This window comes from Macaca mulatta, chromosome 5, assembly GCF_049350105.2.
Source record: "Macaca mulatta isolate MMU2019108-1 chromosome 5, T2T-MMU8v2.0, whole genome shotgun sequence".
In the NCBI taxonomy this organism is placed as follows: Eukaryota; Metazoa; Chordata; class Mammalia; order Primates; family Cercopithecidae; genus Macaca; species Macaca mulatta.
The window spans coordinates 57,791,752-57,911,901 of NC_133410.1; the positions used below are offsets into that span (position 1 = coordinate 57,791,752).

General features: G+C 42.0%; 3 protein-coding genes across 9 annotated transcripts; all 3 read left to right on the forward strand.

Annotated features, from left to right (window-relative positions):
- The first annotated feature begins 13,564 nt into the window (after window positions 1-13,564).
- Window positions 13,565-17,442, forward strand: CXCL9 (C-X-C motif chemokine ligand 9). The gene is given in 4 exon segments (NM_001032936.1): window positions 13,565-13,628; window positions 14,743-14,869; window positions 16,129-16,213; window positions 17,341-17,442. Coding segments are annotated over 4 exon segments (378 nt in total).
- Window positions 17,443-29,468: 12,026 nt separating this feature from the next.
- SDAD1 (SDA1 domain containing 1) lies at window positions 29,469-67,386 on the forward strand. Of its 4 annotated transcripts, none has more exons than XM_078003477.1 (23): window positions 29,469-29,656; window positions 31,413-31,561; window positions 38,352-38,456; window positions 38,847-39,020; window positions 42,317-42,427; window positions 45,074-45,145; window positions 45,225-45,325; window positions 46,968-47,025; window positions 47,659-47,733; window positions 49,322-49,423; window positions 50,398-50,467; window positions 51,381-51,484; window positions 53,424-53,481; window positions 54,941-54,999; window positions 55,533-55,609; window positions 56,715-56,812; window positions 56,919-56,995; window positions 57,829-57,955; window positions 59,741-59,838; window positions 59,977-60,167; window positions 60,276-60,360; window positions 61,552-61,713; window positions 66,534-67,386. In XM_078003477.1, exons 4-23 carry the CDS (start codon window positions 39,018-39,020, stop codon window positions 66,579-66,581), a joined length of 1,776 nt encoding a protein of 591 aa, XP_077859603.1. In that variant the 5' UTR covers window positions 29,469-29,656; window positions 31,413-31,561; window positions 38,352-38,456; window positions 38,847-39,017; the 3' UTR covers window positions 66,582-67,386. The 4 variants fall into 4 exon arrangements, with proteins under 4 accessions (XP_077859603.1, XP_077859602.1, XP_001099139.2 ...); XM_078003476.1 differs by having other exon boundaries at window positions 38,922-39,020; XM_001099139.4 differs by lacking the exon at window positions 31,413-31,561.
- An 8,994-nt stretch (window positions 67,387-76,380) lies between these two features.
- Window positions 76,381-103,214, forward strand: NAAA (N-acylethanolamine acid amidase). Of its 4 annotated transcripts, XM_015138508.3 has the most exons (11): window positions 76,381-76,663; window positions 77,277-77,441; window positions 81,305-81,431; window positions 86,539-86,629; window positions 90,786-90,862; window positions 95,446-95,618; window positions 95,769-95,831; window positions 96,918-96,984; window positions 98,110-98,138; window positions 101,875-101,992; window positions 102,513-103,214. In XM_015138508.3, exons 1-10 carry the CDS (start codon window positions 76,458-76,460, stop codon window positions 101,954-101,956), a joined length of 1,080 nt encoding a protein of 359 aa, XP_014993994.2. In that variant the 5' UTR covers window positions 76,381-76,457; the 3' UTR covers window positions 101,957-101,992; window positions 102,513-103,214. The 4 variants fall into 4 exon arrangements, 2 of the variants coding, with proteins under 2 accessions (XP_014993994.2, XP_014993995.2); XR_013417892.1 differs by lacking the exon at window positions 98,110-98,138; XM_015138509.3 differs by lacking the exons at window positions 86,539-86,629; window positions 90,786-90,862.
- The last annotated feature ends 16,936 nt before the right edge of the window (window positions 103,215-120,150 follow it).

Sequence of the window (120,150 nt, forward strand, 5' to 3'; positions counted from 1 at the left end):
CATAGCTCAGTGCAGCCTCAAACTCCTGGGCTCAAGTAATCCTCTGACCTCAGCCTCCAGAGAAGCTGGAATTACAAGTGCAAGCCACCACATCCAGCCCAATAGCCAAATTTCTCTAAGATGTCTCCACTTGAATATCCCATAGGAACTTTAAACTCCGAATTAATTCTCCTCTCCCTGAGATCTGTTTCTCCCCCTCTATTCTATGTCCTAGTTTAATTGTACCATCATCCAATCAGTTTCCCAAACTAGAAACCTAGGAGTAATTCTATACTACTTCTTCCTCCCCTCCCACATCCAATTACTTACTAAGAAGATCTTCACAATACATTTAGTTGGCAAATTATTAGCATCTAGAATATGCAAAGAATCTCCATAGATCAAAAAGGAAAAGACAAGGCTGGGTGCGGTGGTTCATGCCTGTAATCTCAGCACTTTGGGAGGCCAAGGCAGGAGGATTGCTTGGGCTCAGGAGTTTCAGACCAGCCTGGCAACACAGTGAGACCCGGTCTCTACCAAATTTTTCTTTTAAGCTACTCAGGAGACTGAGGCAGGAGGATCACCTGAGCCCAGGGGTCTGGGGTTACAGTGAGCTATGACTGCACCACTGCACTCCAGCTTGGGCAACCGAGTGAGACCTCATCTCTAAAAGAAAAAAAAAAAAGAAACAGAAGTGAGTAAGAATTTAGAATTTCACAAAAGCATAAGCCCCTAACATGCAAATATGTTCAACCTCATTTGTAATGAAGGAAATGTACATTCAAATCATTATGAAATAACATTTCACACCACTAAACTGGCAAAACTTTTAAAGTTAGATAATAGCAAGCATTACCAAGGATGCAAGGCAATGAGGAATGCGCTTCCACTGCTGATGAAAGAAAAAATAGCTATGACTACTCTGCAAAACAGTTTGGCATTATCTCGTAAAGCTAAACACTGGCATACCTCATGCTCCAGCAATTCTACTCCTCTGTATATACCACAGATACTCTTGCAGGTATTTTTTTTTTTTTTTTTTTTTCGAGACGGGGTCTTGCTCTGTCACCCAGGCTGGAGTGCAGTGGCACGATCTCAACTCACTGCAACCTCTGCCTCCTGGGTTCAAGTGGTTCTCCTGCCTCAGCCTCCTGAGTAGCTGGGACTACAGGCACACGCCACTATACTCAGCTAATTTTTGTATTTTTAGTAGAGACGGGATTTCACCATGTTGTCCAGGATGGTCTAGATCTCCTGACCTCGTAATCCACCCGCCTCAGCCTCCCAAAGTGCTAGGACTACAAGCGTAAGCCACCGTGCCTGGCCAAGAACTGCTTTTTTATCAGATTGAATTTTTTTTATTTAATGAGCTTCAATGTACAGTACACTGATCATCTTCCCAGAAACAATAAAATCTGTTGTAGTATAATTTTAACACAGTTCATTCAATTGCAAGTACATAGTTTAATTTTTAATAACGACTGTATTTAAAAACTCACATAATTCATGAAAATCTAACCATTAGCTCTCCCTAGCCAATATGAGCCATCAGCAGAATAGTACTGCCTTTATTCCCTGTAAATATTCTACTTTTCTTTTTTACTCCTTTCCTGGGTATTCCAAAAACACACTTAGTTCTAATCTTTTTTATATTTTTCATCTTTTGGTGGGGCCATTTTTTTTTCCCATGACTTCATTGGATTACTTCCTTTCTGGAATATGTTCTTTTTTTTTTCTTTTTCCTTGAGATGGGGTCTCACTCTGTCACCCAGGCTGGAGTGCAAATGGCGTGATCTCGGCTCACTGCAACCTCCACCTCCCAGGCTCAAGCAATCCTCTCACCTCAGCCTTCCAAGTAGCTAGGACCACAGGCATGTGCCACCACACCTGCTAATTTTTTGGGGGCATTTTTGGTAGATAATACAAATATGAGGCTTCACCAGGTTGACCAGGCTCGTCTCGAACTTCCGAGCTCAGGCGATCTACCCACCTCGGCCTCCCAAAATGCTGGGGTTATAGGCACGAGCCACCATGCTCGGCTCTGGCATATGTTCTCCATTTGCTTTGTTCAGATTCCCTTTTATGTGGCAATGTAAAACACAGTAAACTTGGCATTCCATTCGTAGCACAGGGAGACTTTTCATGGCATGCTACTTTGTATTTAATACTTCTTGAAATTTTTCTTTCCAACTTTTATTTTAGGTTCAGGGAGTACACATGCAGGTTTGTTACATGGGTAAATTGTGTGTTGTGGGGGTATGGTGTATAGATTATTTCATCACCCAGGTAATAAGCATAGTACCAGACAGGTCGTTTTTGGATCTTCATCTTCCTCCCAACCCCTACTGTCAAGTAGGTCCCAGTATCTATTGTTCCCTTCTTTGTGTCCATGGGTACTCAATGTTTAGCTCCCACTTATAAGTGAGAACATGCAGTATTTGGTTTTCTGTTCATGTGTTAATTCGTTCAGAGTGATGGCCTCCAGCTTCATCTGTATTGCTGCAAAGGACATGATTTTGTTCTTTTTTAGTATTCCATAGTGTATATGTACCACATTTTCTTTATGAAGTCCACCGTTGATGGGCATCTAGGTTGGTTCCATGTCTTTGCTATTGTGAATAGGGCTGTGATGACATACGTGTGCACGTGTCTTTATGGTAGAATGATTTACATTTCTTTCGGCATATACCCAGTTATGGGATTGCTGGGTTGAATGGTAGTTCTATTTGAAGTTCCTTGAGAAATCTCCAAGCTGCTTCTCAAAGTGGCTGAACTAATCAGTACCTCTTTCAGTGATAGGAAGTTAAAACCAGGTAGGAAAGATGGTCTTGAATTGCCAATGCCACCCCTCTCCCTTTCCCTGGCAGTGGCCATGTGGCACAGAAAGATAGTCTGTGTGCTTGGGGGAACCCAGTGCTGCTCTGTCAGAGTGGAAAGCAAAATTAGGCTGAACTCAGTTGATGCTGATGGAGGGAGCATTTAGACCAGCCCTAGGCAAAGGGGAATCACCCATCCTAGTGGTTAGAAGTCGAGTTTTGGCAAGTCTTGCCTCCGCTGGCTACAGTGCTCTGGGGTCCTAAATAAATCTGAAAGGCAGTCTAGGCCACAAGGATTGCAACTCCTAGGCAGTCCTAATGCTGTGCTGAAGAGCCAGTGGACTTCGGGGGTGCACAACCTAGTTGGGGGAACATGACCTAGTGAGACACCAACCAGGGCAGCACAGAGAGTGCTTGCACCGCTCTTCCCAATCCCAGGCAACACAGCTCACAGCAATAAAAGTGACTCCTTCCTTCTGCTTGAGGAAAGGGAAGAGTAAAGAGGACTTTGTCTTTCAACTTGGATACCAGTTCAGCCACAGTAGGACAGGGTGCTGGGCAGAGTCATGAGGCCCCTAATCAAGGCCCTAGATCCTGGACGACATTTCTAGACATGCCCTGGGCCAGAAGGGAATCTGCTGCCTTGAAGGGAAGGACCCAGTGCTGGTAGGATTCATCACCTGCTGACTGAAGAGCCCTTGGGCCCTGAATAACCAGCAGCAATACCCAGGTAGTACACAGTGGGCCTTGGGTGAGACTCAGACAGGCTGGCTTTAGGTGAGACCCAGCACATTCCCAACTGTGGTGGTTATAGTGAGAGATTCCTTCTGCTTGAGAAAAGTAGAAGGAAAAGTAAAGGGGACTTTTTCTTGAAGATAGGTACCAGCTCAGCCACAGTGGAGCAGAGCACCAAGCGGGCTCTTGGGTCCCCAATTCCAGCCTTGGCTTAGATGGCATTTCTGGACCTGCCCTGGGCCAGAGGGCAGCTCACTGCCCTGAAAGGTGAGTCCCAGGCTGGGCAGCATTCACCATAAGCAGACTGAAGAGCCCTTGGGTCTTAAGTGAACATTGGTGGTAGGTAGCCTGGCAGTACATCCCATGAGCCTGTGGTGACGGGCATGAATAAAAGGCTCCTCTGCCTCTGGAAAGGGGAGGGAGGAATGGGAAAGACTTTGTCTCATAGTTTGAGCGTCAGCTTAGACACAACAGAATAGTAGATATCTAAGGTTTTTTGACTCCAGTCCCTGGCTCCCAGACAGCATCTCTGTGCCCATCTGGTGCCTGGGAAAACTTGCTGCTTGCAGGGAAGGATATAAGCCTGGCTGACTTTTCCACATGCTGATGGTAGAGCTGCAGGGCCTTGAGCAAACACAGATGGTAGCCAGGCAGTGGTTATAGTAACATGCCTTGGGTGAGACCCAGTGCTGTGCTGGCTTCAGGTCTGACCCAGCACAATGCCAGTGGTGGTAGCCACAGGGGTGCTTAGTGTCACCCCAACCCCAGCCCCAAGCAGCTCAGCACAGAGACAGAGACTTCATTTGTTTAGGAGAAACTAAGGGAAGAGAACAAGAGTCGGCCTGGTAATCCAGAGAATTCTTCCAAATCTTATCTAAGACCACCAAGGAGGTATCTCTTTGAGTCTGCAAGAACTACAGTATTACTGGGCTTTGGGTATTCCTAATGCAAATATGGCTTACACAGCAACGCTCAAGTATCTTCAAATATCTGGAAATACGTCTGGCAGCAAACTTTTCAATGGAAACCTTACAGGCCAGGATAGAATGGCATAACATATTTAAAGTGCTGAAGAAAAAGCATTTAACCTAGAATGGTATATCCAGTGAAAATATCCTTTAGACATGAAGGAGAAATAAAGACTTTCCAAACTCATTCTATAAGGCCAGTATTAACCCTGATACCAAAATCAAAGACACATCAAAAAAGAAAACAACAGGCCAGTATCTCTCATGAATATTGATGCAAAAATCCTCAATAAAATACTAACAAACCTAGGCCAGGCATTGTGCCTATAATCCCAGGCCAGGCTTGTGCCTATAGTCCCAGCACTCTAGGAAGCCAAGGCCAGAGGATCGCCTGAGCCCAGGAGTTCAAGACTAGACTGACCAACATGGCAAAAACCCATCTCTACAAAAAAATACAAAAATTAGCTGGGCATGGTGGCGCATGCCTATGGTCCCAGCTACTTGAGAGGCTGAGGTCGGAGGATTGTTTGAGCCAGGTTGAGGCTGTAGTGAGCCATAATCATGCCATTGCACTCAAGTCTAGGCAACAGAGTAAGGCCGTGTCTCAACAAACCAAAGCAAATCAAACCTTGTATACATATAAGCTCACTAGGCCAGAGCTTAATACATTTACATTTAAAGTAATTACTGATAAGGAAGGTTTTACTTTGACTTTCAGCTACTGAATTTTTTAAGAGTCTTATTTTTCTGTTCCTCAATTTCTCCATTACTGCCTTTTTTGGTATGTAGCTGAATTTTTAGAGTGTACTGTTTTGAGTCCCTTCTTTCCTTTTCTGTATATTTTTAGTTATTCTCTTACCGGTTACTTTGGGGATTACATCCTAAACTTGTAACATCCTAGTTTGAATACCACCTTAGTTTCAACAGTAAACAAACACACTCTGCTCCTATACATCTGCATCCTTCCCCTTTGACAATTATTATTGTCACAGATTACAGCACTGTGTGCCCATTAATACAAATTTATAATTATTGTTTTATGCATTTTTTAATTCATGTAGGAAAAATGAGGAGCTACAAACCAAAAGTGCAATAATACTGGTTTTTATATTACCTACATAGTTACCTTTACCAGTATTATTCCTTCATATGGCTTTGAGTTAGTATCCTTTCATTTCAGCCTGCAGGACTGCCTTCAATATGTTGTGGAGAGCAAGTCTACTAGTAAAAAACTCCCCCTAGCTTCTGTCTATTTATGTCTTCATTTCTTTTTCATTCTTGAAGAGTGGTTTTGCCAGATATAGAATTCTTCATTGACAGATTATTTTTTCTTTCAGCACTTTAAACATGTTGTTTCACTGCCCTCTTGCCTCCTTGGTTTCTGATAAGAAATCAGCTGTTAATGTTATCTAGGATCCCTTGGATGTATATGATGAATCACTTCACCTGCTGCTTTCAAGATTCTTTGTCTCTTAAGGTTTGACAGCTTGACTATTATGTATCTCAGTGTGGATCTTTTTGAGTTTAACTTGCTTGGAGTTCACTGAGCTTCTTGATTCATGTATATTCATATGTTTCATTGGATTTTGGAAGTTTTCAGTAATTATTTCTGTGAATAGTCTTCTGTCCCTTTCTCTCTCTTCTCCTTCTGAAACTCATATTATGCATGTATTAGTCCACTTGATGGTGTCTCATAGGTCTCTTCGGCTCTGTTCACTTTTCTTTTTTTTTTTTTTTTTTTTGAGACGGAGTCTCGCTCTGTCGCCCAGGCTGGAGTGCAGTGGCCAGATCTCAGCTCACTGCAAGCTCCGCCTCCCGGGTTCACGCCATTCTCCTGCCTCAGCCTCCCGAGTAGCTGGGACCACAGGCGCCGCCACCTCGCCCGGCTAATTTTTTGTGTTTTTAGTAGAGACGGGGTTTCGCCGTGTTAGCCAGGATGGTCTCGATCTCCTGACCTTGTGATCCGCCTGTCTCGGCCTCCCAAAGTGCTGGGATTACAGGCTTGAGCCACCGCGCCCGGCCCACTTTTCTTCATTATTTTTTCTTTCTACTTCTCAGCCTTGAAAATTTCAATTACCCTATCTTCAGATTTGCAGATTCTTTTTTCTGCTGGCTCAGAACTGCTGCTGAACCCATCGATTAAATTTTTTCACTTCAGTTTTGCACTTTTCCGCTCCATCATTTCTATTTGGTTCCTTTTTTATAATTTCTATCCCTTTATTGTTATTCTCATTTTGTCTGGTTTTCTTTTGTTTTTTGTACATGATTTCCTTTAGCTCTTTGAGTATATCTAAGACAGCTGATTTAATATCTTGGTCTAGTAAGTCCAAAGACTGTGCTTCCTCAGGGACCTCACCTTAACTTAACTACCTCTGTGAAAACCCTATCTCTAAATACAGTCAACTTCTGAGGTACTGGCGGTTAGGTTTTCAACATAAGCATTTGGTGGGGGAGCACAATTCAGCCCCTAACTTGCATTTTCTTTTTTTTTTTAATTATGAAAGAAATTAATTTAACAAAATGGAAAAAGCAAATATTTTCACTAAAAATGCATTGGAGCTTCCTAATCAAAATATGTAAAGAACTGACAGATATTTACAAGGTCAATACTCCGACTCTACTTGACGAGTGGTCTTGAAAAGGTAGGAAATGAAGACATTAAACCAATACAAAGTAAAATATCAATTTGTAAAGAAAAGGGAATTAACACTAGTCTCTAGTGCCAATTTTCACATGCTAAATGAACAAAAGTAAATAAAATGACAAGAGGATTGTGAAACAGATACATCTACATACTGATAGCCCAATCTTTCTGGCAAGCAATCTGTCAAAATGTTACAGAAGATACAGAAACGTTTTTAACCCTTGTCCCTATAGTTCCAAAGATGAGAAATATCCCCAGAGAGTAAAATCTTTTTTAAAACAGTAAGAGCACTGTTGTATTACTGAGACATTATTGGAAACAACTCAAAGACACAGCACTGAGAATGAAGAGGCTAGAAATATGAGAACATTTTACAAATATATAAACTATGTAGACACAAGGAAATGTTCAAGTAAAACAAGATTAAAGACTGGGGTCAAGGGGCAGATGTATATACAGGGGGGTGTGTGTGTGTATAAATCTCATGTCATTCCCTTAGTTAAAATTCTGCAGTGTCGCCTCCCCACATAGAAATTCACAAGGCACTTCATCATGTTGTTCCTGTCACATTTCTAGACCAATTTCTCACCACTCCATTATTCATTCTACCCTCCACCCTTGCTAAAGTACTTGCAGCTTCTCAAATTTGGCATACCTTCTCCCGCCTCTTGCTTAGAATATTCCCCCACCTTCTTCTTGTAACAAATTCCAGCCAATTCTCCCTTTCAGACCTAACTCAGACAGCTGTGTCTGACCTAACTGTGTCTCCCTTTCAGACCTAACCCATCAGCCAGAGTTGTGCACTTCTCTGTACCTCCAATTATTCTGTACAATCCTTTATCATACCACTTCTTCTATAATAAGTGTTAATGTACATGCTGTTTTCCCCCACTGAACTGTGAGCTCCTTGAGGAAATCATTGTTCATATATGTGTCCTCAGAGTCTAGAACCATAAGAATAAAAGTTTCGTGAATGAAGTGAATGATAAACAGTAAATGAAGATTTTTAAGAATGTGGATTTTTTTCTTGTAAAATTACTTACATAGGCAATTTTAAAGTGCCATTTTAAATAAATATGGATATTTTAAGTATAAACATTTTCTTTTCAGGATAATTTTTCTTCAGGTTAGTCAGCAGCTTCTTAATGGCTGTTGTTACATATCATCAGACTACAAGCTGACTTGCCTAAAGTCACTAAGCAAAAATGTTATTGTCAACATTTTGGGAAACTTGTCCTTTACATGATGTCCTTAACATGCTCTCTCAAAATTGTTTATTCACAAACCTAACCCAGTCCTTCAGTTTTACATGAGAAATATAAACCAAGAAGTCAGATAATAAGATTAGCAAAGAAAGAACTTTATCCTTTCTCTTAGTGATTTAGAGGCAGACAGGATGTAAAACCTTCCACAGCTAGGATTTGCCTGCATGTAACCTAGCATGTTGTATTTAGGAAGGAAGAAATGACTCCCTGAGTGAGGAGAGGAGAGGGAAAAAAAAAAAGTAAAATGTTCTCTTGGGGCAGAAGACTTTCAATCAATAAATCCCTTTCTAGTCAGTTTAGTACTAACAGCTGCCGAGAGGAGGGGAAGTCCACACTGAGGGAAACTCAAACAGGCCTGGAGGTTTCTTTATGAGAGAAACTTCTCCTCTCACAAGTAAAAAAGGAAGGCTCTTATTGTCCCCGCGACAGTTAGTCACCCTGGATAATTAAACAGAACACCTCGATTCCACAACCAAAAAGATTCAAGGCGGAGGCTGGGCTACACCCGTGAAAACTAAGAATTCCGCTTGGTAAAGTTCTTTGGGGTCACATTAGCATTTGGATCCCCTACGGACACAGAACTGGAATTTTTCAAGGCACAGGAAGTTAAAATTCTTGTCCAAAAAGGAATTGGTAACTGCTGATTTCAACTCTAGATCATCCTTGGCTCCATTCCCAGGGCTGTGAGAAAGGCCTGCAACATCCTCTCACCAGGTTTCTGTTTCTCCTAAAAGCCTTGTCTAGCCATAAATGCAATGATCAATGGGATTTTCTCCTTCCTGCTGCCTGCTTCCTGAGAGAAGGTGGCTGCTCTCAGACGTTGCATGACAAGTTCCTAAACGAAGCCCAGGAAACTAGTGTCTGGACAGGCCTGAGCTGAGAGCAGCGGCCCCAGCCTGCTCGGAGGGGCCCTACCCTACCATGGCAGAACAGTTTCAACATGAAGCAGGGTCAGGCGAGAGAAGCCTTCCCATTCCGCTTGCTACCTCAGAAAATCAGCCGCTTTTTGGGTAATAAATAAGATCTGGCCTCAGTGACTCCTAACTGACCCCCACACCTCCTTTCTCTTATCCCAAGGGCCTCTGTCCCAGTCACTGAAGTCCACGGCCCAGGGTTACCCCGAAGCCCAGTGCCCTGGCCCTTCTGGGGCCGTCCTTACCTGCTGGCCTCACCCAAGCCTCGTGTGAAACCTGCAAAACAGGCCTCTCTGCTCATGGCCACCGCCCCTGAGAACCTTCCCACCCACCCCCAAAAGCACCGCCATCTCGGCTGGGGAGGCTGCGGGCCGCTCAGGGGACAGAGAGGAGCGATCCCGAAGGCACAACCACTACCTTTTGCCCCCAAAGTGCTTCTCTTCGCCTCCGGCTGGATCAGCACTGGCAGCAAAGGTACCCAGTGGTACCACGAGCAGCACCAGCGAGCGTTGAGAGCTCCGGATACAACCTCCTCACGAAAGAAGGTTCTGGAAGACCGGTTGGCTGGGCATGCGCAGTACATGCACCTCGGGCCCGGCTGAGGTCACTGCGTGTGAGGCCCCTGGAGCCAGGCAGCCCTTTGCAGACCCTGTCCAACTTCCAGAACTGCCGTGCCAGCTCCCAGCTCCTTCCCTCGTGTGTGTGCGCTTGCTGGGTGCCAGGCACCGTGTTCAGCACCATGCTCAGACGGGGACCCTCGCAGGCCTTCCTTGCCTATTGGCGGAAGGAAATGTTAACCATAGGGTCGCAAGGAAACGTAGCGTTGCCGCGGACACGGGCTCAGCGAGGTCTCTGTAAGTGTGCCGTGAGAGCTCCCCTGGGGTTCAGGGAAGTCTTCCCAGGGAAATGATGCTGGCCTGGGTAACTATGGTAAATAACTGCTATGCAGGAGGGCAGGAATGAGGAGCAGGCACAGTCTCTCCAGGCGGAAGAATGGCATGAGCAAAAACAGTGCCATGGGAAGGAGCATTGTCCCCTTTGAAAACTGAGAGAAGGGCCGGGTGCAGTGGCTCACGCCTGCAGTCGCAGCACTTTGGGAAGCCTAAGCCGGCAGATCACCTGAGGTCAGGAGTTCGAGACCAGCCTAGGCAACATGGCGAAACCCCATCTCTACGAAAAATACAGAAATTAGCCCGGCATGGCGGCGGGTGCCTGTAATCCCAGTTACCTGGGAGGCTGAGGCAGGAAAATCGCTTGAACCTGGGAGATGAAGGTTGCGGTGAGCTGAGACTGCACCATTACACTCCAGCCTGGGCAAAAAGAGCAAAACTCCGTCTCAGAGAGAAGAGAAAAGAAAAGAAAAAAGAGAAGAAAATAAAAGAAAAGAAGAGGGGACAGGAGGGGAAGGAGAAGGAGAAAAGAAAAAACTGAGAGAAGACAAAATGATGGGAGCAGAGAGCTGTGCAAGAAGAGGCTGGAAAGGAGGGTAGCACAGACAGTGCTGGGTCTTAGTTTTTATCCTAAGAAATTTCCTTCCTCCTTTCTTTGCTGGAAAGAACAGCCACAAGTCCTGTGATGCTTTGCAGTCGACAAGCTGTCCTTGGCATTAATCTTAACACTCCGTGAGGTCTAATAATTTTCTTAAATGAGGGAGATGAGGCTCACAAAAATTATGTATTTTGCACACAGTCATTAAGTAGTAAAGCAGGAACGTGAACCTATCTCCACTCTATGCATTGCCACAGTCAGTACCAAAACTAAGCATGAGCAAATGGATAAGCTGTATCAATGGTCACCACATGTTTTCTTCAAAAAGAATTCTGTAATTCCATTTAAGTATTAATAATCTGTATAGAAGCCAGTCAAAAAATGTGCACCATGTGACATAAAATGCTAGTATCCATTTTCCTCCAATTCTACAGCATGCATTGTCATGAGAGGAGGGGTAAATTGCTCCCAAGGGGGACAAAAATCGGTTCTCGGAGAGCTAAAAAATCTTAGATATTACAATGACTAGTGGCCTACCAAACTTCAACCCTACCCAACAAAATCTTATTTCTTAGCATTTGATTTCTCTCTTTAGGAAGAAATTAAATTTAGTTTTCATTTAGCTGAGTCCATAATGAAAAAAGTTAAGAAACATTGTTTTACAATAATGAAATCTCCAGTCTTTAGCTAGTCAACCAAAATAAAGATCACATTTCTTAACTTCCCCTACAGCTAGGTGTAGCCATGTGATTAAGGCCTGCCCCCTTAGGAGGTGATAGAAAATGATAAGTACAACTTCTAGGATGTCTACAAAGGAGGGACATGCCCTTTTTCTGCCTTCTCGCCATCCTATACTTGGAAATTGGACATGGTGGCAAGCCACCTTTGGCCATGTGCATGAGGGCAGCAATCTAGAGATGGTGACAACACAAGAAAGGAGGAGCCTGGAAGACCTCATGGGAAAGAGCCACCATCCAAGTGCTAATCCACCTATGTCTTTCAGGGAGAAATAAGCTTCTATCTTAACCACTGTTTTCTGTTGTTGTTGTTGTTTATTTTTTATTTTTCCATAAGTTATTGGGGTACAGGTGGTATTTGGTTACATGAATAAATTCTTTAGTGGTAATTTGTGAGATTTTGGTGCACCCATCGCCCAAGCAGTATACACTGCACCCTATTTGTAGTCTTTTGTCCCTCACCCCTCTTTCACTCTTCTCCACAAGTCCCCAAACTCCATTGTATCATTCTTATGCTTTTGTGTCCTCATAGCTTAGCTCCCACATATCAATGAGAACATATGATGTTTGGTTTTCCATTCCTGAGTTACTTCATTTAGAATAATAGTCTCCAATCTCATCCAGGTCACTGCAAATGCCATTAATTCATTTCTTTTTATGGCTGAGTAGTAGTCGATTGTGTATATATATATACCACAGTTTCTTTATTCACTCATTGATTGTTGGGCATTTGGATTGGTTCCATGATTTTGCAGTTGTGAATTGTGCTGCTATAAACCTGCATGTGCAAGTACATTTTTCAAATAATGACTTCTTTTCTTCTGGGTAGATACCCAGTAGTGGGATTGCTGGATCAAATGGTAGTTCTACTTTTAGTTCTTCAAGGAGTCTCCACACTGTTTTCCATAGAGGCTATGCTAGTTTACATTCCCACCAGCAGTGTAGAAGTGTTCCCTGATCACCACATCCACACCAACATCTGCTGTTTTTTGACTTTTTGATTATGGCCATTCTTGCAGGAGTAAAGTGGTGACATATTGTGGTTTTGATTTGCATTTCCCTGATCATTCGTGATGAGCATTTTTTCATATGTTTGTTGGCCATTCGTGTATCTTCTTTTGAGAATTGTATTTTGATGTCCTTAGCCCACTTTTTAATGGGGTTGTTTGTTTTTTTCTTACTGATTTGTTTGAGTTCATTGTAGATTCTAGATATTAGTCCTTTATCAGGTATATAGATTGTGAATATTTTCTCCCACTCTGTGGGTTGTCTGTTTACTCTGCTGACTGTTCCTTTTGCTGTGCAAAACCTCTTTAGTTTAATTAGGTCCTAGCTATTTATCTTCGTTTTCATTGCATTTCTTAGACACTGTCAATTTGGGTCTCTTACATGCAACTGACCCCTTATGCTAACCAATCTAATAATTTAAAAAATAATAAACAGTAGCAGGAATGACACAAAATGAGCTTACCACTAGTAGAAAATGATCTGGTCCCAGAGGCAATTCAGGTGCTTTAAGTTGTTAGGTGGGGAATATAAGAAAATATCAATGTGGCCATCTATTATGCAGAAGAACATGCCATAAATAGTAAGGGAATTTGAAAAGTATATTACTTATCTGGACTTTAATATTTCCCATCTGGAAACCACATCTCCAACCCTTGTTGTATAACATTAGCATATTCATTATATAACCTATTCTTCACACAGGTGAGCAGCTGTGAATATGCTAAAGGCTATCAGTGTTGCTAGTTTCACATCCCTTACTATAAACCACCCATTTATGTGAAATGGAAATAAAAACATGCAGAAATTCCCTTGGATCTGAGACTAGGGTTTCCCCCAGCACAATCAAGTTTGTGGTTAATTTAGTTAGCTCAGCTAAAGATGCTAGCCAATCAGAGTTTAGGAGAGAAATGAATTTCCTAAATAAATATGATTCCCAAAATGTGTTCTCTAAAGAATTTCTCAGGCTCAAAATCCAATACAGGAGTGACTTGGAACTCCATTCTATCACTATGAAGAAAAGTGGTGTTCTTTTCCTCTTGGGCATCATCTTCCTGGTTCTGATTGGAGTGCAAGGTAAGGGGTTCTGAGTTAGATTGCAAAGTAAGAGAAGTGATTCACTGTAAAAGAATCTTAATTAGCCAGATAAAGGTGAATGTTCTGCCTGCATTGAAGAGTAATATTTGGTCACCTATAAAAGCTTCTCAGTGACATGATCAGTTATCCAAAGTTCATAACTTAGATCTGCCAAGTCAAACACAAGTCTTTGTAGTCTAGGTGTATGAATTCCTAGTAAGTGTTCAATAAATGTTCATTGAACTGGGTAATAGTGAGATGAAACTCTATCTCCTAAATTATTTTCTTCTCCCTGATACTGTTTTTTGATAAGTAAATCTGTGGCTAACCAATTAAGGATCCAACCAATAATCAGAGAGGTTGTCCCTAATCTATTTACTAACTATCTTTGTTACCTTGAACAAATTACTTAATCTTTCTAGACCTCAGTTTCCTCATCATCTGTAAAATAGAACTTTGTAGTTATACCTTTTCTGACTGCTACACAATGTACGGCATGTAATACAATAAGAACCAAGTAAATATATAAATTGAAGAATTAAGATAATGTATTTTAAGGGGTTCCCAAAAATTTTAAACACTATTGAAAAGCAAGGCAGTGGGGAGGAGAGAGGATGAGGATGGAAGTGGTGATTGGTTACAAAGGAGTGCTTTCTATTCAGCACCAACACCAGTTCCATTCCCTAAGATCAGATAATAAATAATAAATGGTTTAGGAGTTGCTTAAGAAACTGTGATCAGCATAGCATACATGAATTAGTTATCTGTTTGTCTTGTGGTAGGCATTTATTAAATATTGTGAAAGTCTCTTTTTCTCCCAAGGACATAACGGTGTGGTAGTTAAGAGCAATGCCTTTGGACTCAGAGAGATCTGGGCTAAAACCCTGCCCCTGCTCCCTAAAAGCTGTATGACTTTGTTCTTAATCTTTCTGAACCTTAGTTTCCTTATGTATAAAATAGAGATGATACCTCCTTCAAAGGTTTGTGGTGATGATTTTTAGGCACTCAGTAAATGATAGCAATAATCATGACTCAGTCAAATGTATCATTTTGAGAGATCACCTAAACTGAAACACTGGCCTATACTGATGTGTTCTCTTTTTCTTTCCCTCAGGAACCCCAGTAATGAGGAAGGGTCGCTGTTCTTGTATCAACACCAACCAAGGGACTATCCACCTACAATCCTTGAAAGACCTTAAACAATTTGCTCCAAACCTTTCCTGCGAGAAAACTGAAATCATGTAAGTAACAACCCAGCTAACATGCATGCACCATATTGGCAAGAACATTAAATTTAGCATGAGTTTTACCCTTGGAGTGCTTGCCCATAGAAACACTTAAAAATCAGATGGTTAGCCCCTCCATAAATTTGGGCAGCTCCTTTCTTTTCTTCTCCTTAAAAATACAAGGAATTTCTGGTAGAGTAGGCCCCAAGAACGACATATTACCAAAGTAACACGTGTTTATTGCACAAAATGTTTAATGCAGATAACACAATAGAAGAAAATAAAAATCACTCATAATTCTACCCTTGAGTGACAAATACTGTTAACCCCTTAGTATACAGTTTTCTAAATCTCCCTTACTTGCTTCATGTGTACATAACATAGATATGTATTTATATACACAATACATAAACACAAAAATTAAATCATACACTATACACTGTTTTGTAATCCACTTTTTCATTAACACTATATCATGAACATTTTCTCATGTCAGTAAATCTCTAATAATGTCATTTTAACCTAATGTCATTTTTAATGGCCAAACTGTATTTCATCATATGGATAAACCATAATTTATATGACCAGGATTGTTGTTGGAAATATAGATTTTTCCAAATTATTACTGCTGAAATAAAACTTATTGTGGCAGTATTGTGTCTGTAATTCTTTCCTTTCTAGAGATTAGGATTGCTAGGTTAAAGAATGTGAGCATATTTTGTCTTTATAAATCATCCTTGACTACTCTTATTCTCAGACTATACAGAAAAATTAAAGAAATATTTAAATTATTTCCAGACAGTCTACTGTAAGTAATTTTTAAAATTCAACCAGGGCCGGGCGCAGTGGCTCACACCTGTAATCCCAGCACTTTGGGATGCTGAGGCAGGCAGATCACAAGGTCAAGAGATCGAGACCATCCTGGCCAACATGGTAAAACCCCCTCTCTACTAAAAATACAAACATTAGCTGGGTGTGGTGGTATGCGCCTGTAGTCCCAGCTATTTGGGAGGCTAAGGCAGGAGAATCACTTAAATCCAGGAGGTGGAGGTTGCAGTAAGCCAAGATGGTACCACTGTTCTCCAGCCTGGTGACAGAGCAAGACTCAGTCTCAAAAAAAAAATTCAACCAGTGACTCTTCTTGTCCTAGGAAATAATTTTAAGCAGTTTCATTAGAAAATTCAGCAAAATTCATACTGATTTTCATTATTTCTGAGAAAAAGCATTTAAATTATTAATGAGAAAAAACTATCTCATTGCTATTTATTTGGCAGTGCTACGCTGAAGAATGGAGATCAAACATGTCTAAACCCAGATTCAGCAGATGTGAAGGAATTGATTAAAAAGTGGGAAAAACAGGTTGGTGAAAAGGAGGATCAAAGATTTCTTTCTTTTAGAAATTAACTTTAGAAGACAAGGAATCTGCTTTTTCATTAACACTATAAGAATACATAACTTTTAAGAATACATGTTTCATTCATATTATGGTGCTTCTATTTTGTTCCTAGGACAAAATTAGATTCCTACATATAGTATCTCCTCTCTGTCTTCCACCGGAGGAATGTGTGTTCCTTGGGGGTACAGAGCTTGTCCTTATTTAATACAATAAGTATGTAAAGAATTTAATGGTAGACACAGAGGATACAAAGATAATAATAGGATACAAAGATAATAATAGGATACAAAGATAATAATAGGATACAAAGATAATAATGCTAATAATTATGATACAATGTGAGAAGTATAAAAGTATGCACAAGAATCTTGAAGACATAAAGGAGGGAGTACTTAACTTTGCTGGAGGAATGGGGCAGGAGAAAGTGTTAAGGAAGATTTCTCATGTCAGGTGATACTTGATTTGGGTGTTGAAGGATAAGTAATTTGCCAGGAAGGTGAGGAGAGCGTGAACAGAAGAGTAGAATCATGAGAGAACTTGCTGTGTTCAGGGAGCCTCCATTAATGTGGCTGGAGTTTGTGTGAAGAGAATGAAGGGACTGAGGCAGAAAAGTAGATCAGGATAAAGCAGGAGGAATCCTGCATGGCACACTAAGGAGTTGGATTTGAAGAGAGCCACAGAATATGTGGGTGGGAGATTGGGTTCTGGAGTCTCACAGACTGGTGGTTCTGCCACATACTAGCTGTCCAGTTTTGGGAAAGTCACCCTCTCCAAGCCTCAGCCTCCTCCTATGTAAAACGTGGAAATAGTGCCAACTTCAGAGGGTTGTAGCTGGGGCAGGAGAGTGGTAAGCACGGTTGCCAGGAGAATGTAATAAGTCAGAAGAATAGACAAAAGACAGCCAGTTAGAAGGCTGTTGCCTCCTCCTCAAAGTGAGCAAAGTAGAGAGAATGTAAAGGAGCCCCTCTGAGAGTGAAGCAACTTTAATGTGGTTTTGAGAGTAAAGAAAGACTATGATCAGGAGAGTCCAAATATAAGGAGGTTAAAATGGTAAGATTCAGAAACATTGCCCTTTTTTCCCTTCTCACAGGTCAGCCAAAAGAAAAAGCAAAAGAATGGGAAAAAACATCAAAAAAAGAAAGTTCTGAAAGTTAGAAAATCTCAACGTCCTCAACAAAAGAAGACTGCATAAGAGACCAGACCACTTCCCCAATAAGTATTCTGTGTTAAAAATGTTCTGTTTTAATTATACCAAGATCATTCCAAAGGAGGATGGTATATAATACAAAGGCTTGTTAATTTGACTAGAACATCTAAAACATTACTCTGAAATTGTAACTAAAGTTAGAAAGTTGATTTTAAGAATCTAAACGTTAAGAATTGTTAGAGGCTATGATTGTCTTTGTTCTTCTACTGCCCACCAATTGAATTTCATCATGCTTAAGGCCGTGATTTTAGTAATACCCATGTCTACACAGATGCTCACACAACCCCATCCCACACACAACAGCTGTCTGGAAGAGCAGCCCTAGGCTTCCACGCACTGCAGCCTCCAGAGAGTATCTGAGGCACATGTCAGCAAGTCGTAAGCCTGTGAGCACGCTAGTGAGCCAAGCAGTTTGAAATTGAGCTGGACCTCACCAAGCTGCTGTGGCCATCAACCTCTGTATTTGAATCAGCCTACAGACCTCACACACAATGTGTCTGAGAGATTCATGCTGATTGTTGTTTGGTATCACCACTGGAGATCACCAGTGTGTGGCTCTCATAGCCTCCTTTCTGGCTTTGGAAGCCGTGTGATTCTATCTTGCCCGCTCAGGCTGACCATTTTATTTCTTTTTGTTCCCCTTTGCTTCATTCAAGTCAGCTCTTCTCCATCCTACCACAATTCAGTGCCTGCCTCCTCTCCAGTGTACATGTCATATCCTCTGATTTATCTGAGTTGACTCCTTTCTCACCTTGTCCCCAACAGCCCACAGAAATGCTTTCTTCTCCCTATTCATCCTCACTCAATCCAGCTTAGTTCAAGTCCTGACTCTTAAATAAACCGTTCTGGACACACAAGTTATCTTAAAACTCCTATTTCACTTGGTTCAGTACCACATGGGTGAACACTAAATGGTTAACCAATTCTTGTGTGTTCATCCTATCTCTCCAACCAGATTGTCAGCTCCTGGAGGGCAAGAGCCACAGTTTATTTCCCTGATTCTTCCACAGTGCCTAATAATACTGTGGAACTAGGTTTTAATAATTTTTTAATTGATGTTGTTATGGGCAGGAGGGCAGTCAGACCATTGTCTCAGAGAAGGTGCTGGTTCCTTCCTGGCTACTCCATGTTGGCTAGCCCCTGGTAACCTCTTACTTATTATCTTCAGGACACTCACTACAGGGACCAGGGATGATGCAATATCCTTGTCTTTTTATGACAGGATGTTTGCTCAGCTTCTCCAACAATAAGAAGCACGTGGTAAAACACTTGCGGATATTCTGAACTGTTTTTAAAAAATATACGGTTTACCAAAAATCATATAATCTTGCAATGAAAAGGACTTTATAGATCAGCCAGTGACCAACCTTTTCCCAACCATACAAAAATTCCCTTTCCCAAAGGAAAAGAGCTTTCCCAATAAGCCTCAGCTTTCTACGATCTAACGAGATAGCCACCAAGATCCTTTTCAAAACTTATTTTAGGCAAATATGAGTTTTATTGTCCGTTTACTTGTTTCAGAGTTTGTATTGTGATTATCAATTACCACACTATCTCCCATGAAGAAAGGGAACAGTGAAGTATTAAGCACTAGAGGAAGCAGCCAAGTTGGTTAGTGGAGGCATGATTGGTGCTCAATTAGCCTCTGCAGGACATGGAAACCTCCTTCCAGAGGAGGTTCAGTGAATTCTGTAGGAGAGGTTGTCTGTGGCCAGAATTTAAACCTATACTCACTTTCTCAAATTGTATCACTGCTCACACTGCTGATGATTTAGAGTGCTGTCCAGTGGAGATCCCACCCGAACGTCTTATCTAATCATGAAACTCCCTAGTTCCTTCCATGTAACTTCCCCGAAAAATCTAAGTGTTTCATAAATTTGAGAGTCTGTGACCCACTTACCTTGCATCTCACAGGTACACAGTATATAACTAATAACCAAGGACCACATATTATCACTAACACACACATGTTATAATCATTTATCTCATATATACATACACACATATACTCTCAAAGCAAATAATTTTTAACTTCAAAACAGTATTGACTTGTATACCTTGTAATTTGAAATATGTTCTTTGTTAAAATAGAATGGTATCAATAAATAGACCATTAATCAGAAAACAAATCTTGATTTTTTTTATCTTGAACATACCCTTCAACTATTGAATATTTAATAGTAAATCTCATGTCTTTATTATTTACTTTTTAGCTTTCTCTCAAATAAAGTGTAGCACTAATTGAGATAACACATGAAAGCTCTTTAAAGGGCTGATCGGGGACAGGAAAAAAAAAAAACCTATGGAAAATATGACAACACTGCCTTATAACAACATTGTTTTAAAAGAGTTATGTGGGGCTGGGCACAGTGGCCCACACCTATAATCCCAGCATTTTGGGAGGCTGAAGTGGTTGGATCACTTGAGGTCAGGAGCTCAAGACCAGCCTGGCCAATGTGGTGAGACCCCATCTCTACTAAAATTACAAAAATTAGCTGGGTGTCGTGGCATGCGCCTGTAGTCCCAGTTACGTGGGAGGCTGAGGCAGGAGAATTGCTTGAACCAGGAGGTGGAGGTTGCAGTGAGGCGAGATCATGCCACTGCACTCCAGCCTGGACGACAGAGTGAGACTCTGTTCAAAAAAAAAAAGGGGGGGTTATGTAGAATTCAATCTATTTCCCAATCCTCAAGAGTAACACTATTCCAATGAGGTGTATACCCAGGAAGCCAACTTGTGTTCTTTTCTATCCCTAAAATTGTATGTTTAAATATTATAAAGCCTTAAGTAGTTATGATGGAGAACTAAACACTGAACGAATTATTTAAGGGTCCTGGAAACTTGGACTGGAGGCATTACGCAGCATGGAGTCTCTAAGAAGGTTGAGAGTGGAACAAAAAGCATCAGCCTGTACACTTGATGTACACTTTAGAGGCCAAACAGGTGTGATATTCATGCAGACAACAGCTGCTAATGGTCGCCATGAATTCTCACAAGGGCCTTCACCTGAGAGGCAGCAGGATCCTGCAAGGAGCTGAGATCCTGGATTCTGAGATATCCTGGTTAGAATCAGGGGCCCACTACTTTTAACTGTGTGACCCTGGTTAAAGTATAATACTTAACCTCCCAGTGCATCAGTTTCCTCATTCCAGATTGTTGCGAGGAGCAGGTTCAGCATAGGCCTTGGTGCAGAGAAAGTCCTCAATGTTTGTCTCAGACCCTCCCTAACCACTTACCTCTGCTGTATCTTCCTTGCAGCAGATGGATCCCACATCTCATATAGAGAGAAATGTTTCCAGCACTGAAAAAAACATGTTGGAGAAATGAGACTAAAAGCCTTCCTGACCAGTTCTCAATATCTGTATTCTATAATCCTAGTCCAGGCCATCATTGTCTGTTTCCTGAGCTACCTCAGTAGCCTCCTGTTTTCCCCGTTGGCTCTTCTCAACATTTCTCTTGCTTCCCAAACTTCCGTAACAACCAGAATAATCTTTTAAAAAATAACTTACAGAATGCTGCCACCTTGCTTAAAATCCTGCAGCTTAGAATTAAATCAAAACATACCATGAGCTGGCCTCACATGAGCTGGGCTCTGCCTGCTTCTCTGCTCATGCTCCCTCTACCCTCCCCTCCTTTGTTGAGCCTCAGCATCACCTTTTTTCTGTATGTCTCTTGAGCACACCGAATTCACTGCCTTCTGGGGTTTTTGTTCCCTGTGGTTTTTTGTTCCCTGGATTGTACTATATCGACTTGGTTAGTCTTAGAACTACATTTCCCAGAATCTCCTTCCCTGTGTGGTTGTAGGTTATAGTTGGCCAAAGAAGAACTCATGTGAGATTTGGAAATCAAAAGTGAAGGAGTGACCCTTAATCTTGATTAGACATATTGACAGACACACTGGTAAGCCAGTGGATCCCAGCTTGTCCTTGCTCTTTTCCTCCACGTTCAGCTTATGCTCAGGACTGCTGGCCTCATGATCAGTGATGGTCCCAGGCCCCCCACCCAGATATTTGGCAGTGGACCCACAGAGGTGATAGTTACACAGAAGCAACAGCTCCCATAGACCCTAGCAGCCCCAATTTGGTGCTGAACAGGTTTAACTTCTTGGATTTTCTCACAGGCTCTATTTGTCCAGCTGTCCCAGTGCTTCTGATGGACCAGTCACTGATTCTTCCTCTGATCCCCTGACTCTCCCTTCCAGATGTTCACTCCCTGAGATCCTCCCTCATCTGTGAGATCTGACTCCTATAGTAAATTTTTATCCTCATAATACTCATACTGGCTCTGCTTCCCTGAAGCACCTGGGCCTACACACACTTCTGTGCATGGCGGTTCTTGCCTCAACACTTCAGTTTCAATTTAAATGTCACTTCACAGAGTCCCCTTCTCTTATCACCCTTGGTAAAATAGCCACTCTTTCCCAGACTCTCTCTTTGGCAGTGGTAGTGGTTCCCATAGTGGGGTGTGTGTACCTGATGGAGTTGATGAAAATATTTAGAACTTAATTTTTGTCTAAAAAATAAGAAAGAACTGAAAATTGACTGTAAATCATTTGTCATGTGCTAATTTCCTGAGGAAAAGGTGAGACCTCCACAACTGAGGAGCTGGCATGTGCCCTCACTCAGTCATTCACCTTCTGCAGATTGCAACATCTGTTTCCATTTACATGCATGTAGTTAAGGAGATTTTAGGATTACAAGATACAGTGCTAAGCCAACCTTCATAAAATGGGCAAGTGGCTCTAAAAGACTCCTGCTAAGAATATCCTGTAGAAGATCATATTAATCATGCTAATATAAAGTAACAAGAGAACAAAACATACATATATGGGATGGCTGTTCTAATTTAAACTAGAAGGGTACAAAATTTTAAAAATCTGGTGGCTATAGTCTGTTTCATTTTCTTTTATCATGATTAGATACAATGATCAAACCATCACAATCTGAAATTACCTTTTCAAAAAGTGTGTGTGCTTATTTCTTCCCTCCTACCCTACCACATGTACAAATTTAGGTTCCTTGACCATGGAAACTTTGTCTTCCCCGCTACTGCATGCCTAGAGCAGTGCCTGACACTTAGGAAGCTCCTAATATATATTTTTTAGTTGATTGACATATGCTTCACCCTAAATTTTCATTTAGGCCTTTTCCAAATCAATTTCAACTACTCTTGTCAGGTTCATCTCATGCTCATTTCTGCCCTCAGCTTTGCTCATTCTTTTATTCACCCTGTCCTACTTTCCATCCCTCATCTGACTCCCACCCACACATGATTCAAGTCCCACTTTTCCCATGACTCCATCCCAGAATGCTCCTGGCCACACTGATATCCACCTCCATGCCCTGTCATAAAATGACTTTAACTATTAAGGATTGCTCTATGATTAAAACCTTCAATTATTTTGCTATACTAGAAAGCAGTCTGTATCTGAACAAAGTTTATACATTTCAGCAATGGATAACAGACTTAGACATATTTAATCTGTGAACTATACTTATGAATTTAAATGCTAGTGGCCAGGTACCATGGCTCAAGCCTGTAATCCCAGCTAAGGTGGCTGGATCACTTGGGGTCAGGAGTTTGAGACCAGCCTGGCCAACATGGTGAAACCCTGTCTCTACTCAAAATACAAAAATTAGCTGGACATGGTGGCACATGCCAGTAATCTCCACTACTCGAGAGACTGAGGTACAAGAATCGCTTGAACCCAGGAGGCGGAAGTTGCAGTGAGCTGAGATCGTGCCACTGCTCTCCAGTCTGGGCAACAGAGTGAGACTCTGTCTCAAAATAAAATAAAATAAATAAATAAATAAATAAATGCTAGTGATCTCTAGGTCGGTCAACTGGGAGAAAGCTATTTGTAGTTTATTTATCCTTACTGAGAAACTGGAAAGTTGCTTTCTTATTGGAAAGGAAGATAAAGAGAGACTACTATCACAGATATTTTAGGTACTAACTCGTTTTTGGCCTGTATAGAGAGAAGATGAAATTAAATGAGAAAGAAAAACAGGCAACACTTCTTAATAGGGAGTGGAATTAGCTCCCAAGTCATCACAAGCCAAGAAGTCACCTGAGGCATTTTGATATCCACATTGGTTTAAAGTCCTCAGGAGGGAACTTTAAACTTTTGACCCTACATTTTAAGGAGATGAATAAATCACAAAGGAACAGTCTAATCTAAGTCCATTAATAAGATTATGAACTGGGGCAAACCGACAAAAGATAGGAGGGAAAGGTGTCAAGTTATACATAACTAGTTGCTTTCTTTAAAAGTCTGCTATACAGATAAAAAAAAAAACTCTTCCTTTAGATATAATATACTGTTTCAAGTCAACTGTTTTAATAAAGAATTTGTTTTGCTCAAAGCAAAAAAGAAGGAATGACTTGCTGGTATCTCCATCTCCAGAGAACTAAGTCTCGGCCTCTGCCTTCTGGTAAAGTGTAGGACTAAGTAGGTACAGCTATCTATCACCAGCTTTCTTTAACCATTGGAGTAGACAATCTGCATTTCCTCTGGAATGAGGAACTAAAAATCACAATCTATTAGGTAAGAGGATAAATGTCAAAATAAACTATATAACCGAGAGGAAAAAAATGTGCTGCTTGGAAAAAGAAATGCCAGCAATCACTTCTGCAATACTGAAAGCCTCAGAAATTATCTCAGGGCAGATGTCTTTTTTGTATGGAGCCTTTGACCAGGGAGAGACGGGCATAGGAGTTTTGATGGTATGGAAGTTAAAGCAAAACTAAGCTAAATTTCTCTGAATAATGGGGAAACAGGAATGATCTATGGCAGCTAGGGAGAATGTTGGGGATCTTGGATCAGCAAAAAGAGAGGCAGTGGAGGGGGACAAGAAGCGAGGGCCTGTACCAATGACAAAAATCTATCAATCCTGATATATTTGTCCAGAGGCAAGGCCAAAAGTTTTCACTGAGCAAAGAAATAGCATGGGCTTGTGGGGAAAACTCATAATAAAGCTGTAAAAGAGAGAGGGGAGAAAGAAAATACAATAAAAGGCCGGGTGCGGTGGCTCATGCCTGTAATCTCAGCACTTTGGGAGGCTAAGGCAGACGGATCACAAGGTCAGGAGACAGAGATCATCCTGGCCAACATGGTGAAACCCCGTCTCTACTAAAACTACAAAAATTAGCTGGGCGTGGTGGCATGTGCCTGTAATCCCAGCTACTTGGGAGACTGAGGCAAGAGAATTGCTTGAACCAGAGAGCTGGAGGTTGCAGTGAGCCGAGATCGTGCCACTGCACTCCAGCCTGGCAACAGAGTGAGACTCCATCAAAGAAAGAGAGAGAGAGAGAGAGAGAGAGAGAGAGAGAGAGAGAGAGAGAGAAAGGAAAGAAAAGAAAGAAAGAAAGAAAGAAAGAAAGAAAGAAAGAAGGAAGGAAGGAAGGAAGGAAGGAAGGAAGGAAGGAAGGAAGGAAGGAAGGAAGGAAGGAAGGAAGGAAGGAAGGAAGGAAGGAAGGAAGGAAAGAAAATACAAGAAAAAAATTAAATTAGCTTTAAGAAGGACTAGAATTCTCTATGAGATTTCTGTTGAGTTTGTGGGCATGTCAAATCATGTAACTTTCCTGTTAACAAGAATAGCATGAGCTCCCTCTTGTGGTTAATCTAACAGTTTTTTTTAACAATAGGTCAAACATCGAAGCTCACACCTGTAATCCCAACATTTTGAGAGGCTGAGGCGGGAGGATCACTTGAGCCCAGGAGTTTGAGACCAGCCCGGGCAACGTAGTGAGACCCACCCACCCAGTCCCTCATTTCTCAAAAAAAAATTTAAAAATTAACCAGGCAGGATGGTGCACACCTATAGTCCCGGCCACTTGGGAGGCTGAAGCAGGAGGATAGCTTGAACCCAGGAGGTTGAGGTTACAGTGACCCATGATTGTGCCACTGAACTCCAGCCTGAGTGACAGAGCAAGACCTTGTCTCAAATAATAATAATAATAAAACAATGTATTTTAATCAGAAAAGGATGAAGACATGACTGGCTTTTCTGAACACAGTCAATATCATTGGTTTCTAATGAGCGAGGTAATAATAAGATCTAGTATCTTAGTATATGATGAGGCACTCTTCTTGATTTGCAAACAGATGTTTTCTTGTACCCTACATGGCAGAGATCAGAGAGAAAGGAGGCAGGCCTTCTTGTGTCTCTTCTTAAAAGGATGATAATCTCATCATGAGGACTCCAACTTAATGAACTAATTACCTCCTAACACCATCCCATTGGAGGTTAGGGTTTCAACATATGAACTTGGGGATACACAATCATGCAGTTCATAACAGCCTTCTATGCCACTGAAGAACTTAACTTTTACTCTGAGTGAGAAGGGAAGCTGGAAGAATAACCTGTTCCATTTAAGGCTCTCTGACCACTACATGGAAATACAGTGTAAGCGGGTAAGTGAAAATGCAGAGAGACCAGTTAAAGGTCAGTTACCAAGTATGTTTCCAGGAGAAGGGAGAGAACAACTGTGTCCAATGTTGCAGGTTAAGAAAAATAATGAAAATTGATGTGATTGGTGACCTTGATAAAAAAAACAGTTTCAGTAGAATGGTAGAAGCAAAAGATTGATCTGCAGTTTCTTAAAAGTTACACATAAACCTATCATATTGATCCAGTCATTCTACTCCTAGACATTTACCAAGAGAAATGAACATTTATGTCCACATAGAGACTTGATGGCATGGCATGGTGGCTTGAGCCTGTAATCCCAACACTTTGGGAGGCTGAGGGGGGAGGATAATTTGAGGCCAGGAATTCAAGACCAGCCTGGACAACACAGTGAGACCCTGTCTCTAAAATGTATATATATATTTTATCTAAATATGTATCTATATATGCATATATGTATGTATATACGTGTGTGTGTGTGTGTATATATATATATAAGACAGAGTCTTGCTCTGTCGCCAGGCTGGAGTAGCGCAGGGGCGCAATCTTGGCTCACTGCAACCTCCACCTCCTGGGTTCAAGTGACTCCCCTGCCTCAACTTCCTGAGTAGCTGGGACTACAGTTGCCCACCACCACGCCCAGCTAATATTTTGTATTTTTTAGTAGAGACGGGGTTTCACCATGTTGGCCAGGATGGTCTCCATCTCCTGACCTTGTGATCCGCCCACCTCAGCCTCCCAAAGTGCTGGGATTACAGGCCTGAGTCATTGGGCCCAGTCAAAAATATATTTTTTAAAATTAACTGGGCATGGTGGCACACCACCTGTATGTAGTCCCAGCTACTAGGGAGGCTGAGTTTAGGAGTTTAAGGCTGAAATGAGCTATGATGATGTCACTGCACTCCAACCTTGGTGACAGAGCAACACTCTATCTCTTAAAAAAAAGACTTGAAAATGAATGTTCACAGCCAAAATTGGAAACAACCCAAATATCCAGCAACAAGTGAATGGATAAACAAATTGTGATATGTCTATATGATGGAATATTACTCAGGAATAAAAGGAGTGAACTGTTGAGACATACAACACCATGGATACATTTCAAAATAATTATGCTAAGTGAAAAAAGCTTGACCTCAAATAATAGGTACTGTATGATTCCATTTGTACACAATTCCAGCAAACACAGACATATCTCTGGTGACAGAAAGCAGATGTGTGATTGTCTGGGGATGGTGAGGCACAAGGAACCTTTGGGGATGATGGATATAGTCATTATCTTGATTGTGATGATGGTTTTATGGGTACATATGTATGTCAAAACTTATCTAACTGTTCACTGGGTAGTTTGTTGTGCATCAATTATATCTTAATAAAGCTGTAAAATAAAAAAACACATTATAATTTTAAAAATAAAGGATAGGATTTCACATGGAAGCAGACATGTGGCCTTAGATACCCAAATTATTTAACATCTTTAAAATATATATTCAGTTAGCCATTCTTACTCGTAGTGTTCTCACTTATCAGAAACAAACCCTGCCTTCCGTGCTGCTGGAGGTAAAATGAACTGACCTGTATGCCCTCCTTAGAATAGCAATTAAAGCCTTTCATGTCAGGACTATACAACCTCTCCCATCTCATTTTTTTCAGCTCCTTTCCTGCCGCACCCTGCCCTTCCAACCTTTAGTCACACCAAACTTGTGGCTATTGTTTCAAAATACCAGACATTTTCAAGTACCTGTATATAGACTTTTTTCTTTTCTTTTTCTTTTTTTTTTTTTTTAATTTTAATTTTTTTTTTTTGAGACAGGGTCTCACTGTATTGTCCAGGCTGGCGTGCAGTGCTTCACTGTAACCTCAACCTCCTGGGCTCAAGCAACCCTTTTGCTTTGGCCTCCTGAGTAGCTTGGATCACAAGTGTGTGCCACCACGCCTGGCTGATTTTTTAATTTTTTGGTAGAGGTGGGGTCTCACTATATTGCCCAGGCTGGTCTTGAACTACCTGGCTCAAGTGGTCCTCCCACCTTGGTTTCCCAAAGTTCTGGGATTACAGGCTTGAGCTACCACATTGAGCCAGATTTTGTTTTGACAATGCTTTTTATGCCCTCACTAAAATAACCTAACCAAAAATATTTAATTTAAATCTATGCTTTTTAAAAAACTTTTATTGCTTACACTTATTTCTTCACAAGTAACTGATTTGATAATTAATAAATAAGTCATTCTCCAAATGCAACTGAATAACATGGTTTGTGGAGCATTCTTTATTTTGTGTGCAGGTGTGATTACAGAGTTCTTTTATCTGGGGCTCATGTTATCATGGTCACAGATGAGGTTGGCATTCTGTAAAATTGCTTTGGTTAAGCAGAACACTATCATCTGGCTATTTTGCCAGACCAGCAACCAGTTACCAGCTGTTAGGCTATGTTTTTTCTCATGTAGTTACAATCAAGACTGCCTAGATTGAAATCTCATCTTCCCCACAGGCTATGAATTGCGGCAATCTCCCTGAGCTAGTTTCCTCTTCTGTAAAATGGAGATAACAATAGCACCTATTTTGAGGGCTGTTCTGAGGATTAAATAAGTTAATACAAGTGCTCAGAACAGTGCCTGGCACAGGGTGGGTAATTAGGTTTTTTTTTTTTTTCTCTCTCTCTCTCTCTAATTGACAACACCCTACCTCATTCATTCAACCCTTATTGATTTTTCACACCTTGAGATTGTAGAAACGTATTCTCCTCTTCGAATTACCATGATCTGAATTAAAAACTCTGGCTGAGGAGTGCTTACGGAGCTTATAACGATGGTTGAACTTTAACGGATTAATTGCATTTCTTAATGGTCAACATGATCACATTTCATCCAGCACTCTTTTCCCTAAGGGTCACGCTAAGTTGAAACAACCAAAACCAAATTGAGAACATATCTAAAATCATACACATTAACTTATATGACCCTCCTTTCTCTTTTTTCTCCTAAGAGGGAATAGTGCTATCTAGTTTCCATAGTTCTTTTCAGTTTTGTTTTGTTTTTTATACGGAGTTTCGCTCTTGTTGCCCAGGCTGCAGTGCAATGGCGCAATCTCGGCTCACCGTAATCTCCGCCTCCCGTATTCAAGCGATTCTCCTGACTCAGCCTCCCTAGTAGCTGGGATTACAGGCATGCGCCACCACGCCCGGCTGATTTTGTAATTTTAGTAGAGACTGGGTTTCTCCATGTTGATCAGGCCGGTCTCGAACTCCCAACCTCAGGCCCACCTTGGCCTTCCAAACTGCTGGGATTACAGTAGTGAGTTTCTAACTTTATACAGTGGGATTAAAAACAAACTATTAATCCTCATTTTGGTGCTTCATATGGGTGTCGGGATGATGACATATGCTAATACACGTGAAAAAATTCACATTTCAGATCCTTTCAGAAACGCTGGGAAGTAGTAGTAGCATATGCCCAACGGCGAGGGGCGGGACACTGGGGGGATAGCTCTCCAATATACCACAGAGCATTTTGGCAACGAGAATAATTTTGACATTCTGAGGCTTCCGTAGCATAATTCGCTTTAGGAACCGCTACGGTGTCCCCTGCTTAGCGTCCCATGTGCTGTTTCCGGTCATGCCCGGAAACACGAGTCCAAGCTGTAGCTGGCCGGCCGTCTGAATTTTATTAAAAGTGCTCGCCGCGACGCTAGTCTGCAGCCAAAATGTCCAGCAGAAACAACAACAAGCTGCCCAGCAACCTGCCGCAGTTACAGAATCTGATCAAGCGAGACCCGCCGGCCTACATCGAGGAGGTGGGAGTGCGGCGCAGCAAACGCTAGAGGCCGGATGGTGGATAGTTGAGACGCCAGTGGGGGAAAGCATTAGAGTGGGGCTGGGATCCAGGCTCGCCGCCTATTCTGTTAGGTTCAGGGGTCCCTCCAGAGGAGAGAAGGGGTTGGGGAAGAGACATGCCTTACGGTTCGTTCCCCACCTCTTGAAAATCTGTTGCCCTTTGGATTTTCTACCTGCCCTGTAGACCCTGCTGCCGCTGAAACACCTTTAAAACCTCATTTTGTTTTAAGATATTTTTCTCCGACCGCACGGAGGTGGAGAGGGAGAGATGGGCCGCACCCAACCACCAACTTCCACTCGGGTTTCTCAACCTTTTTTCAGAAATCCCAAACTTGAATTAGTCGGTAACCCTTATTGAATCGTATGTTAGAATGCTTTCGATTGACGTCCGTTTCTAAGAGCCGGCTGTGTACCGTGGACTGTGCCAGGAAAGAGTGGGGGTTTCTCAAGCACAAGGGACAGACTCGGGAGCTTAGTATATGTAGTTAAGCCAGGATTCAAACTTACCGGAAACTGGCATGACTCGAATGTCAGAATTTGCTTCGGGAAAAGATTAGGTTGAAAAATTAGGCCCTCATTGTGATGGGCGTTGTACACTAACCTTATATAAGTTGTGAACATTAGGGGTGTTTGAACCCAGTACCGACAAAATGAAAGTGGTTTTGATGTATTAATCTGGCAGGTGCTTCCTTCGGACACCCATTTATCAGACAGGCATTAAACAGGTATCTCTGCTAGGTATTTACTGCAATTACATGTTTGTGCTTCTACCAGGTTGTGATTTGTTGAATGGCTAACACAATTACTCATTTTTTCATTGCCCTTCTCACTTCCCTCCTCCCCCAAATTTTCACATATAGATATTTTATGAGTGCTTTTTAACACATGGCAATCTCAGTGGCTTAGGTCACCAGTAGAGAGAGCCTCTCCAAGGATCAAGATAGTGGAAATAAAGAGTAGGAAACAAGTACAAGAAGTTAAGTAACATAGGCAAGACTTTGAGATGCTTAAAGCATTGTATAGCCATTCGCAAAGAAAGTGATAAGTTGAGAGTCCATATAATTCCGTTAGATAACTCGTCCTCCTGACTCTGTTGTTAACCAGTTGTGTAACCGAAGCGGGTTAATCGCTGAGCCTACATGGGTATTTTAATATGTAAGAAGGGGATAATAACTACCTCTTTAATTCGCTTAAGTATATATCCAAAATCACATATATAATACCTGCTGTGTGTTGTTATTCTAGGTAGGCATTGGGGTACAGTAATGAATAAGACAGGTAAGAAAGCATTCTTCTCTTGGACTTACATTCAAGTGAGGGTAGACTTACTATGGTAGAGACTATGAAGAAAGTAAAACTGGATGGGAATAGGTTAGAACTGGAGGCTGCTGGTTTAGACCCCGTAAACAGGGAAGGTGGCTCTGCAGTGATGATATTGAGCCAGGCAGGTCAAGAGCATTCTAGGTACAGGGAATAGAAAGTGCAGAAGCTACTGGTGGAAAAAAAGCAGAGAAGAAACCAGTGTAGCTAAAGTGTAGTCAGCATAGAAGAGAGCAGTGGAAGATCATGTAGGAAATGCAGGCAGGGATCAGATTATCCAGAGCCTTCTAGGCCCCGTTAACGAGTTTAGATTTCACTCTGAGTGCCTTGGGGAGTGATTGAAGAGTTTTAAGCAGGAGATTGACATGATCTGACTTATATTTATATTTTTTAAAGAGTTTACTCTGGAAGTAACATGTGGAATGGCTTGTAGAGGAACAACACTGGAAGCAGGGTAACTAATATAATGGATCTCAGAATAACCAGGCAAGGGATTGTGGTGTCACTGGAATTACGGACAAAGATTGGTGCTGTTCTACATGGAGGTAGGGCTAATAGAGCCTTCTGGTGGAGTGGATATGGGGGAAAAGGAAAAAAGATGGAATGAAGGATCACCCAAGTTTTTTATTTGTGTCTGGGTAGATGGTAGTGCCATTTACTGAAGTTCATTCATTTGACAAATGCTGTTAATCACCTGCTATATGCAAGGCACAATGCTGGGCCCTGGGACTACATAATATTGAGCTGTACCGATAAAAATTATATGCTCATTAAATGACATTCGAGTAGGGGGTGATAAACAATAACAAATAATATAGTATGTTAAATAATGAAAAGTGCTGTGAAAAAAAGACAATAGGAAAGTACTGATATATGCTGGGGGTGAGATGTTTATTGCAGTTTTAAATTGGATAGTTAGGGAAGGTCTTGAGATGGTAATCTTTGAGTGAACACCTGAAGGACATGAGGGAGAGCTGTGCATATGTGTAGGAAGAATGATCTAGGCAGAAGGAACAGAAGATATAAAGACTCTGGAGCAGGTATGCCTGGTAGGTTTCAGGAACATAAAGGCCAGTGTGGCTCCAAATGGGGAATGAGGAAAGGGGGTGAACTTGGGATTCTACCTCCCAATGAGATGGAAGCCTTTACGGGGTTTTGAGCAGAAGAATACATGAACCACCTTATATGAGAACAAGATCACTCTGACTTGAGGATAGACTGTATGTAGGAGGGCAAAGAGAGAAGCAGAGCCACCGCATAATAAGCTATTGGAATTATCCACAGCAAGAGATGATGCTGGGTTGAGTGGTGCCAGGGTGGTGGTAACAGGAGGTAGTAAGAAGGGTGATTAGATCCTGGATTGGATAGGTAGAGAAAGCCCTGGGGATTCCCAACATTTAGAGGCCAGTGAGTTTCTAAGTAACTGGGAAAAGGGACTGAGAAAGCAGCCAGTGAAGTTAGGAGGAAAACCATGAGGTGTTCTGGAAGCCGAGTATGGATGTTCCCAAGGGAGGGAGAGCCCAAGCATGTCAGATGCTGATGAGTCAAATAAGATGAATACCGAAAGTTGACCACCATTAAATTTAGCAACATGGGACCGGGCACCGTGGCTCACACCTGTAGTCTCAGCACTTTGGGAGTCCGAGGTGGGTGAATCACCTGAGGTCAGGAGTTCAAGACCGGCCTGACCAGCATGGCGAAACCTCATCTCTACTAAAAATATAAAAATTAGCTGGGTATGGTGGCGGGCACCTGTGATCCCAGCTACTGCAGAGGCTGAGGCAGGAGAATTGCTTGAACCCAGGAGGCGGAGGTTGCAGTGAGCCGAGATCGTGCTGCTGCACCCTAGCCTAGGCAACAAGAGTGAAACTCCATCTCGAAAAAACAAAACAAAAAATTAGTGACATGGATGTCATTGGCTACCCTGATATGAGCAGTTTGGGAAGAGGAATGGGTGCAAAAATCTGATTACAGAAGGTTTAAAAGCAATTGGAGTATGATTCTATGTATACGAATAGAATATGTCCAGAATAGGTGCATCTATACGGACAGAAAGTAGATTAGTGGTTGCCAGAGTTGGGGATAAGGGGTGTAGGAAATAACTGCTAATGGATTTCTTTTGGTGGTGATGAAAAACTTACGATTGTACAACTTGGCGAATATACTGAAGAACTGAATTGTACACTTTCAAAAGGTAAATTTTATGGTATATGAATTATATCTCAATTTAAAGGATTTTTTTAAAAAGGAGGGCAATTAGCCAACATATATGGATATATGGACAACTCTTTAAAGGACTTTTTCTGAAGAGAGAAATGGAGTAGAAGGTACAGAGTAAAGTGGAATCAAGAAAGGATATTTTTTTTCCAAGACAGAGTCTTGCTCTGTTGCCCAGGCCAGAGTTCAGTGGTGTGATCATGGCTCACTGCAGCTTCAACCTCCTGGGCTCAAGCAATCCTCCCACCTCAGCCTCTTGGGTAGCTGGGACCACAAGTGTGCAACCACCATTCCCAGCTGATTTTTTTTGTAGAGATGAGATCTTGCTATGTTGCCCAGGCTGGTCTCCAAGCTGAAACCATGCAGTCTTTCTGCCTCAGCCTCCGAAAGTGCTGGGATTATAGGCATGAGCCACCATGCCCAACCAAGAAAGGTTTTTTTCCGTTTTGTTTTCTTTGTTTGTTTGTTTTTAAGATGGCAGAAAGAACAGCATATCTATATACTGATGGGGCAGAACCTATTGAGGCAGGAAATGGGAAGTGGGGACTAGTGAAGCAAAGACCTTGATTGAGTGACGTTACAGGGTTTAGAATCTAATGCACAACTGGAGGGGCTAGCCTTAGATGGTGGCCTGATAGCTTTTGTAATAGGAGAGAAGGTAAAGTATATGGGCACAGGAGAAGATAGGTGGTTGAATGGAAATTATTCTCAGATTGCTTATACTCCTGGTGAAATTGGAGATAAGATCATCTGCTGAGAATGAGGACAGGGAAAAAGTGAGGTTTGAGGACAGAATGCAAACTACGAAATGGTTGTCCAGAAAAGTGGGAAAGTGAAGGGACTGGAGAAATGTAATCAGATTGCTGGAGTACATGCAGGGCTTATTTGAGGTTTGTAGTTACAAATTTATGCCTATAGGCCCAGCTAATTGGGAGGCTAGGGCAGTTGGATTGATTAAACCCAGGAGTTTGATGCTGCATTGAGCCATGATAGCACCGCTGCACAGAAACCTGGGCAACAGAGCAAGACCTTGGCTCTAAAAAAAAAAAACTAAAATGAAAAAAATGAAATGACACCAATTAGCCGATTTTCTCCAACCATGTTCAGCTCTGGGAGCGTAGCTGTAGAGAGGGAAAGCACAGGGTGGGCATTTTACCAAATGGGTATAATGACGAGAGAAATGGGCAAGTGAGTTGAAGTATATGCATTAAGGTGATTGTAGTGATTGATCATGGAATTGAAGCTGGATGAGAAGGGAAGTTGGGGTGGGGGTTAGTTAGGTGCAGTGGAAAGGTGGTAGGCTTAGTGGACTATGGATTCTGATGAGATTGAAGGATCGTTGGAGTTTGGAAAATAGGAGATGTGGTTGGAGAGGAATATACCTCTGGTTGAGATTATGGAGTTGTAATATAGTTATTGGTAATGACAACAATTAGGGTGTGACCATGGAAGTGAGTACTAAGATACAGTAAGTTCAAGATGATTAGAGGAGGAGAAGTCAGGGTAATGAGGGACCAGGGTATTGGAAAGATCCTCCATGTGGATACGAAATCACCAAGTATTGTAACAGGAATTGTGATAGATAGTGAGAAGACAGTGAGCAAAGAGCTGAAATGTTCAAGGAATGTGAGGATAGCCCTAGTCTTTAGATGACTACAGGGAGGAATAGTGGGTCTTGTGGCATAAGATTCAAAGCTGGGGGTGAGTACAGTTAAGGAGGAGAAAGGATGTTAATCTGGAGGGATATGAGTGCTCTGGAAGTAGCACTGATAAACGAGGATGCCTACTGACTCATCCATGCTGGGAGAAAGAAACGATATAGCAGTGTGTCAGGAGAAAACCACTGTTCCCATAGAGCATCCGAATGACTGGGCTGTTTAAAAGAGATTCAGGTGCCTTGGCCCCACCCCAAGAGTTTCAGGATTCTAGTGGTATGAGGATTAGAGTGAGGGGGATGAGGGATGGCCAGAGAATCCCTCTGGGCTCTTGTGGTGACTGATGCACATAACGGGTGTAATGAGATTAGTCCTGATCATCTCAAGGTGGGTAAATAGTGTTAGCTGGGCTATGGGTGGGGTAGGGGAAGAACTGGGGTAAGGATTTTGTCAGGAGCATGAGGAGTTCTGCAGCCCTCTCCTCACTCCTATTCAGTGGAGGTGTGGGGTCAAGAGAGAAGTGGTTCTGTCTGAAGCATGTAGGGGCTTGACTTCTGTTCTTAGCAAAAGCTAGAGGCCTGGCAGTTTTGTTGGGGAAATCAAGTTATATTTTTTGACCATGCTAAGTTTACGATGTCTGTTTAGACACCTAAACAGAGATGTCAGACGGGTGACTGGATATGTGAATTGGGAGTTCACTGGACCAGGTAGGGATGATGAGAAAGAGTGTGTGTGTGTCACATAATTTAAAGACATGGACTATGTATGGGTGGAGAGTAGTTAGCTGTAAGGCATGGAACTGTGGAACTGAGGACTGGTGAATTCCAACATTTGATTATCACGTGGCTGGTACAACTAAACATAAGTAAATGAGTTGATGTACATGAGGAGCTTAGCACATAACAAATGCTGAATAAGTGGAAGCTATTATTATTTCCATGCGTCTACTGCTATTGGCTGTTAACACATCCTGTCTAGAACTCTAACATAAAGTTTTACTTGATACTTAAAAGGGGAGCCAGGTGCTATGCCTCACACCTGTAATCCCAGCACTTTGGGAGGCTGAGGTGAGAGGATCACTTGAGGCCAGGAGTTTTGAGTCCAGCCTGGGCAACATAAAGAGACCCCATCTCTACAAAAAATAAAAATGAAAAATCAGCCGGGCATGGTGGTGAACGTCTGTGGTCCCAGCTACTTAGGAGGCTGAGGCAAGAGGACCTCTTGAGCCCAGAAGTTTGAGGTGGCAGTGAGCTATGATTGTGCCACTGCACTCCAGCTTGGGTGACAGAGACCTCGTTTTTTTTTTGTTGTTGTTTGTTTTTTGTTTTTTGTTTTTTGTTTTTTTTTAAGGTACCAAAACAGATACATGGATCAATAGAACAGAACAGAGGCTTCAGAAATAACGCCACACATCTACAACCATCTGATCTTTGACAAACCTGACAAAAACAAGCAATGGGGAAAGGATTCCCTATTTAATAAAACGTGTTGGGAAAACTGGCTAGCCATTTGCAGAAAGCTGAAAATGAACCCCTTCCTTACACCTTATACAAAAATTAAATCAAGATGGATTAAAGACTTAAATGTAAGACCTAAAACCATAAAAACCCTAGAAGAAAACCTAGGTAGTACCATTCAGGACATAGGCACAGGCAAGACTTCATGACTAAAACACCAAAAGCAATGGCAACAAAAGTCAAAATTGACAAATGGGATCTAATTAAGCTAAAGAGCTTCTGCAAGCAAAAGAAACTATCATCAGAGTGAATAAGCAGCCTATAGAATGGGAGAAAATTTTTGCAATCTGTCCATCTGACAAAGGGCTAATATCCAGAATCTGCAAGGAACTTAAACAAATTTACAAGAAAAAAACAAACAACCCCATCAAAAAGTGGGCGAAGGATCTGAACAGACCCTTCTCAAAAGAAGACATTTATGCGGCCAACAAACACATGAAGAAAAGCTCATCAGCACTGGTCGTTAGAGAAATGCAAATCAAAACCACGATGAGATACCATCTCATGCCAGTTAGAATGACAATCATTAAAACGTCAGGAAACAGCAGATGCTGAAGAGGATGTGGAGAAATAGGAATGCTTTTACACTGTTGGTGAGAGTGTAAATTAGTTTAACCATTGTGGAAGACAGTGTGGCGATTCCTCAAGGATCTAGAACCAGAAATACCATTTGACCCAGCAATCCCATTACTGGGTATATACCCAAAGGATTATAAATCATTCTACTATAAAGACACATGCACATGTATGTTTATTGCGGCACTATTCACAATAACAAAAACTTGGAACCAACCCAAATGCCCATCAGTGATAGACTAGATAAAGAAAATGTGGCACATATACACCATGGAATACTATGCAGCCATAAAAAAGGATGAGTTCATGTCCTTTGCAGGGACGTAGATGAACTTGGAAACCATCATTCTCAGCAAAATATCACAAGGACAGAAAACCAAACACTGCATGCTCTCACTCATAAGTGGGAGTTGAACAGTGAGGATGCATGGGCACAGGGAGGGGAACATCACACATTGGGGCCTGTCAGGGTCGGGCCCTGTTTATGTTAGCATTAGGGAGGGATAGCATTAGGAGAAATACCTAATGTAGATGGCAGGTTGATGGGTGCAGCAAACCACCATGGCACATGTATACCTACGTAACAAACCTGCATGTTCTGCACATGTATCCCAGAACTTAAAAGTATAATTTTCAAAAAGGGGTTGGAGGGGATTTTGACTGGAGAGCTTCATGTACTTGAGATGTAATTTATATTTCTGACTGCTGATTTGAGTGCTCTGCATACATGGACATGGTAGTAGGGGTCATTTATTTTTATTTTTATTTTGTGAGACAGGATGTCTCTCTGTTGCCTAGGCTGGAGCGCAGTGGCATGATCATAGCTCACTGCAGTCTCAACCTCCCTGGGCTCAAGTGATTATCCCATTTCAGCCTGTTGAGTAGCTGGGATTACAGATGCACACCACCACACCCTGCTAATTTTTGTATTTTTTATAGAGACAGGGTCTCCCTGTGTTACCCAGTTTGGTCTCGAACTCCTGGGCTCAAGTGATCCACCCACTTTGGCCTCCCAAAGTGCTGGGATTACAGGTGTGAGCCACTACACCCAGCAGTAGGGACCATTTAGATAGTAATTGGCAGAACAGGGCTACAGTCTGAATTTTGGGATTTATGTTTCTCTGTTCTTACACCGTGCTGCCTAAACTTGTAATGATAATTCTAAGGAAAGGGTCTTTAGATTATCTGTGATGTGCTCAGGTCTTTAAAAAGTGCACTTTGAAGAATGCAGATAAGGCAAAAGGAGTGTTTTTATATACTTTTGTAATATGTTTTTCTCCATGTGATTGTCAGCAGTTTCTGCTAAGAATTTCTGCACTGAGAAAGTCATGTAGTAGAATGTGACAAACTTAAATTTTATTTTTCTACAGTTTCTACAGCAGTATAATCACTACAAATCCAATGTGGAGATTTTCAAATTGCAACCAAATAAACCCAGCAAAGAACTAGCAGAGCTGGTGATGTTTATGGCACAGGTAAGAATACAATTTCTTAAATAAAGACCGGTGTTACACACAGTTTGCCAAATATTTTTTTCACTAATACTCAACCTTATTCCACTGTGGAATGGGAACTTAATTAAAATATGTTTCTAGCTTTCCCTTTTTGCAAATTTTATTTTCTCCCTATCATGAGTTAGAGAATGTCACTAAATCTTTTTGCAGAACTAACCAGGACAAAACTTTAAGACTGTTTTTTTTTTTCTTCAAATTCTTCATAAAAGCAGGTACTAAATCATGTCATAAATATTACTAAGACTAGAGAAACTATAATAAGTGTTGGAGAAATTAACACGTAGAAGGAAAAGAAGGTTGTTTGAAACCATCTACTTCTATGAAACATAGCCTTTTACTCTCCTTTTGCAGAACATCCTAAATGTGTGCATCTGAATTATAGGAGAGAAAGAGAGAAACTTCAGAAGAGCCTTTGCTTTGTTACAGATTAGTCACTGCTACCCAGAGTATCTAAGTAATTTTCCTCAAGAGGTGAAAGATCTTCTCTCCTGCAATCATACCGTATTGGATCCAGATCTTCGAATGGTAGGACCAGTAGTTGGATGAATAAATTGTGCTGTGTTCATGTGTGCTGCGTTCATATATATTTAAATGAGAACAGCCTCTCTGCTAATTTTCTTTGGAAAATGTAAATTATTATATCGTTTCCTAAAAATCCTTCTATGGTTTCTCATTTATACTTAGAGTAGAACAGAAACTTAATAACCTGGCTCAAAGGTGCCTGCATCATCTGCTTCCTGCCTGTGTTTCTGATCTCCTATTGTTTTCAGCTACACTGTGATCTTTCTATTCTTCTAGCACACTAACCCTGCAGGATGCTCTTTAACCTTTTGAGTAGATGATTTCTTCTAGTCGTTCACATCTCATATGCATGAAGAATCCTAATTACAACTTGTCATTTTTATAATGCTTAAATTAGTAAACTTATCCATTAGACAGTCAGTTTGAGCATTTCATCATTGTCCCTTTAGTGGTTGAGGTTGAGTCCTGGCTGACATTCCCTTTACCAGGCCCGTGTACCCATTTGCCCTACTTATTGTGAATGTCAGCTACTGGTGGCCCTCAGCTGCCCTTTCTCTGAAACATTGTCCTCAGCTAAATCGGAGTCCTAGTGCCTGGGAGGTGTCCTCCTACCCCAGTAGCCCACAGCCCATTATCATGTGGTACAGAAGCCCAGTGCATTACCTCAGGGTGGCTCTGACTCCATTGCAGGTTGTGCTCCAGTGCTTTCCTGTGATGGTACTAAAGCTAGTCTCCAGTCAAGGACACATCCTTGTTTTGCTTTGCTTGTCTCTGCACTATCCTCTTTCCTTCATTTCCTTTCTGAGATCATACCCCCAACAAATCACTTGTAATAAATCAGTCTCTGATTCTAGGGAACCCAACCTAAGACATTTCCAAATTTAATATGTCTGCTTTTCAAACCTCTTTACAGCAGATAAGTACACAAATATGATCAGAAAACTTGCTAATATCCTGTAGCAAAACTTGTAGAAATGCCAAGTCTTTAGATTAATCTTTGTTTTCCATTAGATTTTCTCAGGTTTTTTATATTTCTATCATTTTTGTACTACTTTAGGATTTTAGTAATTTGATTAGGCCAAAAAGAAAAAGAATACCATCTCATACAAGCCAAGGTTGCAGGTTCTGGATTGTCAACTGATTGACACTCAAGTGGTACATGGGACCTGGCAGCACAGCCCAAGGGACTCCAAACTTGAACCCCTAGTCTAAAGGCTTTTACCAATGTCATGTTACTCTTGAAGTCCTTGTAGCTCATAGAGATTTGATATTTTGGGTATAGAGACTTAATGACTTTCCATGTAATTAGGATTTAAGTTTTATTTTCCTGGCAGTACCCCACCAAACTGGTCTGTGGGGATTATTAAATTAATAAATGTGCCAGGTGTACCTGTAGTCCCGGCTTCTCAGGAGGCTGAGGCAGGAGGATTGCTTGAGGTCAGGAGTTTGAGCCTGAGGTGTGATATGAGCGTGCCTGTGAATAGCCACTACACTGCAGCCTAGGCAACATAACGAGACCTTGCCTCTAAATTTTTTTAAAAATGGAAAAAAATGTGTATGTATATTTCTTTATAGTGCTTTACGATGATTAGTAGGTTTTTAAAAACTAAAGGATATTTCCTTTGCCTGGAGATAAAGGATTGAGTCTGTATAGTTAGCATTGCTCTTTAGAGGAAGCGTTGAACACACTGGAAGAAGCTCTTTTTAATTGGTTATTGGGATAACCACCAATTCTTATCAAGCACTGTGCTTTCTTTCACCTGGTGTATTTGCTATTTTTCCAAGACTTTTTGAATCATTCCCAAGTTTTTGTTCACTCTGTCCTGCTTACACAGATAGAAACGTGGGGTTTTTTTGGAAGAAATAAAATAGCCATGTGTGGTAATTCTTACCTACTGAAATCAACAAAAATCAAGTTATATGTATTCCTTTGACATTATAACTTCCTTTTATGTACTTTAAAACTTTTTTGAGCATTATTATTTTAATTACTTTATGTTCAGATTGTCACCACCTGGCCGGGGGGAGCTTCTTAGTCCTTTTAGCAATTTCCCTGATTTTTAAAATTTATTTTTTTATATATATATTTTTTATTTTTTATTTTTAGATAGGTCTCTCACTTAGCTACCCGGGCTGGTACAATCTTAGCTCACTGCAGCCTCAAGCTTCTGGGCTCGAGCAGTCCTCCCACCTCAGCATCCCAAGTAGCTAGGACCACAAGGTGTGTGCCACCACGCTCTCTTTGTAGAGACAAGGTCTCAATACATTGCCCAGGTTGGTCTTGAACTCCTGGCCTCAAGTGATTCTCCCACCTCAGCCTCCCAAAGTGCTGAGATTATGGGTGTGGGCCACCATGTCCAGCCTTGCCCCTGTTTTTGAAAGCATCCTTGAATTCTGGCAGAAATAGTTCCAAATTTATTCTTACCGTTTTTCCTGCCCCAAGACTTGGAATCAACTGTTCTTCAAGGATTGTATTTCATCTAATGAAGGAGAACATTCGAGGCCAAAATTTGGATGATAGGGCTACATGTAAGAATTGGTGTTAAGCAAGAGTGCCACTGCTGCTGGGCACTTCAGCTCATGCCTGTAATCCCAGCTACTTAGGGGGCTGAAGTAGGAGCATCATTTGAGGAGTTTCCAGGAGTTTGAAACCAGCCTAGGCAACATAATGAGACTCTATCTCTTAACAATAGAAAAAATAATAATAATAATAGCTGAGTACCTACAGTCCTGGCTAATCAGGAGGCTGAAGCAGGATCACTTGAGCTCAAGAGTTCAAGACTAGCCTAGGCGATATAGCGAGACCCATCTCAAAAAAAAAAAAAGGCGTGGGGGAGAAGTGCAACAACTGCTGTTGGGCCATTCTTAGTGCTGATGATACGTCAAAAGAATGCCTCATAAGGTCACAAACTCGCATTGATTATTCCAATTTAGTGTATTATGTTGTTATCCCACCTGTCTTCATGGATTCAGGGTTTTGCCATATGGTGACACGACAAAGAGATCTTACTTGACCTCCCTGTGGCCCTCCCTCAGTCACTATTTATCAATTACGTAAACCTGTTTACTTCCTGCATGACACTTATTTTCTTAGATCCCACTTTTTATGTGCTTACTTGACTTGTCTGTCCTCCGTTCTGCTCTATCCCCAGTGTAAGCTCCATGAAGGCAGAGACTGTTCTGAATCCTACAATAGTATCTAGTTAGTAAAAGACATTAAGGTCTTGGGACATATATGCTCTATTTTCTCACCTTGTTAACTTTACCATTGTCTTATGGTATTTTTTTTTCTTCCCGAGACATTTTGCAAAGCTTTGATCTTGCTGAGAAATAAGAATCTCATCAATCCATCAAGCCTGCTAGAACTCTTCTTTGAACTTCTACGTTGCCATGATAAGCTTCTGCGAAAGGTAAAGAGCAAAAAAAAATTTCCCTGAATCTTCCTTGAGGCAACATAAAATTTTGTTGTCCCTTGAATTATCGATGCTTTACATTGTTGGATACAGTTAAGAATTACAATTACTTTAACAGAAAAAAAAAGCAACCATGTGTACATGCAGTATGGTGTTAATAGCCAGTATTTATTGAGTGCATACTTTGTGCCAGGCACTGCTCTCAGAGCTTTTGTGTATTTACTCATTTACTCACAAAGCCCTATGAGAGAGGGATCCTCATTATTATTATTCTTACTTTGCAGATGAAAAGGCTGAGGTTAAAGAGAGAGAGAGAGTAACTTGCCCACTCTCACACTGCTTCTTAGTGGTGGGATTGGATATAAGCCCAGGCTCTGGTTCCAGAACCCAAGCCTTTTACTGCTGCACCATACTGGCTGGCCAAATCAGGACATTGGTACTCACAGCTATAACTGGCCCACTCCCCCACACAAAACTTTTTTGTTGTTATTAACAGGTTCCCACAAATTTGCATTTGGTTATATAACACTAGAAGCTGAAGATTTATGAAAGAAATTTAAGACGGAAAAACTTGGCTGGACACTGGCTCACATCTGTAATACCAGCATTTTGGGAGGCTGAGGTGGGAGAATCACTTGAGGCCAGGAGTTTGAGACCAGCCTGGGCAACATAGAAAGACCCCTTCCGTATTTAAAGAAAAAAAGGAAAGAAAAACTTAAGTTTACATTAATTAATTTAAAAATTTTTTCAAAGTATTAAGAGACTACCACTGTTTGATTTTAGCAGTCATACTTCTTGGTCTAATGTAGGGGCCAGGCCTACAGGGTCTGTGGGTTTTTCTCCTCATGTGCGGAGACAAGAGATTGTAGAAATAAAGACACAAGACAAAGAGATAGAAGAAAAGCAGCTGGGCTTGGGGGACCACTACCATCAAGACATAGAGACCGGTAGTGGCCCTCGACGCCAGGCTGTGCTGATGTTTATTGGATACAAGGCAAGGGGGCAGGGTAAGGAGTGTGAGCCATCTCCAATGATAGGTAAGGTCACATGAGTCATATTTCCACTGGACAGGGAGACAGCTTACACCATTACTTCTGCATTTCAAAGACTTTTAGTACTTTCACTAATTCTGCTACTGCTATCTAAAAGGCGGAGCCAGGTGTACAGGGTGGAACATGAAAGTGGATCAGGAGCGTCACGCTAAAGCACAGCATCACAGGGGGTCAGTTAGGCCTCCAGATGACTGCAGGCGGGCCTGACTGATATCAGGCCCTCTACAAGAGGTGGCAGACCAGTCGTCTCTAACTCTCCCGGGGAAAGGGAGACTCCCTTTCCCAGTCTGCTAAGTAATGTGTGCCTTTTCTAGGCACTGACGCTACTGCGAGACCAAGGTCGGCTAGGTAACAGGCATCTTCCCAGACGCTGGTGTTACCGCTAGACCAAGGAGCCCTCTAGTGGCCCTGTCCAGGCATAACAGAAGGCTCACACTTGTCTTCTGGTCACTTCTCACCGTGTCCCTTCAGCTCCTATCTCTGTATGGCCTGGTTTTTCCTAGGTTATAATTGTAGAGCAAAGATTATTATAATACTGGAATAAAGAGTAGTGCTACAAATTAATCATTAACATTATTCATAAGTAATCATATCTATAAGCTATTTTTAGTACAACTGTTCTTATTATATATATTTTCCTCATTATACTGGAACAGCTGGTGCCCTCGGTCTCTTACCTCGGCACCAGGGTGGCTTGCCGCCCACAGTCTAATTTGTGGAATGAAAGTGGTCCATGGGAGCATGGTGTGGGCACCAGTGATATGTGCATTCACAGTATTTTCCTGCATGCAGTTAGGTGCTTAGTAAATTGGAGCATTTTTTTTAATAACACTTTTATTGAGGTATAATTTACGTAAAATTCATCCACTTAAAGTATACAATTCAGTGTTTTTTAGTGTATTGACAGAGTGGTACAACCATCACCACAATCAATTTTTGAACATTTGTCACCCCCAAAAGAAACTCTATTCCAAGTAACAGTTAATCCTGTTCCTCATCCCCTTTAGCTCTAGGTAATCACCAGTTTACTTTGGGTCACTATAGATTTGTGTGCTTTGGAAATTTTATATAAGTGGAGTCATACAATATGTGGTCTTTAGGGACTAGATTCTCTCACTTAGCATAATGTTTTCAAGTTTCATTCATATTGAATTTCAAGATTCATTCACATTGTAGCGCATATCAGTACTTTATTCCTTTTCGTTGCCAAATAATATTCCATTGTGTAGATATAACACATTTTGTTTATCCATTCATCAGTTAATGGAAACTTAAGTTATTTCACTTTTTGGCCACTGAATAAGGCTGCTATGAACGTTTGTATGAACACTGATGTTTTCATTTTCTTGGATGTATACCTAGGAGAATTGTGCTGTATTACATGAAACTCCATGTTTAACCTCTTAAGGACAACTTTGCTTTGCTTTGTAGTTGCTTTTTTTGTTTGTTTGCTTGGTTTGGGTTTCTTTTGTGATATAATGAAAAATAGGTAAAATTAAGTCATCCTGTATTTTCATACTGTTCTCCAAATATGGCAAGGTTAAAAATGTTGGTTAGGTTTAATGTATATGTTTTTGTTTCTTTTCCTCAGACTTTATACACACATATTGTGACTGATATCAAGAATATAAACGCAAAACACAAGAACAATAAAGTGAATGTAGTAAGTACTCTTCTGTTTTCCATTTTTGCAGCATTGTACCATCAGTGTATTAAGTCTTCTTTCTCCTCCTTTTCTTCAGGTATTGCAAAATTTCATGTACACCATGTTAAGAGATAGCAATGCAACCGCAGCCAAGATGTCTTTAGATGTAATGATTGAACTCTACAGAAGGAACATCTGGTAGTGTATATATATTTGTCTTATGAGAAGTAGACTCTTTTTTCATTTGTAATTAATACAAAGCACATATACAAATACTTTTCTTGAGTTTGAGCTCTTTAATATACCTCTGTCATGGATTGAAGTTGGAAGTAAAAATAGAGGCAATTCAAATGACTAATAACATTGGTTATCATTTCTTGAGCATCTACTGAGGTTGGGCACTTTGACAGGACCTCACTTAGAACAGCTTGAGAACAGAAGATGTGGCTTATGTGGAATTATCCCCATTTGATAGGTAATGACATGGAAGTTCTTAGAGTTAGTAAAAGTTTAGCTGTTAAGAGGCAGAGCTGAAATTCAAACCCAGATCTAACTGACTCCAAAATCTGTGCTCTCTCTTCTGCCACTCTGAAGATTTTCAAGTCAGTTCATCCTATTTATATAAAATATCATGCCTTATATACTTCAGTTTGTTGATACAGTGTCCCCAACTCATTTCTTTTGCTTTTCTTATTGACTTATTTTACTATAAAAGTAATATTCATTACAGCAAAAAATTTGGAGAAATTTAAAAAGTGGTTTTAATCAATTACTGTTAGTATTTATGGTATTTCCACCCAGTCTTTTGTTCAATGTGAATTTTTAAATATGGTTGAAATTTTTCTATATTATAGTTTTTAATCATTTATTTTTTATTTTTTAATTAAATTATTTTATTTATTTATTTATTTATGTATTTTGAGAAACTCTTGCTCTGTCACCAGGCTGGAGTGCAGTGGCATGATCTGGGCTCACTGTAACCTTTGCATCCTGGGTTCAAGCGATTTCCCTGCCTCAGCCTCCTGAGTAGCTGGGGCTACAGGCACGCACCACCACACTTGGCTAATTTTTTTTGTACTTTAGTAGAGACAGGGTTTCACCATGTTGGCCAGGATGGTCTCGATCTCCTGACCTCGTGATCCACCTGCCTTGGCCTCCCAAAGCCCTGGGATTACAGGTGTGAGCCACTGCACCCAGCCTATATATTATAGTTTTTAAATTCTCGATTATTATTGTTTTTTGTTTCTTTTTTTGAGACAAAGTCTTGCTCTGTTGCCCAGGCTGGAGTACAATGGTGTGATCTTGGCTCACTGCAACCTCTGCCTCCTGGGTTGAAGCAGTTCTCTTGCCTCAGCCTCCCAAGTAGCTGGAATTACAGGCACGCACCACCATGCCTGGCTAATTTTTTTGTATTTTTAGTAGAGATGGGGTTTCACTATGTTGATCAGGTTGGACCTGAACTCTTCCTTGGCCTCCAGTGATTCGCCTGCCTTGGCCCTCCAAAGTGTCGGGATTACAGGCACAAGCCACTGTCCCAGACCTTCTCAGTTGTTTTTTTTTTTTTTTCTCTTCACTTGACTAGCTTCCTACATCATTAAAAATTCTTTAAATACTCCATGTTAATGGCTGCAAATTTTGTCATAAGTCTGGGCTAAAATCTAATGAAATGTTTTACTTGTGGTTGATTAATTTAGCAACCCATATCTTTTTGAAATATGACAATTTGGGAATTCTGGTATGTCACAGACATTTGTTATATTGTTCATTTTGTGCCATTTTCTGTGCTATGAAATACAGTAGAATGAAAATTTACTTCAAAGCATTCATTGTCTTCCCCCAGGAATGATGCCAAAACTGTCAATGTTATCACAACTGCATGTTTCTCTAAGGTCACCAAGGTGAGCGCCCGTAGGGCTGTGTGTAAGCTCTGTCTGTGGGTAGTCTTCTTTCTGCACGCAGTTAGAAGAAAGCATCACTCAGCATAAACTGCATGCCTGCACACCAGGCGTGCAGTGATGTGCAGATGTGCAGTTTATGTTAAGTGATGCTTTCTTGGTTCCTATACTGCTTTCCTGGGTCATCTGAACTTTAAGAGTCAATAGAATTATGAGTTTTTAAATTGCTATGTAATAAATGATAGCCTCAGTGGTTTTTTAATGTTTTCCCTTGTGATTCTTGATTTCTATTGGGCTTAGGCACTGCTAAAAGAAATTTAAGGTCAATGTTTGACTTTTGTCTGTTAGAAGGGCTATAATGTCACTTTTCTTATAGGGGATGTAGAAATTCTTGACAGTCTTGAAGGATGACTATATACAGCCTAGCAGTGTTTATCTAGTTTTTTAAATTGACTATTTATTAGAGAAATAACATAAAAACAATTGTAATTAAGAAAAAATGAGCAAAAATCCCACCACTCTTTGAATTTGTTTTTTAGATCTTAGTTCATGCATGTGTATAAAGCATGGTCAAAAGGATTTATTCTTTGTTTTAAGCTGAATCAAGTAGCTGACTTTTTTCTCATTGGTCTCTAGATATTAGTTGCCGCTTTGACATTCTTTCTTGGGAAAGATGAAGAAGAAAAACAGGACAGTGACTCTGAATCTGAGGTTAGTTTAATCATAGCTGCTTCTGAATCTTACCTTTCATTATGGCTCGGAGTGCACATTGTAATGTCTATGACTGCTGAAGTTAGAATGGAACTTAGATGACACCTTTGCCCTTCTATTTAATTCTGCCATGCTATTTTACTCTACTTGGAATTTGTCACTTGTATTCAGTAAGATTGGTTAAATAATTAATAAAACAGATTTATTTGACCTTGATCTTAGTTCTAAAGTTATACCTATATCTCACTATGTAAATTTAGGATGAAAATTGTCACCACCATATTTTTGAGGAAGAAAAAAATCAAGATTCATGATGGCATGAAATATTAAAATAATAATTTCTAAAAAAAAAAATTATTCTTCCCCATTTTAGTATTTTGGTAACCAAAGTACTGGAATATGTGATAACATCTTTTAAACAGTGTATATATTTTTACTGTAAATGGCAACCTAAATAACAAAAAGAGAGAAACTCTCTAAAAGCAAATGATACTTATTTCAGAATAGGGCAGTGGGAATACATATGCCGTAGTAAACTATGTACATATTTGTAAAGGAAGAAAACAGTTTTTGTTTTGTTTTGTTTTGCTTTGTTTTTCGTTTTGGAGCCACAGACCTTCACAGTGAGTATTACAACTCTTAAAGATGGCACGGACCTAAACAGTGAGTGGTAGCAAGGTTTATTGTGAAGAACGAAAGAACAAAGCTTCCACAGCGTGGAAGGGGACCCGAGTGGGTTGCCCGACAACAGTTTTTAAAGGAAAAATGAGGGCTGGGTGCAATGGCTCACACCTGTAATCCCAGCAATTTGGGAGGTTGAGGTGGGCAGATCACTTGAGGTCAGGAGTACAAGACCATCCTGGCCAACATGGTGAAACCTGTCTCTACTAAAAATACAAAAATTTGCCAGACATGGTGGTGTGCACCTGTAATCCCAGCTACTTGGGAGGCTGAGGCAGGAGAATCGCTTTAACCTGGAAGGTGGAGGTTGCGGTGAACTGAGAGCATGCCATTGCACTCCAACCTGGGTGCCAGAATGAGACTTCATCTCAAAAAATAAAAAAAAAAAATTAGTGCTGCAGTGAAAATCTTTGTATGTACCTGTTTGTGCACACATAGGCATATTTTTTCCACTGATTTTGTTTGTTTTGTTTTGGTTTGGTTTTTTTTTTTTTTTTTTTCTTTTTTTTTTATGAGACAGGCTGGAGTGCATTGGCATGATCTCAGCTCACTGTAACTTCCCGCTTCCGGGCTCAAGTGATGTTCCTCCCTCAGCCTCCTGAGTAGTTAGGATTACAGGTGTGCACCACCAAGCCCAGCTAAGTATTTGTGTTTTTAGTAGAGACACAGTTTTGCTATGTTGGCCAGGCTGGTCTCAAACTCCTGGCCTCAAGTGATCCACCCACCTTGGCCTCCCAAAGCGCTGGGATTACAGGCATGAGCCACCGCACCTAGCCTAAAAGTAGTATTCATTTTTAATAGCTGTGTGCAAAGAGTATAAGAACCAAGAAGGGACTGAAAGGTTTACTCTTTCATTCTATGCAGATTTTCCTTATTTACAAATTTTACAAAGTAATTTCTTCTTTAGGATGATGGACCAACAGCAAGAGACCTGCTAGTACAATATGCTACAGGGAAGAAAAGTTCCAAAAACAAGAAAAAGTTGGAAAAGGCAATGAAAGTGCTCAAGGTGGGACTTGTATCTGGAAAATGAAATAGGAATGAAGAATATGTTGTTTTTAGCCAGAGCTTTTAAGAATTTAAAATCAGAGTACCATTTTCAGAAAACTTAGAAATGTGTGATGAATTTTTCATCACTAATATTTTAGATGAATAAATGTATTCAGCTCTAGCAGAATCGGTGACTTGGATAAATTAGTTTAATTAAATTCACTTTTTACTTATTCTGATCAAGGTGGCTTGTATTATGGTATCTTTTCTAGACACGTTTTGTCAGAAGAGTACATAAATGCAGTACATTCAATATTTTTGTAATGATTATTTTGAAAGTCATTAATTTTGCCCTTATGTGTTTATTAATTTTATTAGTTCGTTTTCACACTGCTATAAAGAACAGCCTGAGGCTGGGTAATTTATCAAGGAAAGAGGTTTCATTGACTCAGTTCTGCATGGTGGGGGAGGCCTCAGGAAACTTACAATCATGGCGAAAGGCAAAGGGGAAGCAAGGCTTGTCTTACATGGTTGCAGGAGAGAGAGAGAGGACTACAGGGGATCTGCCAAATACTTTTAAACCATCAGATCTTGTGAGAACTCACTATCATGAGAATAGCATGGGGAAAACTGCCCCTATGATCCAATAACCTCCCACCAGGTCCCTCCCTCCAGGTCCCTCCTTCGACATGCAGAGATTACAGTTTGAGATGAAATTTGGGTGGGGACACAGAGCCAAACCCATATTATTAATGTTTGCATTTCATAATTCCTGTAAGTCTCATAGGTGCTAATGGTTGGAACACATTCCCCACATTTAATCTTAAAAGGCAAAAACCAACTTTAATTCTTCTAGTTGAAAATGTTTTTAGAACAAAGTTTTTTTTCTTTTTAAGGAGTCTAATGGACTTATAACAGCCTTATTAGCGCATTAAGTTCTAAGGGCATCATCACTGTAACTCAGACTGAAAATGTATTTCTTCTCCCTTTCAGAAACAAAAAAAGAAGAAAAAACCAGAGGTGTTTAACTTTTCAGCCATTCACTTGATTCATGATCCCCAAGGTATGTAATTATGACTCCCAAGATCCTTGTTGGCCTTTCCTTTGCCTATTTTATTTCCTGCCTTTGGGGTTTTCAGGGAATATAAGATCCCTGGCATTTAACAGTCAATAAATGCTTAGTTGTTACTAGTTGGTTGTAACCTACAAAATCATCTTCTAAAGCAATGATTCCCAGTCTATCACAGAACAAGAAAAATATGGAAAAACAGGTCTTTCTGAGATTCATGTTTTTAACAACACAATTGTAATAGGGTATTGTACTTGACCAAATAAACTGGCAGTCTTTTGTTGGTCCTTTTTTAAAAAAACAAACAAAACAAAAAAAAACGCTAGTCTGTGGAAACCAAAAATATGGGAAACCTTGTTCGAGAACACTAGTTCTCAAACTAGGCCACACATTGGTCTCACCTGGCGAATTTATAAAAACTGCTGATGCTTGGGTCCTGTTATCCCCAGAGAATCTAATTTAGTTGGTATGGGGTGTAGCTGGGCATTGGGGCTCTCAGTACTCTAATGTATGGCAAGATTTGCTGACCCCTGCTGTAGATCGGTGTTTCTCAAACTTGCCTGTAGATACGGATCACCTGGGGAGGTGGGGCTTGAGCTTCTGCATTTCCAGCAAGCCTCCCAGGTGGACCAGCAGCTGCTGGTCTGTGGACTACCCCTTTAAGAAGCAAGGCTCTGGAGAACTGTTAAGTGAAGCGAGCACCTGTCAAACAGTCACTCTAAATGTTGATACTAAAAAACTTGGGAATTGTTAAGATTTAACTTTGGGCACCATTATATATATTGATATATTCACCTGTTTGTCAAACTATTCACTGATCTAACTACTGCCTTTTCTTATGCCTGTTACATAAATGTCATATAGACCATGGACTCACAATGTACTTCTTTCATCCTCTCCTTGCCAGATTTTGCAGAAAAACTACTAAAGCAGCTTGAGTGCTGTAAGGAGAGGTTTGAAGTAAAGATGATGCTCATGAACCTCATCTCCAGATTGGTGGGAATTCATGAGGTTTGAATTATATTATGTTTCTCTTGGTGAATATTTGAAGTAGAATTTACCATGGTAAAAGAAAAGCCATTAGGTAGAGCAGTGGCTTAATTTTATCCCTCATACATTTAAACACATAAAATTTACAGAAGAATAACATCTCTGAAAATGACTAATCACTTCATTTTCTTTGCAGTAATGTAGATGTTAATTTGTACATATATTCCATTTATGGACAGACTACTTTATTCTCTGTTTTTTTTTTTTTTTCTTTTTCTTTTTTTTTTTGAGACAGACTCTCCCTCTGTTGCCCAGGCTGGAGTGCAGTGGCACAATCTCGGCTCACTGCAACATCCACCTCCTGGGTTCAAGTGAGTCTCCTGCCTCAGCCTCCCAAGTAGCTGGGACTACAGGCGCACGCGACCACACCCGGCTAGTTTTTTTGTATTTTTAGTAGAGACAGGGTTTCACCATATTGGCCAGGCTGGTCTCGAACTCCTGACCTTGTGATCTGCCCACCTCGGCCTCCCAAAGTGCTGGGATTACAGGCGTGAGCCACTGCACCCAGCCTGTTCTACTTTTTTACTTTATTTTTGTTCACTTTGTTGCACGTACACATTTTCTTGAGCCAGTATAATGCACATATTTTAATTGACTTACTACATCTCACTGTTTGTTTAACCCTTCTTGGCTTTCCTGACTCCCAGATCCCTCTAGTACGAAATTGTTGTGTTTGCAAATGTTAGTTGCAAGAGCTCCTTAGTGGTATATATATGGGAACTTTACGTATACTGTTAGACTAGATGCCATTGTAGAAAAAGAGATACCCAGAAATTTAAGCCATGAAGAAATGACATTAAGATTTTTCCTTATCATTTTGATCTTGTGACTGGTGCTGCTCTGAACATCAATTTAAAAAAAAAACAAAAAGAAAAGAAAAGAAAAACACTTCAAACAATATAGACATATATCGAGTTGAAAATGAAAGTACACGAGTGAAAGTAGTTGCGTCCTTTCTCTGAGAAAAACCTGTTAACATTTTACGACTACATTGCTTTTTCTCTATGGCTGTAGTCTCAGTGTAGGATCAGTTCTTGTTACATTTGTGCAGCAATTTCATTCAAACTGAATTTAAGCTCTATAGGAAAGCAAAAGTGATCTGTGATTTAAGCATGATTCCAGGGAAATGATACCGGAGTTTCACAACTGACTACAATTGAACATCCATGATTATGTTCAGCCAAAGTCTTCCCTACAACTTCTCAGTGGCCATCCTACTTTTGCTCTGTGGCTAAAATAGAAAAAATTAGTTTATTCCCACCTAACTGATGAACCTTGAAAAAGACCAGTTTATTTCCAGTTTCTCATCTTGAAGTTAAACATTACCATTTCCTTAATAACCTTGGTCACCTTTGTTTAGATGGACTTCAGAGTGTTAATGTTTTCCCTCTGAATTATGGTGCACAGAGTAACTCCTTCCGTGTGGTTGGACTGGTGGTGTACAAGAATATAACCAGAAGTGAGCTTTGCTGATTAAATTATACTCGGTGCCATTCAGATTTGAATTCCGATCTTGTCTGTTGTTTTGGAGCCTTGGTATCAGTGCTGTTCCTTCCTATAACCCCCTCTCCTTAGAACACCAAAAAGTTAGTTTCTGCAGCCACACCAGTTTTAAAAGTAGAAGAATGTTACATTTTGTTTACCTCTCCTTCCCCTAGTTCACTCTGCATATACTTGCTTCCGCCTTTACATAATGAGGATAGCAGCATAGCCTCATTTGAGAGAGTTCCTAGCCTTGGTTAATACAGCATATTGAATCATCCTAGGGCATGATTGCTTACTGAGAAAAAAACAAAAGTGTTCACCAATTAGTTGAGCTTGGTGATATATTTGCATTGAGAAGAAATGGAACTCCATAGTGTCAGTTGCATCAGTATTAAAGTCGGTTTTCTCTCCACAGCTCTTCCTCTTCAATTTCTATCCCTTTTTGCAAAGGTTTCTGCAGCCCCACCAAAGAGGTAAGCCTCCACTTGCCATGTTTCTTTGGTGGCCTTGGTAATAGAATAAACATGCAAAGTTTTTTGTTCTGGAATCACTAAAGACAGGAGTGCAGTGTGCTCTACATTAGAGAAGTGGAGAGAAGCCCTTGTTTTCTTTCTAGAGTTTGCCATGGGTTTGTCGTTATCCTCAACTTGAAGAAACCATTGTTTTTTAAAACAACAACTGCCGGGCACAGTGGCTCAGGCCTATAATCCCAGCACTTCAGAAGGTCAAGGTGGGTAGATTACCTGAGGTCAGGAGTTCAAGACCAGTCTGGCCAATATGGTGAAACCTCATCTCTACTGAAAATACAAAAATTAGCTGGGTGTGGTGGCGGGCACCTGTAATCCCAGCTACTTGGGAGGCTGAGACAGGAGAATCGCTTGAACCCAGGAGGCGGAGGTTGCTGTGAGCCGAGATTGTGCCACTGCACTCCAGCCTGGGTGACAGAGCAAAATTCTGTCTCAAAAAAAATAAAAGAAAAGAAAACAACAAATTGGTTTATCAAAGCAAGACTTCTTGTAATACTGTAAATGCTCATGGAAAATTCTTTGTTAAAAAATTGACTTTTTATTGCATCTTTGTAATAGATACTAGGATTTGATCTTACTGCTCACATTGACCTCGCATGCATTCTCGATGAAAAACAACACTAAAGTAGGAAAGGAGATGATTGTATTTGTCTTTGAACCTGAACCAAAGTAGGAAGGAAACTAACATTTATTCGGCATCTAACATGGACCAAGCACTGTGCTAAGTGCCTTACATACATCATTTTGTCTAATCCTCACATTAATCCTGTGAGGTATACAAAGAAAGGGAAAAAAAAGACTACAGTCACTCAGCAAATAAATGGCAAATCAGGATTCACCTCACTTCTTTTGCCAGTGGCCTTGTTCGTTACCTATGCTATGCTGCCCCTTTGAAAAGAGAGAGAGAGAGAGAGTGTGTGTGTGTGTGTGTGTGTGTGTGTGTGTGTGTGTGTGTGCGCGCGCGCATTCATTCAGCAAGTATTTATTTAATGATTTTTATGCCAGGCACTGCATTAAGACACTATGAATTCCACAGTAAGCGTAAAACAAGGTCCTTACCCTAATGGCTTATATCTGAGGGAGATGTAGACAGTGCTATATATAATATGTACAGGTAAAAATAAGTGTTTTGAAGAAGGAAAAGGAAGCAGGGTAAGGACAACAGGGAGTGTCGGGATGGGTTGTGTTTTAGATTGGTCAGGAGAGACTTTTTGATAAGGCAGCTGTTGAACAGGGACCTGAAGAAAGTGAGGGGGTGAGCCAAGCAGATATCTGGGGATTGAGTGCTCCAGTTGGAATAAGCAGCAATGCCATTTAGACTAGAACGTGCTTGCCATGTTTGCCGTGATCCTCAGAGTCAGGGTGATACACTCACCATGACCTTTCCGTTCTCTTATGTTTTCAGAAGTAACAAAGATCCTTCTGTTTGCTGCACAAGCGTCTCATCACCTAGTACCCCCAGAGGTGAGAACTTGTAACCTGACTTCTGGACCTAGGGCATGGATGATAGTGTTACTGTTAGGTACTTCAGGGTCATTTTTCCCACGAGGGTTACTGTCCCCTCTTCCCTCACTGTTTTCTTTTTTTAATAGGTACAAGAGACACTAATTCTTAAGGAGATCTATACAGAAGTTCAGTTGTACAGCTCATAAAAAGTGAAGTTTCTTTCCGACAAGTTGTTTAGAATTGTGATTTTCTTTAATAAGGAAATTTTGTATAACTAGGGGAGGTCAAGAATATTAGTAAATTTATAGAGATTATTTTTTAAAACTTGTAATTCCTTTCTTTGATTTAGTCTGAGGATAGCCAAGAAGAACACTGAATTCCTAAGTGGAGTGTTTTTATCTGTCTTCCTTAATCTTGGTTACTTCCAACTCCTAAACTGAAGGTGGAGGGCTTAGTTTTCCACTGTGAATAATCTATTGTCCTTTCATCCTCAAGTGTTTGTGTATGCAGACATTTAACCAGCACCCTTCTCTTTTTTGTTTCCAATTCAGATTATTCAGTCATTGCTTATGACTGTGGCAAACAATTTTGTTACCGACAAGAACTCTGGAGAAGTCATGACAGTAGGGTATGTAGAATCTGGTTGGAGGCAGAAGACATGTGTTTAATGGACTAGATTTGCTATAAGTTACCAAGATGTAAGATTGTAGCTGGTAGTGTCACCTCTAGAAAATTGGTTTAAAATATATTTCAGTCTTTTTGGGAGGCTTGGTAATTTTTTTATTGGTCAGAATTTTGAGAAGGGAGCCAGAGAAAAGATACTTGTCCTTCTAATTAGCATTTTTGTTTTTTAGCAGTTTTACTTGTACAGATGAATGATTGATTGGCAATCTGATCTCCCACCCTGAACTCAGTTGGTTTTGTACTGCTAATAAAAGAAATGTATTTGGCTCCTAGTTCTGGAGCTGGGAAGTCCAAGGGCATGGCACTGATGTCTGTTTGGCATCTGGTGGGGGCCTCCTTGCTGCATCATTGGGAGAGGGCACAAGGGGAAGAGAGCAACAGAGGGCCAAACTCATTTTTTTATAACTCACTGGCGATAAGGGACCTTCTCCCAAGATAACAACATTAGGCCTAATCACCTCTTAAGAGTCTGTCTTCTTAATACCATTACAGTGGCAGTTAAATTTCGACCTGAGTTTTGGGGGGAGTATTCAAACCATAGAACCCTGGAACAAGTGATTTATTATTGAAGCACTCTTTTTTCCTAGGGCAATTTAGTAGCCCTTTTGGTTAATTAATTTAAAAACATTTAATGAGTATAATCACTGGTTTAAGGATTGTCTAATCTGTCCCGATAAGTAAGTGATATGCTGAACAGCAGCTTTTTATTTTCCTTGGAAAATATTGCAGGATAATAGCCCTAAAGACCTTAACCTTTCTTATTTGAGCTAGTCGCATCTCTTCTTAGAGTTAGAAAGTACATGCTGCTCTGATTTAGCGAGCCCGACACTGCTCCTTATTCCACTAATAGAGGAAATGGCAGTAACTGGAATAAAAGCCCTCGTAAGGCTGCCTACCTCACATTCTCTAACATGCTGCAGTTTTAGAGACCTAAGCTATATAAAACCCAGTGTGTTTTCCTTTTGAGTTAATCTTTTTAGGAAATCTTCCTATGTTGAATCATGAAAAAAATTGCTGTTCAGGCTTTTTTAAACTTTTTCTTTTTCTAGAATCAATGCTATAAAAGAGATAACAGCTCGATGTCCTCTGGCCATGACTGAAGAACTTCTCCAAGACCTGGCTCAGTATAAAACACACAAGGATAAGAGTAAGCTGCATGTGACTCTCTACACACCAAAGAGTACAGTGTGACTCCTTTTTACCTCATTGTACTCTTTGGGCCAGAATTTCTAATTAAAAGTATTATTTTACAGATGTAATGATGTCTGCTAGAACTTTGATTCAGCTCTTCCGAACACTGAATCCTCAGATGCTGCAGAAGAAATTCCGGGTAGGTAAAGCAGGCTTCTGTTGGTCTAAAGGTTATGGTCTCACAAACTGAGAGAAATTTCCTACAATTAGAATTTTAGTACTTATGATGCTTCTGTTATGATTACATGTTTATGATGCACACGGTTGTATTCTTTAAGCTTGGAATCAAGTACCATGGCCCTGAATATTTTGTATTTGGGACATATTCACTGATGATGACTGAGTCTTGAAGACCGAGCAGGCTGTTTCAGCTTGAAAGCTTTTAATGTTATTAACAGATTGGAATCTCAGAGATCAGTCAGTAACTGATGCCAGTATTGTGAACAGGCTATTCCACAGCCAGATACTACCTCTTTCAAGTTGGAAGGGAGGAGGGATGCATGTATGTAACAGAAAGAGAGATGACGTTTTTCAAGGCTTAAAAAATTGGAGCAGTTGCTCTCTAATAACTACCAATGTCTTGATCTGGATCAAAAAACAGCAAGAAAATAGTGGACAGATTGCTGGCTAGGGATTTATTTTGATCTGAGACATAAGCAAACTGTTTCTGTCATTTGGTTACCACCATTTTTTATAGTGTTCCCTTTTAAATTCATAATTTTGTTAGCTGGGTATGGTGGTTCGCGCCTATAGTCCCAACTACTAAGGAGGCTGAGGTGGGAGGATCCCTTGAGCCCAGGAGGCAGAGATTGTAGTGAGCTGAGATCAGACCACTGCACTCCAGTCTGGGCAACAGAGCAAGACCGTCTTCAAATAAATAAATACAATAAATTCATAATTTCAGAGACTACCTTTCATGATTAAGGTTTTATGATCTAAGTAACTTATTATAAACAATTTCTTTTCCTTTAGGGTAAGCCTACAGAGGCCTCCATGGAAGCAAGAGTGCAAGAATATGGAGAATTAGATGCTAAAGATTACATTCCAGGAGCAGAAGTTCTGGAAGTTGAGAAAGAAGAGAATGCTGAAAATGATGAAGGTTGATTTTTATTGCACCCTTGTTTTGGGCAAAACACTCCTGCAGTGTCTGTGCAGACCTTTAAATTGTATACTGTTTGAACATTCATTCAGCAGATATTTATTGAGCAATGACTATGTGCCACGCACTGTTAGAAGTATTAGGGATCAATTGAGCATGGTTCCTCCTCTTGCAGAGCTTACGTTCTAGCATAGGAAATGCCTTTTCACGACCTTCAGGGTGGCTGCCCCTCATCCAAGGGCATGCTGTTTGGTGCTTGAGAAAGACGATGATCTTGGGTTTGTTGCCTAGAAAAAATTAAGAGGGTTAGCCCTTAGAGGAATCTTCCAAAACTCTCCTTGTTGAAGGACAATGTGTGTTAAATTTGTGGGAAAATACTCGGGAAACTCCATTCTAATTTCCAGAGTCCTTTATTCTTTGAATCATTCATTACTCAGCAAATCTTTTTTTTTTTTTTTTTTTCCCATGACGGAGTCTCACTCTTGCCCAGGCTGGAGTGCAGTGGTACGATCTCAGCTCACTGCAGCCTCCATCTCCCAGGTTCAAGCGATCCTCCTGTCTCAGCATCTTGAGTAGCTGGGATTACAGGCATGTGCAGCCATGCCTGGCTGATTTTTTAATTTTTAGTAGAGATGGGGTTTCACCATATTGGCCAGGCCCTGACCTCAAGTGATCCTCCCATGTTGGCCTCCAAAGTGCTGGGATTACAGGCGTGAGCGACTGCACCCAGCCTATTTCAGCAAAGCCTTCATTTGCTGTGAGCCAGCCACTGCCAGTGCAAAGATGAATGATATTATATCTGCTCTGGAGGGCTTCCAAAGAGCTGAAGAATGAAGTGTTAACAGGATTTATGATTGGAGTGGGTGGGGGGCATAAGGGCAGGAGAGCAGTCAGGTCCACCTCGGGAGTTTTTTTTTTTTTTTTTTTAAGGGCTTTGGAGAGATGGTGACTGATGAGCCAGGTATTTGGCAAGGAATGCTAGAATAGCAGAGACTTTCCTGGCAAAGTGTGAGCAAAGTCCTGAAGGATTTAGAGAACTATTAGAATGTAGGATACAAGGTGGGACGTAGCAAGACAGGAGGCTTGAGATAGTTTGGAGACCTTTTCATACATGGTTATGTATGTGCCAGACAAAAGAGCTGGCACGTTGTCTTAAAGATCATAGGGAGTCACAGAAAGATTGCGGTGTATGTGATTTAGAAAACTTAAAACTGTGGTGGCTCCATTAAGAAGCCTGATACCTTTTTATTGAGGTGTCTTCAATGTTCTTTAACATCCCAAATCTTCTACCTCAGTTCTCGGAATGACTGTAACTAGGATCTCATACATGGGTAACACACATAGGACAAGTTAGATGCTTGCTGCGCGGCCAAGATAAATGTACAAGTGCAGTTTTGATGGACACGGTTGGTTTAGTTGAAAGAACATGACCCTAAAGGCAGACATGATTTTCATGATTTCAGTGTAGGATGCCTTTTTAGCAGTGTGACTTGGGGCATGTTACTTAACCCTGAGCATCTGTTCCTTTTCTGTGGAGTCATGAGGGTTAGAGTGATTGTAAGGTTTTGACTCATGGTAGATACTTGGTCAGTGCATATTTCCTATTCCTTAGATTAACTAAATAAATGCATGTGGCTTATTTAACAATAAATATTGCTCAGTTGTTGGTTAATAGTGTATCTGTTCAAGGTTGATTACCTTACTTTTCTGTTGCTTGCTTGATCTCAACCTTATATTGAATATGCAACATAAAGTAGCAATAGTGAGTTTGCTTTTTTCATGCAGATGGATGGGAAAGTACCAGTCTCAGTGAGGAGGAAGAGGATGCTGATGGTGAATGGATTGATGTGCAACACTCTTCCGATGAAGAACAGCAAGAAATCGTAAGTCTGAAAATTTCATCTTACACCCTGATGTTTATTAAGATGTAATTTATTCTGGGCCTTGTTGGGAGGCTACAATTTAAATGGCTGAGCTCTCACTTGAGCTGGTAGCCATTTAAGCCCTTATGTGGTTTCAAGTCCAAGAAGCTGAATAGCATGCCCATGGAGGAGCGGAAAGCCAAAGCTGCAGCCGTCAGCACCAGCCGAGTTTTAACTCAGGAAGACTTCCAGAAAATCCGCATGGCCCAAATGAGAAAAGAACTTGATGCTGCCCCTGGGAAATCCCAGAAGAGGAAATACATTGAAATAGACAGTGATGAAGAGCCCAGGTAAAATGGCACATCCACTTTAGTACTTCAGTCAGCTCATGTGGTAATGAAAGCATCAGGAAACAGAATTCCATTCTTGCTTCATGTGTTCTTTTTCCCTCATCCCAGGGGTGAATTACTTTCTCTTCGGGACATTGAACGCCTTCATAAAAAGCCAAAGTCTGACAAAGAGACAAGACTAGCAACTGCAATGGTGAGTGAGCATATCATTCCTAGTTTTTTAAACAGAAAGCAAATAAAATGAAACATAAGCCAGAACTTGTATAGCCACAGAATGGCAATTTTTAAAAATGTTTCAAATAAAGGTATAATTAACACAGAAATTAAAATGCACAGATATTAGGTGTTCAGTTAGATGAGGGATTTTGTTTGGTTTTGTTTTTTGTTTGGTTTTGTTCGTATGTTTGTTTGTTTGTTTTTTGAGACAGAGTCTCTCTGTCTGTCACCCAGGCTGGAGTGCAGTGGCGCAGTCTCGGCTCACTGCAACCTCTGCCTCCTGGGTTCAAGCGATTCTCCTGCTTCAGCCTCCCAGGTAGCTGGGGTAACAGGTGCCCGCTACCACGCCTAGCTAATTTTTGTATTTTTAGTAGAGTCAAGGTTTCGCCATGTTGGCCAGGCTGATCTCAAACTCCTGGCCTCATGTGATCCACCCACCTCAGCCTCCCAAAGTGCTAGGAGTATAGGCATGAGCCACTGCGACCAGCCAGTTAGATGAGTTTTGACAACTGTATGTAGCCATGTAACCACCACTCAAAACAAGGTAGAGAGCACAGGAAGGCAGTATGACATGTCTGTAGTGTTGGGAAGCCACTATATTTATCAAAGCTAAGAGAAAAGTAGGAGTGTGTTTACAGTCACCAGTGAAAAGCCAGAGCCAGTTGAAGTCTGCCTGTGACTAGTGCTGTGGCTGCTCATGATTGTGTCCTGCCTATATTTCCAACATCATTTTCTGTGTCTCCACTTGTTCGAGACACCATCCCATCCTAGTTCCACCTCGTCCTCTGTCTTCCACATGTCCTTTATCCTCCACACCTTTGTGTGCACTGTCCTTTCTTCCAGAAATGCTCTGTCTTTCCCCTCCTTTCCCTTACCATGAATGCCTTCATCCTGCCAAAAAAAAAAAAAAGTCTACCTGTCTCCCTTTCTAGGAAGTTCTCCTGACCTCACCAGGCTAAATTATGACTTTTCTTCCTCCAAGCTCCCCTTGCTCCGTTATAATACTGCATGGCCATTTCTTGGTCCCAAGGAGCAAAGACTGTGTCCTGTCCATTTTGTGGCCTTGGCACCTACTAGAGCTTCTGACACAGAGGAGACATTAATGTTGATTAGATGACTCCTAAAGTATGTTGCTGAAGAAGAAATATCAAACTTTTTGTTCTGGTAGGCTGGAAAGACAGACCGAAAAGAATTTGCAAGGAAGAAAACCAAAATGAATCCATTTTCTAGTTCGACAAATAAAGAGAAGAAAAAACAGAAGAACTTTATGATGATGCGGTATAGCCAGAATGTCCGGTCAAAACATAAGCGTTCCTTCCGAGAAAAACAGGTGAGTTCCACTTGAAGCTTGGGTGGCAAGAACAGTACTGTAATTCTAAGACAGCTTTACATTTGAGACGGACTTGCGCCTTCTGAAGGCTGGGCATTATTGTGTGTGCCTTGTGGTTAATGGGAGCATTGTTGGAGAGCATGGAGAGGTGAGAAGCAGTCAGGGCATGACTTGATTGAGACTCAGCTGTGGGACCAGAGGGGAATCCATTTTCCTCCAGTATAAGTAAAGAAATGCAAGCTAGATCATCCATGAGGTTCCTTCCCATGCTAAAATTCTCTGACATTTGATCTGTGAAATGTATCAAAATTAATTAAATAACTTTTTAGCGCCAATTTTATGCCTGGTTTTTTGAGACAGGGTCTCACTCTGCTACCCAGGCTGGAGTGCAGTGGTGCAGTCACAGCTCCCTGCAGCCTCGCGGCTCACTGCAGCCTTGACCTCCCAGGCTCCAGTGATTATTGCAGGATCTGGCCTGCAGCCCGCAGTGCAGCGGGGCTCTTTCTTTCTTCCCAGGTGGATCGGCAGGTCGAGAAATAAAAGACTCACACAAGATAGTGAAAGTTGGGTCCAGGGGGTCACCGCCTTCTGGTCCTGCGATGCTGCCAATGCACTGGATATACCAGCATTTATTATTAAGTTTAGTGAGGGCGGGGGTAGGTTAGTGAGGGATTTAGGGTCATTTGATTATGAGGTGAGATGGTCACATGGGGATGATGTAATTCTTTAACATAACATCTGTATGCAGAAATGCAGTATACAGAGATAAGAATTTACAATATAGTGTGTGCGTCAGCAGTTTCTGACAGAGCCTTAAAACAGTCTATCCAGAACCTGTGTTTAGCAAGATATTAATCAGCAGTGACAGTTGCAGTAAAAGCTGGTTGCAAACAATCAATAGAAACAGTACGTGAAGCTCGACAACCAGTTAGACCACAAATTCTCAGAAGGGAGTATGCCTTAACCCTAAGGAGACCTAGAAGAGCCGTGGCAAGATAAGGGCATTTATAACCATATCTTATCCATATGAACAGGTGCCCCTCATGCGTCCGTTTATAGGCTCCCCACAAGGATCGCATTCCATTCCCAGAGCTATGAACATCTGCTTTTCTGGGATAGGAATCTTGGTGATGTGAAACCTTCCTGACTGCACATCCGTTTATAGGCTCTCTGCAAGGGGAAGCACATCATGTACTGTTGGCTCATTCTGGCAGCCCAACCTGGCATTGTCTTTAAACAGTCCTGCATGCAATTTTGTATTTACAATAATCAGGAGCATTTCATCTTTTATTCCTTAGCAATAGTTTCAGGGGGTCTCCCTACAAGTGATCCTCCCACCTCAGCCCTCCAAGTAGCTGGGACTACAGGTGTCTGCCACCACACCCGGCTAATTTTTGTCTTTTTTGTAGAGATGGGATTTTTCCATGTTGCCCAGTCTGGTTTTGAACTGCTAGACTCAAGCAGTCTGCCCACCTCAGCCTCCCATAGTGCTAGGATTATAGGCGTGGGTACTTTTCAAAAACCAATAATTCTATGTGGTAATATCTCAGAAACAGTTTCAGAAAAGCATAGCAAAATAAATAGGTTTGTGTTGGCATGATCCTTCCTGTATGTGCCCTTTTGAAAGCCCTAATGTTTACAGGCTTTGAGATTACATTTTATCCATTCATGGCCTTTGAATGGTAATCCCCATGCTGCTTAGGCAGCTTGTTTATTTCAGTAATTCATTGTGATAAAATAAGTTTATACTTTTGTATCTTTCTCTCCTGGCAGTTAGCAGTGTATCTAAATGTCATTCTGAAAAATTGCCAGGATATCAGCTCTGGGTAAACTGTCATATTGTGAACCAGTGTTCCTAAATAGCTAGCCAAGGATCAGCCTGCCAGCACTGAATATAACCACCAGCCCTCTAGGGCAGTGCTGTATCTGTGGGTTCCAAGTCAGTATTCACTGAATTAAGGTACCATTTAGCTCTCCCTGTTGACTCTAGTTCTAAATTGTGCTCAGCAACATCATATAAATAATGACAGCATTTTTCATAGAAGCTGTTGAAATTGAGGTGAAAGGAAAGGTGCCACTTAGGATTTTAAGTACTCTAAATTTTGCCACATTCTCCTAAAATTATAATAGGATTGACTTAAATCCATTAGTCTGTCCTTCACTGGCCCTTACTAACATTTCAGGGTTGAGGAAATATTAATTACCCTGTTGGTAGGCTGTGTTTCATTATGAGGTTTCTGTGAGCTTGTTACATTTTAGTTAGGACTGCCCCCACCCCAACTTCCTTTGTTTTTTAGCATGCCTTTTCTGGCATGATGGGGAAGCCCAGCTTTGTTCCTTGCAAGCATCTCAAGTCATAAAATAACTCTCAAAGACTGAAGAATATTTTTGAGAGTAAATTAAGATTTCATTGGACATATGCACCTGTTGGTTCAAGAATGTTTTTTCTTGTTCTCCAATTTTCTTGCCATTTGGAACCTGATATTAATCAGAATTTCTTTGTGTGTTTCTTTGCCCTGTATTTTCTTCAAGATCTCTTCAATATAAACATAACTTTAAGTTCCTGATTTTCTCTGTTCTCTCCTTTAGACCAGTACTGTTCAATAGAAATATAATATGAACCACATATATCACTTAAAAATAAAAAAGTAAAAAAGAGGAAATTGTAACAATATATCTTATTTAACCCAGTATATCTAAAATGGTATCGTTTCAACATGTAGTTCAACATATAAAAATTATGAGTGCAATATTTTACATTTTTGTTTTTGAGCTAATTGAAATCAGCATGTCTTTTACGCTGCAGCACATCTCAATTTGGACTAGCCAATTTCAAATGCTCAGTAGTCACATGCAGTTAGTGGCTACCCTATTGGACAGAACAGTTACAGAGCATCCCCAAAGCTGCCCGTGACCCCAAGGGCCCTGTGAGAAAGGAGCATCACACTTCACACCTCGCCCTCTATCCCTTGGTGATATTTCAGTGTCTTAAATAAAGGGATCTTACATGGCTTGAAAGTGTACGTGAGGTCTTACTGTAAATTGTTAGAATATGAAGAGGTGACTGGGAGGAGACTAGAAGAGGGAAGTAAAGCATAGGATAGGGAAGGAGAGGAGGATCTTGCAATAAAGCCTGTAGAAAGATAAAAGAAGAAAAGGGGGGTATACCTTTCCTTTTCTTCAATTGGTGGCATTTGAAGGGGAAGGAACTGAAATATGTGTGAGAGTAGACTGTGCTTTGCCACAAAGTTTAATGAGTGGGCATAAATTCCCATAACCAACATTAGCTAACACATTTAGTTCTTAGCATGAGACTTCACTGTTCCAGGGTTTTCCATTTATTAACTTGTTTAATCAGTGTACAATAGTATCTGCAGTTACTGTGATTAAACCAATTTTGCAGATGAGAAAAATAAGACACAATTAGATGAATCTGGAAAATACCTCCTTAGCCAAATTAAGTTGAAATGAACTTACAGATTTTTGTTCTGCCTTAAGTATCCCAGCTATTCTGCTTTTCTGCAAAGGCATACCAAGACCCAGGTGTGAGCTAAAGGCAAGGAGTCAACTGGAAATCATAAAATCCAAAAAGTTTGAACATTTGTATGTAGAGCTAGGTAACTTCTACCCCAAAACTGTTTTAGGTTTATCTTGTTAAAATTTAAGCTAGAATTTTAAAATAAAAATTAAATAAAAGCTAGAGATTTTTAAAAGTTTCTAGGACAAAGAATAGTGCTTGGGAATTAATGGAATAGTATCCATCACAAACTTAAGATGTATACATTCGTCTTGGTTAACTTTAATTTTGGTTTATTTTTGATCATCTTTAATATTATATTTGTGTTCTTTTGGGAAATGTAAAACTTTATAAGGACTTTTGTAGGTTCGCTTCAGACACTGATCCTTCAGTCTTCTTTTTCTCTAGATCTTAAATTCTTCACCTTCTAGTTCTACCCTGGGGATCTTGAAGAACCCAACCTCTTTGGTTAGAGACGAACTCCAGGGGATGAAAGCCTAGATTGAGTCTCATACAGTTCACTGCTTTCATTCTTCATGTTCAGTTTACATACTTCCAACACAAAATAATTAAGTTAAAAATTAGAACCTGTATTAACTAGAATATTTTGCCATAAGCTACAGTTGTCAGGGCTTCAATTTCTGAGTTATTATCTTCATGTTTGAACCATTATAAAGGGTTAGTGTTAGCATTTACTTAGAACATTTTCTTTGTTTATTGCATAAAACAAACCCATTTGAAAATCAGTAAATAAGGTAACACTTTTCTTTGTTTCAGATTGTATATTGATAGAGTTATCATAAATCTGCACAAGTGCTGAATGCCATTTTAAAGTCTTTGAATGATCCATACATGCCATATGCCATCTTTAGTGGAATATATGTGGAATTGGAAAAGGTGATTGATTATGAAGAAAAATCTGTCTTCCTGTTACTTTTAATTTAGACAATGTATCCCATCCACAACTCCAAAATATTAAGAGCCATATAGACCAAATAAGTATTATTTATTATCCCTGAAGACAGGGATACTGTAGTCTCTGCATTCGGTAGCTGCTCCTGTTTTGAGTTTATGCCTCCATGAGTTGGGAACAGCAGTCAAGAGCTTTGCATATTTCCTAGCAGTAATATGCCCCATCCTCAGTATATATAGATTTGATCTGTTTTGGAATTTTTTTTCATTTATAGTTTTTCAGGATGGTGTATTGACTTGGTGATTCCTTTTTAGTAAACTTTCATGTAACCAAATTTGTGTAATGGGGTTCCCAAGAGTTATAATGTTTCAATACTTTTTTATTTTACAGTTGGCACTAAGAGATGCACTTCTGAAAAAGAGGAAAAGAATGAAGTAACTTCCCAGCAAGTTTTCCATTCCAAGAAGAATGCTAAGTTTGTGTTATTACTCTGAAAATTGGTAAATCAAGCATGTTTGTTTACATTAAAAAGTCCAGACTCACTGTATTGTGAAAACTGCTGAATATGTGGCAGCAATTTGGTGTTTTTACTTTGGAGACGGCTAATGGTGGGAATGTTAATGTAAATAGTGGTGGTAATGTAAAATCATTTCATTTATCATTCATGCAAAAAAAAAGTATCGAGTGCCTATTAATTGTCACCGTAGATATAAAACGAATGAGCTGTAACCCCTTCATTTAAGGCATTGACAGCTTAGCTGTGGGGGTGGACACACATATGTGTATTTACAGTGCAGTGTAAATAGTTTCTAGTAGAGGTAGCTCCATATTTTTATGAGGTCACTGAGGCCTTATGGACGAACTCTGTGGAGATAGGAGTTATATATTCTTATAAAATAAAACAAAACAGGACAATGTTACAAGAGTAAGAGGTTCTTACTTGTACATAGGCTTTCCTGTGAAAACAGGCCCCTGCTGTACAGACTTTGGTACATAATTTAGCTCTTTTAGTCAATCCAAAAGATTTAAGTGACCCCCTCTTTGTTTTTGAATGCTGTGTAAAGGCTTTTTGGTTAAGACCTCACTTTTAAAACTGCCTTAAGTATAAATAGTACCTTTGGAATGTATTTAGTTCATCATTTCAGCTGCCTTCATACTGGTTTCCTCAGCCTTCCTTCAGCCTGTAGTATTTTCAGCCCACTGTTTACCTTGTCTCAATAAAAGGTTTCTAATGCCAAATAGGTACCATTGTGTGTGGAGTGGTGTGTGGTGTTCTACGTTCCACAGGCATGCTGCATCCATTTCAGGGGACAGTCTGTTTGCATGCAAATTTTTGCATTTGGAAATAGTTTGGTGCCTTTTGTTTCAGATTTCTTAGATAATGTTGTGGTAGATGTTACCTCGAGTTAGAGTAAAGGGCAATTTTCTGCACTCCGAAAGCAATTTCGTTTTTTTTTTTTTTTTTTCCGAGACGGAGTTTCTACTCTTGTTGCCAAGGCTGGAGTGCAATGGCACAATCTCGGCTCACCGCAACCTCCGCCTCCCGGGTTCAAGCGATTCTCCTGCCTCAGCCTCCCGAGCAGCGGGATTATAGGCATGCACCGCCATGCCCAGCTAATTTTGTATTTTTGTTTTAGTAGAGACAGGATTTCTTCCAACCTGAGGTGATCCACCCGCCTCGGCCTCCCAAAGTGCTGGGATTACAGGTGTGAGCCACTGCGCCCGGCCTAGAAAGCGATTTCTAAAACCGGTGTTTTTATTTCCTTTCCAGTTTCTTCTGTTCACTTTCTGCATTCAACTTCAGTTTTATTTCAATGAGACTTAAAGACTGTCCCTAAAATGCCCCAGATTGCTGTTGAGAGATTAGTCAAGCCACCAGAGTCAAGCCCCAGCAACTTCAGTGTTTCTCGGGAAGTATTTGATGCAAATTTGTATGTTTTAGACCTGAAACTGCTCCTTCTTCTTTTTGCATTTTTGAACTGGGTGTCTCCTCGTGTGTGTGGATCCAGAAAGTGAAAAAAATTCGAAATAGCAGCAAGTTTTCACAGCTTTATTGTGTGAATTGTGATGGTGCCTGGAAGTTTCATCCTTCCTCTAGATTTTCCCACTCAACTTAGATACCAAGAGGCCAAAGTCCATTCTGTGTTGTGACTTCTGTTCTTCTACTGTGCACTCACCCTCTTAACTAGCCTTTCTTACATGCAAGACAGAAAGATGTAGTATGTGGTTTATAAACGCGTGTTCTGAACTTTTATTTCTTTAATCCCATAGTATCTTATTTCTATCTGATTCCTTTTATTATTTTCCAAATCTTCTCTTGAGAATATTTTGTTTGCTACCTGTTTGAAGATGAGATTCTCAGAAGGGTGAATGCGTCAGCAGAGCGTAGGTGAGCTTGCAAGGTGACTTCTACTTTGAAGAAGTCATCAGTGTCTGAACGTGAGCTATTTAGTCTCAAATTTTGTCAACATAGAGAATGAAGCCATTCAGGGATGAACTTAACTTTGTCCAGGCTCATAATGTATAAAAGTGGTATATAAATCCAGAATGGTGATATATTAGCTATGTGATCTCAGCAAGTGACCATGGTTAATATAAATGTTATTTCTTCATAGTCTAGTCCTTTGAAAATGCACTCTATATAGACTTGCATTGCAACTCCATTTTAACTAGAATGTTTACTCAGAATATTCTGTTCTTTAAGCTATTTTAGATAACACCTTTTAAAACTGTATATAGATAATATAGTTCTACCAAGTGATAGTCTTTCATGAATTGCTTATGTTCTTTTGAAATGTACTTTATGAGATTTTTTAAAAGATCTTAAATATTAATAAGAAGGTAGGACAATGACTTGTAGCTTTGTCTCTTACAAGGTCATGGCTCTAGAAATAACCTTTCCAGTCCTAGCAGAGTCTTTGGTCTGCACGTGTTTACAAATGCAAATAAGAGCAGAGAGCACAGCTAATTCTGTACTCCTTAAATAGCATAAGCTTATATTTGTATAGACCATTTCTTATGTAGTAAACTTATTTCCTTCTGCAGATTCTGCTTTCATGTTTTGTCAGTCCAATCCCAGTGTGAAGATGGTTGAATAAAACTATCATTTATCCACATGAGAGTATTATGCAGCCATTATTATAATAAGCATTTCCCATTGTAAACATTTCCAGTGTTTACAGTGTTTTTTGTTCTTTTCAAAACAGGCTGTTGCTGTTCTTTTCTGCCAAGGCGGGCAGATCACCTTGTTCTTTTCTAGCCCAGGCTGGAGAGTACTGGCGCAGTCTCAGCTCACTGCACCCTCTGCCTCCTGGGTTCAAGCAATTCTCCTGCCTCAGCCTCCTGAGTAGCTGGGATTACAGGGGCCCGCCACCACACCCAGCTAATTTTTGCATTTTTAGTAGAGACAGGGTTTCACCATGTTGACCAGGCTGGTCTCAAACTCCTCACCTCAAGTGATCCACCCTTCTCAGCCTCCCAAAGTGCTGGGATTGTAGGCATGAGCCACTGTGCCTGGCCACTATTATTTTCAAAAGCAGAGTATAAAATGATAAAGAAGCCTGTGCAAAATGGTGAGACCTTGTAAAAATTAGCCAGGTGTGATGGTGCATGCTTGCCATACCAGCTACTCAGGAGGCTGAAGCAGGAGGATCGCTTGAGCCCTGGAGGTGAAGGCTGCATTGAGTAAAGTTCAAGCCACTGTAGTTTAGCCTGGGTGACAGCGTGAGACCCTGTCTCTAAATAAATAAAATGATCAAATGGTTTTAAGACAATTTCTTTACACTTTTAATCTCTAAAATTGAGATATGTTTAAAAATGTTTGCAGCCAGACAACAACAGTCTTGATGTAGTTGTCATTGCCTGCACATTCACAAACCTGGTCTGATATTTTCAGTTGACATCTGCTAACATGAAGCAGGGACTAACATCAAAACTTGCAGAATGGGAATTAGTAGTCTCTACGAAAATTCCAGAAAAAAAAAACTGGAATTTTAAAAAAATTCCAAACTCTTTATCGACATATAAAGATGAGTACAAGTACCATCAAGTGTACTTAAACTCAGTAAATTTTCACAAGCTGAATACATTCCTGTAACCAGCACTTAGATTAAGAAACATTACAAACACCTTGAAACCTCCTTTGTGAGTGGAGAACTTTTAAGAAATGCAGCATCACTAAGACTTTTATTTTTTTCTTTTAGAGACAGGGTTTTGCTCTGTCACCTAGGCCAGAGTGCAGTGGTACAGTCAGAACCCACTGCAGCATTGAACTCTTAGGCTCGAGATCCTCCACAGGCCCAGGCCGGTATGCCTGGCTCTTAATCATTTCTAAAAATTTATTTTTAATAGAGGCAGGGTCTCGCTATGTTGCCCAGGCTGGTCTCAAACTTCTGACCTCAAGTGATCCTCCCACCTTGGCTTCCCAAAGTGCAGAGATTACAGGTGGGAGCCACCGTGTCTGGCCAGCAGTAGGATTCTCTTTTTTTTTTTTTTTTTTTTTGATACGGAGTCTCACTCTGTCACCCAGGCTGGAGTGCAGTGACACGATCTCAGGTCACTGCAACCTCCGCCTCCCAGGTTCAAGTGATTCTCATGCCTCAGTCTCCCAAGTAGCTGAGATTACAGGCACACACCACCACGCCCAGCTAGTTTTTTGTATTTTTAGTAGAGACAGGGTTTCACCATGTTGGCCAGGCTAGTCTCGAACTCCTGACCTCTAGTGATCCACCCTCCTTGGCCTCCCAAAGTGCTGGGATTACAGGCGCGAGCCACCGCATCAGCCAAGATTCTTAATGGCACAGAAAAGTGGTATGGTGTGGGAAAACATGGGGATCTGTAGTCAAACAGTGATTCGGGAGAATCTAATACTGAATGCAAAGAAGCTTAAGCAATACTTTAATTTATTTCACTTTTTAAAAACGTACAAGAGTAGATACATGATTTTCAAATAATTTTGACAAAAAACTTAAGAAAACTCTTTCAATACATATACATTTTTAAATTCTGGTAAGAAAGCATTGTATCATAATTTAAATGGCAGTGAATTTTTCTTCAAGGTATGTAAAATAATGGTGCTTCATATAACTACAATTTCATAAATAAAATATGCATATGAAAGTAGTTGCTAGGTTTGGGGTATGGGAATATAACTGATTGGATTTTTTCCTTTACATTTAAAAAAATTTTTTTACAGCTCCTCATGGCCATGAACTCCTTTACATTTTAAATATTTTGTAATGTTGCTTATCAAACATTTCTACTAAGAATTTTTTAATATCTCAAATACTTCTAGTTCCATCTTAGTAAGATCCAATTTTGGTATACTTGATATTCCTAATATCTAAGTTACTATCAGAGATGTTTTTAAAAGAAATTTGGCCAAAGAGGAAAAGAAAATTAAGAACAAAATGGAAAGCCTAATTCTGGGAAATGTTACAAAAGGGGAAGTTGAAAAGAATTACATGGAAACTAAGAATAAATGGTGTTCAACAGAACATCTTGTTTTAAGGATACTTAAATCTTTTAAATATTTTATCATTTTGTGATTTTTAAAAAACATACAGAAAATATAGAAAATAATGAAACATGTTCATCTCCCAGTTTTATTCAGTGTTAATATTTTGCTTTTTTTAAAAAAAAAAAAACTAGAATATTAAGAGTATAACTATGTCTCAGCCATTTCCCCCCCTCTTCTCAGGGATAACCCTTATCTAGAAGTTGATGAACATTAAGAATATAACTATGTCCCACTCAGCCATTTCCCACCCCCTTCTCAGGGATAATCCTTATCTAGAAGTTGATGCCTATCATTCCTGTAGTTATTTTTCCTTTCACATGTGTATTTGTGTGTGTATATAAATTTTTACATAAGCAGTATCATTGTATAAATTATTTTGCTATGTAACATTAGATTCTTGATAGATGAAGATTCATTTCAATTGTATAGTTTCCATTGTTTATTCATACATCCACAATTTATCATTCCACCAAAAAACAGGTTGTTTTCCACTTTTTTGCTATTTAAAAACCTTGCAGGCTGGGTGCAGTGGCTCACGCCTATATCTCAACACTTTGGGATGCTGAGGGAGGCAGATCACCTGAGGTCAAGAGTTTGAGATCAGCCTGGCCAACATGGTGAAACCCTGTCTCTACTAAGAAATACAAAAATTAACCAGGCATGGTGGCGCATGCCTATAGCACATCCCAGATACTTGGGAGGCTGAGGCAGGAGAATCACTTGAAGGCAGGAGGGGGAGGTTGCAGTGAGCTGAGATCGTGCCACTGCACTCCAGCCTGGGTGACAGAGTGAGACTCACTCTCAAAAAAATTAACTAATTAATTAATTTAATTAAAACCTTGCTGCAGTAAGCATCTTTGAACATGTCTTCTAGGGTTCATGGTCTTAGAGTTTTTTCTTTAAACAAAGTTTAGATAGAAAACTGAAAATGGGCTGGGCGCAGTGGCTCACACATGTAATCGCAGCACTTTGGGAGGCCGAGGCAGATGGGTCGGTCACTTGAGGTCAGGAGTTTGAGACCAGCCTGGCCAACATGGTGAAACCCTGTCTCTACTAAAAATGCAAAAAAATTAGCCAGGTGTGGCAGTGCACACCTGTAATCCCAGCTTCTCAGGAGGCTGAGGCTGGAGAATTGCTTGAACTTGGGAGGCAGAGGTTGAGTGAGCCGAGATCGCGCCATGGCACTCCAGCCTGGGCGATAGCAAGATTTTGTCTCAAAAAAAAAAAGTAAAAAGAAATTCAGAAAACTGAAAATGAAATCACTGGGTTTGCAGGGTCTGCAATTCTTCAGCTTTACTAGGCAATACTGAATTACACTATATTCTCATCAGTAACTCATGTAAGTTTGTATTTTACTACATCCATGTCAACAAGATGTTAGACTTTGAAACTTCAGACAGTCTTTATGAAATGGTATCATGGTTTAATTTGCATTTCATTGATTACTAGAGAGGTTGAAGTAACTTCACATTTTGATGTTCATTTGGGTTTTCCTCTTTTTATAGCCTTTTGTTTCCCTTTTTTTTAGTAATAAAAACATAGGAGATCTTTATATGTTCTAGCTATTAATTCTTTATCAATTACCTATGTTGCAGCTATCTCCACATATAAACAATGCCACATCGATGATAAACTAAGTTCCCATGTATACTTTGGGCCTAGGATTTTCAAAACCATTTCTGGATCCTTTTTAACAGTCCTTGCTCAAGCTTCTATCTTTCCTCTCATATTTTACTATAAGCAGCAAGAAGCCAGGTAGCAACTTCGACATTTTGCTTGGAGACCTAGCTAGAGTACCTAGTTCCTTAGGTACATTTTTCTGTGTTCTTCATTACTCTAGGTGATCATGTTTAACATTCTGGCACTACATAACAAAGGAACCTCTTACTTCCAGTTTCCAATAACATTCTCACTTCTGAAGTGGCAATGGCTACTGCTGGCATCTCCTTCAAGACCATCAGACTTTTTTTCTCAGGATGGTTTGTTTCTCGAGGGACTATCAGACTTCTACTAATAGTCTGTTAAGAACTTTAGGCTCTTACTAACATTCTGCTCAAAATTATTACAGTTTCCCCCTACTACCAGTTCCAAAGCAATACATTTTTAGGCATGTGTTATGGTAGCACTACACTTATGTTCCCAAACAAATCTATATTAATGATCTATTTGCCACATACCAAATTACCTCAAAACTTAGTGGCATAAAGCAATAAAAATTATTTCACAGTTTCTTTTTTTTGTTTGTTTGGGTTTTGTTTTTTTGGGACAGAGTCTCACTCTGTCACCCAGGCTGGAGTACAGTGGTGCGATCTTGGCTCACTGCAACCTCCCATCTCCTGAGTTCAAGCAATTCTCCTGCCTCAGCCTCTCGAGCAGCTGGGATTACAGGCGCCCGCCACCACACCCAGCTAATTTTTATATTTTTAGTAGAGACAGAGTTTCACCACGTTGGCCAGGCTGGTCTCGAACTCCTGACCTCCAGTGATCTGCCCGCCTCAGCCTCCCAAAGTGCTGGGATTACAGATGTGAGCCACCATGCCCAGCTGACTTCACAGTTTCTATGGGTAGGAATTTGGGGGTGGCTTAGCTGGGGCAGGAAAATCCACTCCCACCATGGCTCACTCAGACGACTTGACAACAAGCCTCAGTTCCTCTCTGGCTCTTGGTAGAAGATCTCAGTTCCTCAACAAAGGAACTGAGGAACTGTTTTTTCTTTTTTTCAGCTTTATCTACTCCTTTTTTGGAGACAGGATTTCACTTTGTCACTCAGGCTGGAGTACAGTGGCATGATCATAGGTCACTGCAGCCTCAAACTCCTGGGCTCAAGTAATCCTCCTACTTCAGCCTCCCAAGTAGCTGGGACTACAGATATGTGCCACCATGCCCAGCTAATTTATTTATTTATTTTTTTGTAGAGATGGGGTCCCACTGTTGTCCAGGCTGGTCTCCAACTCCTGGGCTCAAGCAGTCCTCCTACCTCAGACTCTCCAAGTGCTGATATTTGTCCAACCACAAAGGGACATTTTCATAGGGCTTCCTCAGGACGTGACAGTGGGCTTCCTATAGTGAGCAATTCAGGAGAGCAAGGAGAAACCCACAGTGTCTTTTGTGACCTAGTTTTGGAAGTCAGCCACCACCAATTCTGATTCTATTCATTAGAACCAAGTGACCTCAGATGATTCGCTAGCCAAAGTGCTGGGATGACAGGCATGAACCACCATGCCTGGCAAGAAATTTTGTAATTTCTTTAAGTGTCATCCTTAAAAACAAGTGATTGATTATAAAAGTTGTCTTTCTTTGTCCTAAAATTGGTTTTAAAAAATTGTGTTTAATTTCTACTATTCATTTAGTTGTTTTTTTCTTTTTTTGAGACGAAGTTTTGCTCTTGTTGCTCAGGCTAGAGTGCAATGGCACAATCTTGGCTCACTGCAACCTCTGCCTCCTGGGTTCAAGCAATTCTGTCTCAGCCTCCCAAGTAGCTGGGATTACAGGTGCCCACCACCACACCGGACTAATTTTTGTATTTTTAGTAGAGACAGGGTTTCACCATGTTGGCCAGGCTGGTCTCAAACTTCTGACCTCAAGTGATCCACCTGCCTCAGCCCCCTCAAAGTGCTGGGATTGCAAGCATAAGCCACCATGCCTGGCCCTTTCATTTCGTTTCTACTATTCATGTACACATGTACCGTGTTTTACCCACAGACAGCTGTGCTAACCGTTAAGATTGTCCCAGCCTTACTAAGATTTTCCTAAGACAGGTTTGTCTCCCAGACATTGGGAACTCAAAGGTGAGGAAACTTAGGTGTGAAGGTGGATTGTGGATTCAGACCTTCTGACTTGGAGGCCACTGCAGAGACACACCAACAGAGTGACCTCGGGCACATGGCTTCACCTCTCCAAGCCTCACGCTCCTCATCAGTAAAGCAAGGGTTAGGGGAACCTACCTGTTGGCTTGTTTTGATAATTAAATGAGATAATGTTTGCAAAAAATATTTGGCAGGTAAATGTTAACTAAATTTTGAGCTTTTAAAAAAATGTTTTACCAGCTGGGCGAGGTGGCTCACGCCTGTAATCCCAGTACTTTGGGAGGCCGAGGAGGGTGGATCACCTTAGGTCAGGAATTCGAGACTAGCCTCGCCAACATGGTGAAACTATGTCCCTACTAAAAATACAAAAATTAGCCGGGTATGGTGGTGGACGCCTGTAATCCCAGCTACTTGAGATGCTGAGCCAGGAGAATCTCTTGAACCCAGGAGGCGGAGTTTGTAGTGAGCCGAGATCACACCACTGCACTCCAGCCTGGGCAATAGAGTGAGACTATGTCTCAAACAAAGTTTAACTGAAAAGGCTTTCCTGACACCTTTTCGCTGCTGAAAATCGTAAAGCCTCTCCCGACCGCATCCTACACTCTTCCGGCCCAAGCAAGTGCGCTGGAACCGGGAGTTGGTGAGAAGCCGGCTGCCGGCAGCCTCAGCCCTTAGCGGCCCCGCGGTCGGGGACGTCGAGGCCTGACGGAGAGGCTGGGCTATCACGCCTGTAATCCCAGCACTTTGGCTATCAAGCCTGTAATCCCAGCACGCGGCGTCGGGGCGGGCCAGTGGATGCGCTGCCAGTGGATGCGCTGCGGGGACGGGAGGTGTCGCCTCTCCGGCTCGCCGGTGACAGGGGCGGGCGGGTCGTGCGCGGGCCCCACCTCCAGCGATTGCGGCCCCGCCCCAGGTCCTCCTCCTCCACGGCTTACCCGGGCTCCGACAGCGGCTGCAGCTCTCCAAGTTGCGGCCGCAGGAGCCGGAGCCATGCGGACAGTAGACCCGGAGGCGCGCCCGGGGCTTCTGCCCCTGCTGCTGCTGCTGCTGGCCGAGGCCGGACTGTCCGCCGCCTCGCCCCCAGCAGCACCGCGCTTCAACGTGAGCCTGGATGCGGCCCCGGAGCTGCGCTGGCTGCCGGTGCTGCGGCACTACGACTTGGACTTGGTACGCGCAGCGATGGCGCAAGTCATCGGGTGAGCTGGGGCCCTGGACAGGGTCTGCGGGTACGCCGGCGGTGCGGTTCGGAGTCAAACGCGCGCTGCTCAGAGTGCTTTAAACCGGGACGCTTTACTCCCCGCCACCCTTGGAGAACTGGCTTTGGCTGCCGCCCGGAGCAGTGTCGGGGTTGGGGAGAATCCAGCGCGGCAGGTTTGGCTTTCAAGTTCGGTGTCACCCGTGGCATGCCAGTCCTTGAGCCATTCTGGGTCAGCGTGGGGCGCGAGTTGTCGCCCGGGCTGCATTGCTACCGAAGAGGGGCAACCGCGCCTTCCTTGCGGGCCTCACGGGCCTTCCAAGCTTGGCCCTTTGGGACCAGCCTCACTCGCCCTCCCCATCTCCGAGTTTTCTTCCCCGCCGCCTCCCCTCCCTGCCCCCCGCCCAGCTTCCACCCTCTGCCCCTCCTCGCACCCCCGCCCCCACCCTCGGGAGGCTGCAGATTGAGTGACGCGGCGCCTGGGCGGTCCACTGTCTGGGTAGCCGTGGCACTGACAGTTCACGCCCTAAGGATGTAGCCCCGCTCGCAGTGCACACGAAGTCACGCCGCCGACCTCGGAGCGGGTGAGACGCCCTCGTGCTCTTCTTTTCTAGGGATAGAGTCCCCAAGTGGGTGCACGTGTTGATCGGAAAAGTGGTCCTGGAGCTGGAGCACTTCCTGCCCCAGCCCTTCACCGGCGAGATCCGCGGCATGTGTGACTTCCTAAACGTCAGCCTGGCGGACTGCCTCCTGGTCAACCTGGCCTACGAGTCCTCCGCGTGAGTGCCCCAAGCCGGTGCGGAGTAACGCGGGACTTGCTGGGGCCTCCTGACACAGGCTAGCGGCAGGAAACATGTTTTCCGTGTGATAAAAACAGGGTGGTGCCTGCTTGCCCAGAAACTTACAGTGCTTCCGCGTTGTCTCTCTGGGTAAATCTGAGCTGCAGATCGTAGGCTTCGAGAGGGAAAGCAACTTCTCCGAGTCAGCATTGAACTTTCCCTCTACCAGTAGCCCGGGGTTTTCTCTCCCCCAATCCAGGTAGCATCCTACTTTTAAAATTCTGCTCAAAGGCCGGGCGAGGTGGCTCACGCGTGTAATCCCAGCACTTTGGGAGGCCAAGGTGGGCAGATCACGAGGTTAGGAGTTCAAGACCAGCCTGGCCAACATAGTAAAACCCCGTCTACGAAAAACACAAAAAATTAGCCAGGCGTGGTGGCGGGCGCCTGTAATCCTAGCTACTTAGGAGGTTGAGGCAGGAAAATCACTTGAATCCGGGAGGCGGCGGTTGCAGCAAGCCACGATCGCACCACTGCACACCAGCCCTGGCAACAGTGGGAGACTCTGTCTCAAAAAAAAAAAACAAAAACAAAAACAAAAACAAAAAAACTTCTGCTCAAAATGTACTTTTCCGGGAAGTTTTTGAAACTAAGCCTCCTCTTATCTGGACCCTTTAGTTAACTCAGTGGCCTTCCATCTCTATACTGGCAGTGGCTCATCTCTGCCTATATTTGTCGCCCTGCATTTCTCCTTTCATGTGTGTCATGGCTGAAGTGTCTGTGTCCACCAGGGCTGGGGCGACAGGGAACACTGCTCTAATAGGGCCAGCCAGTGTTTGGACCAGGAAGTGGGCATGATAAAATGTGCACCCAGGCTGGGCGTGGTGGCTCACGCCTGTAATCCCAGCACTTTGGGAGGCTGAGGCAGGTGAATCACCTGAGGTCAGGAGTTCAAGACCAGCCTGGCCAACATGGTGAAACCTTGTCTCTACTATTAATACAAAAAACTTACCCAAGCGTGATGACGGGCACCTGGGAATCCCAGCTACTCGGGAGGCTCAGGCAGGAGAATCACTTGAACCCAGGAGGCAGAGGTTACAGTGAGCTGAGATAGCACCATTGCACTTCAGCCTGGGTGACAAAGCAGGATTCTGTATCAAAAAGAACAAAGTGCACCCAGAAGTGAAAGCAACATGGAGTGTGTGGTTGATCCCAGGCAAAGTGCAGGGGACCACTAAAGGTTTATGGGCTCAGCAACAGGTTCTGGAATAAAGGGAGGTTTTGACTTGGTTTCTCCCTTTAATACTTATTATTTTGCCACCAGACTAGCTTCATCTCGTAACCTCTTGTACATACTTAGAGCTTCTTGCTGCCTAAAGATGATGGGGGTAGAAAAGATCTTGGAATAATGAAACTTTACTGGCCCAGGCATTTTCCCAGAACACCTAGGCAGAGTAAGCTAAAAAGCACTGGGACTGCCTTCCTCTTCAGGAAATGCTTTCAGGCACAGAAAAGACACAGGCCTGCTAAATAACATGCCTTTCAGTTGAACTAAGTTATTATAATTTTACCACCTCCCTCTCCTACCTCCAACTTTTTCCTATTTTTAACTTACGGCTTTCTCAATGAAAAATCACGAATCATTTTTACCCTCATCTGTTGGAGTCACCATATTCAAACAGATTAAAGCAAAAGTTCCAGTAAAAACATTCTAACTTTTGGATTTGATACTAAGGTATTTATAGAATTGCCTAATAGAAAGCACCATTCAATTCCACTAGCATTAACAAAGGAAATGCTTTCTTCTCATGTTGGAAGTAAGCCTTCTTGAATTAGAATAATACTAGCTACCCTTTATTGAGCCTACTGGGTGCCAGGTACTTCATGAACACAGCCCCGTGGGGAAGATGGTATCATCTGTTTTGTGATGTGGAAACCAAGCCTCAGAGGGGCCACCTTGCTGGAAGTCAGGTGGCTGGTGAGTGCTAGAAGCATGGGAATCTCCAGTTCGCTGCAGTGCCTCTCAAAGCAGAGTCTGTTTCCTCATTTGTCTCCCGTGCTTGTGCACTGCTACATCACACCACAACATTTGGGCCTGATATGAAAGTATTGTTATCTTGCCAATTTTGAAAAATCGCCTTTGAGGGAGATTCTACAAACTCTGCTTTAGTACTTCCCATGTCTTACCAGTTCTCTCCCTGACCTGAACTCTTTGAAGTTAAACTCAGAAACGTTGGAGGGAGGCTGGGCACAGTGGCTCATGCCTGCATTCCCAGCATTTTGGGAGGGTGAGGTAGATGGATCTCTTGAGCCCAGGAGTTCGATACCAGGATCTGTTGAGCCCAGGAGTTTGATACCAGCCTGGGCAACATGGTAAAACCTTGTCTCTACAAAAAATACCACAAAATTAGCCAGATGTGGTGGCTTGTACCTGTGGTCCCAGTACGCAGGAAGCTGAAGTGGGAGGATCACTTGAGCCTGGGAAGTCAAGGCTGCAGTGAGCTGAGATTGTACCACTGCATTCCAGCCTGGGTGACAGAGACTCAAAAAAATAATAATAATAAAATAAATAAATAAATAAATAAATAACAGAAACCTTGGAGGGAATTAAAACTGACCAAGGTTCCATCTTTATTTTATTTTATTTTGTTTATTTTTGAGATGGAGTCTCACTCTGTTGCTCGGCTGGAGTGCAGTGGCGCGATCTTGGCTCACCACAACCTCTGCCTCCCGGGTTCAAGTGATTCTGCTCCCTCAGCCTCCCAAGTAGCTGGGACTACAGGCATGCGCCACCATGCCCGGCTGATTTTTATATTTTTAGTAGAGACGGGATTTCACTATGTTGGCCAGGCTGGTCTCAAACTCGTGACCACATAATCCACCCACCTTGGCCTCCCAAAGTGCTGGGATTACAGGCCTGAGTCACCCTTCTGGTGCCTGGCCCAAGTTTCCACCTTTAAACAAACAAACAAAAAGTAACACTTTTCCCCCCAATTATAAAAGTAACATGTAATCATTGTAGAAAATCAGTAAATGTAGAAAAGTAAAAAAACAAAGCTAACCACCATCCTGTTATTTAAAAATGACCAGAAAAACCCTCCAGGATATTTTCTCTCAGTTTTGTTCATGTGGATATACATATTTTTTCCCCTGGTATTGGACACACTGTATATAAATATTTTATAAATATTTATTATAAATACATAATATTTTTTCATGTACCTTTAAGTATTCTCAGAAAATATGGATACTTAACAAGCCTCCTCTTCTTTTTTTCTCTATGAACTTCTGTTCATAGAGATTCCCCCTTTTTAAAAATTATGATATCTGTGCAAGGAGCTGGGAGACAGGAAAAGTGCCAAGTCCCTTAAGAGCCAGCCATTTTCCCAAGGGGACAAAATGAAATATTTGTGAAACAATGGTTTAGTGTTACTTTATTTGCTCTGAGGAATTAATATGTGGAGAGGTGAGCTTGAGCTGGCTTTGAATCATGTGTTAAATAGAATACATGCTGCCAAGCAGAGGAAAAAGCAGAGTTCACAGGTCTCCTGAGTCCAGGATGGGTTAGTTTCACTGCAGATTTAGACTGAGGATGAAATTCTCACTCACTATGCTTATGATGCCCTGCATGTGTGCTAAGGGCAAACACCCGAGAAACACTGAATGAGCACAGATAAGTTGTATCCAGTTGTGTTTTTCATCTTGAATTGTTAATCTATATTCTTACAAGCATTATAGCACATATGTCAGTCATAAGGAAGAAAAACTGTTTTACTTTGAGGATTTGTTTTACAAATGAAAAACTCCTTTTCCTTTTTTTTCTTATTTTTCTTATTCATTCATGTTGGACTTTTCCCTTTTCTCAGATTCTGCACCAGTATTGTGGCTCAAGACTCCAGAGGCCACATTTACCATGGTCGGAATCTGGATTATCCTTTTGGGAATGTCTTACGCAAGTTGACCGTGGATGTGCAATTCTTAAAGAATGGGCAGGTATAGTACATACTGTATAAGATAAGAAATCAGAAAGATTTGCAAACTCAAGTTAGCAGTCATTTGGATGGCCTGCTAACTTACGTGTGTTATCAGTATAAGACACAGAAAAATCACACCTCTGGAAAAACAAAGGCAGAAGAGAGGTTTACATCAATTATGCTTATAGGAAGGACGGTCATTTATTATTTATTATTGAGTGTCTACTTAAAGAGGTCACCTAGTTTTCCATAGGGAAATCTCTTTTAGAGAGTGATCAATCATCCACTTAGGCAGAGTCAGCTCTTTCCTCTGCTTTCCCATGCCCAGGCTGCTTCTGGAATATGGAGGGGCTGGGTAGCGCAATAACTAGGAACACTCAACTTTGGGATCTGACAGTACCAGGTTTGAATCTTGATTCTATCAATTACTGTACTTCCTTTGTGAACCTGAGAAATTACTCATTCCCTAATTTTGCCGACTACAACTCATGGAGGTGCGTAACTACTTTACTGAGATAGTTATAAATGTTAAATGAAGTAGTCTGTGTAAAGTTGTAGCCAAATAATAAATGGTCCTTCATTCTGCAAGTATGATTGACCCACACCACTTTCTTGTGTATGATCTTTAAAAAATTATACTTTGATTTTTTGTTTATAGCATGATCCCTTTAAAACTATAATCTACTCTTTGGGAGGCCGAGACGGGCGGATCACGAGGTCAGGAGATCGAGACCATCCTGGCTAACACGGTGAAACCCTGTCTCTACTAAAAAATACAAAAAATTAGCCGGGCGAGGTGGCAGGCGCCTGTAGTCCCAGCTACTCGGGAGGCTGAGGCAGGAGAATGGCGTAAACCCGGGAGGCAGAGCTTGCAGTGAGCTGAGATCCGGCCACTGCACTCCAGCCTGGGTGACAGAGCGAGACTCTGTCTCAAAAAAAAAAAAAAAAAAAAACTATAATCTACTATATATTGTTGTCACTGTGTAAACATTTAGAGAGACAGAATTAATCAATGCTCATTGAGTACACAAAGCATGCTTTGCCGTAAAACAGAATACAGTGTGCAAGAGCCAGATTTTGGCTGTAAGGACAAGGACTGTATTCCCTTTGTTCTTTGCATTTAGGGGTTGATTCACAAATACTAAAAACTCATTTACTAACTACTCAGTCATCTGCTTTTACAAACACTTTTTTTCATAAAAAATTCAAACAGTACAGAAATATTTAAAGTAAAAGTTTCTCCTTTCCAGTCCCATTTCTTTACTTCACCACTATTAATAATTTGGTTTCTAGCTGAATTAGTTTGAAAATGATTTTAAGTGGTAACGATACTATAAATGCATAATAAATTCTCAAAGGAAATCTGCTAAATATTGTTTTATTACTGAATGATGGGATATTTATTATTTATTATTTATTTATTATTTGTTCATGTTTTTTCTCCATTATTCTATAATGAGCTAATACTCTTATAAAGAGATAAAGGAATAAATGCAATGAAAATAAATTATTTTAGCTGTTCTGAAACTCACTCTAATAGTTGTTTCTTCTTTTGTTTTTGTTTTTCCTGGAGTTCCCATGAAATAATCTGTAGAGAAATATTCTGTAGAGGTAGCTTTACCGTCAGTACTCAGGTGACTGTTACTGAATGTAGACAGTTTACTCTTGGGTATTGCTTTTCTATGGAGGACTCATGGCCAAGAAATTGTTTTATGAAATTAAGAACAGGTTATCCACAAAATAATTCATCTCTCATTCTTGTCTAGTGTTTGTAATCTTAGAAGTATTTTTGGCCGGGCACAGTGGCTCACGCCTGTAATCCCAACACTTTGGGAGGCCAAGGCAGGCGAATCACTAGGTCAGGAGTTCAAGACCAGCCTGGCCAATGTGGTGAAACCCTGTCTCTACTAAAACTACAAAAAAAAAAAAAATTAGCTGGGCATTTTGGTGGGTACCTGTAATCCCAGCTACTTAGGAGCCTGAGGCAGGGGAATCGCTTGAACCTGGGAGGCGGAGGTTGCAGTGAGCTGAGATCGCACCACTGCACTCTAGCCCAGTGACAGAGTGAGACTCATCTCAACAACAACAACAACAACAAAAGTATTGTCATACACAGGACCTCATTTGATCCCCCCAGCAGCCCTGCGAAGCAGGCATCAGTCAACATTTTTATCTTTACTTTCTAGATGAGGGGGCCTAACTTCATAGAGACTGACTTGCCCCAAATCACAAGGCAGAGACATGGCAGAGGTAGGGCCAGAACCCAGGCATTGGGCCTACTGATAGTTTTCGTTGTCAAAGCTCAGCCTTAATTAGACTATAAATTATTATTATTGTTATTATTATTATTATTTTTACTGTTTTTATTTTTGAGACAGAGTCTCACTCTATCGCCCAGGCTGGAGTGCAGTGGCGCAATCTTGGCTCACTGCAACCTCTGCCTCCGGGATTCAAGCAATTCTCCTGCCTCATCCTCCCAAATAGCTGGGACTACAGAGGGTGCTACCACACCCGGCTAATTTTTGTATTTTTAGTAGAGATGGGGTTTCACTATGTTGGCTAGTCTTGAACTCCTGAGCTCAGATAATCCGCCCGTCTTGGCCTCCCAAAATGCTGAGATTACAGGTTTGAGCCACTGCACCAGGCAATTAGGCTGTAACTTAAAATAACTTAAAATTCCCTGCTAAGGGTTTGTTTATGTCAACTGACTAGGCAGAAACAATTGGGAAGTACAAACAGAAGTAAAGACAGATTTTCAGAGCTGCAAGATAAAATATCTTACAAATTATATCTCGAAATTATTTATCATTGTGTATGGTAATTGAGAACTATGATGTGATTTTTGATCTCATAACTTCAATTTTCTCAGCCCTTCAAGAGTGACCCTCAGGGTCACAGTGTCATGCAAATGAGGTGGCCATATAATTACTTTTTATTTTCCACGTAATTACATTTGTAGGGGCTTGAGTAGTAAGGTAGACTTATTTCTGCTTTACCACCATCCGTGGAGATGAGGCACTCATGGAGGCCCTCAGTAAGTCTGAGGGCTGAGGTCATTTATAAAACTAAGGCCACTGCATTCTCCCTTGTAATTCAGCCACCTTAAATTATTTTTATAAGCAAATAAGGTAAAAATAAATAATTAAATGAAAAACATTACTGACCTAATTTTTCTAAGGAAAATATCAATCTAGGACTATTTATTTCTTAAAACATAACAGTATTAGTTAACTTTTATCAAACAGTATGAGTCAGATACTGTTTTAAGTACTTTTTTTTTTTTTTTTTTTGAGACAGAATCTTGCTCTGTCACAAGCTGGAGTGCAATGGTGCCATCTCAGCTCGCAGCCTCTACCTCCTGGGTTCAAGCGATTCTCCTGACTTAGCCTCCCGAGTAGCTGGGACCACAGGTGCACACCACCACAGCCAGCTAATTTTTGTATTTTTGGTAGAGATGGGGTTTTGCCATGTTGGCCAGGCTGGTCTCAAATTCCTGGCCTCAAGTGATCTGCCTGCCTCGGCCTCCCAAAGTGCTGGGATTACAGGCGTGAGCCACCATACCTGGCCAAAGTACTTCTTTGAAAAATAAAATTTGGTATCAGAAATAACTGATAATGGCTAGCTGTGGTGGCTCATACCTGTAATCCCAGCACTTTGAGAAGCCAATACAGAAGGATTGCTTGAGCCCAGGAGTTTGAGACCAGCCTGGGCCACATAGGGAGACCCTGTTTCTAGGAAAACCAAAAAAAAAAAAAAGTATATATGTGTGTGTGTGTGTGTGTGTGTATATATATATGTCAGGTTTGGTGGCATGCGCCTGTGGTCCCAGCTACTTGGAAAACTGAGGTAGGAGGATCGCTTGAGCCCAGGAGGTTGAGGCTGCAGTGAATTGTGATTGCACCATTGCACTCCAGCCTCGGTGACATATAGAGTTTGATTTTTCTCCTGCAGGTTACATAGTGGTATCTTGCAATCACTGGAGCTTGTGACCTTAATTTAAAGTGGGGGTGATGCCTATAATTAATGGGATAGTTGTGAGGATTAAATGAAAGAGCTATGTAAAAGGATTTTTAAATATTTAAAATTCAAACGTGATTATTATTGGTGAACAGTCCCACTTGTTTCTCCTAACGTCACAGAGCTTATAAAATATGTGATATTTATCTCTTATAATCAAATCAAAACAAGTTTTATTTTATTTTATTTTGAGACAGAGTTTTGCTCTTGTTGCCCAGGCTGGAGTGCGATGGCGCTATTTCGGTTCACTGCAACCTCCATCTCCCAGGTTCAAGCGATTCCCCTGCCTCAGCCACTTTAGTAGCTGGGATCGCAGGCATGCCCCACCACGCCCGGCTAATTTTGTATTTTTAGTAGGGTCAGGGTTTCTCCATGTTGGTCAGGCTGGTCTTGAACTCCCGACCTCAGGTGTTCCACCCACCTCGGCCTCCAAAAGTGCTGGGATTACAGGTGTGAGCCGCTGCGCCCAGCTTCAAAACAAGTTTTAAAGTAAAACTCCACTTGCTACTTCTAGGATGGGGCTTCTTAACCTGCTTTGTGCACCCCTTTGGTGAATAATGTTTTATAAATACATAGTAAATGTGTGTGATTACAAAGAAAATCAGTTGTGTTGAAAACAGCCATTTCAATGTTATACTTTTTCTTCTTAACACATTAAATAGTAAGGTTTAGCAGTGGGTCTAATAATTACCATGATTTCAAAGTAGTAAATTATGGACAGTGTTTCAAAATATCTGCAGCCAACATTGTGTATGTGAAAAACCCTGTGATTTCTACTAGTGACAAAATTATAGGCACCACTATGATTGCGTGATTTGTTGCATGCGTTCATTACAGAAGGAATTAAATTTCAGTTGGAGGTTAGTGAAGATAAAGATGCATCTTTTTTTTTCCCATCCAAGGTCACAAATCTACTAAAATCTATCTATGAACCACGCCCCCCACCCCTGCTTAAGGTTAAGAACCTCTGTCTTAGAAGGCTATTTCAGAGTTTTATTCTATTTTGTTGGAATTATTTTTTAAAAATCCAGAAAACTGTGGGGCAAAACAGATAATTTCAGTGTATTTGATTGGAATGGTGGAATGATCCATGTATCTCTTGATTTCAGATTGCATTCACAGGAACTACTTTTATTGGCTATGTAGGATTATGGACTGGCCAGAGCCCACACAAGTTTACAGTTTCTGGTGATGAACGAGGTAATCAAAACAAACTCCTGTGTAATTTTAGCTACATTATTGTTCAGTTCTATCCAAGCACTTCCTTCACTCGCCCAACAGAACATACAGAACACCCACTATGTGGCAGGGACTTCCATCCTAGTGGGGGAAAATAGACAGTATGCGTGGAAGCAATGAAGATGATTTCAGGTAGCAATAAGTGTTGCAAAGAAAGCAAAATAGGAAGCTGTGATAGAGAGTGAAGGAGGAGGTGGAGTGGTTAGTACAGGTCAGAGGGTCAGAGAAGGCCTGATCCATGTGATCCAGGAGCTAGTTCTACAGAAGCCAGGGGAAGACCATTTCTGGTGGACTTACCGCAAGGACGAAGGCCGTAGGTAGTAATAATAAGCTTGGTGGATTTCAGAAGCCGAAGAAAGTCAGTGTGGTTATAGCGTGGAGTAAGTGGGTAGTGACATTAGAAGTGAAGAAGAGGCTGAGGGCATGGTGCAGGGCCACAGTGAAGAGTATGGATTTTAAGCATAATGGAAGCTGTAGGGGGATTGTAGGCCAGGGAGTGAACAGATGTGATTTATATTTTTAACTGGTACTTTTGCTGCTCTGTAGAGATTGGATTGTGTTAGGTTAAGATGGAAGCAGAAGACCATTTGGAAACTACTGTGATAATCTAGGGGATATATGATGCTGTTATACAAGCAACATTTGTAAAGCACTTTCTGGTTTACCATGCACATCTTCACATGTCTTCTTCTTAGACCCTCACAACAGTCCTGTTAGGCAAGGCTGTTATTTTTAACTCCATTCGTTAAGCAGAGAAGGACATAGGCTGTGAGATGAAATGACAGCTAGTGGTGGGAGAGGAAGTTCTCAGATTGCTCTCCTGAGTCCTGACCCAATTGCTCTGTTCATTGACATTCCCACTGCCATGCCCCAGATCTCAGGGGAACACCATTTAGTTCCACAGTATGTGGGAAACCTAGAGATAAGTGAGCCCTGTGTCTGTCCTCAGTGTGCAGCTGAATCAAGGAGAAGGATATATACAAGGAGTATCTTAAAGTTTAGTGTTGCTCCTCTGATGAACCCTGATTGACTTCATGGTGTTGTTTTTTTGGGTTTTTGTTTGGTTTGGTTTGGTTTGGTTTTTGTTTTTGTTTTTGAGACAGTCTTGCCCTGTTGCCCAGGCTAGAGTGCAGTGGGCGATCTTGGCTCACTGCAACCTCTGCCTTCCGGGCTCAAGCGATTCTTGTGCCTCAGCTTCCTGAGTAGCTAGGATTATAAGACGTGCCACCATGCCCAGCTAATTTTTGTATTTTTGGTAGAGATGGGTTTTCACCATGTTGGCCAGGCTGATCTCAAACTCCGAACCTCAGGTGATCCACCCATCTTGGCCTCCCAAAGTGCTGGGATTACAGGTGTGAACCACAGCTCCCAGCCAGTGTGATTGTTTATTCTTCTCTGCTTTACCGGGAAGATGATGATTGAGTATAATCAGTGTCCACAGTAAACAGTTATTTATCCTAATGTATTTCTTCCACATTTTCTCACTCCCTAAGTCTTATCAGCTCTGACAGCAGAACTAGACTGTACCTGTCCATTCTCTCTGCCTCCACTGTTGAGCTAGCCCCTGTCACACCTGTACTGCCTGATCAACCCACCTGATCTCCTTGCTACTATTTTTACCTTCCTATAATTCTTTCCCTACCCAGCAACTAGAATGGTCAGGTTGTTCCCCTGCGTAAAACCTATTGTGACAGATATCGCATGATTTCACTTATATGTGGAATCTCCAAGTTTGAACTCATAGAAGCAGAGAGTAGAATGGTAGTTGCTATGCACTGGGGAAAAAGGGAAATGGTCAAAGGGTACAAAGTTTCAGTTAGACAGGAGGAATAAGTTCTGGTGATCCACACAGCAAGGTGACTACAGTTAACAATCATGTATTACATATTTCAAAATTGCTAGAGTGGGTTTTTAAAAAATTAATTTTGTTATTGATACACATTACATGTGCGTATTTTGGGAGCACATGTGATAATGTGTTAAATTCATATCACAGAGAAATGCAAATCACATTTTTATTTCTCTTAATGATTAATGATATAGAATATCTTCATGTGCTTTCTGGCCATTTCTATATCTTCTTTGGAGAAATGTCTATTCAAGTACTTTGCCCAGTTTTTTGTTTATTTGTTTGTTTGTTTTGAGACAGAGTCTCACTGTCTCAAATCACACATTCATAAACGCACGATCATGTATGCATGATCTGATTGTGATATGTGTTACTTTAAATATTTGTCTTTTCTTTACACTAGAAACAGTCAAATTCTAGCTATTTTTTGGCGGGGGGGGGTCGTTAAAAATTTAAAAAAAAAAATTTTTTTTTTTTTAGTAGAAACAAAGTCACACTATATTACCCAGGCTGGTCTCAAACTCCTGAGCTCATGCAGTCCTCCTGCCTCGGCTTCTCAAAGTGCTGGGATTACAGGAATGAGCCACTGCACAAGGCCTGTTTTTGTTTTTGTTTTTTTTCTTTTTCTTTGTTTTCTTAAGACAGAGTCTCACTCTATTACCCAGGCTGGAGTACAGTGGTGGGATCTCGGATGACTGATCTCAATCTCCTAGGCTCAAGTTATCCTCCCACCTCAGCCTTCTGAGTAGCTGGGACTACAGGCATGTGGCATCATGCCTGGCTAATTTTTGTAATTTTTGTAGAGGTAGGGTTTTGCCATGTTGCCCAGGCTGGTCTAAAACTCCTGGGCACAAGTGATCCGCCCACCTTGGTCTCCCAAAGTGCTGGGATTACAGGCATAAGCCACTATACCTGGCCAATAGTAGCCTTCTTAATGGGTGTGAGGTGGCATCTCATTGTAGTTTTCATTGCATTTCTCTAATGATTAATGATACGGAATATCTTTTCACGTGCTTACTGGCCATTTGTATATCTTCTTTGGAGAAATGTCTATTCAAGTCCTTTGCCCATATTTTTTGGTTTTGAGACAGTCTCACTCTGTCACTCAGGCTGAAGTGCAGTGACTCAATCACAGCTCACTGCAGCCTTGACCAACAGCGCTCAAGCAATCCTCCTGCCTCAGCCTCCCCAGAAGCTGGGACTACAGGCATGTGCCACCATGCCTGGCAATTTTTAAATTTTTTGTAGAGATGGGTTTCATTATTTTCCCCAGGCTGGTCTAAAACTCCCGGGCTCAAGCACTTCTCCCACCTGGTCCTCCCAAAGTGCTGGGATTATAGGCGTGAGCCAACACATCTGGTCCTTTGCCCATTTTTTAATTGGAATGTTTGTTTTGTTGAGTTTTAGGAGTTCTCTAAATACTCTGGATATTAATCCCTTATTGTTGCAAATATTTTCTCTCAATCTGTGAATTGCCTTTTACTCTGTTGATACCGTCTTTTTTTTTTTTTTTTTGAGACAAGAGCCTCCCTCTGTCACCCAGGTTGGAGTGCAGTGGCCCGATCTTGGCTCACTGCAACCTCTGCCTCCCGGGTTCAAGCAATTCTCCTGCCTCAGCCTCCCGAGTAGCTGGGATTACAGGCTCCTGCCACCATGCTCGGCTAATTTTTGTATTTTTAGTAGAGACAAGGTATCACCATGTTGGTGAGGCTGGTCTTGAACTCCTGACCTCAGGAGATTCGCCCACCTCGGCCTCCCAAAGTGCTGGGATTACAGGCATGAGTCACCACGCCTGGCTGATACTGTCTTTTAATGCACAGAATTTTAAAAATTTTTTGTGAAATTCAATTTGTCCATTTTTTTCTCGTATTGCCATTACTTATCTTTGAATGAAAACTTTTGTTTGGCAATGAATCCCCTAACAGACTTTTAAAAGTTGTCCAAAAGTAATTTTGGGAAATGATTGCAAATTTGTATTTTTTTTAAATGTGAGCACAAATCACAGGTGTGGAAGATTCAAGTTCTCTATGTTCTTCCTAATATTTATTAAGACACTACCCTTGACAGCTACGTAATTTTATTTTGTCTGGTATAATTAGTAGAATTATTTCCTTTAACATAATTACCATTGTATCCTGGTACAAAAGATTCTGCTTTCAAAACTTGAGTCAATATCTCTCTATATTCCCTTGCTAAAATGACATATCTGTTGCATGTGTGTATATACACACACACACACATATATAACATATATACTCAACTTGGCAGATAAAGGCTGGTGGTGGGAGAATGCTATCGCTGCCCTGTTTCAGAGACACATTCCGGTCAGCTGGCTGATCCGCGCTGTGAGTATATTTAATGTGTAGCCCTCCTTAACTCCACTTCCACCTTCTAAACCGTTCTGTGTCATTTAACAATGTTGCTTTTAATGTAAGGAACTCCTTAAAAGAAGAAGCATCTAACTAAATGTTTGCAAAGTGCATATAAACCTTTTTGATAAATGCCAAAGATAAAGCCAGACACTAGTTAAAGTGGTAAGGACAGATTGTAATCAGTATAAGCTATTGCAGTAAGGAAGAGTCCAGTGTGAACTGAGTTCAACTTTGGTTTGTGCAGAGGTGATGGGTATTTTAAAAGGAGGTGAGGGAACAGGAGCTTAGGAGAATCAGAAAAGTGAAAAGTGGAAAGGAGGGGTTGGTTCATGTGAAACCAATTTGAGTTTGCTAACTAGAACTTAGAAGTTACGCTCCAGGCCGGGCACGGTGGCTCGCACCTGTAATCCCAGCACTTTGGGAGGCCGAGGCAGGCAGATCTTGAGGTGAGAAGATCGAGACCATCCTGGCTAACACAGTGAAACCCTGTCTCTACTTAAAATACAAAAAATTAGCCAGGCGTGGTGGAGGGCGCCTGTAGTCCCAGCTACTCGGGAGGCTGAGGCAGGAGAATGGCATGAACCTGGGAGGTGGAGCTTGCAGTGAGCCGAGATCGCGCCACTGCACTCCAGCCTGGTCAATAAGAGCAAAACTCCGTCTCAAAAAAAAAAAAAGGAAAGGAAGTTTTGCTCCTACCCTCCCACAGAGCCAGGGAGACAGGGGCCCTACCTTCAGGTGTTGGCTGGAACAAATGTCAAATTCTTTTGATAGCCTGAAGTTTTCTCAGACAGGCACTTTAAGGGGGCTGTCATCTGAGAGACGTGGCCTTGAGCTGTTAGAAACTATTAGTATTTGTTCGAGTCTTTATAAGCCAGGGTCAAGGTGTAATAGAGAAGAGGACTCAGAGGAGCCTGGCTAGAGTTTGGTCAAGGAGAGAATCTTTGTCATAGGCCAGAGTTTTCCACAATAGCTGATTGAGATAGGAGATAATATTTTGCTCTTCTACAGAGACAGATGTACTTTCCTTTTAAAATCTCCATTTGCAAATATCCAAACTAGCAAAGCAAATGCATTAGAAGGTAGCTGTGCACACAATAAAAGGAACATCTGCTCTACAAGAACCTATTAAAATGTGCTGGGTTCCAGGCCACATCTACAGTAGTCTCCCCTTATTCTTGGTTTCTGTTACCCACAGTCAACTGTGGCCCAGAAATATGAAATGGAAAATTCCAGAAATAATTCATCGTTTTTAAATTGCACAATATTCTGAATAGTGGGATGAAATCAGTCACCTAGTAACTGTCTCAACTATCAGACTGTCACCGCATCTCAGTGCTTGTGTTCAAGGAACCCTTATCGTACTGCATAATTTGCCACAAAGTGCAAGAATAGAGATGCCGGCAACTTGGGTATGACAAAAAGAAGCTGTAAGGTACTTCCTTTAAGTGAAAATGAAATGGCATCTTTGTCCGGGGTGATACCTGAGATTTGTTGTCTCAGGGCCACAGAAAACTAGAATGCGGACACACCAGAGTGAGGTTAAGAGTGGAAGTTTAATAGGCGAAAGAAAGAGAAGAGCTCTCTGTAGCAAGAGAGGTCCCAAAAAAATGAGTTGCCGCTTCCACGGGGAAATGCAGGAGGTTTTATGGATGAGCTTGAGGAGGCGGTGTCTGATTTACATAGGCAGGAAAGATTGGTTGGACCAGATGTGCCATTTGCATAGGGCACGAAAAGCTGTCTGCCCCCACCCTAATCTTTTATTATGCAGATGGATTCTCTACCTGGCTGGTGCCATGTTGCCTGCTTCCTTACTGTACACATGGTGACAAAGAAAAGTGAAGATGGGCCGGGTGCGGTGGCTCACACCCATAATCCCAGCACTTTAGGAGGCCGAGGCGGGTGGATCACCTGAGGTCAGGAGTTGGTGAAACCCCGTCTCTACTAAAAATACAAAAATTAGCCGGGTGTAGTGGCGGGTGCCTGTAATCCCAGCCCCTTGGGTGGCTGAGGCAGGAGAATCACTTGAATTCAGGAGGCAGAGGTTGCAGTGAGCCGAGATCGCACCACTGCACTCCAGCCTGGGCAACACAGCAAGACTCTGTCTCAAAAAAAAGAAAAAGAAAAAAGCAGGGAAGATGGAGCCTCCATGTTGAACATGCCTGGCCCCCAGGTAGCCCTTTTCTGTTGGCACAGCTGCCGGCATCCACCTGTGCAAGCTTCCAGCTTGCTTATGTCTATGTTTGCAGCTCCACTTTTCAGGCTGCTCTTTGTTAGAAAAAAAGAACTTCTTGGGCTACTTTTTGTTAGAAAGGAAGCCTTGCCAAGGACTCTTTTACCCTATCTACCTAAATAATTTATTTCTATCTCCTGTATCAAAAACGTAAAAGTTCTTGGTAAGGAAACAGAAAAAAACCGTTATGCTGCGGTTGCTGTGTTCTCTGGTAAGGACGAATCTGCTGGGTGTGATGGTGCTCGCCTGCAGTCCCAGACACTCAGGAGGCTGAGGCGGGAGGATCCCTTCTGCCCAGGAGTTCAGGTCCAACAGACAACGTATTGAGACCCCATGTCTGAAAAGAAGTAAATAAATAAAATAACAAAAGAAACCTCTGGGACCTAGACTTAAAAAAAAAAAAAAAAAGGAAAGAAAGAAGAAAGAACCCCCATGTCTATTAGCAGTCACTGCCCATTTCCTCCATTTCCTGAGATGGATGAGGCATTTGCACTCCCTGACTTTGTCACCTGGGTAAAATAAGTCACCACTGCCTTCATTATTTTTTATGATGTTCTTTTGCTTTGTTGTCACAGGTTAGAGGCAATGAATTTTATGGTAGTTGGGGGATGGTATAGGCAACATAAGCAAACTAATATTTCATCACTCCTATTACCTCTGCAAAGGCCTGGGGAAAATTTCCTCTTTGCCCTCTGAAGGTTCACTGAAAAGTCAACTCACAAAAGGCAGATTAATTGGAGAAAAGGCATACAAATTTATTTAACATGTACATGACATAGGAGTCTTCAGAATGAAGACCCAGAGATACAGGGGACATTGTCCAGTTTTATGCTTAGGTTTAACAAAGTATGGAATGCCATGTAGAAATATGATTAGACAAAAAGGTAGATCCAGGGCTAATAAATGGAGTGGGGAAACCCAGCTAGGCCTGTCTGTCTAGATTCTTCTTGGCCTCTCTGACCATACATTTCCTTCTTCTGGGTACAGGGCAGGATCCTCTCTGGAAAGGGATCATATGACCTACAGTCAAACAAGTTAGGACAGATCATTTCTTTCTTTTTTTTTTTTTTTTTTTTGAGACAGGGTCTCACTCTGTCGCCCAGGCTGGAGTGCAGCGGCGCAATCTCGGCTCGCTGCAACCTTCACTTCCTGGGTTCAAGCAATTCTCCCACCTCAGCTCCCTGAGTAGCTAAGTATAAGGCAATAAAACTCTACAAAGCCCTGCCATGGGTTTTGTAGAGTTTTCTTGCCTTATACTTATTGCTGTTAGGGTTTATGGTACTGAATGATGGAGCGTTTGCAGACACCAATATCTTGAATTGTTCTTTTGTTTGACTCTATCACCACCTCCACCCTTGACAATGTGCCCTGGCAATATCCAGGATGGGTGAGCATACAATGTACTTCCTTTAAAACATGGCAGCAGAATGGTTGTGAAGGTGGAGACAGAAAGAGCAGGCCCTCCACCGAAGGATATTCTTGAGCAGATCAGCTCTGGGAAGGAGCCCATATGGAATCTGAAGATTTGGGGAGTGATCCCCTTAAGTATCCTTGCCACAGGCCTTTGGAAGTCTTCCTAGGCCCTCGGGGTGTCTGAACACCTATTAAGCTCAGGGCCCTAATGTAGCGCATGCTCTTTCATCCCCAAGCCTTTGCCAGTCTAGTCCATCGAACTAGAACCCTCCTCCCCACTGCCACTCCTCACCCTGCAACCACCACTTTCACCACTCACTTGTGTTTGTCTCTTTGGCTTCAATTCATGTGATGCTTCCCTGCAGTACTTCTTCCACTGCCTTTGGTGAGGATGGGTCCCCTACAGTGACATCCATAGCATCTTCTCCTATGTGAACACTCATTACACTGTCACCACTGGCTGTTGACTTTTCTGTCTTCCTCAGAGGTTTAGGGAGAATAGGACCTGTGGACTCATTCACTGCTCTATCCCCACACCAGCACAGTGCCTGGCACAGAGTAGGTATTCAAGAAAACTCTGTTGAAATAATAAATGAATGAAGAAGTGTGAGGAGTCCTTTGTGAGGGCGATCTGCCTGGAGAGCACACAGCCCGTGTTTGCTGAGCCAGGCCTAGGACTTGTCAATAGTTCTCTCCTCCTGTCAGAAATTCCTGCTGCTCCTGGCACCCCCTTTGAAGCTGACATTTCTTCCATCTTAGGAGCTCTGATGACAAGAGGATAAGGTCAGAGCAGATCAAGGTGATAGTCATGACACAGCATATCAGGAGAATGTGCTTTGGATCATTTTTGCATCATCTGGTGCGGACCCAGCTGCAGGTGAGGTTGCTCATGCAAGTTCTTCTTTTTGTTCAGACCCTGAATGAGTCAGAAAACTTCGAAGCAGCTGTTGGCAAGTTGGCCAAGACTCCCCTCATTGCTGATGTTTATTACATTGTTGGTGGCACGTCCCCCCAGGAGGGGGTGGTCATCACGAGGAACAGAGATGGCCCAGCAGACATTTGGCCTCTAGATCCTTTGAATGGAGCGTAAGTAGAACCGAAAGTTCTGGTCATTCTGTATCAAATAATCATGTTTTCAAATTGGTGGAATGAAGGGTATTTAAAATTTGTTCATATGTCTCCTTTGCTATGTCGTAAATTGTTGTGGATAAGACAAGATGATGTGCTCTGTTGTAGGTGGTTCCGAGTTGAGACAAATTACGACCACTGGAAGCCAGCACCCAAGCGAGATGACCGGAGGTAGGCTGCTACGTGCTTTCTGGTTTGCAGTGTTTTCTTGTGGTCAGGAGAATATGCCCATTCTGTCACAGGAACCTGCAAGACCTACGGGTGCCATCCTCTCCCAGAAAATGTACCTGGGCCCCTTCACCAGTGTCTTGGCCGGGAAGGGAGTGTTGTGTGGAGGAAAGCAATGGGCAGAGCCTCTCAGCAGCTGGGCGGGTGTTGGGAGGGTCTCAGGGTCAGGAGCCCTAGAGCCCACCACCAGCTCTGCTAATGACTCACTGGGTGGCTCTCGGGCCTCTGTTTACCCATCTGTAAAATGAAAGCAAAGGCCGGGCGCGGTGGCTCAAGCCTGTAATCCCAGCACTTTGGGAGGCCGAGACGGGCGGATCACGAGGTCAGGAGATCGAGACCATCCTGGCTAACACCGTGAAACCCCGTCTCTACTAAAAATACAAAAAACTAGCCGGGCGAGGTGGCGGGCGCCTGTAGTCCCAGCTACTCGGGAGGCTGAGGCAGGAGAATGGCCTAAACCTGGGAGGCGGAGCTTGCAGTGAGCTGAGATCCGGCCACTGCACTCCAGCCCGGGCTACAGAGCAAGACTCCGTCTCAAAAAAAAAAAAAAAAAAAAAAAAAAAAAAAAAAAAAAGAAAGCAAAGGGCCAGGTTCATGGTCTTCTAGGCAAGATATTTTTAGAAGGAAATTATTTCCCTTATTTAAATAATAAACCAGTCAAGGGTTTTTATTGTCCCTTCAAGTTGTAAACATTCTATAATTATAAGTCAGCACAGTTCCAAAGTGCAGGTAGCTGTATAGGTTGCCTTGGCTTTACTGCCCCACAAGTTTGGCCACTGTTCAGTTCTGCAGCCACACATTTTCATCATCCCAGCTTTCTTGAGCAGATGGTGCCAACCGTCCCAGCTGCTGGATGAATTCCACCGTGGTGAACTGGGCCTCAGCAGGAAACAGGCTTGGGGCCAGAATCTGTTTTGGAGAAAGGGAGATAATGAGACTAGAGCTTGCATTGTGCCTCATAAAAATGACAGCTGATGGGCTTCAGTGCTTGTTGAAGTGCCAAGTGACCTTCGACCATTGTCCTTACAGAACACCTGCCATCAAGGCCCTTAATGCTACGGGACAAGCAAACCTCAGCCTGGAGGCACTTTTCCAGGTAACTTGTGTCACAGTGTCGCGCTTACCCAGGATGTTTGGTGTTTTGTTAATAGTGAATATGAAAAGCTCCGTGAAATCCTCTGGTAGGTGAAAATGTTAGGGTAAAAATTTTATTTGGTTGAAATCATTTATTAAAAGTGGTGGCTCTCGCCTGTAATCCCAGCACTTTGGGAGGCCAAGGCGGGCAGATCACGAGGTCAGGAGATCGAGACCATCCTGGCTAACACGGTAAAACCCCATCTCTACTAAAAATACAAAAAATTAGCCAGGTGTGGTGGCAGGCACCTGTGGTCCCAGCTACTCAGGAGGCTGTGGCAGGAGAATGGTGTGAACTTGGGAGGCAGAGCTTGCAGTGAGCCGAGATCGCGCCACTGCACTCCAGCCTGGGTGACAGAGCAAGACTCCGTCTCCAAAAAAAAAAGTTATATGCCATTTTCTGAACTTGCTTCTATATAAGTTAAAATGTCCATCTTCACCAAAGTTTTTCTTTATGTTAAAAAGAAAAAGGCATAGTTGTAATATATGTTCATTGTTTAAAAGAAAAAAAGAGAAAGAATTAAAAAGTCAGGCCGGGTGCAGTGGCTCACACCTATAATCCCAGCAGTTTGGGAGGTCAAGACAGGAGGATCACTTGAGGTCAGGACTTGGAGACCAGCCTGGCCAACATGGTGAAACCCTGTCTCTACTAAAAATGTAGAAATTAGCCAGGCATGGTAGTGTGTGCCTGTAATCCCAGCTACTCAGAAGGCTGAGGCAGGAGAATCGGTTGAACCCGGAGGTGGAGGTTGCAATGAGCCAAGATCATGCCACTGCACTCTAGCCTGGGTGAAACAGCAAGACTCTGTCTCAAAAAAATAGTCTATAACTATCACCTCAAGATACACTAAAGAGTGGTTATGTTCTTTCTACAGACATCTTTTTTTTTCTTTTTTAGTAGAGACAGGGTCTCTCTATGTTGCCCCGGCTGGTCTTGAACTCCTGGGCTTGAACAGTCCTCCCACATCAGCTTCCCAAAGTGCTGGGATTACAGGCCTGAGCCACTGCACCTGGCCCTCCGTAGATATTCTTTGTGTATTTCTTCTACCATGTAATCTTCTCTATAATATGACCTTTTCCTATGCAGGTTTTGTCGGTGGTTCCAGTTTATAACAAGTAAGTGACTTGTTAAACATGTCTGTTCACACATCACTCCAGAACAGTGAACTCACTCACGCACTCTTTGGCTCAGCAAGGATCTGAGGGCTCCTGTCACCAGGCTGTGGGGGCGCTCCTGTGGGTACAGCAGCGAGCAAAACAAAGTCTCTGCTCTCATGGGACTACTATGGGTGGGGTGGGGGTGGGGGGTGATCAACAAATATGTATCAGGTGAGAAGTCCATGAAGCAATCCAAAGGTAAAGAGAATAGAGTTACCCTGAAGGAGGCTCTGGGAATTTTTTTTTTTTTTTTTTTTTTTTTTTAGTCTCCTGTGTCCCCCAGGCTGGAGCGCAGTGGCTCAATCTCAGCTCACTACAAGCTCTGCCTCCTGGGTTCACACCATTCTCCTGCCTCGGCCTCCCGAGTAGCTGGGAGTGCAGATGCCCGCCACCACGCCCGGCTAATTTTTTGTATTTTTTTAGTAGAGACAGGGTTTCACCGTGTTAGCCAGGATGGTCTCAATCTCCTGACCTCATTATCTGCCTGCCTCGGCCTCCCAAAGTGCTGGGATTACAGGCATGAGCCACCATGCCCGGCCAGCTCTGGGAATTTTAAATTCACACTTGGCCTGCCATAGTGTTGTCAAACTAGGAGGAAAAACACTTTGACTGGCTGACCTCTTGACTCCTACATTTGAAATATGCTGGCAGTGAGGTGTTCCTCCTAACTCAGTCAGGTAGCTGTGGACAGCCTTCACCCATTAGGAGCTCCTTAGAAATAAACTCTGAATACTTTTGGTTTTCTTTTATCTTCCCGAGGAATTTCCACTATCTCCGATGCTGTTCCTTGTTCCACTGACAATTCACTAAGTTAATGTTCTTTTTTAGCCTGTACCCTTGATAGCAGCATTCTGTGAGCAATGGTTTCTCTAGTCTATAGTCTAGGATTTTTATCCACATACTATTTTTTTTTTTTTAAGTGAAAGCAGGCCAGGCGTGGTGGCTCACACCTGTGATCCCAGCACTTTGGGAGGCCGAGGCGGGTGGATCACTTGAGGTCAGGAGTTCGAGACCAGCCTGGCCAACATAATGAAACCCTGTCTCTACGAAAAATACAAAAATCAGCCAGGCATGACGGTGCACGCCTGTAATCACAGGTACTTGGGAGGCAGCATCTGGAGAATCACTTGAACCTGGGAGGTCGAGGCTGCAAGTGAGCTGAGATCATGCCACGGCACTCTAGCCTAGGCAACAGAGCGAGACTCTGTCTCAAAAAAAAAAAAGAAAAGAAAATGAATTAGTATTCTGCTACTCAAACAAGTGAGCTATTTGGGTAACAAAGCATACCCAGTGGTCTGCTAGTAAGCCAGCTCTTTGTGTGGGAAGGAACAAACAAAAAAATTCCCAAATTTGTAGCATTTGTTGACTTCCATGGTGTGAATACTCCCACATGGCTGGTTTCAAGCTTACGGTTGGCTCATACACTTCCTGCATATTTAAGAATTGGCCCTCAGCAGCCTGTAGGAGCCAGGTCCAATGCACTACTGACTGTACCCATCATAGCAGGGCACAGTTTTGCCCTTTTAATAGTCATTTTTTAAATAGGGGTTAATAAAATATTTTTGTGTTCTTACAGTTTTTTTAGGTAATTATGGAAGTGATGAATAGATCTGTCTGGGCGCAATGCCTCACACCTGTAATCCTAGCAATTTGGGAGCCAAGGCAGGTGGATCACTTGAGGTCAGGAGTTCGAGACCAGCCTGGCCAACATGATGAAACCTAGTCTCTACTAAAAATACAAAAATTAGCTGGGCATCGTGGTGCATGCCTGTAAGCCCAGCTACTCGGGAGGCTGAGGCAGGAGAATCACTTGAATCCAGGAGACCGAGGTTGCAGTGAGCCAAAATGGCACTCCAGCCTGGGCGACAGAGGGACACTCCATCTAAAAAAAAAAAAAAAAAAAGAAGTGATGAATATATCTTTTAAAAATTAGCATTATAATAAATAGTTAAATTTATTTTAATAAAACGAAGCATTTTATCTGCTTTGAACAGCCCTTGTAATTTTACATGGTGGCAGTGGCCAATTGTCTGTATTATAATTGAGTTAAGCATTCTCCAGTTGTTATATCTTCCTTTATTAAAACTCTGAAATAAACATATTCGTGTGCCTCTCCCCTGCTTACTTTCAGATTATTTCCCTTGACTGAATTCCCAGAAGCAGGATTATTGATTTAACAGCTGTGAATGTTGAAATGGTTTCTGAAATGGTTTGGTCAAAATACAATTGTTAGAAATTATACACAGTTCTCCAAGTAGTGTTTTTCTCTGTTGTATACTTGAAAACTCAAGAGAAACTGCATTTAAGTAACAATCACCATGGAGCCAGAATTAACACAGACTTCTGACTCTCAGGCCCTTTATATGTAATGATTAACCTCAACCGAGGCTGTTCAGTTGTGTGACGTTAATAGAAATAAGTGTAACTGTAAGAAAAAGAAAACAGAAAAACAACAAAAAAGTAGTCTGAACAAAGTCAGTTAGCTCTATGCTGCTCCCTTGTGCTGTGCTGCAGAATTACACCCACCTGCAATACAACTCCATCCTCTGCTGTGGCTCATCAGCAGAGAAAATACTAAAACAGTGACGGAGAATAGAACCATGACTAAAGTAAACGAGCAACTAAGGTCCTGTTCAGGGAACCTCCATTACCCTTGGACGAGCTCTGCACTTGCTTATAGTGCTATCTTTAACTGAGTGTATGATTTAGCTGTGGACCCAGTGCTACTAATTCTGCCTGTTTCTGAACAACCCAGCTCCGATATTTTGCACATGCACCTCAGTTGGATTCCAAGACAAGTGTGTGTGCATGTGGGCACATGTGCTCAAGTTGTTTAGGTCTCTTCCTATACGGAATGTGGAATCAATGACACTATACTTTTCATCCTTAGATCTGGGCAAGGTGGAGGGGTGGGGCAGGTGCCTTGATCCTGGAGCTTTAGAGGCCCTCCTCTGGAATTCCTCTAGTTGTGATACCACCCCCCAAATCATGGTGTAAGGAATCTGCTGGACCAAGGGCATTTGCCCACCTAGAGTCTGCCCAAGTACCCAGGACCCTGTAATTCTCAGCCTGAACAACCCCACCTCCACTTCCAGGGTTTGTGTTTTCCTCTTCCCTGGGTGGTATTCTCCTGATGGTGGTGCACGGCCACTGAGGGAGAGCACAGGGGTAGGTGCTTGCTGGGGAATGTGAAGGTGGTGATGTCACATGTATGCAAGTAAGGCCCTTGGGGGTAGGACAGAGCCAGGGTGAGGGCCCAGGCTTGGTCTCCCCCACTGCCTTGGGGTAGAGCTCTGAGAAGTCTGAGATTTTATTTATTTATTTTTTATGAGACACAGTCTCACTCTGTTGCCCAGGCTGGAGTGCAGTGGCACAATCTCGGCTCAGTGCAACCTCCGCCTCCCAAGTTCAAGCAATTCTCCTGCCTCAGCCTCCTTAGTAACTGGGATTTCAGGCACCACCACACGCGGCTAATTAAGTCTGAGAGTTTTAAGTTCCAACTTGGCCTTCCACAGTGTTGTCAAAATAGGAGGAAAGAGCACTTTGACCTCTTGATTCATAGAATTAAAATATTCTGGCATAAAGGGCCTTGTCCCAGATCCCAGGTGTTAGGGAAGCACTTGGTCATTTTCTTCCGTCTCTGGCATATTAGAGAAAATGATGTGTACATAAAATTTCCTCTCATTATTTTCAGCCTCACAATTTATACTACGGTAATGAGCGCCGGTAGCCCAGACAAGTACATAAGTAGGATCAGAAACCCAAGTCGAAAGTAAGTCAGCAGAAGAGCGAGTTCACCCGTGCTGTGAAAGGTTTGTTGTTACTGTTGTTTTGGGGAGATGTGGGGAGGTGGGTGTGTGCTGGTATTTCTCATAGAGGATGGTAACAGCCTTAAAATGTATACATATATAATATTTTCTGACAAGCGTCTGGCATTGTCATTTGTGTCAGATTGTCATCATTAGATATTTTATTTGGAATCGTTTGTATGAAAACCAATCTTCGGCTCATGCCTGTAATCTCAGCACTTTGGGAGGCAGAGGCAGGTGGATCACTTGGGGTCAGGAGTTCAAGACCAGCCTGGTCAACATGGTGAAACCCCATCTCTACTAAAACTACAAAAAACTGTTAGCCAGGTGTGGTGGCAGGCACCCAAAATCCCAGCTACTCAGGCGCTAAGGCAGGAAAATTGCTTGAACCCAGGAGGTGGAGTTTGCAGTGAGCTGAGATCACACCACCCAGCCTGGGAAACAGAGTAAGACTCCATCTCAAAAAAAAAAAAAAAAAAAAAAATCAGTCTTTGAATTAAATGCATGTTTTCTTCCCTTACAGATGATTTTTAAAAATGAAATTCTTGAAGAGCTGTACCTTAAAAAATCAGAGAAAGTGAAAGTATTGTGTTATGTTACGAACAATGCAGGCTCCTTCCTCATTTAACTTTTCAACCTTGCGAAGTGGGGCCAGAAGATCGATTTCGAGTTTGTGGTAAAGCCTGTAAAACCTGTGATGGGCATTGTCCTGCACCTGCTTCCCTTCGTGGTTTGCCTCGATCCTCTCTAAGCTTCTATCCTGGCCTGAATAACTCAAAGATAATTGGTCTCAGAGTTCAAGCCATATCCTCAGACCTTATTTCCATCTTCTCATAATTCTGCCATCATACCTTTGCTTCTCCACTAATGAAATGAGCTGGCAAGACCTCTGTTCATTGTGAAATGCTTCTGAAAGAGCCTAAAAAAAGGCTCATCTGAAAGAAATGGAGAGCTCTGTTTCGACCCAAGCCTGTTTGAAAATGTGTTAGTCTGATCTTTGATCATGTTGGAAATGAAAAAAAAAACAACAAGTTTTTTATAATTTTTTTATAATGTTTCTAATGTTTTATTGAAAAACCTATGGACCTCCTTCTTTCTCAACATCTACTTTCTTACTGCTTTTTGAAAATAATGTGCAACCAAATTGTTTCTTAATATCACATAATTAAGTAATAAAATGTCAAAAGAAATGTTGGCAAGAAGAATAAAAAAATTTTCCAAGAAATTTAGCGTTGTGTTCTCCCTGCTTTCTTACCTCTGAAGTCTTGTGGTTCTGAACGGCTGTCCTGAGAAAGCAGCTCTCTTAGTTGTGATGTTATTTGAGTGTCAGGATTCAAGGGAATGAACAGCTGCTTTGTAGAGTTTGATTTTTCACATGTGCATGAAAGAAATACCCTAGAGGATGAAGTCAGAAAAGGTTGAAAGTGTAAATGAAACTGTGACTGAGGCAGCACTCAATCCATTAGAGATTTATTTTGCCAAGGTTGAGGATGTGCCCGGGAAACAGAAACACCAGTCACAGGAGGACCTGTCCTATGCTTTTCCCCGAGAGGATTTGGGGAACTTCAGTATTTAAAGGGGAAAGAGCAAGCAGGCGGGGGGAAGAAAAGGAGGGTAGACAGTGAGGCAAGTGGTTACATCCTTGTGAGCTCTTGTTATTGGTGCTCAGTGAATCTACATTTAGCACATGAAAAAAAGGAAATGGAGGGAAAGTCAGCGGTACATTTGTCTCATGCTCAGTAAGTCTACATTTCACATAAGATAAAACAACCATGTGAAATTACAGCTGTATTTGGGAACAAAAGGAAGGCAGTGTTTGAGTGTCTCGGTTCCCAAGTTTAACTTTTCCTTTGTCATAGTGAGTAGAATGTCTAGAAGGAAGTGTTATCCAGGTACAGAACATCCCTCCCCTGACGCTGCAGACCTCTCTAGTGGCCCAGAATATTCATGTTTCTTCTTGGACAGTGTCGGATAAATACTGTTCAATTTTCATCATCCAGTGCCCTTTTTAAAATCAAATGTGAGAAGTAGTTTACTCATGCCAGCTGTATTACACATCACACAGCCATTGAAACCAGAAATTTCTACTCATTCGTCTTTTTTTTTTTTTTTTTTTTTTTTGAGACAGAGTCTTGCTCCATCACCCAAGCTGGAGTGCAGTGGCGCAATCTTGGCTCACTGCAACCTCTGCCTCCAGGGTTCAAGCAATTCTTGTGCCTCAGCCTCCTGAGTAGCTGAGATTACAGGCGTGTGCCACCATGCCCGGCTTATTCTGTATTTTTAGTAGAGATGGGTTTTCACTATGTTGGCCAGGGTAAATTTCTACTTACTAGTCTTATTCCATTCTTGTTTTCTTGAAAATATACTGTGATCTTTGGAAATTTGGGGAATACCCTAATTTTAACCAGGCAAAGCCAAAGCATCAACGGCTGTTCCTCAGGAAAATGATTTAAGTAATCCAACACTCTGGTTGCTTTTCAGATATTTGTCTTTTTGTTGAAACCGCCTTTGCGAAGAGGATGACAGTGAGAGAAGTCTAGCATGGCTGACTCCATCTTGCTTCTAGCCTCATAAGCTGGCTGCCCTTGCTCATTCCTGGGCACAGACCAAGCTAATTGTGGGAAGAATTTAGTTTATAGTTTTAACTTTAAAGAAAGGATGATAATAGCCCCTCCCTCAGACTAACCTCTGCCCTTTGTAAAACTAATGGAAAAGCCACCTTTGTAAAACTAATGGAAGGCTATGAGATTAGGATTATGGGAGGAACCCGAATTCTGCTAAATGTAGGCATAGTTTCTATAATCCCTTACTGCTCAGGAATCATGTGGCTAGAGTTCACAAGATTCGTGACTTCCCCAATTGTTCCTATAGAGAACATCACTACTGTAGAACCTAAGACTGGTCTTTTGAGATGTTTTTCAGACTTTTGCATTCTGGTAACCACTTGACCCCACCAGGACCTGTGACCATGAGTCAACTAATCCTGTGGCCCTCACCCAAAGGGCATACTCAGTGCATGAAGATTGTTTTCCATGCCCCTGTAATTTTGTCCCCAGTCAGCAACCCCCTTCCTTAGACCCCAACTCACCAAATTATCCATTAAAACCCTGGCCTCTGAGTTCTTGGAGAGACTGATTTGAGTAATAACACTCATGCTCCTGCTAGGACTGTTAATTGAACTCTTTCTCTACTGCAGTACTATGATCTCAGTGAATTGGTTTTGCCTGTGCAGTGAGCAAGAACCCATCAGGTGATTTTCAGGTCTCTGAACCCAAGCTAAGCCATCATATCCCCTGTGACCTGCACGTATACATCCAGATGGCCTGAAGCAACTGAAGATCCACAAAAGAAGTGAAAATAGCCAGTTCCTGCCTTCACTGATGACATTCCACCATTGTGATTTGTTCCTGCCCCACCCTAATGGATCAATTGACTTTGTGACAATACACCCTCTCTGCCCTTGTGATAATGTACTTTGTACGATACTCCCTCCTCACCCTTGAGAAGTTACTTCATAATATCCTCCCCACCCTTGAGAATGTACTTTGTAAGATCCACCCCCTGCCCACAAAAAATTGCTCCTAACTCCACTGCCTATCCCAAACCTATAAGAACTAATGATAATCCCACCACACTTTGCTGACTCCTTTTTCGGACTCAGCCCGCCTCCACCCAGGTGATTAAAAAACTTTATTGCTCACACAAAGCCTGTTTGGTGGTCTCTTCACACGGACGTGTGTGACAGTGATAACAGTGTCATGTGGTTTAACTACAGTGTGTCCAGATATTGAATTTTGTTTAAGCCTGCTTGGGATTTGTTGTGCTCCCCAAATTTCGAATTTATGTCTTTTATTCAATTTTGGAAAATATTCAGCTATCTCAGAATTGCTCTCCTACATTCTCTTGTGTCTTTTCTCCTGAACTTCAAGTATGCCAAAGGAGCTCAGAACACACCACCCCAAATATGCCACTTTAGTATGAGGACTATTTTGAGCGAAAGGCACTTACAAAACCCAGCAGGGACAAGAAATTCACTCTGACCCTCCCCATTTTCTTCCTGAAAACAAGAGATAAAATCTCCATTTGGAAGATGTCCTTCCAATACCAGGAGGAAAGTAACATTCTTATCAAACATCTAAATGTCCATCTAGGCATGAATGGATAAAGAAAATATGGTATGTACACACAATGGAATATTATTCATCCTTTAAAAAGAAGGCAGATAGGCATAGTTGCTCACATCTGTAATCCCAGTTACTCAGGAGGCTGAGGAGTGCGTAAGCCCAGGAGTTTGAGACTAGCCTGGCCAACATAGCAAGACCTCGTTTCTAAAACAAAATTTGTTTAAAATTCGCTGGGCATGGGGCTGTGAACCTGTAGTCCCAGCTACTTGGGAGGCTGAGGTGGGGGGATCACTTGAGCCCAGGAGTTTAAGGCTGCAGTGAGCTATGATTATGCCATGGCACTCCAGCTTGAGCAATGGAGTGAGAACTTGACTCTAAAAAGTAAAAAAGAAGATGGTCTTGCTGTGGGGGAGGAAAAATCAATTCCTCTACCCATCTTATGTTCTCAGCCGGGGCCATGTAAATTAGACTGACAAAAGACAGATTAACATAACAGCAAAAAAGATTAACAGTTGAAAAAACAAATAGAAGTTGATTAACATGTGTACAGAATATGCAATATGGAGTACCCAGGAAATGGGTAACTCAAAGGTTTGTTTTGAACTTGTTTTTATATAGCATCTTAGCAAAGGAACTATAAATTTTTAGAGAAGTGACAAGAAAAAGGAAAAGGACCTTGAGTCTCTAGGGGCAGGAAATGGTGAGAAGGAAAATATGTAGTAACAAAAGATAGCATGAAAGTTCATTGGCTGGGTGTGGTGGCTCACACCTGTAATCCCAGGACTTTGTGGAGCTGAAGTGAGCAGATCACCTGAGGTCAGGAGTTTGAGACCAGCCTGGCCAACATGGTGAAACCTGTCTCTTCTAAAAATACAAAAAAATTAGCTGGACATGGTGGTGGGTGCCTGTAATCCCAGCTACGTGGGAGGCTGAGGCAGCAGAATCACTTGAACCTGGGAGTTGGAGGTTGCAGTGAACCAAAGTCGTACCATTGCACTCCAGCCTGGGCAACAAGAGTGAAACTCTGTCTCAAATAAAAAAAGAAAAGAAAAGAAAAGTAAGTTAATTACATTAATTGGGTCATTCTTATTATGTCCAACTAAAAATGTCGAGGCCAGGTGCAGTAGCTCAGTGCTTCAGGAGGCTGAGGCAGGAGCATTGCTTGAGACTAGGAGCTTACCACCAGCTTGGGCAATGTAAGGAGACTCTCGTCTCTACAAAAAACAAACAAAAAGATTAGCTGGTGTGGTGGTTCATACTTGTAGTCCCAGCTACTCGAGACAATTGCTGGAGCCCAGGAAGTTGAGACTGAAGTAAGCTATGATTGCACCACTGCACTCCAGCCTGGGCGACGGGAGATCTTGTCTCTAAAAAAATTTTTTTTAATTATAAAAGGGCATTTAGAGGAAAGGAAGAAGCAGCACACAGGGCACAAAACGTTGCTCCAAGAATGTAATTCTTGGCAAGCTTGACTGCTGAAACTGCCTGTTAAAACCCGAAACCAGTTTTATCTGGTAGCTACTGAAACAGCTGCTGAGACTGTAAGATTAATTTTACCCACTGCAGCCACTCACTGTTCAGAGTCTGCACCCTCCCCAAAACTTTACTAGTGCTGATGAACATTCTTTCAAAATAATATGTAACATTTCTCCTTTTTATAAAACTTCCAACCTTCTCTTTGTTCTTTGAACATATGGAAGATCACCCTGTCTCTGTTTATGACCTAGAATTGCAATTCTTGCTTCCCCCCAAAAATGTTAAATTTGTCTCTATATTTTATTTGACTTTAACAGTAGATAAAGGCTAGTTTGTACAGTTTGGTATGTAGATTTCTCTGGTGCCATGCCCAGGCTGATAAGGATCTAGACTTGTCTCTGGGGATTAGCCTTTGTCCTTCCTGATAGAGGAAGAGAAGCAAGACTATCTGCTTTTTTATTTTTTTAAAGCCAAGGTCTCACTCTATTGCTCAGGCTGGAGTGCAGTGGAGTGATCACAGCTCACTGCAGCCTCAAACTCCTGTGCTCAAGCGATCCTCCCACCTCAGCCTCCCAAGTAGCTGGGTTCTACAGAATCTCGTTCTGTTGCTCAGGCTGGAGTGCAGTGCCATGATCTCCACTCAGCACAGCCTCTGCCTCCCAGGTTCAAGCAAGTCTTGTGCCTCAGCCTCCTGAGTAGCTGGGATTATAAGCACATGCCACCAGGCCTGGCTAATTTTTATTTTTATTTTTTGTTCTTTTAGTAGAGACGGGATTTTGCCATGTTGGCCAGGATGTTCTCGAACTCCTGAGCTCAAGCAATCCACCTGCCTTGGCCTCCCAAAGCGCTAGGATTATAGGTGTTAGCCACTGCATACTGTTTGCTGCTTTTTTCTTTCTTTCTTTCTTTTCTTGAGGCAGAGTCTCACTCTTGTTGCCCAGGCTGGAGTGCAATGGCATGACCTCTGCTCACTTCAAGCTCCACCTCATGGGTTCAAGCGATTCTCCTGCCTCAGCCTCCCAAGTAGCTGGGATTACAGGTGCCCGCCACCATGCCTGGCTAATGTTTGTATATTTAGTAGAGATGGGGCTTCACCATACCGGCCAGGCTCGTTTTGAACTCTTGACCTCAGGTGATCTGCCCACCTCAGCTTCCCAAAGTGCTGGGATTACAGGAGTGAGCCGCCATGCCCAGCTTGTTTGCTGCTTTTTAATTGCCTTTAGCTCAAAATAATTCTTTTTTTTTTTTTTTTGAGATGGAGTCTCGCTCTGTTGCCCTGGAGTGTAGTGGCGTGATCTCGGCTCACTGCAAGCTCTGCCTCCTGGGTTCATGCCATTCTCCTGTCTCAGCCTCCTGAGTAACTGGGGCCATAGGCAGCCGCCACCACACCCGACTAATATTTTGTATTTTTAGTAGAGATGGGGTTCCACTGTGTTAGTCAGGATGGTCTCGATCTCCTGACCTTGTGATCCGCCTGCCTCTGCCTCCCAAAGTACTGGGATTAGAGGCATGAGCCACCACACCCAGCCTAGCTCAAAATCATTCTTATTTCAAAAAGGCATATTTTGGGGTGACATATTTTGGTTTTCTTCACTGCAATATGACAACCCGGAGGACATTATCTTAAATGAAATTAGCCAATCACAGTGCTTACTGGAATAATTCCATTTATATGAGGTATCTAAAATAGTCAAACTCAGAAGCAGGGAGTAGATAGTGGTTGTCGAAGGCTAAGGGGCTGGGGAAATAGGAACCTGCCATTCAACTGGTGTAGTTTCATTTATACAAGGTGAATGACTTCTAGAGATCTGTACATTGTGCCTACTGTACACTTAAAAATCTGTTAAGAGGCCAGGCATGGTGGTTTATGCTTGTAATCACAGCACTTTAGGAGGCTGAGATGGGAGCGAAACAGGAGAGTTCCCTGGCTCCCCTTGCAGGACATGCAACAGGGGTGTTGCTCTCTGTTCAGCTGCCACAAGCTCAAACCCCTTATAGGAGGGGGAGCATACAGACAGGCAGGTGCAGGAACCAGAGCGAGCACTTTTGGGCTCTGGCCCCATGGCAGCTTCTAGGGGTGGTGCTTTGACTCCTGAAGCCCCAGTGGGCGTGCTACAGTGCTCTTTTAACTCTGCCATCCGCAGATGGCTTAAGTGTTAACCAGCTCAGTGCCTCCTTGGTATCCAGGCCCTTGTCCAGCACCCAGGAAGAATCAGGTTACACACAGACTTGAAGAGTGGTGAATGTGGGGGTTTTATTGAGTAGTGGAGGTGGCTTTCAGCAGAATGGATGGGGAGCTGGAAGGGGGATGGAATGGAAAGATGATCTTCCCTCGGAGTTCAGCAGTCCTGTGGCAGAACTCCTCTCCAACTGTCCCCAGCCAGACTCCTCTAGATGTTCAGATGCTCCTTCTTTGCTGTGTCATTCTTCTGTTCTTTGGCTCTTCTGCTCATCTCCTCATGGACCCAGGGGTTTGAGGTTTATATGGGTACAGGATGTGGGGTGTGGTGGGCCAAGAGGCAATGTTTGGGCACGAAAACAGGAATGCCTGTTCCCATTTGGGGCCTCGGGTTTCCAGGCTTGAGGGTGGGGCTTTTGGCAGGCAACTTCCCAGTATTTCCCTGTCTCCTGTTCATATCAGGAAGATTGATTGGGTCTATGAGTTTGAGACCAGCTTGGGCAATATAGTGAGACCTCTGCCTCTACAGAAAATGAAAATATTAGCTGGGAGTGGTGATGTGTGCCTGTAGTCCCAACTACTTAAGAGGCAGAGGTGGGAGGATCACTTGAGCCTGGGAGGTCGAGGCTGCAATGAACTGTGGTCATGCCGCTGCATTCTACCCTGGGTGACAGAGTGAGATCTCAAAAAAAGAAGAAAAATAATCTACTAAAAGGGTAGATTTCATGTTGTGTTCTTACCACAATAAAATAAATTTTAAAAACAAGAAGCAATAAAACTTTTTAAATTAAAAAGTTAAAATGAGGCCGGGTGCGGAGTCTCAAGCCTGTAATCCCAGCACTTTGGGAGGCCGAGACGGGCGGATCACAAGGTCAGGAGATCGAGACCATCCTGGCTAACATGGTGAAACCCCGTCTCTACTAAAAACACAAAAAACTAGCCGGGCGAGGTGGCGGGCGCCTGTAGTCCCAGCTACTCGGGAGGCTGAGGCAGGAGAATGGCGTAAACCCGGGAGGTGGAGCTTGCAGTGAGCTGAGATCCGGCCACTGCACTCCAGCCTGGGCGACAGAGCGAGACTCCGTCTCAAAAAAAAAAAAAAAAAAGTTAAAATTTATTTATTTATTTATTTATTTTGAGACACTGTCTCACTCAATTGCCCAGGCCAGAGTGCAGTTGTGTGATCTCAGCTCACTGCAAACTCCACCTGCCTAGTAGCTGGGACTACAGGCACACACAGCCATGCCCTGCTAATGTTTTGTATTTTTTGTACAGACAGGGTTTTGCCATGTTGGTCTGGTTGGTCTTGAACTCCTGACCTCAAGTGATCCACCCTTTCAAGTGCTGACATTACAAGCATGAGCCACCACACCTGCCCTAAAATTAATTAATTAATTCAAAAAATTAAAAAAAATTTTAAATTTTTGACAGGGCATAGCAGCTCACACCTGTAATCCCAGCACTTTGGCAGGCCGAGACGGGTGGATTGCATGAGCTCAAGACCAGCCTAGACAACATAGCAAAACCCCATCTCTAAAAAAAAGTACAAAAATTAGCCAGGTGTGGTGGCACACGCCTGTGATCCCAGCTACTTGGGAGGCTGAGGCAAGAGGATTGCCTGAGTCCAGGAAGGTGAAGGCGGCAGTGAGGTGTGATTGTGCCACTGCATACCAACCTGGGCAGGTGAGACCCTTTCTCAAAATATATATATATATTTTTTTAATTAAAATGGCTGGGCCTACAGAACTTGCATGGAAGATGGAGAGAGTTGATTTTCAAAATCTTCTGTTTTTAAAAAGTACACAAGTGCCCGGCCATGGTGGCTCACGCCTGTAATCTCAGCATTTTGGGAGACTGAGGCGGGTGGGTCACCTGAGGTCGGGAGTTTGAGACCAGCTTGACCAATATGGAGAAACCCCATCTCTACTAAAAATACAAAATTAGCTAAGTGTAGTGGCACATGCCTGTCATCCCAGCTACTCGGGAGGCTGAGGCAGGAGAATTGCTTGAACCCGGGAGGCGGAGGTTGCAGTGAGTCGAGATCGCGCCACTGCACTCCAGCCTGGGCAACAAGAGTGAAACTCTGTCTCAGAAAAAAAAAAGTACACAAGTAACAGATTTCTAGTATAAAAATAAACCAAACAGTACATAATGTGATCCTCTGCCTCTCTTCCCCACTTGTAGATGGCACTCTCCCCATGAGTACCCTCAGTGATAACTGCTGTCTGTCCTCATTAAGACATTTAAAAATGCATAAACGTTTTAAAATGTAGATTCTATTTTTATTCAGGTATGATTAGGCCAACAGATCAGGGAACAATTGCCATTTAAAAGATAGCTTATTAGTCCTCGTTCCCAAGAGGAGGGGTCACACTGCACAGCCGCGGGAGAGAACACCGAGGTTGGTCACAGGCAGAGGACAGGGGAACTGTGGTTTTCAAGGGAAGGAAAGGGTGAGGCAGGGTAAGGCAGCTAAGCAGGTGGAGGACTAGCTAGTTGGAATAGTGTCAGCTGACTCTTGACTGTAGACTGCCCTGAGTTGTCTGATATATGACGTCAGGGTGATTAGGGTAGAGAGATCGTGGCCTTGAGTATAAAAGTCTAGAAAAGAAGGGATTTGGCGGTAGGGCTCTCGATTGGTTAGTTTGCATCTCTAGGGATCAGCTAATCCTGGGAGGGGTAGTCCCTCCCTGGTCAACAAGGCCCGAAAATGTCAAAGCATCAATATGGAAACTAGAAAATGTGGGTAATACCACATAAAAAAATCTCTTAGGTTATTTTCCAACTTTTCCTGATCACAAATTATATAGTAATAAAAATCCTTATATAGATTTTTGCATGGGTGTACAATTCTGTAAGATACTTAGAAGTATAATTTCTTTTTTTTTTTTTTTTTTTTTTGAGACGGAGTCTGGCTGTGTCTCCCAGGCTGGAGTGCAGTGGCGTGATCTCGGCTCACTGCAAGCTCCGCCTCCCGGGTTCACGCCATTCTCCCGCCTCAGCCTCCCAAGTAGCTGAGACTACAGGCGCCCGCCACCACGCCCGGCTAGTTTTTTGTATTTTTAGTAGAGATGGGGTTTCACCATGTTAGCCAGGATAGTCTCGATCTCCTGACCTCGTGATCCACCCGCCTCGGCCTCCCAAAGTGCTGGGATTACAGGCTTGAGCCACCGCGCCCGGCCTAGAAGTATAATTTCTAGATTAAAGGGTTTACATATTTTAAATATGTAATTTAATAAATTGAAATTAAAATTTAATTTAATTTCCAAAAAGTGAAACATTTTAATGATCCCAGAAATCGTATATGGAGAGGGTCCTTTTTCTCATACTCTCAGTAATACAGGATTTTATCAGTCTTTTAGTCAACTTGGAGAAAGAATGTTAGCAGTCAACCACTAGCAAAAACTAAGCTAGGCCGGGCGTGGTGGCTCACGCCTGAAATCTCAGCACTTTGGGAGGCCAAGGCGGGCAGATCATGAGGTCAGGAGATGGAGACCATCCCGGCTAACACGGTGAAACCCCATCTCTACTAAAAATACAAAAAAATAGCCGGGTGTGGTGGCAGGCGCTTGTAGTCCCAGCTACTCGGGAGGCTGAGGCAGGAGAATGGTGTGAACCTGGGAGGCAGAGCTTGCAGTGAGCCAAGATTGCGCCACTGCACTCCAGCCTGGGCAACAGAGACTCCATCTCAAAATAAATAAATAAATAAATAAATAAATAAATAAGCTAATGTGAAAATGTTAATATCAGACAAAAGAGAATCTAATGCAAAAAGAATTTTAAAAGGCAGAGTGGCAATTTTACATGGTTTAAATTTAATATCTAATTATATAGCTTCAAAACGTATAATGCAAAGACAAATACAAGGATAATTTACTAAATCTGTACTTGTTATAGAAATCTTCAAAATAACTCTTTCAAAGATGGCCAGATCAGGAAGAATAAATAAAGATAAAGAGGATTTGAGTTAACAGAACTAACAAATTTAGGCAGGGTGTGGAGGCTCACGCCTGTAATCTCAGCACTTTGGGAGGCCAAGGCGGGCGGATCACTTGAGGCCAGGAGTTCGAAATCAGCCTGGCCAACATGGAGAAACCCTGTCTCTACTAAAAATACAAAGATTAGCCGGGCATGGCAGCGGGGGTGCCTGTAATCCCAGCTACTCGGGACGCTGAGGCATGAGAATTGCCTGAACCCAGGAGGCAGAGGTTACAGTGAGCTGAGATTGTTTCCACTGCACTGCAGTCTGGCGACAGAGTAAGACTGTCTCAAATAATAACAATAATAATTAACAAACGTGACCTACTAGATATAGACAAGTAAACAGAGTATCACTTTCTTTGAGAATTTCCATGGTGCATTTAATACCTACCGGAACACACACACAAGCATCTTAGATTAACTGAAAAAGTAAGTTGTCCAAGAATAGTGACTAACCACAGTTTAGGTTATATCCTAAGGAAAGTGTCCATAGAAAGGGCAGGATACTTCAAGCAGGCTTTGCAAATAGAAAAGCCAGCCACAACAAAGAATGCCTCCTATGTGGCTTCTGCTGAGGACTCCCCCTGGACTCAAGAGTCCCTAGGCCCCTGTGTCTTGTCAGCACTCTGCTATTTTGGGGCTAAGGAGCTCAGGCTTCTCAGACGTGGCCTAGGAAACACAGTCTTCTAATCCAGGAGAATAAGAAGATTTAGGACTGACATGGGTGCGGTTAGAGAAACCACCCGACTATGTAATCGCCCCCTTCAAATCCTCCTTGGAGACCTGATCTGACTGACATCGGGGGGTGCCTACTGCTTCGAGGCAGGAAGCCTGAATTTTCTTCCCTGTCACTGTGAATGCTTCGCCAGGGCTGTGAATGTCACCATTGCTTTTCAGGGAGAAAACATGCCAGACTAGGGCTGCACCTTCTTTATTGGCTCTGTAGGTCTAAAAGAAATCAGATCAGCCTGGGATCCCTCAGCCAACTCTGAAGACAGGATGGGGATCACGCCCGCATGTTAAAGATCACGCCCTTGTTGTGTCTCATGGTAAATAAAAAATCCAGCAAAGAAGGTAAGAACTTTCTATCTAGCCTAAAGTAGAAATGAGTGAGGCCAGGAGGGCGACAAATTTATGTTTTTACCTAGGAAATAAATACAGAGTTGTTTTGGTGACAAAGGTCAAAGACAGCTCCTCTGTTATCTATCAACTCATCCAGATGGGGTCTTTGCTATCTGTGTGATGAGATCTTCAAGTGCTGGGTGACCATTCTGCCCTGGATTTCTTGGGCTCACTTGGTGGACAGATTAACATGTTTTTTTTTTCCTAAGAGACAGAGTCTCACTATGTTGCCCAGACTGGAGTGCAGTGGCTATTCGTAAGTGTGATCATAGCACACTACAGCCTCAAATTCTTGGGCTCAAGCAGTCTTCTCACTTCAGCCTCCTGAGAAGCTGGGACCCCAGGCATGCCACACCACCACGCCCAGCTAATTTTTGTTTTTCATGATAATGTAAGGCATTGATGATTCTAAGTCAAATTCTAGAAGGAGAAGGGGCCTCACCCACTTTGGGTGGATATGCTAATCACCTGGAGAGATGGCTCAGCTTGGGAAATCACCAGGGGGAGAAGACAGCTGGTGATTACCAAAGGTGCTAATTCAACAATCTCAGGCTCCCTCAAGCTCATTTTCCATGGCTGACTTTATGACGTTTTCACGTTTTTAGTTTTTTTCCCTTGAGAATTATTCTACTTCTCCTTTCTATTCATTTCTCTCTCTTTTTTTTTTTTCTTGAGACAGAGTCTCACTCTGTCACCCAGGCTGGCGTGCAGTGGCGAAATCTTGGCTCACTACAGTTCAAGAGATTCTCCTGCCTCAGCCTCCCGAATAATGTAGCTAGAATTATAGGCACGTGCCACCATGCCCAGCTAATTTTTGTATTTTTAGTAGAGACAAGGTTTCACCATCTTAGCTAGGCTGGTCTCGAACTCCTGAGCTCAGGTGATCCACCTGCCTCAGCCTCCCAAAGTGCTGGAATTTCAGGTGTGAGACACTGCGCCTGGCCATTTTTCTTATTGATTTCTAGAATGTTCTCTGTTTGTCTGTAGATGACTCCATCTTCTTCTCTTAAGCAGCCATATGTGATACCTAGTCAGAGCCACTTTCTAATTTTTCTTATGTGTAAAAATTTTAGAAAAATATTTATTGATTTTTAATTATAAAAGCTGTAATAGATGTATATAAGCTAAAAATGGAAATCTCTCACCCAACCTCATTCTTCAGAGGTAATTACTGTTAATAGCTTGGTGTATAGTCTTTTATTTTTATATACTTACTGACTTTTTTTATACAGATGGTATCACACTAGACATGCTCTTATGGAATTTGCTTTTCTTCATGTAACAATGTATCTTGGGGCTGTTTTCACATGATTGCATATCGACTTGCCTTGTTCTTTGTCATGGTGGAATACAATTCCATTGTTTTTAAAGCATCGTGATGTATTTTTTCGATTCTTTACTGATAATTACTTAAGGTGCTTTTTATTTGAGGAGGAGAAGGACTTTAAGAGATTTCTGAGGATGTCATTTAAGAAAGTTCCTTATCTATGTTTTTCATGACGATAACAAACATTTGAAAAGTACTCCTCATATATAACCTCACTTTACGCTCCTAACAACCCTGTAATGAAGTTACCATTATCCATAAATAACAGAGAAACAGATGAGACCATGGAGCCCCAAGGCAGGGATCACATGTGCCTTTGTTGTTATAATGGTAAGTAGGTACCCCTTTCCCCCTTCCACATGACATAGGAAAACATATCCTTTTTGTCCTTGGTGACAAAAGGTCACCAAGAGTTAGTTACAACTACCTGATGGGAGATTTCATTTATTTCATCTCTTGTGGTCGTTCTAAAGAGTTTATTGGTCCATGATAGATATCAACTTCCTTACTCTAGAGCAATGCTATACTTCTATCTCCAATAAATTCTTTGTAGGTCATCTTATTCTGCCACCATTTTTGAATTTATAAATTCATGAGAAAAAAGTTGCCTAAGGGCAAAAGAGGATTTATTTAACAAGAATCTTTGACCCAGCAATAATCACTATCCATCCCACTGATTCATGTAGCATTGAAATAGTATGCCTTTTACTGCCTCCAAGAACATGTTTTTGATTGTTGATATTTAAAGATAAATATGATACCAGATTCAGTCCATCAATATATATTGAGGTTTTACTGTATACTAAGTACTTTAAATATATTATTTATGATCCTTGAGGATATATAGATGAGAAACCTGAGTCTCTGAGAGTTTAAGTGTCCAAAATTGAGTGAGAAGGTGAACAAAAATTCTCACCCACATCAAACACTCTTAAATACACAACTTGGCTATGCAGGCAAGTTACCAATGTATCAAAGCAATTGTGAGTCATTAACAAGCAGAATCATTGCTGAAGTCCCTTCTAGTTCTAAAACTGTGCAAATATTTAGGAGCAGTTTTGTTGGTTTGGACAGGATGGCTTCTCACTTTACCCAAACTCAGATTCTGGTTTCATGACATCTCATAGAACTGGGAACCATTTGGCACACAAAAAGAGATCACAGCCTTTTTTCCTCTGGTTATTTATTCAAAATAAACTAGCCAACATAAGCAAGGTGAGACTTTAATTTTGATTTGCAAAGAAAAAGACAACAACTCTTTGATAATCCCCAATACCACAACCTTCAAAAATAGGGGAGGAGAATGGGGTAGAAATGAGGTAGAGAAAAGAATAAAAGAAGTGGAATTCACTCTTGATGTTAAGACAGTACATCTCACATTACCTCCTGAAGAAGAACTAGAGAAAGTGTCGTCTTTGTTGTATAAAAAGAAATATAGCATAATGATCCCACTACACTTTGGATGTATATCCAAAGGAAGTGAAATCAGTATTTTGAAGAGACATCTGCATGCTCATGTTTATTGTAACATTGTTCACAATAGCCAAGACATAGGATCAACCTATATTCCCATCAGTGGATGAATGGATGAAGAAAATGTAGTATATATGCACAATGGAATACTATTCAGCCACAAAAAGGATGAAATCCTGTTCTGTGTGACAATATGGGTGAACCTGGAGGACATTATGTTGAGTGAAATAAGCCAGGCACAGAAAGACAAATACTGCATGATCTCACTCATATGTGGGAGCTAAAAAGAGATCATGAAAGTTGAGCATAGAATAGTAGCTACTAAAGACTAGGGAAAATAGAAGGAAGCAGGAGATGGGAAAAGTTGGTTAACAGGTACAATGTTACAGTTAGATAGAAGGAATAAGTTCTGGCACTCCATTGCACAGTAGGGTGACTATAGCTAACAATAATGCATTGTATATTTCAAATAGTTAGAAGAGAGAATTTTGAATGTCCTCATAACAAAGAAATGATAAATGTTTAAGGTGATGGATATGCCAATTACCATGCTTTGATCACACAATGTATACATGTATCAGAATATCACATTGTATCCCATAAATATGTACAATTATAACATGTCAGTAAAAAATAAATAAGGCATAAAGTTTATTCAGTTAATATTTATGGAATCCCTACTATATGTCAGGCACTGTGCTAAATCCTGGGGTTAAAATGATGAATTTGCTTGCAGTCTTTCTCTGAAGGAACTCACAGTCTAATAGTACAGAGATACGAGATTAAAGACTGTAATATGGTATTGCAGTGATGGAAATGTGAACAGGATATTCAGGAGCTCAGAGGAGGGGCATGTCAAGCTGGCTTCTTTAAGGAAGGTGATGCTTAAAGTGAGCCTTTAGGAATGAATAAAGTTAGCCAGCTTAAGAGAAGTGGGATAAAAAGAATATTCCAGGTAAGAGCAAAAACACAGAGGTCATGGTAGTTAAAGTACAGAGTTTGAAGAAAGGGGAGAAGAGAGATGAGACTTTTGGGGAAGATGTGTGTTTTTTGTTGTTGTTGTTTTAGGCAGAGTCTTGCTCTATTGCCTAGGCTGGAGTGCAGTGGTTCCATATCGTGGCTCACTGCAACCTCTGCCTCCCAGGTTCGAGCCATTCTCCTGCCTCGGCCTTCCAAGTAGCTGGGATTACAAGTGTGCACCACCACATCTGGCTAATTTTTTTTTTTTTTTTTTTTTTTTTTTTTTTTTTTTGAGACGGAGTCTCGCTCTGTCGCCCAGGCTGGAGTGCAGTGGCTAGATCTCAGCTCACTGCAAGCTCCGCCTCCCGGGTTCCCGCCATTCTCCTGCCTCAGCCTCCCGAGTAGCTGGGACCACAGGCGCCGCCACCTCGCCCAGCTAATTTTTTGTGTTTTTAGTAGAGACGGGGTTTCGCCGTGTTAGCCAGGATGGTCTCGATCTCCTGACCTTGTGATCCGCCCGTCTCGGCCTCCCAAAGTGCTGGGATTACAGGCTTGAGCCACCGCGCCCGGCCAATTTTTTTGTATTTTTAGTGAAGATGAGGTTTCACCATGTTGGCCAGGCTGGTCTCAAGTGATCAGCCCACCTTGGCCTCCCAAAGTGCTGGAATTACAGACATGAGCCACTGCAACTGGCCTGGAAGATGGGTTCTGTTTGGAGTCTGAGACACCCCAGTGAAAGTTCAGGGAGCTGAGTATGTGGGGCTGAAGTTGAGGGATCATCTGGCATGGAGACAGAGATCTAAGAGGTAGGAAGTGATAGCTGAAAATGTGAGAGTTAATTAAACCAGCCAGGGAGCATATACCAAGTGAGATCAACAGATATTTGAGACTAGAATGCAAATAAAAATCAACATTTAAGGCACAGACAGAGGAAAGTGAGCTCAAGAAGCAGAGAGAATAAGAAGTCAGAAAGATGGGAACAAACACAAGAGTTTGGTATCACAGAAGCTCAAGGTGTAGAATTGAAATAAAGGTGTGGCCTGGCCAGTCGCGGCGGCTCACACCTGTAATCCCAGCACTTTGGGAGGCCGAGGCGAGGTGAGCCGATCACGAGGTCAAGAAATTGAGACCATCCTGGCTAACACAGTGAAACCCCGTCTGTACTAAAAATACAAAAACGAAATTGGCCAGGAGGCTGAAGAGGGGAGAATGGCATGAACCCGGGAGGCAGAGCTCGCAGTGAGCCAAGATCACGCCACTCCAGCCTGGGCGACAGAGAGAGACTCCATCTCAAAAAAAAAAAAAAAAAAGAAAGAAAGAAAGGTGTGGCCTATGGAGACAAATGGCCTCGCTGTTCCGGCAAGGTAACGACTGAAAAGATGAAGGCATTAGAGACATCAGGAAAGGCTTTGATCAACAGTGAGGATGAAAAGGGTGATTTTGAGGGGAAGTAAAGAGAAAATCTGTAGTCTACGCTTGAGATAAATCTGGATGAGAAGAGAAGAGAGGTTGGGTGACAGAG

Excerpts from the sequence above, each read along its gene's own strand:
- SDAD1 (XM_001099342.5), top strand. The coding sequence starts at position 29,567 with ATGTCCAGCAGAAACAACAACAAGCTGCCCAGCAACCTGCCGCAGTTA. Across the intron at positions 50,468-51,380 it reads CTTGATTCATGATCCCCAAG|ATTTTGCAGAAAAACTACTA; the intron begins GTATGTAATTAT and ends TCTCCTTGCCAG. Across the intron at positions 55,610-56,714 it reads GGAGAAGTCATGACAGTAGG|AATCAATGCTATAAAAGAGA; the intron begins GTATGTAGAATC and ends TTCTTTTTCTAG.
- NAAA (XM_015138508.3), top strand. The coding sequence starts at position 76,458 with ATGCGGACAGTAGACCCGGAGGCGCGCCCGGGGCTTCTGCCCCTGCTG. Across the intron at positions 95,619-95,768 it reads CTAGATCCTTTGAATGGAGC|GTGGTTCCGAGTTGAGACAA; the intron begins GTAAGTAGAACC and ends GCTCTGTTGTAG. Across the intron at positions 98,139-101,874 it reads GTGGTTCCAGTTTATAACAA|CCTCACAATTTATACTACGG; the intron begins GTAAGTGACTTG and ends CATTATTTTCAG.